The sequence below is a fragment of the Oncorhynchus masou genome, chromosome 13 (genome assembly GCF_036934945.1).
Source record: "Oncorhynchus masou masou isolate Uvic2021 chromosome 13, UVic_Omas_1.1, whole genome shotgun sequence".
NCBI lineage: Eukaryota > Metazoa > Chordata > Actinopteri > Salmoniformes > Salmonidae > Oncorhynchus > Oncorhynchus masou.
The window spans coordinates 68,120,325-68,250,324 of record NC_088224.1 but is presented as its reverse complement, the minus strand read 5'-3'; the positions used below and the strand labels follow the sequence as shown (position 1 = coordinate 68,250,324).

General features: G+C 41.9%; 8 protein-coding genes and 1 long non-coding RNA gene across 14 annotated transcripts in view; 4 read left to right on the top strand and 5 right to left on the bottom strand.

Moving 5' to 3' along the window:
- Positions 1-650: 650 nt before the first annotated feature.
- LOC135552921 (serine/threonine-protein kinase Nek8) lies at positions 651-18,713 on the bottom strand. Of its 2 annotated transcripts, none has more exons than XM_064984864.1 (15): positions 18,601-18,713; positions 17,888-18,093; positions 17,400-17,632; positions 17,135-17,266; positions 16,634-16,842; positions 14,734-14,816; positions 14,471-14,649; positions 14,055-14,202; positions 11,433-11,509; positions 11,218-11,335; positions 10,944-11,094; positions 5,130-5,293; positions 4,724-4,876; positions 4,049-4,207; positions 651-2,537 (listed from the first exon to the last, which is right to left on the bottom strand). In XM_064984864.1, the coding sequence occupies exons 2-15, from the start codon at positions 18,021-18,023 to the stop codon at positions 2,509-2,511; spliced, it is 1,971 nt and encodes a 656-aa protein (XP_064840936.1). In that variant the 5' UTR covers positions 18,024-18,093; positions 18,601-18,713; the 3' UTR covers positions 651-2,508. The 2 variants fall into 2 exon arrangements, with proteins under 2 accessions (XP_064840936.1, XP_064840935.1); XM_064984863.1 differs by having other exon boundaries at positions 18,658-18,713.
- A 15,643-nt stretch (positions 18,714-34,356) lies between these two features.
- Positions 34,357-47,506, top strand: LOC135552920 (TLC domain-containing protein 1-like). Its single transcript, XM_064984862.1, has 4 exons — positions 34,357-34,943; positions 37,361-37,443; positions 39,070-39,152; positions 41,207-47,506. The coding sequence occupies exons 1-4, from the start codon at positions 34,738-34,740 to the stop codon at positions 41,606-41,608; spliced, it is 774 nt and encodes a 257-aa protein (XP_064840934.1). The 5' UTR covers positions 34,357-34,737; the 3' UTR covers positions 41,609-47,506.
- Positions 47,507-48,041: 535 nt separating this feature from the next.
- LOC135552919 (ras-related protein Rab-34-like) lies at positions 48,042-53,976 on the top strand. Of its 4 annotated transcripts, none has more exons than XM_064984861.1 (13): positions 48,042-48,210; positions 48,303-48,350; positions 49,218-49,276; positions 50,481-50,584; positions 50,729-50,820; positions 50,963-51,028; positions 51,220-51,321; positions 51,412-51,476; positions 51,610-51,661; positions 51,771-51,852; positions 52,054-52,144; positions 52,309-52,416; positions 52,586-53,976. In XM_064984861.1, the coding sequence occupies exons 4-13, from the start codon at positions 50,510-50,512 to the stop codon at positions 52,651-52,653; spliced, it is 801 nt and encodes a 266-aa protein (XP_064840933.1). In that variant the 5' UTR covers positions 48,042-48,210; positions 48,303-48,350; positions 49,218-49,276; positions 50,481-50,509; the 3' UTR covers positions 52,654-53,976. The 4 variants fall into 4 exon arrangements, with proteins under 4 accessions (XP_064840933.1, XP_064840929.1, XP_064840931.1 ...); XM_064984857.1 differs by having other exon boundaries at positions 49,205-49,276; XM_064984859.1 differs by having other exon boundaries at positions 48,042-48,350; positions 49,205-49,276.
- A 5,370-nt stretch (positions 53,977-59,346) lies between these two features.
- On the top strand, positions 59,347-72,271 carry LOC135553409 (mucin-2-like). The gene is made up of 5 exons (XM_064985543.1): positions 59,347-59,461; positions 68,744-68,922; positions 69,282-69,517; positions 69,783-69,917; positions 70,137-72,271. The coding sequence occupies exons 1-5, from the start codon at positions 59,347-59,349 to the stop codon at positions 72,013-72,015; spliced, it is 2,544 nt and encodes an 847-aa protein (XP_064841615.1). The 3' UTR covers positions 72,016-72,271.
- Positions 72,272-75,026: 2,755 nt separating this feature from the next.
- LOC135552918 (transcription elongation factor SPT6-like) lies at positions 75,027-105,618 on the bottom strand. The gene is made up of 37 exons (XM_064984856.1): positions 105,450-105,618; positions 104,793-104,901; positions 104,473-104,652; positions 104,158-104,228; positions 103,791-103,980; positions 103,604-103,688; positions 103,092-103,347; positions 101,929-102,030; positions 101,699-101,812; positions 101,514-101,603; positions 101,274-101,416; positions 100,943-101,085; positions 100,745-100,861; positions 100,356-100,485; positions 100,003-100,153; positions 97,250-97,404; positions 94,539-94,734; positions 94,131-94,273; positions 92,716-92,833; positions 92,348-92,424; positions 92,026-92,161; positions 91,102-91,239; positions 82,163-82,330; positions 81,256-81,383; positions 80,876-81,083; positions 80,556-80,703; positions 80,214-80,356; positions 79,882-80,022; positions 79,532-79,727; positions 78,984-79,222; positions 78,686-78,799; positions 78,358-78,482; positions 77,740-77,852; positions 77,555-77,632; positions 76,882-77,060; positions 76,534-76,748; positions 75,027-76,310 (listed from the first exon to the last, which is right to left on the bottom strand). The coding sequence occupies exons 2-37, from the start codon at positions 104,890-104,892 to the stop codon at positions 76,124-76,126; spliced, it is 5,217 nt and encodes a 1,738-aa protein (XP_064840928.1). The 5' UTR covers positions 104,893-104,901; positions 105,450-105,618; the 3' UTR covers positions 75,027-76,123.
- A 234-nt stretch (positions 105,619-105,852) lies between these two features.
- LOC135552916 (dehydrogenase/reductase SDR family member 11-like) lies at positions 105,853-108,555 on the bottom strand. The gene is made up of 7 exons (XM_064984855.1): positions 108,334-108,555; positions 107,517-107,726; positions 107,117-107,211; positions 106,870-106,999; positions 106,465-106,557; positions 106,311-106,376; positions 105,853-106,175 (listed from the first exon to the last, which is right to left on the bottom strand). Exons 1-7 carry the CDS (start codon positions 108,463-108,465, stop codon positions 106,134-106,136), a joined length of 768 nt encoding a protein of 255 aa, XP_064840927.1. The 5' UTR covers positions 108,466-108,555; the 3' UTR covers positions 105,853-106,133.
- Positions 108,556-113,623: 5,068 nt separating this feature from the next.
- On the bottom strand, positions 113,624-115,430 carry LOC135552915 (uncharacterized). The gene is made up of 3 exons (XR_010457526.1): positions 115,311-115,430; positions 115,183-115,212; positions 113,624-113,780 (listed from the first exon to the last, which is right to left on the bottom strand). It is a non-coding gene; the product is annotated as an uncharacterized LOC135552915 (long non-coding RNA).
- LOC135552914 (carbonic anhydrase 4-like) lies at positions 114,768-125,060 on the top strand. Its single transcript, XM_064984854.1, has 8 exons — positions 114,768-114,928; positions 115,558-115,602; positions 117,546-117,710; positions 117,976-118,121; positions 118,290-118,382; positions 118,480-118,546; positions 122,930-123,093; positions 123,360-125,060. Exons 1-8 carry the CDS (start codon positions 114,874-114,876, stop codon positions 123,537-123,539), a joined length of 915 nt encoding a protein of 304 aa, XP_064840926.1. The 5' UTR covers positions 114,768-114,873; the 3' UTR covers positions 123,540-125,060.
- A 2,822-nt stretch (positions 125,061-127,882) lies between these two features.
- The window catches only part of si:ch211-105f12.2 (RIMS-binding protein 2-like), a 6,368-nt gene continuing 4,250 nt past the window's right edge, over positions 127,883-130,000 (bottom strand). Inside the window, exons 4-6 of one of the 2 annotated variants that reach the window (XM_064984852.1) lie at positions 129,805-129,908; positions 129,561-129,632; positions 127,883-129,458 (exon numbers count right to left, since the gene is read on the bottom strand). In XM_064984852.1, coding sequence (XP_064840924.1) covers positions 129,393-129,458; positions 129,561-129,632; positions 129,805-129,908 — 242 coding nt within the window. In that variant the 3' untranslated portion in view covers positions 127,883-129,392. The remainder of the gene's footprint in view (positions 129,459-129,560; positions 129,633-129,804; positions 129,909-130,000) is intronic. The other variant, XM_064984853.1, reaches the window with a different exon arrangement.

Sequence of the window (130,000 nt, the reverse complement as noted above, 5' to 3'; positions counted from 1 at the left end):
CTAGCCACTCTACCATAAAGGCCTTATTGGTGGAGTGGTGCAGAGATTGTTGTCCTTCTTGAAGGTTCTCCCATCTCCAAAGAGGGACTCTAGAGCTCTGTCCGAGTGAGAATCGGGTTCTTGGTCACCTCACTGACCAAGGCCCTTCTCCCCCGTTTGCTCAGTTTGGCCAGCTTCAGGAAGAGTCTTGGTTGTTCCAAATGTGTGCAGGTATGTGTTTTTCCAAATGATGTCCAAACAATTGAATTTACCACAGGTGGACTCTAATCAAGTTGTAGAAACATCTCAATGATGATCAATGGAAACTAGATGCACCTGAATTCAACTTCAAGTCTCATACCAAAGGGTCTGAATACTTATGTAAATAACAACCTGTTTTCGCTTTGTCATTATGGGGTATTGGGTGTAGATTGATGAGGACTTTTTATTTAATCCATTGTAGAATAAGGCTATAACATAAAATGTGGAAAAAGTCAAGGGGTCTGAAAACTTTCTGAAGGCACTGTGTGTGTGTGTTTGTATACACACACACACACACACACACACACACACACACACACACACACACACACACACACACACACACACACACACACACACACAACAGTAGAGCTATAGATATCATGAACAAAACAATACATGTTTTCAACTTTTTCTAACTCCTGATTTATTGCTGCCTCAATTCTTCATAAACTGTTTTCACAATCATTACAAATGATTTAACTCAGTTTTGACTAAAGTAATCTGACATGAAATAGCGACCTAAACAAAGAAAATCCATTTCAAATTTCTTGTCCCTTATTCATTTATAATTTGGTTGATAATTGTATCACATACAATAGGCATACTATACAGTGTTTATCAATTATCTGGTACATTATGTACAATACAAGAATAGACCATTCCTTCTTATTTGACAGAATTTATAAAATGGCATATTCATATACCAACAAAGGCAGTAACTATGTAATAACAGCACAAATATAAATTGTTATTTGTTACATAATGATTGGGAAATAAGATACGTTTTTTTCTCGCAGAAAAATTGTGTCAGTGGTACCACAGAAAGTAAATGAAGAGGATTGTTCTGACAAATTGGCAACACTGCAGGCAAAGCACTAACATTAATCATGTTCACATTTCTTCCAAAAATGGAAAACAAAAACATCTGCTTGGAAATCATCTTGGATACCAGACAGTGATGCACCTTTTTTTGCACTAAAGTTTACCCACATGTTGGTGGAAAATGCATTGAAAGTATATGGAGCGTTACTTTTTTCACTGTGACCAGTGATCAGTTTAACCACCTATTCTTTACCACTACATCACTGATACTAGAGTGGGTGACATAGACCTAGTAAGGAGCAGGCCAATAATATTGATTTCCTCTGTCTGGAGCACTTACCATCCCAGCCTGTTTGGATGCTTTCCAGAGTAGGATCAAGCTAGTGTATGTGTCCCAAATATAACCCTTTTCCCTATATAGTGCACTATTTTTGATCAGGGCCCATAAATAGTGCACTATGTAGAGAATAGGGTGCCATTTGGGATGCATAAGCACATCATATCAAACTGGCTCATGCCTACGAGACACACACAGCTGAAGAGCCAATATTGACTCTTAATGTGTCTCTCACACCTGTGCCATGCTGTTAGTGGCACTTCTACATCCAAAATCTCAAACAATCTTTGAACTCTTGAGGGTTGAAAGGTCTATGTGACTTGAAATGCATTTACAATAGAAGTGGCCTCCTTTCGTCAACCGTCTTAAAGAAAATCTCACTGTTCATGTGTTGTCTAAAAGTAGCTTACTATGATACTAAACACACAATCTGTTATTGTGAATGAAAACAAAACTTTCTAAACCAATTGATGAGGACTAATCCTAAAAGCACACTGATAACGTGCTTAAGATTTGAAGTGCCGTACTTGCTTGCTTCATTTGACTGACAAGTCAGTTAGTAGGCTCACACGGTAGTGGCAGTCCTAAACGAGCAGCCTTCCTTCTTCACACACATTGTTTTGTCTAACCCAATACTGGGTAAATAAAGCTACCAAACCAGTTAGACGTCCTGGAACTGTGTGTTTTATCATGCTAACCTCACTGGTGAGAGAGGACAAACTTTACAGCATGACAGCTCCCCAATTCCTTCTGCAATCTCACTCCAATACTTTTGGTAAAGCATTCTGTTAGCTACAAGCTACATAAGCTCGGGAAGCTAAATAGGATTGTTTTGCATTTGTTCCATAAATTGTGCCATAAATAAAGCCCCACCATTTACATAATACTGTATGAAAAACATAATATTTAAAAAAAAATATTTACTGACTTGAGACAGGGCAACTGAAACTGTAAGATGTGCAGGAATCCTCCAACAGCTTAGTAAACTATCGGCCACTGGAAGAGGTTATTCAGAGGAGGCTAGCAGTCCTTCACCTTGTGCCACTGTTTCTCTCCTGACAGCTACTGAAGGGGTGGACAGTGGTGGGATGGTTTTCAGAGCTGTATCATCTGGGGACTGGCTCCTCAAGCAAAGCTGAGAAAGAGAAAGAATAATCAGAAGCCATCAACGTATCACTTACATTAGTACTAAAGACAGGCAAGAATATACCATCTTACACAATGCATGCTTGTGTACAGTTACATATTATAAGGGGCCTGAGTCTTGTAAAAGGTTTCAGAACAGGTATTGAATTATTTCACTCTTGTATTTTAGATATTGATACACCCACATTTTCATCTTGATTACTTCACTTAGACACAATGCAGTAGGTGTGGTGGCACAATAATGTTTCTAATGCCCACACACTGCCATTGTCTACCATGCATTTAGTCATACTGTATCTGGATTAATGTCCTACTCATACATTGATAAAATAACAAAACCAATGGAAGTCAAATGTGGGTGAAATGACCTGTGTGAGGGCACTCTGGCTGCTGTGTTTGCATTTCAGGTCACTACCACATGGTACGCACTACAACACAGCCAGGTCAGTTACACTGCAACAGGATTGGGTCTCTTCCAAAGATTAGAGACATCTCTCTTACTTACTGACGAGATTTTTAAGTGTAATTTAATCTTTCCTAAATCTGCATCTATTTGTAATGGGAGGGTTGCTTTAGTTTATTCCATGCGTCATTTTAATAGATATTGGTTGTGTCACGATTGGCACCCTATTCCCAATATAGTGCAGTACTTTTGATCAAAGCCCATTGGGTTCTGGTCAATAGTAGTGCACTACAAAGGGAATAGGGTACCATTTGGGAAACCGTCGTTGTTTTAAAGCAGAGGAATTGCTAGCTTGTCCGCTATTCCTGACCATTCATCACAGACTGGATAATACATTATCTTATTGAGGTTGTGGAACTATTCACATTACATGAAGATCCATAAACTGCATGCAACAACCTGAAATCAATCATTATAAATGTACAGTGTAAGGGAATAGTGAAATGTGAGTAAATTATTACTGGTGTAAATAGAGACATACAACCTAATCAACCCTCTGCCTGGTTTTGTGGACATGGCACAGAGGAAGCCTATTATCAGATACACTGGTTTGTTACATTCAGGTTTATAGAAAGAGCTAACCCCAGCTCATCTCCCCAATGACTAACAAGCTAAGCATGACAGGGAGGCAGGCCCCTGTTGTTCATTTTATTGCTTGTGGAGAGCAAGGTACAAGTGATTGCCTTATCCACCGTTAATGAGCCTCTGTTACTACAGACCCTGAGGCGATGGAGACACAAAAAGCCAAACATGGGGCTTGGTGTTCACTTCTGATTTTACTGACTGGCAGAAAGCCACAGGAAAATCTGCATTGTGGGGTTAGCTAATTATCAAGCTATTAACAAATAGGCTCTTTCAGACCTTCTGTTCTACAAGAAAAAACATGGATCTCTGTCAGCCACATCTAAAGAAGCTTGTTTCAAGTTTTACCTTTCTTTCATCCCAGTGATTGCTGTTTGATTTCACCACATACAGTATGTGCTACTGGCAATTTCACATAATTTTCTTTAACAAAAAGGTAATAGGTAAAATATTACGTTTCACTGCCAGCAGAGTGTTGCCATGACAACATGCCACTGACGTCACCGTGAACGGGTGACTCTCGTCGAGCTGCACTGCCTTCGGTATCCCAGAATCCTCCTCTTTTCTTCCGAGGCGGCCACGGGCCCCCTTTCCCCAGGTATACACCTCCCCTTCTACACCAAGATAGAGAGAACAGAATAGTTATATTCTTCAGCGCACCCCAGGATTCATGAATCTGCACAATCCTTAACAGACAGCCCTCTCTTCTCCTCCCCTCTATCCCATCCCTCTCCTCTTCTGACTGCACAATGGCTCTATCTATCCCTGGGAGAGCAGATCTGATCAAAGACAGCCCTGAACAATGAGGTGACTGTGCCTGCCATCTCCCTATGGGACGTCGAGCTGATCATTGACACATTCTGACATGTATTGTGTCATTCTCCACAACTCTACCCTTTGGAAAATGTCTAACACACCTCTGTTACAACATATTAAGGACCTTAAAGCAGTTGCTGGAAGCACAATTACAAAAGACATTACAGAAACAGATTTGTACAGTGTTCAATTAACTCTTCTAATAAAGTGTGTTATCTAAGTTTACTGAGAACATCACGTTTCTCCAATATTTTATATAAACTGAAAATGTCTGCTTAAAGCATCTTCCCTTCTTGCCAATGCCTCTTACTCACCTGATCCAATTGCCAGAGTGAATGCATCCCCACAGGCTGCCATGATGATGCCCTGAAGGCCCGGCACCGGATAAGGCACACGACTGGTCCGGCGGGAGCTACAGCCCAGCTGACCATGCTGGTTACTGCCAAATGTGAAACACTGACCCTTCTCTGGACACACGGAACAGGGGGATTAATTGTGTGAAGATTGTTATGGTGTATTGTCAAAGCACACATAGAAGCACATTCATCCTATAGTAGATAATGGTATTACAATATAGTTACATGTTTTACTGTGTAAGCATGACAAAGGGATGTCACGTCCTTGCAGCCTACAGGAACTTTGGGTTTCTAGTTATGATGGGTTCAGGAACTGCATGGTGACGTGTCAGGCATATGAGGTGAAGACAAAATATAATTTCACCTGTGACAGCAACAGAGTGGGCTGTTCCAATGTCAATGTAAACAACCTTGTCCACATTCAGAGGTGCTGATTGGACAGGACTGAACAAGTAGACTTCTTCAATCTGGTCACAGGGGGCTGGCTCCTCTGCAGCATTGATCTTATCCAACCCGAGCTTGTTGAACCTAACCAAGCACATTTAGAGGAATCACAATTGTTTTCATGGCAGCACATGTATAGGCTTAAATGTAATTGATAAAAGGTGCTGCATTTACACAGGCAGCCTAATTCTGATCTTTTGCCCAATTATTGGCATGCAAAAGATCTGATTGGTCCAAACCCAATTATTGGAAAACTATCAAAAGTGGGATGCCTGTGTAAACACAGCCAGATAAGATAATGCCAATCTACTACTCTAGCCATTTAATTAAAGAATGTTTGAATCGTATCAAAAGGGAAACATTGATAAATTAAAAGTAAAGTAGATCCAGTTGACCTTATCAGCTGATGTGTGTTTTCTACAATATCACACTACAAAATTGTAAGGAGAAAAGTTAAGAAATGCTGTGTCATGTTCTGTAAGAATTCATTGAAGGGGAGTTTCTTGTTCTGTGATCAAGGCAGATAAATATTCCGTATGGTGTGGAGTGAGTAAGAGAGAGAGTTAAGGAGGGCAGGAAGTAGCTAAACCACAGGTGTCTGGGCAATGTGATATCTTATTGTGTATAAGAGATCATACAATAAGTTTTGTAGTGATTCCTATGTTGTTGATGAATATTTGTTGGTCTGTGGTGTGTAATGATGAGCAACCAGACGCTGCCCTTGACACATTCATGAAATTGCTTATCCCAGTTATTAAAAAGGATGCACCAATTAAGAAAATGAATGTAAAAACTATCAAATTGATTGATGAGGAATTGAACAATTGTATGGTTGAGAGGGGTGAGGCAAAAGATATGGCAAATAGGTCTGGCTGTACAACCGATTGGAAAACGTACTGCAAATTGAGGAATTATGTGACTAAACTCAATAAAAAGAAGAAACTACACTATGAAACAAAGATAAATGACAAAGAATAATAGTAAAAAAGTAGTGAAGCACTTTCAGTTAAATGGGCAAAAAAGGCAAACTCCGCATCATTCATTGAATCAGATGGCTCATTCATCACAAAACCCACTGATATTGCCCACTACTTGATTTTTTCATTGGCAAGATTAGCAAACTTAGGCATAACATGCCAGCGAAAAACGCTGACACTACACATCCAAGTATATCTGACCAAATTATGAAAGACAAGCATTGTAATTTTGTAAGTAAGTATGGAACAAACAAAAAATTGTCTATCAACAATGACAAGCCACCAGGGTCTGACAACTTGTATGGAAAATTACAGAGGATAATAGTGGACAATATTGCCACTCCTATTTGGCATATCTTCAATTTAAGCCTACTAGAAAGTGTATGCCCTCAGGTCTGGAGGGAAGCAAAAGCTATTCCCCTACCTAAGAATAGTAAAGCCCCCTTAACTGGCTCAAATAGCCAACCAATCAGCCTGTTACCAGCCTGTTACCAACCAAGAAAATGGTGTTTGACCAGATCCAATGCTATTTTCCAATAAACAAATAGACAGACTTTCACCACACTGATACAAATGACTGGCTGAGGGAAATTGATGACAAAAAGATTGTGTGGGCTGTTTTGTTAGACTTTTTTTTGGACCCCCTTTTCTCCCCAATTTCATGGTATCCAATTGTTAGTAATTAATATCTTGTCTCATGGCTACAACTCCAGTACGGGCTCGGGAGAGACGAAGGCCGAAAGCCATGCGTCCTCCGAAACACAACCCAACCAAGCCGCACTGCTTCTTAACACAGTGTGCCTCCAACCAGGAAGCCAGCCGCACCAATGTGTCGGAGGAAACAGTGCACCTGGCTACCTGGCTTGGTTAGCTCGCACTGCGCCCGGCCCACCACAGGAGTCGCTGGTGCGCGATAAGACAAGGATATCCCTACCGGCCAAATCCTCCCTAACCCAGACAACGCTAGGCCAATTGTGCGTCGCCCCACAGACACCTACACCACCGATATCACAGGAAGGCCAAAAAGATCATCAAGGACAACCACCCGAGCCACTGCGTGTTCACCCCACTATCATCCAGAAGGCGAGGTCAGAACAGGTGCATCAAAGCTGGGACCGAGAGACTGAGAAACAGCGTCTATCTCAAGGCCATCAGACTGCTAAACTGCCATCAGACTGCTAAACTGAGTGGCTGCTGCAAACATACTGACTCATCTCTAGCTGACTGACTCATCACTCGCATTAACATCTGCTAACCATGTGTATGTGACAAATAAAATTGGTTTTGATCTGAACTACTAGCCCCCAGCTCGGACACCCATGCATACCCCACAAACCATGTTAGAGGTCTCTTCACAGCTCCCAAATCCAGAACAGACTATGGGAGGCACACAGTACTACATGGAACTCTATTCCACATCAAGTAACTTGTGCCAGTAGTAAAATTAGATTGAAAAAAAAACCAGATTAAAATACACCTTATGGAACAGTGAGGACTGTGAAGCAACACAAACACATGCATACAAACACACGATAACATACGCTTTAGACACACAGATTTTGTGTTGTAGATATGTGTTAGTAGAGTAGAGGCTTGAGGGAACACACTTAATATGTTGTGAGATATGTTATGAATGTATGTGTAATGAATACTCAGGGAGAAAAAGGTGTAGATTCACGCACAGAGAGCGGCAGATGTTTATTAAGCCTTCACAGAAGGCAGGAATCGTGGTCGCAGGCAATGGTCAAACACAGGTAGGCAATCAAAAAAATCAAATCAATCAAAAAAATCAAACCTCACAACCATACAAACAGAAAGAACTGAAGTAAATAGGGAGCTGATGAGACCAGGTGAGAAACGAACACAGGTGAAAATAATGAACAAAAATGAAAGACAAGGCTACGTTCCAGAACACAAAGAAAGAACACAAGGTTGAAAAAGCAGAACCTTACCTGGTAAGGGCAGTGAGGGGAGAGGCCATAGAACTGAAGTTACGAATGAACCGGCAATAGAAGTTGGAGAACCCAATGAAACGTTGGAGTTCCTTAACGGTGGTGGGTTTGAGCCAGTTACTAACGGCGGTGACTTTGTTCTCATCCATGCTGACCCTTCCAGGTGTCAGTACAAAGCCGAGGAAGTTCAGAGGTTACATGGAAGGCACTCTTTTGTCTTCACATAAAGGTTATGGTCAAGGAGCCTTTTGCATATGCTGTATGTGTTCCTTCAGGTAGTAAATCAGGATGTCATCAATGTAGACGATGAGAAAGAGGTTGATCATATCCTGGAAAACCTTGTTCATAAAGGATTGGAAGATGGCGGGGGCGTTCGTAAGGCACAACCAGGTATTCGTAGTGCCCTCGAGTGGTGATAAAGGTAGTCTTCTAGTCTTCGCCTTCACGTATACGGACAAGGTTATATGCACTTCGCAGGTCTACTTGTTCAAGGGTCGCTGGGATCAGAGGAAGAGGGAAACAGGTATTGACCGTGACGTCATTCAGGGAACAATAATCAATACATGGATGGAGACCACCATCCTTTTTCCAACGAAGAAGGAGCTGGACGTAGCCGGGGAAGAAGGACGAATTAAACCGTTTGAGTGATTCATCAATGTAGTTCTCCATTGCCTCAGTTTCCGGGATAGATAGGGGGTAAACACGGCCCTTCGGTGGGGAAACTCCAGGAAGTAAGTCAATAGCACAGTCTCCTGGGTGATGTGGTGGCAGAGTGGAAGCCTTGATTTTTCTGAAGACATTGCTGGACTGGGCATATTCAGATGGTATGGTGGATGGCACTGCCAAGGCAGAGTCCTCAATGGTGGTGGCTCTGCAGGGTAGGCTGAGACAACTGGAGAAGCAGGTAGAAGACCAGGACAGTAGTTCACCTTGTTGCTAAAAGATGGCAGGGTCGTAACTACAAAGCCAGGGGTGTCCGAGGATGAATGGCTGTTTGGGGGATGAGAGTTCCATGAGTTGAATGGTTTCGGTGTGGAAGACTCCAATCTGGAGGGTGAAGCTCTGTGTCAGGTGTGAGATGAAGCCTGTGCCCAATGGCTCCCGGTCCAGGGTGTTAATCCTTAAGGGAGTGGTGACAGGTGTTAGATCAATGTCAAGCTCTTGTACTAGCTGGTGATCGATAGAATTACCTGCTGCTCCCGAATCTATCAAGCCTTCTACGTACTTGGTAACCCACTTCACGGTTATCAATACCGGGACTGAGAATTGCTTCTGGGAGATATTTAGAAATAAGGACATGCCTACCTGCATGGCAGCGGGGGACCCTTCTCATCTCTCCGTGGGGAGTCGAACAGGGAAATGCCTGAGTAGATGATCTTTCCCTCTACAGTATAGGCAGAGCCCTTCTTGGATCCGCTTTTGACGTTCGATACATGGGAGAGAAGCATAGCCCAACTGCATGGGCTCTGGAAGACTCGGACGGGATGACGGAATCATGGAAAGAGAAGGTTTGGGTTCCTGGGTGGCAGAGTTCTTCGGCGGTCAGCGATGAGGCGGTCGATGGAGATCAACGAATATATTGATTTAAATCCTGAAGGTCACCTCTACAGGCCAGCTCTGCCTGAAATTCCCTGATGAGCCCTCTTCGGTAGACGGTAAGTAAAGCAGCCTCATTACATCCACTCGTTGCAGCCATGGTGTGGAACTCGAGGGCATACTCGGCAGCTGAATTGCGTCCTTGTTGAAGTTCTATGAGGAGGTCTCCTATAGGACGACCGGAGGGAGAGTGATTGAATACCTCTTTGAAGGTGTGGAAATGGGTCTCGGATCAGAGTTCTGTGCTGTTGGCAGTCCATATGGCGGTGGCCCAATCCAGGGCTTTGCCTGTGAGTAGAGACACAACAAAATCCACCCTGCTCTTGTCGGTGGCGAATTTAGTGTGGTTGTGCTCAATGTATTTTCTGCATTGTATCAGAAATCCCTGATATTTCCCAGGTGAACCGTCATATTTTCCAGGCATGGGTATGAACGAAGGAGGGCTATGGGTTACAAAATTTCCTCCATAAGCTCCACTTGCTGGGTTAGGTCGCCGCTGTAGCTCTGCTGAATCTATTCCGTATTTAGGTGAGGTATTCTGTAATGAATACTCAGGGAGAAAAAGGTGTAGATTCACGAGCAGAGCACAGAAGATGTTTATTAAGCCTTCGCAGAAGGCAGGAATCGTGGTCGCAAACAATACCTCACAACCATACAAACAGAAAGAACTGAAGTAAATAGGGAGTTGATGAGACCAGGTGAGAAACGAACACAGGTGAAAACAATGAACAAAAATGAAAGACAGGGCTAAGTTCCAGAACACAAAGAAACAGGGCTACGTTCAGGAATACAAAGAAAAAGGACACAAGGTTACTAAGAAAAGAAAAGCAGAACCTCACAATGTCATGTTTTTTTTCTGCCAAGGCAGCAGCTAATGTGGATCCATAATGAATACAAATACACTAATGATGTCATAATAATGTCATACACCACCTCTATAAATCCATAGTTTAACATGGAGTTTAACACAACAAAGCATGTCCATGAAGAGCTACAGTATGTCAGTGCTTAAGCAAGCAGGTTGTTGGTGCAGTGGGAATCAAGGGCATGTTTCACCTTTAATGTGAGCTCTGCTTTTTAGTGAGTTGTTAATGAAAAGGATCACTCACATTAATAGTAACCTTTGTGGAATGCCTGTGCAATTTCACAGCACTTTCATGCAAATGACTGATTATGTTGTTAGTAGTCTATAAAAGAAGGTAACTTTACCTGTTGCTGCCACAGGCCAGAATGCTGTTCTGGGTGCTGATAACCATGGAGCAATCCACTCCACACAGCACCCTGTGGGCCTCAAACTTCCCTGGCACACACACCTGCTGAGGAGAGTTGTGGGAGTCCTGGGTGCCCAGCCCCAGGCGACCTGCCAGAGGGGGAAGAAAGCAGAACATTCTGTTAGAATGCCTAGCTCTCCCGCAGACACTGCTGACATAAACCAAGAAACAGAGAGAGACTGACGACCCCAAAAATAAACTTGCTCATTTACCATTGTCTCCTCTTCCCCAGGAGAATACTTCTCTGTCATTGGTCACAGCAAGCACATGGGAAGCACCACATGACACCTGGACCAGCTCGTATCCGAGTAAGGCCTCTACAATCTTGGGCTGGGCATTAATACATACAGAGAAATAATATGTTTTTTCACTGGAACGACTGACCACAATAATGTTTATAACAAACGATAAAATCATTAACATTTACCTGTGTTACGTCATTAAAATTTCCATGTCCGAGACAGCCATTGCTTCCACTTCCAAATGTCATAATAATACCTCGGTCTGCAAATTGAAAATAAATAGAGGAGATTATAGGTACGATGAGTTGATGGGTCTGGTTATATCACAGTGCGGGCCAACCGTGTGAGTTTTAATCCCTAACAAGGGAATGCTAACTTGCTCCACCACGGTGATAAATGGTGACGAGGGAGCAGGAAATAGAGCTTGGGCTCAGGGGTTCTTTAATCCTGTGTCATCTGCTTTTGATATTTGACTAATGACAGCTCCCTTAAGACTATGACTGTGACTAATGGTGTATCCCGGGTTGGAGAAAGTGTACCTCCTAAACGCCAAGCCAGCAGTGTGGTGATTGCATTCTGTAGGGGAAGACAAACACTGATGAATGTTCTCTTGTCAGAAATGCAGTGAAAGAGGTGATTACATCCACACGTTCAAATGCATCTTCCATTCCAATGCTGCTCCAGTGCTTTATGATAGTACTATACTGCAGTGTGTATGTGTGTCAGAGTGTGTGCTTAGCAGCAAAAACACAAGAGTGAAAAAATATTGATTTCCTATAGAGAAGCTCCCCTACTGAGGCTGACCTGACACGAATGCTGTTGTCCCCAGCAGGAAACACAATGAGAGATGGTGTGCATCCCAAATGGCACCATATTCCCTATTTATAAACTGGGTGGTTAGAGCTCTGACTGCTGATTGGCTGACAGCCGTGGTATATACCAAGGGTATGACAAAATACATTTATTTTTACTGCTCTAATTACGTTGATTACGTTGAACCAGTTTATAATAGCAATAAGGCACCTCTGGGGTTTGTGGTATATGGCCAATATACCACAGCTAAGGGCTCCGCAATGCTTTGTGCCTAAGAACAGCCCTTAGTCGTGGTATATTGGCCGTATCCCACACCCCCTCGTGCCGTATTGCTTAAATAGTGCATCACTTTTGACCAGAGCCCTCCAAATGTGGGCACTATACAGTGGGGCAAAGAAAGTATTTAGTCAGCCACCAATTGTGCAAGTTCTCCCACTTAAAAAGATGAGAGAGGCCTGTAATTTTCATCATAGGTACACTTCAACTATGACAGACAAAATGAGAAAAAAATCCAGAAAATCACATTGTAGGATTTTGAATTAATTTATTTGCAAATTATGGTGAATAATAAGTATTTGGTCACCTACAAACAAGCAAGATTTCTGTCTCTCACAGACCTGTAACTTCTTCTTTAAAAGGCTCCTCTGTCCTCCACCCGTTACCTGTATTAATGGCACCTGTTTGAACTTGTTATCAGTATAAAAGACACCTGTCCACAACCTCAAACAGTCACACTCCAAACTCCACTATGGCCAAAACCAAAGAGCTGTCAAAGGACACCAGAAACAAAATTTTAGACCTGCACCAGGCTGGGAAGACGGAATCTGCGATAGGTAAGCAGCTTGGTTTGAAGAAAACAACTGTGGGAGCAATTATTAGGAAATGGAAGACATACAAGACCACTGATAATCTCCCTGGGGCTCCACGCAAGATCTCACCCTGTGGGGTCAAAATGATCACAAGAACGGTGAGCAAAAATCCCAGAACCACACGGGGGGACCTAGTGAATGACCTGCAGAGAGCTGGGACCAAAGTAACAAAGCCTACCATCAGTAACACACTACGCCGCCAGGGACTCAAATCCTGTAGTGCCAGACGTGTCCCCCTGCTTAAGCCAGTACATGTCCAGGCCCGTCTGAAGTTTGCTAGAGAGCATTTGGATGATCCAGAAGAAGATTGGGAGAATGTCACATGGTCAGATGAAACCAAAATATAACTTTTTGGTAAAAACACTCGTCGTGTTTGGAGGACAAAGAATGCTGAGTTGCATCCAAAGAACACCATACTGTGAAGCATGGGGGTGAAAACATCATGCTTTGGGGCTGTTTTTCTGCAAAGGAACCAGGACGACTGATCCGTGTAAAGGAAAGAATGAATGGGGCCATGTATCGTGAGATTTTGAGTGAAAACCTCCTTCCATCAGCAAGGGCATTGAAGATGAAACGTGGCTGGGTCTTTCAGCATGACAATGATCCCAAACACACCGCCCGGGCAACGAAGGGGTGGCTTCGTAAGAAGCATTTCAAGGTCGTGGAGTGGCCTAGCCAGTCTCCAGATCTCAATCCCATAGAAAATCTTTGGAGGGAGTTGAAAGTCCGTGTAGACCAGCAACAGCCCCAAAACATCACTGCTCTAGAGGAGATCTGCATGGAGGAATGGGCCAAAATACCAGCAACAGTGTGTGAAAACCCTGTGAAGACTTACAGAAAACGTTTTACCTCTGTCATTGCCAACAAAGGGTATATAACAAAGTATTAAGATAAACTTTTGTTATTGACCAAATACTTATTTTACACCATACCTTGCAAATAAATTCATTACAAATCCTACAATGTGATTTACTGTCATAGTTCAAGTGTACCTATGATGAAAATTACAGGCCTCTCTCATCTTTTTAAGTGGGAGAACTTGCACAATTGGTGGCTGACTAAATACTTTTTTGCCCCACTGTATATGGAATAGGGTGCCATTTGTGACGTTATTATGGCCTGTACCTGTCATACAGGTGGTGAAGAGATCCCCACAGGACACAGACTTGATGGTGACTCCAGACTGGCCCTCCAGGAAGCGAGAGATGAACTGCGGCTGCATCTGTTCTACTGCACCAGGCAGAGTGGGCTCACCAGATCCTACTGACGGAGCCTGGCACAGCACCATTAGGACGTGGTTAGGAAATGTGTGAATACTGGTGATATTAAAGACTATCCAGATAAGACTCTCAGATTGTTTTGAAAAAAAAATCCTTTATCTTATCACCCTTTAACCATTTTAATGCATAATCTGAAGATATTAAAGAAGCAGCTAGTAGCTTGTTGGTTAAGGTAAATATTGATATATGAAGCCATAACTGAGGTTGACAAGCCTCATTCAGACAGAGACGGGATATGGGGATCAAGAAACCCAATCTGACCTCCCAGGTGATGAGTCGGCCTGACTTGGTGACGCCCATCTTCTGTGTGCGTCCCAGGGCCACCTGCAGCACCTCTGTGTTGAGCATGGGTAGACGCAGAGGCGCAGAGATGCCGCTGCCCCATGTGTACACTGATGACAGGGGGAAGGAGTGCAACTTTCCTGTTCCCATTCGTCCATCTAGTACAGGACAGAAAATTATACCAAAGGTGTTAATTATTACAGAACTGGTTCAATCATGGATGTGGGTGGAATGTCACTGACCTCTGAAGGACCTTGTGCCGGTCATTCGCCCTCCTTGTCTACCATGACCTCCTGACTGTACGGTGGACAGTGGTTTCTCAATTCTGGACCAGAAATCAAAATGTCTTTTGAATATTGTATACATACATTTCCATCAATGGTAATGTACATGTACAGTTGAAGTCGGAAGTTTACATACACTTAGTTTGGAGTCAATAAAACTTGTTTTTAAACCACTCCACAAATTTCTTGTTAACAAACTATAGTTTTGGCAAGTCGGAGAGGACATCTACTTTGTGCATGACACAAGTAATTTTTCCAACAATTGTTTACAGACAGATTATTTCACTTATAATTCACTGTATCACAATTCCAGTGGGTCAGAAGTTTAAATACACTAAGTTGACTGTGCCTTTAAACAGCTTGGAAAATTCCAGATAATGATGTCATGGCTTTAGAAGCTTCTGATAGGCTAATTGATACCATTTGAGTCAATTGGAGGAGTAGCTGTGGATGTATTTCAAGGCCAACCTTCAAACTCAGTGCCTTTTTGCTAGAAATCATGGGAAAATCAAAAGAAATCAGCCAAGACCTCAGAAAAAAATTGTAGACCTCCACAAGTCTGGTTAATTTTGGGAGCAATTTCCAAACAATACTGCGCAAGTATAAACACCATGGGACCACGCAGCCGCCATACCGCTTAGGAAGGAGACGCGTTCTTTCTCCTAGAGATGAACGTACTTTGGTGCGAAAAGTGCGAGTCAATCCCAGAACAAAAGCAAAGGACCTTGTGAAGATGCTGGAGGAAACAGGTACAAAAGTATCTATATCCATAGTAAACGAGTCCTATATTGATATAACCTGAAAGGCCGCTCAGCAAGGAAGAAGCCACTGCTCCAAAACCGCCATAAAAAATCCAGACTATGGTTTGCAACTGCACATGGGGAAAAATATCATACATTTTGGAGAAATGTCCTCTGGTCTGATGAAACAAAAATAGAACTGTTTGGCCATAATGACCATCCTTCTGTTTGGAGGAAAAAGGGGGAGGCTTGCAAGCCAAAGAACACCATCCCAACCATGAAGCACAGGGGTGGCAGCATCATGTTGTGGGGGTGCTTTGCTGCAGGAGGGTCTGGTACACTTCACAAAATAGATGGCATCATGAGGCAGGAAAATTATATGGATATATTGAAGCAACATCTCAAGACATCAGTCAAGAAGTTAAAGCTTGATCGCAAATGGGTCTTCCAAATGGACAATGACCCTAAGAATACTTCCAAAGTTGTGGAAAAATGGCTTAAGGACAACAAAGTCAAGGTTTTGGAGTGGCCATAACAAAGCCCTGACCTCAATCCTATAGAAAATGTGTGGGCAGAACTGAAAAAGCGTGTGCGAGTAAGGAGGCCTACAAATCTGACTCATTTACACCAGCTCTGTCAGGAGGAATGGGACAAAATTCACCCAACTTATTGTGGGAAGCTTGTGGAAGGCTACCTGAAACGTTTGACCCAAGTTAAACAATTTAAAGGCAATGCTACCAAATACTAATTGTGTGTATGTAAGCTTCTGACCCACTGGGAATGTGATGAAGTAAATAAAAGCTGAAATAAATCATTCTCTCTAATATTATTCTGACATTTCACATTTTTTAAATAAAGTAACTGACCTAAAACAGGGAATTTTTACTGGGATTGAATGTCAGGAATTGTGGAAAACTGAGTTTAAATGTATTTGGCTAAGGTGTATGTAAACTTCAACTGTATGTTCACATCAGATAAATGTTGTTTTCTTATGATGAGTCTGGTGACTGGAAGCTTCGGTCTTTGGCTGTGTCCAAAATGGCACCCTATTCTCTATATAGTGAAATGTATAGGGAATAGTGTTCATTTGGGATACAGACTTTTGTGGCATTCATTACCTGCGCATTTTGACGTTGCCTATATCAGTGTAGAGGTTTAGCAGGGGTCTGATGCAAACAGGGTGGGCCATGATCTCATTGAGCTGAGGGCGTTTGGACGGGTCCAGATTGAGCATGTTCATGATGAGCTGCCTGAGTTCTGTACTGTACCGGTCTGAGATTGGGGCAAAGGTACCGCTCATGATCTTCAACACTAGGGCAGGTAGGTTCTGTAAAAAAATGAAGAGTGAGTAAGACCAAGGAGAGGAGTTACATTTTCAAACGATGCTAATGTGTTGATTTTTTTCTGGGTTTACTTTTGGACCAGTAAACTTTAGGCATCATCCCACAAATTTGAATACATTTTGCATGGAGATAGAAAGATAAAAGCTTCAAAATAATGTGACATATGATTAACTTCAATGCTATTTCTGGATCTATTGACACATAATTCCAAAGTGCAAGGACAGGTTATGAAATTGGAATGACAATGTATGAAGTGTATTTGAAAAGAATGTGTACAGCAGCCTCGAAAGCTCTCTTGAGGCTGGCTAGCTCATATAGAACACAGCCCAGGGCCCAGATATCACTCTTCTGGTTGTAGGGCTTCCCTTCACACAGCTCCGGGGAGATGTAGCATGGGGTCCCCACCACCTGAATGGAAATAAAACAAAAACAAAAGATAAACTCTACTGCCAGTGCTGCCTATGACTATGCATTTCATCAGAGTACGCATTTGGCCATTACTATGTAGTCAGGTGATCAATGCTACGTCATGTCCACTCACAGTGTAGGCTTTGCTCTTGCTGACTAGGATTTTGGAGATTCCAAAGTCGCCTATTTTGACGATCATTTGATGCTTGTCAAGCAGAATGTTCTGGGTCTTCAGGTCGCGGTGTAGGATGAGCTTGTTGTGCACGTGGTACAGGGCCAGCAGAATCTGGACAAAGAAGTGCAGGATGGTGTCCTCATCCAGTAGGGAGTTACAGCGCTTCTGAATGTAGTCGGCTAGGGTTCCACCTACAGTAAGAAAGCAGGAAAATAATAGAGTTACAGTAGAATAGATCATGCTCTCAGGCCACCCAGAGTTTTGTAACATAATGCAGTGCCCTTTATCATATTTCTCCTGAAGCGCTACAACAGGGACTGACATCTGATGAGACTGAATAAGATCTCATGGGGAACGTCTGACAAGCAAAACATATTTGACAGCCTATGTTACAGTGTCAGACTTTCTATGTACCTTATGTGATATGGGGGGTAATGTGATAGTACCTGGTGCATATTCCATAGCGATCATCAGAGCCTTGTCCTCCAGGAAGTTCTCATAGTACTCTATGATGTTGGGGTGGTTGAGCAGCTTCAGCACCTGGCACTCGTTCTGGGCTGCAAGGCGTTCATCACGTGACATCTGCTCTACTGGGATCTCCTTCAGGATCACAAAAGCCCCATCACTGCGCCGGCGACACAGGTGCACTATCCTGTCACACATGACACAGGAAGGTGGAGAATGAGTAGCGTGGGGAAGAGTTGGAAAAGTGTGTTCTGGTGTAGGCTATCCCCTTACAGTGGGCCTATTTGCGTGTACACTTTTGAACATTATTGACATTGATATTGGTGCTATGTAACGCATGTGGGCATTAGAAAAACATCTTAGAACTAGAGTTTTACTTATATAATGGGCAAATAACATAACACATTACATTATGACTAAAAAGTCAACACAGTAGCTTTGCACTCATCATGTACTAACTAGTATTATACTATATTGATTAGGGCGACCATAGAAATAGAATGAGCGCTTAATTCTAATTGTATGAAGGCGGGCCTTTTAATAAAAGATGCGCGCGCCGTTCCGGTACTCGACTGAACCAATATACATGCGTTCTGTATTTTGGCAAATAGACAAGCTGCGAAGTTTTTAACTTTAACTTAAAGTTTGACAGTAAGATAAATACAACGTCACAAAAAAGTATAAATAAGGCTACCGTGCCTTAGCGATGTAGTTTCATCAAGAAGTTCAAAGTTAATAACTTTTGGTTTACCCAAAAGCTCCTCTTCCGACCACTTTGATTTTCTCATACTTCTCCATCTCCTCCGCTCAAGGCTGTAAAAAAAATCGAAAGTCGTCTCCAGGCAACACTTCCCCTGCTCCTACAGGGAACAACTTGGGACAAAAAGCACGCGGATCTGAAAGCAAACTTCTTGTTTTCCTTGGGCATCCTTGTGTGTGTGTGTGTGTGTGTGTGTGTGTGTGTGTGTGTGTGTGTGTGTGTGTGTGTGTGTGCGTGCGTGCGTGCGTGCGTGCGTGCGTGTGTGCGTGAATGAGAGAGAGAGGGTTAATCTCCACACTATCTCTTTCCTGTCCTAGGTAGACTGCAGGTAACAGTGTCTAGACGGCATGTAATTATGGAGTGCCTTCCCATCGGCTGAGATAAGCAGCCAGCTGCCAAGCTTGGCTCCTGTTCTTTCTTCATCCATCTCTACTCTAATGCGGGCAATAACAAACGCATTGCGTTCTCACTGACAAGGCCTTGTCAGGTCTGCAATACATTGGCAAAACATCACAGCCTTCATCATTTGAAGCAGCACATTATCTGCTTATTCTCAGATACATCTTCCAACACCACATGCTGATCTAGACTATACATTACTGGGGGGGGGGGGGGGCAGACAGGTTAAGATAAGAATAGCTGAAACTGCTTGACTGGTTGTAAACCAATCTGTACAGATTATCACATTTAAGAAATCTCATGAGATGAGACACCTCCAAAAAGTGTCAGGAATCAATGGGTGGAAGTCAGAATCACATCACATCAAAAATATGTTACTAGATGTGGAAACTAGAGAGGGGGTTAAGTTCTAAATGGCACCCTATTCCCTAAAATAAGCCTGTTTCAGTGGAGGATGGGGAAGATATATCCACATGCACAATGTTTTTCTGGCACACGTTTGGTCCTTTGATAGCAATTGAGCAATGTTTCCATGCCCCAAATAATTCAGGCTGTTATGGAGGCAAAGGGGGATCCAACCCAGTACTTGATGGGTGTACCTAATAAATTGGGTGTGCTGAGTGTACATGGAAACATTCCATAAAAAATGGCATCTTTTAACACACTCTTTCTCCCTCATAGGCACGTGCATGTGCACACACAGACCTGACGCACACACAGAGTAAGACTTTGATGTTTGTATTATGTTCCTCCAGGACTGGCCTATCTCAGAGGATGCTAATGTTCTTCCTCCTACCTTGCGCTCCAGTGACATGAGGATGTTGAACATTTGGGAAGAATCAGCATTTTATTAATCTCTCACCAGGCAGCAGGCTTGTACACTGAGCATACAAATCATTAAGAATACCTGCTCTTTCCATGACATAGACAGACCAGGTGAATCCAGGTGAAAGCTATGATCCCTTATCAGTGGTGTAAAGTACTTAAGTACTACTTAAGTCGTTTTTTGGGGTATCTGTACTTTACTATTAACAGTTTTGTCAACTTTTACTTCACTACATTTTTTTAAAGACAATTATGCACTTTTTACTCTATACATTTTCCCTGACACCCAAAAGTACTAGTTAGATTTTGAATGCTTAGCAAGACAGGAAAATGGTCTAATTCCCACACTTATCTAGAGAACATTCCTGTTCATCCCTACTGCCTCTGATCTGGCAGACTCACTAAACACATGCTTTGTTTGTAAATGATGCAGAGTCGGAGTGTGCCCCTTGCTCTCTGTAAATACATTTTAAAAAACTAGAAAATGTTGCCAGCTGCTTTGCTTAATATAAGGAGTTTTTAATGATTTATATTTTTACTTTTGATACTTAAGTACACTTAAGCAATTACATTCACTTTTGATACTGAAGTATATTTAAAACCAAATATTTTTTTTACTTTTACTCAAGTAGTATTTTACTGGATGACTTTCACTTTTACTTGAGTAATTTTCTATTAAGGTATCTTTACTTTTACTCAGTATGACAATTGAGTACTTTTTCCACCACTGTCCCTTATGGATGTCACTTGTTAAATACACTGCAATCAGTGTAGATGAAGGGGGTTTTAAAACCTGTGTCCACCACCCAAAGGACATCTATCAATATTGGGAAGGTGTGTGCTGTGCAGTTAGGATAGTCTACATCAGGTTTTCCCAAACTGGGGAATGCGTACCCCCAGGGGGTACACACAATGCCTTTGGGGATAGACCAAATAAACATGTGATTCACATTTTTTTAAGTATAAATAACTGCTTAAAAAAATATTTTTAAAAATCTAATTTTCAAACAGTCCATTTATATTTTCCAACAGGGCTATACATTTGGGTGAGGTGTTTTTATTTCCCGGAGTAGCCTCGTTTCAATGTCAAAAATGAAATTAAACCATCTAGTGTTCAGTGAGGGGGCAGACAGGTTAAGATAAGAATAGCTGAAACTGCTTGACTGGTTGTAAACCAATCTGTACAGATTATCACATTTAAGAAATCTCATGAGATGAGACACCTCCAAAAAGTGTCAGGAATCAATGGGTGGAAGTCAGAATCACATCACATCAAAAATATGTTACTAGATGTGGAAACTAGAGAGGGGGTTAAGTTCTAAATGGCACCCTATTCCCTAAAATAAGCCTGTTTCAGTGGAGGATGGGGAAGATATATCCACATGCACAATGTTTTTCTGGCACACGTTTGGTCCTTTGATAGCAATTGAGCAATGTTTCCATGCCCCAAATAATTCAGGCTGTTATGGAGGCAAAGGGGGATCCAACCCAGTACTTGATGGGTGTACCTAATAAATTGGGTGTGCTGAGTGTACATGGAAACATTCCATAAAAAATGGCATCTTTTAACACACTCTTTCTCCCTCATAGGCACGTGCATGTGCACACACAGACCTGACGCACACACAGAGTAAGACTTTGATGTTTGTATTATGTTCCTCCAGGACTGGCCTATCTCAGAGGATGCTAATGTTCTTCCTCCTACCTTGCGCTCCAGTGACATGAGGATGTTGAACATTTGGGAAGAATCAGCATTTTATTAATCTCTCACCAGGCAGCAGGCTTGTACACTGAGCATACAAATCATTAAGAATACCTGCTCTTTCCATGACATAGACAGACCAGGTGAATCCAGGTGAAAGCTATGATCCCTTATCAGTGGTGTAAAGTACTTAAGTACTACTTAAGTCGTTTTTTGGGGTATCTGTACTTTACTATTAACAGTTTTGTCAACTTTTACTTCACTACATTTTTTTAAAGACAATTATGCACTTTTTACTCTATACATTTTCCCTGACACCCAAAAGTACTAGTTAGATTTTGAATGCTTAGCAAGACAGGAAAATGGTCTAATTCCCACACTTATCTAGAGAACATTCCTGTTCATCCCTACTGCCTCTGATCTGGCAGACTCACTAAACACATGCTTTGTTTGTAAATGATGCAGAGTCGGAGTGTGCCCCTTGCTCTCTGTAAATACATTTTAAAAAACTAGAAAATGTTGCCAGCTGCTTTGCTTAATATAAGGAGTTTTTAATGATTTATATTTTTACTTTTGATACTTAAGTACACTTAAGCAATTACATTCACTTTTGATACTGAAGTATATTTAAAACCAAATATTTTTTTTACTTTTACTCAAGTAGTATTTTACTGGATGACTTTCACTTTTACTTGAGTAATTTTCTATTAAGGTATCTTTACTTTTACTCAGTATGACAATTGAGTACTTTTTCCACCACTGTCCCTTATGGATGTCACTTGTTAAATACACTGCAATCAGTGTAGATGAAGGGGTTTTAAAACCTGTGTCCACCACCCAAAGGACATCTATCAATATTGGGAAGGTGTGTGCTGTGCAGTTAGGATAGTCTACATCAGGTTTTCCCAAACTGGGGAATGCGTACCCCCAGGGGGTACACACAATGCCTTTGGGGATAGACCAAATAAACATGTGATTCACATTTTTTTAAGTATAAATAACTGCTTAAAAAAATATTTTTAAAAATCTAATTTTCAAACAGTCCATTTATATTTTCCAACAGGGCTATACATTTGGGTGAGGTGTTTTTATTTCCCGGAGTAGCCTCGTTTCAATGTCAAAAATGAAATTAAACCATCTAGTGTTCAGTGAAATAACAACACAATGTCAAATACAGGTAGCCTAGTCAAATAATTAACATCGAATCACATTAACCGTTACTCTCTCGCGAGAATTCCACTAATGGTCCGTATGCAGCTAAACATAGCTGCTGCTCATTCCGTTTGCGTGAAAATTGATAAAATGGTTAAAAAAAGAGTCAGGTCCGTGTCCATAGAGACACATACCAGCTCCACAGGTATTACCAGCAGTACTACACAAGTTGTTCTGCTTCCACGAGCATATCCAATGGTAGCATCAGTAATTCTACATTTGTTGTTAGCCCAGCTAGCATGGCTACTGGCAGTTATGAATCTGATGTGGCCGAAGAGCTACTGCGCCCTTACCTGAGAAAGCACCGAACAACAGACAGGGACGTTGCACCATCGAAGAGGACAACGATATATGATGAGAACTACATTGATTTGGGGTTCACTTATATTGGGAGTAGTGCCTTTCCTCAGCCACGGTGGGTTATATGTGCAAAAGTAATATCTCACAACTCGATGAAACCTTCACGCTTGTGCAGATATTTAGAAACAAAACATACCAATTAGAAAAATAAGCCACAGGAGTTTTTGAGTCAGAATTAATAAGACCTTCGAGTAGTAAGACGTGTTTAAAAGCATCCCCCCCCTTGGTGCTCGAAGGCGCCAGGCTCCACTGCTTTTGAGCCAATCAGTTGTGTTGTGACAAGGTAGGGGTAGTATACAGAAGGTAGCCCTATTTGATAAAAAGACCAAAGTCCATATTATGGCAAGAACACCTCAAATAAGCAAAGAGAAACAACAGTGCATCACTACTTTAAGACATGGAGGTCAGTCATTTCAAGAACTTTGAACATTTCTTCAAGTGCTTTCGCAAAAAACTTCAAGCGCTATGATGAACGGAAGACCCAGAGTTATGACCCAGAGCAGGGGTGTCAAAGTCAAATGGACGGAGGGCCAAATAAAAAATTTAGCTACAAGCCGAGGGCCGGACTGTTCGAATGTTCATTGAAAATTTTTTAAATGACGCATATAGTCTAGTGAACCTAATTGAACCTACTGAAAACCTAACAAATATATTCCAATATGATCAGATAAATAAAGCAATATTTTCTTATGGCTCTGTCAGTAATCTTTAATTTTCAACAGACACAAAAGACAAATTTCCTTTATATAAAAATCCCCATAACATGAACATTAAATGAAAGAAGCCGGTATTCAAGGCACCATCAGTAGCCTATATTTTCTATTTTAGCAAAAGTGGGCTAAATTTACTTCAAAGAAAAAAACAATAATAGCAATTTTCTATCATCCACTCAACTGAAATATTTTTAAAATATAATTGGATTGAAATACAATAAAATAAAGTGCAAAAATCTATTAATCAAAAACAACACTTTGTTTAAGGAGAAGTAACATGCAGTGAAAACAAATATTAAACTTTAACTTTTAAACTTGAACTGAGTAAAAACTCTAAATATGTGATTGCACAGTAATGTTCACTTGTTTGAGGTTGAGGGTGATACTTGGTGGTGTCCCATCTTTTCCACAAGTTCATCAATGTTCGGGGTAAGGCTCTGAGCTGAGGAAATCCTCAGAATTGAGTGGAGGTGTTCAGCAGTAAGTCGACTTCTGTGTGATGTTTTGTTCAGGTTCATCAAAGAAAAAGTTGTTCACACAGGTATGTGCTGCCAAACATAGACAACGTTTGAGCAGCCTGGATGCGCAGCTGGGGCATTGTGTCGGGGAGGAAACGGGCGAACTCCGCAGCACCCACTGCCGCATATTTTGCCCTCAGTGCATCATTGCATTGGAGGTCAATCAACTCCATTTGGAGGTTTGGTGGTGAGCTTTCCACGTCAACAGCAAATGGGTTACCGAGCAGTTCCAACCTGCTTTTTTGTGCTTCAAAGTCAGCAAATCGGCGTCGAAAGTCAGCGGCAAGCATACCTATTTTATCAGCCAACTGTGCGCTCGGGAACGCACTGGTAGAGAGCTTCTCTTTCATGGTCTGGCAGCTGGGAAAGTGGCTCAAATTTTCTTTCCGCATCTGCGTCTCCCACAGAGTCAGTTTGGTTTTAAATGCCTTCACTGTACTGTACATATCAGAGATGACATGATCCCGACCCTGCAGCTGCAAGTTCATTGCATTCAGATGACTCGTAATGTCACACAGAAAAGCCATTTCACACAGAAACATTTCGTCTCGGAGTTGTGTTGTGTCTTTCCCTTTGCTGTCCAAGAACAGACAAATCTCCTCACGAAGCTCGAAACATCTTTGAAGCACCTTTCCCTGGCTTAGCCATCGCACCTCTGTGTGATAAGGCAAATCACCATGCTCCGTTTCTAACTCCGTCAGAAATGCCTTGAACTGGCGGTGATTCAAACCTTTGGCTCTGATAAAGTTAACTGTGCGCGTGATGATGCTCATTACATGCTCCATTTTCAAGGCTTTACCGCACAACGCTTCCTGGTGTATGATACAATGATAAGCTGTCAGCTCACCTGTCGCGTTTTCCTCTTGCATCTTTTCCCGTATCTTCGCCACCAGTCCGCTCCTGTGTCCACACATCGCAGGTGCTCCGTCGGTTGTCAAACCCACGAGTTTTTCCCAAGGCAGCTCCATCTCATTTACACATCTTGACACCTCTTCATACAAATCATGCCCCGTAGTTGTGCCATGCATAGGACGTAAAGCCAAAAACTCCTCTGTCACGCTTAGGCTGGAGTCCACTCCGCGGATGAAAATTGACAACTGGGCAATGTCAGAAATGTCGGTGCTCTCATCCACAGCCAAGGAATATGCAATGAAATCTTTTCCCTTTTTCACAAGCTGCTCTTTTAGATTGATGGACAACTGGTCTACTCTCTCGGCAATGGTGTTTCTGCTCAGACTCACATTTAAAAAGAGTTGCCTTTTTTCTGGGCAAACTTCGTCACAAACTTTAATCATGCAGTTTTTGATGAAATCCCCCTCCGTAAATGGCCGGGCTGATTTAGCGATCTCTTCTGCCAAAATAAAACTGGCCTTGACAGCAGCCTGGCCTTGTGATTTGGCTTTTTTGAACAGAGCCTGTCGAGATTTGAGGCCTCGTTTTAATTCCTCTGCCTTTTGTAGCCTTTGTTCCATGTCCATATTCTTGTTTTTGTCCGCGTGTTTCGTTTCATAATGTCGTCTCAGATTATACTCTTTCAGTACCGCCACACTTTCTCCACACAGAAGACACACAGGTTTTCCAGCTACCTCCGTGAACATATACTCCGACTCCCACCTTGTTTGAAACCCCGGTTCTCAGTGTCCACCTTCCGTTTTGCCATTTTTGATGGGTATCTGAAAGTTAATTTTACTGTGATGCTGACGACTGCTGTGCCAATAAATATTGAAATGAAGCAGCCTACTGCTCGGTGCGTCACCGTTGCATTGTGGGAAATGTAGTATTGGTGCGTGTAAAAGATCTGCGGGCTGCCGGCTTGCTGCGGTCTGCGGGCCGGTTCTAATAATAAATCAAGATCATCCCAGGGGCCGTAAAAAACCTTCTCGCGGGCCGGATGTGGCCCGCGGGCCTTGACTCTGACATATGTGACCCAGAGGATAAATTCATTAGAGTTAACTGCACCTCGGATTGCAGCCCAAATAAATGCTTCACAAAGTTCAAGTAAAGACACATCTCAACATCAACTGTTCAGAGGAGTTTGTGTGAGTCAAGCCTTCATGGTTGAATTGCTGCAAAGAAACCACTACTAAAAGGACAACAATAATGTCATGCCCTGGCCAGAGAGAGGCTTTTTATTCTCTATTTTGGTTAGGCCAGGGTGTGACTAGGGTGGGCATTCTATGTCCTTTTTTCTATGTTTTGTATTTCTATGTCTTGGCCTGGTATGGTTCCCAATCAGGGACAGCTGTCTATCATTGTCTCTGATTGAGAACCATACTTAGGTCCCTTTTCCCCCACCTGTTTTGTGGGAAGTTAACGCTGTAGTTGTTCAGGGCACATAACCCAAAGCTTCACGGTTGTTTTTTCGGCGTCATTTTTAAATAAAGTTAAAATGTATGCTTACCATGCTGCACCTTGGTCCAATACTTCAGTCAGCCGTGACAAATAATAATAAGAGACTTGCTTGGGCCAAGAAACACCACCACTGGACATTAGACCAGTGGAAATCTGTTCTTTGGTCTGATGAGTCCAAATTTTAGATTTTTGGTTCCTACTGCCATGTCTTTGTGAGATGCAGAGTAAGTGAGCGGATGATCTCCGCATGTGTGGTTCCCACCGTGAAGCATGGAGGAGGAGGTGTGGGGGTGCTTTGCTGGTGACACTGTCTGTGATTTATTTAGAATTCAAGGCACACTTAACCAGCATGGCTACCACAGCATTCTGCAGCAATACGCCTTCCCATACGGTTTGCACTTAGTGGGACTATAATTTGTTTTAACAGGACAATGACCCAAAACACACCTCCAAGAGGTGTAAGGGCTATTTGACCAAGAAGCACTACCTAGATTACTTGCTAGCTTGTTAGCACCCACATGAGGACAAGCTGGCATGGCTAGGCAAGAGCCACTTGTATATTAAAAATGCAACCGATCCTGTTAACTCGCACTCCGCCTCGCTAGCTTCAGAAAGAAGCAACATTTGGTAAGACTTAGAACATTTTGGGCTCCCGAGTGGTGCAGCGGTCTAAGGCACTGCATCTCAGTGCTTGAGGCATCACTACAGACACCCTTGTTCGAATCCAGGCTGTATCACAACCGGCTGTGATTGGGAGTCCCATGACTCCTCAACCTCAGGAAGCTGAAGACATTTGGCTTGGCCCCTAAAACCCTCTCAAACCTTTACAGATGCACAATTGAGAGTCTCCTGTCGGGCTGTATCACCGCCTGGTATGGCTACTGCACTGCCTGCAACCGCAGAGCTCTCCAGAGTGTAGTACGGTCTGCTCAACGCATCACTACCTGCCCTCCAGGACATCTACAGCTCCCGATGTCACAGGAAGGCCAAAAAGATCAAGGATATCAACCACCCGAGCCATGGCCTATTCACTATCATCCAGAAGGCGAGGTCAGTACAGGTGCATCAAAGCTGGGACAGAGAGACTGAAAAATGGCTTCTATCTTAAGGCCATCAGACTGTTAAATAGCCATCACTAGCTGACTTCCACCCGGTTACGCAACCCTGCACCTTAGAGGCTGCTGCCCTATGTACATAAACCTGGAATCACTGGCCACTTTAATAATGGAACACTAGTCACTTTAATAATGTTTACATATTTTGCATTACTCATCTCATATGTATGTACTGTATTCTATTCTACTGTATTTTAGTCAATGCCACTCCAACATTGCTCAATCTAATATTTAGCCAATACGTAATTTCGATTAAGATATTAACGAGCGAGCTAGGAGGGATGTAGTCAATATAACTATTTGTTCAGCACATTTGAAATGAAGAGCGACAGAATTCAGAACATGGGCCGTTCTTACAGTATTCTCCACATTTTGTTATATTACAGCCTTGTTCTAAAGTTGATTACATAGATTACATAGTTTTTTTCTACACACGATACCCCATTACAAGAAAGCAAAAAATCGTTTTTTTTAAATATTTGGAAATGTATAATAAAACTGAAATATCACATTTACATAAGTATTCAGACCCTTTACTTTGTTTCAATACTTTGTTGAAGCACTTTTGGCAGCGATTACAGCCTGAAATTTTTTCTTTGGTATGATGCTGCAAGCTTGGCACACCTGTACTTGGGGAGTATCTCCCATTCTTCTCTGCAGATCCTCTCAAGCTCTGTTAGGTTGAATGGGGAGCATCACTGCACAGCTTTTTTCAGGTCTCTCCAGAGATGTTCAATCAGGTTGAAGACGGGCTCTGGCTGGGCCACTGAAGGACATTCAGAGACCTGTCCCGACGCCACTCATGAGTTGTCTTGGGCTGTGTGCTTAGGGTTGTTGTCCTGTTGGAAGGTGAACCTTCGCCCCAGTCTGAGGTCCTGAGCGCTCTGGAGCAGGTTTTCATCAAGGATCTCTCTGTACTTTGCTCCGTTCATCTTTCCCTCGATCCTGACTAGTCTCTCAGTCCCTGCCATTGAAAACATCCCCACAGCATGATACTGCCACCATCATGCATCACCGTAGGGATGGTGCCATGTTTCCTTCAGATGTGACACTTGGCATTCAATCTTGGTTTCATCAGACCAGAGAATCTTGTTTCTCATGATCTGAGAGCCTTTAGGTTCCTTTTGGCAAACTCCATGTGGGCTGGCATGTACCTTTTACTGAGGAGTGGCTTCCGTCTGGCCTGATTGGTCGAGTGCTGCAGAGATGTTTGTCCTTCTGGTAGGTTCTCCCTTCTTCCATTTAAGAATGGTGGAGGCCACTGTGTTCTTGGGGACCTTCAATGCTACAGACATTTTTTTGGTACCCTTCCTCAGACCTGTGCCTCGACACAATCATGTCTCGGCGCTCTACAAAACAATTATTTCGACCTCAAGGCTTGGTTTTTTCTCTGACAAACACTGTTAACTGTGGGACCTTGTATAGACAGGTGTTTAATTTTTTTTTATTTCACCTTTATTTAACCAGGTAGGCTAGTTGAGAACAAGTTCTAATTTGCAACTGCGACCTGGCCAAGATAAAGCATAGCAGTGTGAACAGACAACACAGAGTTACACATGGAGTAAACAATTAACAAGTCAATAACACAAAAAAAGGGGAGTCTATATACATTGTGTGCAAAAGGCATGAGGAGGTAGGCGAATAATTACAATTTTGCAGATTAACACTGGAGTGATAAATGATCAGATGGTCATGTACAGGTAGAGATATTTGGTGTGCAAAAGAGCAGAAAAGTAAATAAATAAAAACAGTATGGGGATGAGGTAGGTGAAACTGGGTGGGCTATTTACCAATAGACTATGTACAGCTGCAGCGATCGGTTAGCTGCTCAGATAGCAGATGTTTGAAGTTGGTGAGGGAGATAAAAGTCTCCAACTTCAGGGATTTTTGCAATTCGTTCCAGTCACAGGCAGCAGAGTACTGGAACGAAAGGCGGCCAAATGAGGTGTTGGCTTTAGGGATGATCAGTGAGATACACCTGCTGGAGCGCGTGCTACGGATGGGTGTTGCCATCGTAACCAGTGAACTGAGATAAGGCGGAACTTTACCTAGCATGGACTTGTAGATGACCTGGAGCCAGAGGGTCTGGCGACGAATATGTAGCGAGGGCCAGCCGACTAGAGCATACAAGTCGCAGTGGTGGGTGGTATAAGGTGCTTTAGTGACAAAACGGATGGCACTGTGGTAAACTGCATCCAGTTTGCTGAGTAGAGTGTTGGAAGCAATTTTGTAGATGACATCGCCGAAGTCGAGGATCGGTAGGATAGTCAGTTTTACTAGGGTAAGTTTGGCGGCGTGAGTGAAGGAGGCTTTGTTGCGGAATAGAAAGCCGACTCTTGATTTGATTTTCGATTGGAGATGTTTGATATTAGTCTGGAAGGAGAGTTTACAGTCTAGCCAGACACCTAGGTACTTATAGATGTCCACATATTCAAGGTCGGAACTATCCAGGGTGGTGATGCTCGTCAGGCATGCGGGTGCAGGCAGCGATCGGTTGAAAAGCATGCATTTGGTTTTACTAGCGTTTAAAAGCAGTTGGAGGCCACGGAAGGAGTGTTGTATGGCATTGAAGCTCGTTTGGAGGTTAGATAGCACAGTGTCCGAGGACGGGCCGGAAGTATATAGAATGGTGTCGTCTGCGTAGAGGTGGATCAGGGAATCGCCCGCAGCAAGAGCAACATCATTGATATATACAGAGAAAAGAGTCGGCCCGAGAATTGAACCCTGTGGCACCCCCATAGAGACTGCCAGAGGACCAGACAGCATGCCCTCCGATTTGACACACTGAACTCTGTCTGCAAAGTAATTGGTGAACCAGGCAAGGCAGTCATCCGAAAAACCGAGGCTACTGAGTCTGCCGATAAGAATATGGTGATTGACAGAGTCGAAAGCCTTGGCAAGGTCGATGAAGACGGCTGCACAGTACTGTCTTTTATCGATGGCGGTTATGATATCGTTTAGTACCTTGAGTGTGGCTGAGGTGCACCCGTGATCGGCTCGGAAACCAGATTGCACAGCCGAGAAGGTACGGTGGGATTCGAGATGGTCAGTGACCTGTTTGTTGACTTGGCTTTCGAAGACCTTAGATAGGCAGGGCAGGATGGATATAGGTCTGTAACAGTTTGGGTCCAGGGTGTCTCCCCCTTTGAAGAGGGGGATGACTGCGGCAGCTTTCCAATCCTTGGGGATCTCAGACGATATGAAAGAGAGGTTGAACAGGCTGGTAATAGGGGTTGCGACAATGGCGGCGGATAGTTTTAGAAATAGAGGGTCCAGATTGTCAAGCCCAGCTGATTTGTACGGGTCCAGGTTTTGCAGCTCTTTCAGAACATCTGCTATCTGGATTTGGGTAAAGGAGAACCTGGAGGGGCTTAGGAGCTGCGGGGGGGGGGGGGCGGAGCTATTGGCCGAGGTTGGAGTAGCCAGGCGGAAGGCATGGCCAGCCGTTGAGAAATGCTTGTTGAAGTTTTCAATAATCATGGATTTATCGGTGGTGACCGTGTTACCTAGCCTCAGTGCAGTGGGCAGCTGAGAGGATTTCAATTGAATTTCAATTGAATTTACCACAGGTGGACTCCAATCAAGTTGTAGAAACATCTCAAGGATGATCAATGGAAACGGGATGCACCTGAGCTCAATTTCGAGTTTCATAGCACAGGGTCTGAATACTTACGTAAATAAGGTATTTCTAAAAACCTGTTTTCACTTTGTCATAATGGGGTATTGTGTGTAGATTGATGAGGATTTGTATGTATTTAATCCATTTTAGAATAATGCTGTAACGTCCCATAATGTGGGAAAAGTAAAGGGGTCTGAATACTTTCCGAATGTACTGTATATAATTTATGCAGCAGCATACAAGACATTTTTGGACTCACTTTGTTGTGCTGTGCTCACTTGAACAGGAAGGTGGCTCCTCAGTCCTTCGTTGGCAAATTTTGTCATCTAACTTTGTCATCAAAGTCTAGCATTCTCTGGATTTATGGTGCTTTCAAGGCAACTGGGAACTTGAGAAAAAAAACAATGTTGAATCATGATGTCAGGGATCTTCAGGTAGGAACTCTAGAAAGAGGCCAGAGTTCCCGACTTGGAATTCTGAGTTTGATGACCGTTCAAAACTTATTTTCCCAGTCGGAGCTCTTTTTTTCCCGAGTTCCCAGTTGTCTTGAACTCACTGAAGTCTGAGATTTCCCAGTTGTTTTGAACATGGCAGGAGTCATGCTGGATTGACAACATGGCCAATGTATTCAACCTTTTCTGGCCCATCGTGTTGAATGTTTATCCTTTTAAGCTTGAAAAAGAGACCCTTAAACCCAGACTTGGACCACACACCAACTCCATTGATTAGCAGGTTAATGATTGCTTTGCAACGCTTGCAGTTAGCCGCTGATTCCTTCCAAACCAATCCTAGTTGAATTTGCGATTTCCAACTTGTTGTGTAATGTTTATGTCCAATGGCCGATGAGCAGCGATACATTTTTACTTAATTTCCCTTCATATTGAAAAAGCTTGAAAAGGATTTGCAAGTAGATTGTCAACTTGATTCATGATAATGACTGCTAGCTTGCTAGCTAAGATTTTGAAAGAATGATGAGCATGATCAGTCCAATCAAAGCTACGGTAGATATAACGGGATTTGACATCATTTTATCTGTGGCCAATGACCTTGAGCCTTCTTGGATGGGCACTTCTAATGTAACTCTATGGCAGCCCCCAAGGGGCTTGAATTTTCAAGCTTTACCTATAGATTTTGCAGTAATGTAGTGTCCTTGTGAATGACAGAACACTGACCCAATCACGGCACAACTAGAGAACATTACCAACCCCTACGCTTCGTATTTTTCGCTGGCTGCCCCACCACCACAAACAAGCACTGAGCTAGGCTGAAACACCTGCATTTTGGAGCTGCCTTACTCAATAAAGCAAAAATAAACCATGATTGCATGCAGCTTTATTAACTCATTTTTTTAAAATTCATTGTTTGCAAACTGATATGTGGCAGATTTATTTCTGTCAATATTCAACCCTAGTTTAAGGGACTCATTGTCCTATTCTCTCCACTTAACCCTAGACTTAGTTTTCATGTGTCCATGTTGAAATTTGAATCTCTGGGAATGAGCAACATACCAAAATAACATGGAGACTAGACACAACCACATTTTGGCTTAATTAGGGTGCCAGTGTACTAAAGTCTTGAATACCAAGATTGTAAGGGCTAATGATAACATAATGGGTCTAAGAGAGAATGGCACTGAGTGAATGGCTGTTTTAACTACAATAGCATTATCAATACAAGTGCAACAGGTTAGTTCTTGAACACACCCCTGTTGCCCTGTCAGCAGCAGGTGTGTGCAATTGTAATTAAGGTTGGGGCTTCCAAGTAGGCCTGCCTTGTGTATACAATCTTGGCATTTTGTACCATTCAGGAATTTCTCCTTGACCTTGTGAAGGTTATTGTATGAAAGGAGGACGAGAGTGGGGGTGTTGTGCTTTAGTTCAAATTCTATGGATCAAGAGCTGTAAGTATGTTTCAGGTTTGAGTGCCCATACCCTTGAACTATTTATCTATCAAATCCCCCACATTACACAGGGTCTGCAACAACATCATGCTTTATATCCTACATATGCATCTTCATAACTTTTATGCATTCCTCCAAATCCCTAATTACATATAGTCTTCATAAAGCGACAGAGAAAGCCACTGTTGTTTTGAAGGCATGTTGAGACATTGAACTAATGAATTTAACCACTTAGTATTTGCTTTGTACTGTATGTGGGGGCTTGTAATTGACACGTGTAACATGTTGTACACACAGGGCTGAATGTAAAAGGCATGTGGACATGGGTTAGGCAAAAAGGAGGGACTAACCTGAACTTGTCCAATAACAAATGTAGATCCCCCCCCCCCCCCCCCCCACATATTTTGCTACGGTTTGCCCTAATGAATACACCACATGTAGTAGTGTTCAGGCCCTGGTATGTTGCCACTGTTCCCCCCTCACTTCCCCAACTGGACCAGAGAGGCCAGCTGTGGGGAGTGTGTGCTCTGTTTATGGGAAAAGTGTAGGGGGGAGAACAAGACAGTGGTTTATGGAGCAGCACAGTTTCTCAGTAAGTGAGGGAGTGTTAGTTGGCTGTTAGGCTAAATTAATTAGTTGATTTGCTTTTCCATTTTAGTGAGAGTTTCAGAGCTGTGGTCTCTGTGGTTACCACCAAACTCAGTCAAAGTTGACTGTATATCACACTTCAAATTCACATTTTATACAGCCTGCTCTGTGACGGTGACTATTTATCCAGAGAAACAACAAAAAACATTGTTTCCTAGTAATGATTTAAGTTACAACGTTACACTCTATACCCTAATAATGTTTTTAGCCCTGTCATATAGTTCAACTTTCTTGTTTGTGTTAAGTAAGATGTGGCCCCTCCTTGATTCTCTGGTTTTCTGGAAGCAGGCCACCCACACCACTCCCTCTCCACCACTCCCCCTTCTCTCTAGTCATAGTCAGACACAAGCAGACTGGTTGAGTGGCAACACACTACGAGAGGGGGGAAAAGATCTGTAGAATTGACTGAGCTGTTTTTAAGGGAGCCCTAGATAGTCTCCCCTCTCTGAGCCCGGGAAGTAGTGGAAAGCGTGAGAAACTCTGCGCCTATTCTCCGAGTAGTTCTGAAACGAGCACGAGGGGTAAAGACCGCATCTCTAAAAACAACTCCCTTCAAACCCCTGGAACTGTGACTGTCCTGAGAACACTCCCCTCACACATTCTCCCACTGACCGTGGAGGCGTGAGAAGAGCCGTGGAGAGGAGCAGCTGACGCGAAACAGACGAAGCACAACAAGGAAGAGAGTAAAAAGGAGAGGGGGAGGAGAAGATGGAGGTCTTGCTTCCTGTGTTGCAGCGACACCCTGGACTGTCTGTGTTGGTGTGGGCTCTGATGTTCCGGGTGGCCCACCGACTACTACAGAATCTGCCTGTGCCCAAAGCGGTAGCGGTGGATGACTTCCGCTCCTGGAAGTGGAGGAACCTCTCGGTCTCTATGGTCCACTCCCTCCTGACAGGGACTTGGGCTGTGACCTGGTGAGTCACTCTCTGCACTGGGACACCATTGTTCATTCACAGTGGATCCACATGATGTGTTATGTAGGGGTGTGTGGAGCTGTAACAGTCACTGACAGGGGAGAGGAGGAGGAGAGTGATGAGCATGTTCAGACAGGAAGATGTGAGGAGACTAAGGAATTCTCAAGTTGGGAGGGAAATGCCACAGTACAGCCTACCCAATGGCCTTCTCAGGAAACAAATACTTATTGAGCTCTGCGACACTAGGCCGTGAGATGTTAATTTTATGCTTGTAGTTTAGAGTAGCTGATTAGGGCAGTAAATGTTCCCCTGTGTAGTTAATAACTATCTGTGTCAGTTTATTGCAAATGAGGCAGATATTGAGTCCGCAAAGACAGAGCCTTAATCAGATTGTGGAAGTTTAGTAGGCACATCTGTTTTGACATAAGAAAAGTTACAAATTCTTGAATCCACTCAAGTCAATTAGCCTAAATAAATTAGTGTCATGCTAAAGATTTTAAAAAAATATCCACTCATGAGAATGGTGATGTAGCCCATTTTCGAAGAGAGCAAGTAGGTAAACTGGAAAGACCTGCTGGCTAGATGACTGTTGTAAAAGCTGTTATGTGAGGTGGGGACTTCTGAAGGATTGCAAATCAATCCTCCATTTAGTGCCAGATCGGAGCCATAACACATGATGTTACACACACTGTTTTTGTAGTACAAATAGATATACAGTACCAGTCAAAGGTTAGGACACACCTACTCAAGGGTTCTTCTTAATGTTGACTATTTTCTACATTGTAGAATAATGGTGAAGACAAACTATGAAATAACATGTCATGTAGTAAAAAAGTGGTGAACAAATCAAAATATATTTTACATTTGGGATTCTTCAAAGTAGCCACCCTTTGCTGATCTAAATAAATCTGACTGTCACCAGCAAAGCACCATCACACCACCACCTCCATGCTTCATGGTGGGAACCACACATTCGGCAATCATCTGTTCACCTAGTCTGTGTTTCACAAAGACACAGCAGTTGCAACCAAAAATCTCAAATTTGGACTAACCAGACCAAAGGACAGATTTCCACTGGTCTAATGTCCATTGCTTGTGTTTCTTGGCCCAAGCAAGTCTTTTATTCTTATTGGTGTCATTTAGTAGTGGTTTCTTTGCAGCAATTTGACCATAAAGGCCTGATTCATGCAGTCTCCTCCGAGCAGTTGATGTTGAGATGTCTGTTACTTGATCTCTGTGAAGCATTAATTTGGATTTATCCTCTGCAGCAGATGTAACTCTGCGTGTTCGTTTCCTGTGGCGGTCCTCATGAGTGCCAGTTTCATCATAGCGACTGAACTCGAACAAACATTCAAAGTTCTTGATTTTCGGTATTGACTGACCTTCATGTCTTAAAGTAACGATGCATTGTTTCACTTTGCTTATTTGAGCTGTTCTTGCCATAATATATTCTGTGTACCACCCCTACCTTGTCACAACACAACTGATTGGCTCAAATGCATTGAGAAGGAAAGAAATTCCACAAATTAACTTTAAGGCACACCTATTAATTGAAATGCATTCCAGGTGACTACCTCATGAAGCTGGTTGAGCAAATGCCAAGAGTGTGCAAAGCTGTCACCAAGGCAAAGGGTGGCCACTTTGAAAAATCTCAAATCTGAAATATTGATTTAACACTTTTTTTGTTTTGTTTTTAGGTTACGATTCCATATGTTATTTCATAGTTTTGATGTCTTCGCTATTATTCTACAATGTAGACAGTTAAAAAAAAGTAAAGGACCCTTGAATGAGTAGGTGTCCAGACTTTTGACTAGTAGTGTATATATATATATATATATATATATATATATATTACACAGTACTTGCATAGCGGACATGGCAGGCTATACAATTTAGGCTAGTAATAGATGTTTTATAAAGTGAAAGCAGTTATATTCGACAAGCTGCTGTTCATGTAGTTCACTTCATTATTGCCATACGTGTTCACCCTGACCTGCTAGAAATCATCAGGTCATGCATTATCAGGGGAATGTACTGTCTCACCGTAGACTTTGCTATTGACCTTGTGAAGGCACAAAGCATCTTGTAAAGAAGCAGAAGAATCGCTGTTACCAGATCATTATATTAAGTGTGTGCTTAGTCAGGCTATTCTCTACAGCAGGGTTTACCAAACTTGCTCCTGGGGCCTCCCCTGGTTGCACGCTTTAGTTTTTTGCCCTAGCACTACACAGCTGATTTTCAAATAATCAAAGCTTAACGATGATTTTGTCATTTGAATCAGCTGTGTAGTGCTAGAGCAAAAACCAAAACGGGCCAACAGGACCAAGTTTGGCAAAGCCTGCTCCACATTGAGCCCTGTGTCTGAATGAGAGGAACTCCGACTTCTGTCCATAACCATGTATCCCTGTCCTCTCCAGTGTGATCATTTCGCCTGAGTTGGTAACCAACATTCACTCTTTCTACACGGCCCCGGCCTACATGCTCATCTGCATCTCATCAGGTCAGTCACTACCCCTTTAAGATGGCTGCTAAAAGACCTGTGTGTGAAAGGGTTAATTAAAGGTAAACTGGGTATTCATTAACATTGACCACAAATGTCACGCCCTGGCCATAGTTTACTTTGTATGTTTCTATGTTTTGGTTGGTCAGGGTGTGATCTGAGTGGGCATTCTATGTTGGATGTCTTGTTTGTCTATTTCTATGTCTGGCCTGATATGGTTCTCAATCAGAGGCAGGTGTTAGTCATTGTCTCTGATTGGGAACCATATTTAGGTAGCCTGGGTTTCACTGTGTGTTTGTGGGTGATTGTTCCTGTCTCTGTGTTTTGCACCAGATAGGGCTGTTTTAGGTTTTCGCATGTTTGTTATTTTGTTAGTTTAATTGTATAGTTCTTTATTAAAATAAAATGATTAACAACCACGCTGCATTTTGGTCCGCTCCTCTCTTCCACAAGGAAAGCCGTGACAACAAATGGAGTGGGGTTCATTGTGGGGGGTCTGTAAACACTTCAACTTTTTGTTGTAATGGCTTCAGTCTGGCTTGATCCATTTTTCTTTTTTTAAGTTAAAAGGCATGGAGTGGATCCTGAGCTTGACAGCTACTTTCGTTCCTAATAATAGCTGGGATATCCTGGGGGTTATCCTGGGGAAATACTCTCCGACCTTTCAGTGGCAGCCAGATTGAGAGAATGAGCAATGAAGATCCGCCCATCTCACCGGGGTCAAATAGGGGATGGGCCACACCTTCGGATTGCTATGGGCACCAAAATGAATCCCCTAAAGACCCAGCAGTCAACAGCCCTGCTGAAAGATGTGATGATGAGATGTGACTAGTGTTGATGTTATTATTTTGTGTGTCGCATGCATGTAACTGAAGCTGCAGGTCTGAGGAGAGCCAGCCTGACAGTCGCAAACCTTCCATTCCATTGAGACAGATTGCCATTTATAGAGGTTCACACCACTCATTTTTGAAATGCAGTCCAAAGCGGTTTTCCTTTAAAGTGTAACACATGTCCATGGTGCTGATAATCAGGATGGACTATGCCAGTACGGTCCAATATATTTTTCTCCGCTGATATATGTAAGGACAGGGAAGTCCTGACTATTTTGTTTATGGTACTACTGTTATCAACCATGTAGATGGCCTCCCTCCTCTGTTGTTTGGACCTTGATAAGTAATCCATAGAAATAGAATCTCTGTTCCAATATCCACACTAGCATAGAATTTGAATGAAGCAATGTATTGGGCATGCATTCAAACGGGTATGCTGGAATGCACGTTGGAACGTGGCCTAAGATTAGATAGCTCTTAGATCAACTCTGTACTGGTATCCCGTGTATATAGCAAAGTTATCATTACTCATTGTGTATTTATTATTACGCGTTTTACTTTTCAAATCACATTTTATTGGTCACATACACACATTTAGCAGATGTTTGTGGGTGTAGCGTGTCTAACAATACACACATCTAAAAGTAAAACAATGGAATTTTTTTCTTGGCATTGTTGGGAAGGGCCCATAAGTAAGCATTTCACTAAGTCTACACCTGTTTGTGATGAATACCATTTCATTTAGAATGCTCAAAAGTCCTCGACTGAGGCATTGCTCTTTACTCTCCTTTGACAGGATACTTTGTACAAGATGCAGGTGACATCATTCTAACTGGACATGCAAGAGGATCCTGGGAGTTCTTAATTCATCATGTTCTGGTAAGATAATTTACCTTTTTGAGTTTGTACCTGGTAAGAATTAAAATATGGCCTTTTTTAAATTATATATTTTTGGTTTTGTTACAGCAGCTACTGCTAGATTGTGTCTGAAGGTTAGATGCAATATTTTAATTCACTGGTTTTATTTTATGACCTTGTGAAAATAGACTGATCGCTGCGCTCACGCTTTGTTTCACTTCAAGCTAAGTGAAGTGAAGTGAATTGAAACAATGTGAGCTGTGAAGGAATTTTGCAGATGACATCTTAATATTGTATGGTGCTAAGAGGAATCACACTCCTCCTAGGGGGATTTTACTGTGTCAGTAGTGACATTTTAAAGGTACCACAATGCGGGCCTATTCTGTAATCTAAATGAACACTCCTGTGTGCCTATCCCTGACTGCAGGCAAACAATCCACCATGCCACTGATCTGAGGCACACATTGAGCTGAGCTTCCCTGTGTCTCCGATTAGTCAGTGTACACTATATATACAAATGTATGTGGACACCCCTTCAAATTAGTGGATTCTGCTATTTAAGCCACACATTGCTGACAGGTGTATAAAATCGAGCACACAGCCATGCACTCTCCATAAACAAACATTGGCAGTAGAATAGTCTTATTGAAGAGCTCAGTGACTTTCAACGTGGCACCGTCATAGGATGCCACCTTTCCATCAAGTCAGTTTGTCAAATGTCTGCCCTGCTAGAGCTGCCCCAGTCAACTGTAAGTACTGTTATTGTGAAGTGGAAACGTCTAGGAGCAACAATGGCTCACAGAACGGGACCGCCAAGTGCTGAAGCTCGTAGCGTGTAAAAATCGTCTGTGCTCGGTTGCAACACTCTCTATTGAGTTCCAAACTACCTCTGTAAGCAACGTCAGCACACAAACTGTTCATCAGGAGCTTCATTAAATGGGATTTCATGGCCTAAGATCACCATGCGCAATGCCAAGTGTTGGCTGGAGTGGTGTAAAGCTCGCCACCATTGGACTCTGGAGCAGTGGAAGCACGTTCTCTGGAGTGATGAATCACGATTCATCGTCTGGCAGTCCGACGGATACATCTGGGTTTGGTGGATGCCAGGAGAAGGCTACCTGCCCAAATGCATAGTGCCAACTGTAAAGTTTGGTGGAGGAGGAATAATTGTCTGGGTGGTTTTTCATGGTTCGGGCTTGCCCCTGATTTCCAGTGAAGGGAAACCTTAATGCTACAGCATACAATGATTTTCAGGGGTGGGCAACTCCAGTCCTCAGGGTCCTGATTGTCACACTTTTTTTCTCCATCCCTAGCAAACACAGCTGATTTAATCAAATTGCATTCTAAACTGAAGTTCGTGTTTAGGTGATTATTGGAGTCTGGTGTATTCGCTGGGGCAAAACTGTGACCCCAAACAGGCCCCCGAGGACTGGAATTGCCCACCCCTGCCAGATTCTGTGCTTCAAACTTTGTGGCAACCGTTTGGGGAAGGCCCTTTCCTGTTTCAGCATGACAATGCTCCCGTGCACATAGCGAGGTCCATACAGAATGGTTTGTCGATCAGTGTGGAAGAACTTGACTGGCCTGCAGAGCCCTGACCTCAACCCCTATCAAACACCTTTGGGATGAATTCGAATGCCGACTGCGAGCCAGGCCTAATCGCCCAACATCAGTACCGGACTTCACTAATGCTCTTGTGACTGAATGGAAGCAAGTCCCTGCAGCAATGTTCCAACATCTAATGGAAAGCCTTCCCAGAAGAGTGTAGGCTGTTATAGCAGCAAATGGATCAACTCCATATTAATGCTCATGATTTTGGAATGAGATGTTCGACAAGCAGTTGTCCACATACTTTTGGTCATGTAGTATTTGTCCCAATATTCTGACCACTAATTGGTTGATTAGTGTTTTTTTGGTAAGCCATTACTCATACAGTATATTCAATATAAATGGTCAATTTTTCCCCAGTTTTACTATTGCAAAGATTACAGTATCCCAATTGCCTTACAGCAGTAAGGCGGCAGAGTGCCATTGGTATATATTAACTACTTTCTCTCTGTCCTTTCCTTCCTCAGGTGCTCTGGTGCTTCCTGTATTCTCTGTACTCGCACCTCTACGTGGCCGGTGCTGTGGTGGCTCTCTTTGTGGAGGTTAACAGTGTCACCCTGCATTTGAGGCTAATGCTGAAGCTAGCATCACAGCAGTCGTCACCTCTGTACCAAATCAATAAGTTCCTCAACCTCTTCACCTACATCGTCTTCCGCCTCAGCGCACAGTTCTACCTCACATATTACATCGTCCAGAACTACTCCTGGATGGACAAAGGAGGCTACTTCCTGGTTACCATGACTCTCATGAACACCATGATCCTGATCTACTTTTATCGTCTTCTCCGCGCCGACTTCTTCCCCCGGAGCAGGGCTCACATGGAGCAAAATGGCACCCACAACAACGTCAAAAAGTTCCTCACTGAATGACACCGATAGTGACATGACCGTATACCAGATGTTGTGTTTGGTGTGTTTGTTCGGTTACACATCTCATCGCATTGTGTCAAGCTGTGACTTCATTTTTGTTTTTTATTATTATTATTATTATTATTATAACAACAACAAAATCTCTCTCTCAAAGGCTCGTGTTGTTGTGAGAGGTGGCCAGGAAAGGATGTGGACAGTGGTACATGCCCTATAGTGATGATTATGCCCACAGTGGCTGAAGATCCCTCACTCACACTAACTGGGCAGCATACAGTGAGAGACTGGTCTCTTCACACTGACTGGGAGAATCCTACTAAATTACTTCCAGGATACTGTGCCACTTTTGCTTCTGATCATAGCTAATACAATTGTTAACAATATAGGAATTTATATGATTCATGTGGAATGCTCTTTTACAGAAAAAATGCTAACAATCATACATGCATACAGTAGAGAAACAAACTGCCAAGGATAACAGGGACCACCTTGGTTGCTGTACAGCCCACCCCACAAATTCTGTCAGGTGTGGCTTAGCAACATAGTTTTATTGAAATTTCCACTAATAGGATTTTGTAAATGTACTATAATACAATCAATATCTGACACTAACAAACTGTCAGACAATACATCTGTTTCACTTTCATTCTTCCCTGTTTGGTCTCAAAAGGTCAACACCAATACATGGGTGACTGGCATTCTTACAACAGCGACCATTCTTTTCAGTCCATAAATCTAACGTAGTGAAATGCATGTATCCCATGGAAAGTAGCTGAATGTACAGCCAGGTCAATTTTAATTTATTTATTGAGGTTACAAGAATTTCTTCTCTTCAAGTTATTTATCAAAGTGAACCGAAACGGACAGGTCCAGAAGATGGGTTAGCCTTGAGTCTTGGTAAGCCATAGTAGTGCCTATACCGCAGTTCCTTCGCAACAATTTCCCCTGGATAGCCCCCATAGTATGTCTATAGATGGTGTTGGGGAAGCTACTAAGCAAAAACAAAAAAAGAAGCTTCTTCTCACTGTCGACTGCGTTTATTTTCAGGAAACTTAACATGTGTAAATATTTATACGGATATAAGATTCAACAACTGAGACACAAACTGAACAAGTTCCACAGACATGTGACTAACAGATGGAATAATGTGTCCCTGAACAAAGGGGGTGTCAAAAGTAACAGTCAGTATCTGGTGTGGCCACCAGCTGCATTAAGTACTGAAGTGCATCTCCTCATGGACTTCACCAGATTTGCCAGATCTTGCTGTTTAAAAAAAATATTTTATTTCACATTTTTATTTAACCAGGAAGGCCAGTTAAGAACAAGTTCTCACTTACAACTTCGACGTGGCCAAGATAAGGCAAAGCAGTGCGAACAAAAACAGCACAGTTACACATGGGATAAAGAAATGTGCAGTCAACACAATAGAAAAATATACAGTGTGTGCAAATGTAGTAAAATTAGGGAGGTAAAGCAATAAATAGGTCATAGTGGTGAAATAATTACAATTTAGGATAGTAGGTAGGATAGTCAGTTTAACAAGGGTATGTTTGTTTGGCAGCATGAGTGAAGGAAGCTTCATTGCGAAATAGGAAGCCAATTCTAGATTTCATTTTGGATTGGAGATGCTTAATGTTAGTCTGGAAGGAGAGTTTTCAGTCTAACCAGACACATAGGTATTTGTAGTTGTCCACATATTCCAAGTCAGAGCTGTCCAGAGTAGTGATGCTGGACGGGTGGGCAGTTGTGGGCAGCGATCGGTTGAAGAGCATGCATTTAGTTTTACTTGCATTTAAGAGCAGTTGGAGGCCATGGAAAGAGAGTTGTATGGCATTGAAGCTCATCTGGAGGTTAGTTAACACAGTGTCCAAAGAAGGGCCAGAAGTATACAGAATGGTGTCGTCTGCGTAGAGGTGCATCAGAGAATCATCAACGGCAAGAGCGACATCATTGATGTATACAGAGAATAGTCGGCCCGAGAATTGAACCCTGTGGCACCCCCATAGAGACTGCCGGAGGTCCGGACGACAGGCTCTCAGAGTTCAGTGTGTCAAATCGATCTGAGAAGTAGTTGTGAACCAGGCGAGGCAGTCATTTGAGAAACCAAGGCTGTTGAGTCTGCTGACAAGAATGTGGTGATTGACAGAGTCGAAAGCATTGGTCAGGTCGATGAATACAGCTGCACAGTATTGTCTCTTATCGATGGCGATTATATCGTTTAGGATCTTGAGCGTGGCTTAGGTGCACCCATGACCAGCTCGGAAACCAGATTGCATAGTGAAGAAGGTACGGTGGGATTCGAAATGGTCGGTGATCTGTTTGTTAACTTGGCTTTCGAAGACCTTAGAAAGGCGGGGTAGGATAGATATAGGTCTGTAGCAGTTTGGGTCTAGAGTGTCTACCCTTTTGAAGAGGGGGATGACCGCGGCAGCTTTCCAATCTTTGGGGATCTCAGACGATGCGACAGGTTAAACAGGCTAGTAATAGGGGTTGCAACCATTTCAGGGGATATTTTTAGAAAGAGAGGGTCCAGATTGTCTTGCCCTGCTGATTTGTAGGGGTCCAGATTTAGCAGCTCATTCAGAACATCAGCAATCTGAATTTGGGTGAAGGAGAAATGGGAGAGGCTTGGGCAAGTTGCTGTGGGGGGTGCAGGGCTGTTAACCGGGGTAGGGGTAGCCGGGTGGAAAGCATGGCCAGCTGTAGAAAAAATGCTTATTGAAATTCTCAATTATTGTGGATTTATTGGTGGTGACAGTGCTTCCTAGCCTCAGTGTAGCGGGCAGCTGGGAGGAGGTGCTCTTTTTCTCCATGGACTTTACAGTGTACCAGAACTTTTTGGAGTTTGTGCTACAGGATTTAAATTTCTGCTTGAAAAAAGCTAGCCTTTGCTTTCCTAACTGCCTGTATATATTGGTTCCTAACTTCCCAGAAAAGTTGCATATCGCGGGAGCTGTTCGATGCTAATGCAGTATGCCACAGTATGTTTTTGTTTTTGTGCTGGTCAAGGGCAGTCAGGTCTGGAGTGAACCAAGGGCTATATCTGTTCCTGGTTCTCATTTTTTTTTGAATGGCGCATGCTTATTTAAGATGGTGAGGAAAGCACTTTTTTAAAGAATAACCAGGCATCCTCTACTGACGGAATGAGGTCAATATCCTTCCAGTATACCCGGGCCAGGTATCCTTCGACGATAAATGTGAATCCGACCATCACCCCTGGTGAGACAAAACCGTGACTCGTCAGTGAAGAGCACTTTTTGCCAGTTTTGTCTGGTCCAGCTACGGTGGGTTTGTGCCCATAGGCAACGTTGTTGCCGGTGATGTCTGGTGAGGATCTGCCTTACAACAGGCATACAAGCTCTCAGTCCAGCCTTTCTCAGCCTATTGCGGACAGTCTGAGCACTGATTGTGCGTTCCTAGTGTAACTCGGGCAGTTGTTGCCATCCTGTACTTGTCCCGCAGGTGTGATGCATTGTCCTGTGCAGGTGTTGTTACACGTGGTCTGCCACTGCGAGGACGATCAGCTGTCCGTCCTGTAACACTGTTTTAGGCGTCTCACAGTAAGGACATTGCAATTTATTGTCCTGGCTACATCTGCAGTCCTCATGCCTCCTTGCAGCATGCCTAAGGCGCGTTCACACAGATGAGCAGGGACCCTGGGCATTTTTCTTTTGCTGTTTTTCAGAGTCAGTAGAACGGTCTCTTTCGTGTCCTAAGTTTTCATAACTGTGACCTTAATTGCCTACTGTCTGCAAGCTGTTAGTGTCTTAATGACCGTTCCACAGGTGCATGTTCATTAATTGTTTATCATTCATTGAACAAGCATGGAAAACCGTGTTTAAACCCTTTACAATGAAGATCTGTGAAGTTATTTGGATTTTTACGAATTATCTTTGAAAGACAGGGTCCCGAAAAAGGGACATTTTCTTTTTTTGCTGAGTTTAGTTTACCAAGCGAACTTCTTCCAGTGTGAAGAAATTGGTAAGGTGCACTAAAGCCACCCTTAAATGATATTTTTATTATGTAACTAAAGTTACTTTTTCAAAGTTAACACAAATTTAATCTAAACTACTTTGTAGAAACGTAAATCTGATATGATTTAGACTACAAATTGCAAGAACCAATCACTTTGGGGTCATATGGTAACGATGTGTAATTTAGCTTATTAAACACGTTTCAAGTGTGAATGGCTGTGCTGCTGCTTCAGTTTCAACTGTTCTGCCTGCAGCTATGGAACCCTGACCTGTTCACCGGACGTGCTACCTGTCCCAGATCTGCTGTGTCAACTCTCTAGAGACAGCAGGAGCAGTAGAGGTGCTGACCTGTTGCACCCTCGACAACTACTGTGATTATTATTATTTGACCATGCTGGTCATTTATGAACATTTGAACATCTTGGTCATGTTCTGTTATAATCTCCACCTGGTAAGCCAGCCAGAGGACTGGCCACCCCTCACAGCCTGGTTCCTCTAGGTTTCTTTCTAGGTTTTGGCCTTTTCTATGGAGTTACTCCTAGCCACCGTGCTTCTACACCTGCATTGCTTGCTGTTTGGGGTTTTAGGCTGGGTTCTGTACAGCACTTTGAGATATCAGCTGATGTAAGAAGGGCTATATAAATTCATTTGATTTGAATGAAGCAGGTCTGATGCCAAAAAAGCCTGGAAATTATTGCCTACTTCACCCATCTTTTATTTATAAAAGTGGTGTGCAGTTCCAGGAGTTAGCTACACCACTACATGGCAAAAAAAGTAACCAACTACTGAAAACACTACAAAGATTTGAATTTAGTTCAACTACCACCAAGCTACTGCAAAATAGAGTAAAATTACTAGTTGAACTACATAGATAGTTCACTACTCCCCAACACTATAAATGTGACGCTGGACTGAATGATGTGGACAGAAATCTCTGTAGAACAACTGTGTACAATAAACGGTTTTGAAGAGCTGTACGGGCTCTTGTCAAATATACTTTACATTTTGCATTTATTTTTTTGTTAAGTTTTGGTTCCATGAGCTGAAGTAAGAGATCCCAGAAATGGTCCATAAGTACAAAAAGCTTACTTCTCTCCAATTTTGTGTGCACATTTGTTTACATTCCTGTTAATTGGCATTTCTCCTTTTGCCAAAATATGCCACACCTATCAGGTGGATGGATTGTCAAGCAGCAGATTAAACCGCATGATCATTACAAAGGTGCACCTTGTGCTGGCAATAAAAGGCCACTAAAATGTGCAGTTTTCTATCACAGTACTGCCACAGATGTCAAAGTTTTGATGGAGTTTTTCCTAGTCACCGTGCTTCTACACCTGCATTGCTTTGGCAGTACGTCCAATTGGCATGCTGACTGCAGGAATGTCCCCCAGAGCTATTGCCAGAGGTTTGAATGTCAATTTCACCTCCAACATCTTTTTAGAGAATTTGGCAGTACGTCCAACTGCCTTCACAACCACAGACCACGTGTAACCACGCCAGCCCAGCTTCTTCACCTGCTGGATCGTCTGAGACCAGCCGGATAGCTGATGAAACAGGAGTATTTTTGTCTGTAATAAAGCCCTTTTGTGGGGAAAAACTAATTCTGATTGGCTGGACCTGGCTCCAGCCAAGGTCAGGCCCACCCATGGTTGTGCCCCTGCCCAGTCATGTGAAATCCATAGATTAGGGCCAAATAAATTTCAATTGACTGATTTCCTTATTAACTGTAACTCAGTAAAACTATTGAAATTGTTGCATGTTGCGTTTTATATTTTTATTCTGTATAGTAAAAAAAAATACATATCACTGTAAAAAGTAAAATATACCTCAACATATAATAAATGATAAAGCAATTGCTTGACTCGAAGATGACATCTCTGATTTTAATAATTGTATTTGATGTGCCTCATTAAAGCTCTTTAAAATACTTTTGTTTGTTGAACGCATCTTCATGATCTGTTGAACAAATAAAGACCCTTAGTTAAGGAAGGAAAACATTGTTAAACTGTTTTGAATTATCGTCCAATTGCGTAAAGATAAAATATTTAATGGATCTATGCCGCCCTCTAGAGCTGTTTTGTGTAAACTAAAGAGATTATTGATGCTGGTGCATATGCAAGATGATTATACCACCTCCAGGAAAGAAGCAACAAAACATTCTGTATTTTGCCAGATGTGGAGTTAAAACCCTGCCTAATTGTAATTTTCCATTGGCTACTACTGGTAAGACACCCGACACCATGTATCCATGAGACAGGAAGTGTCGATGAGCAAAGAAATAGAAAAAGTGGCAAGGCAACATGGGCCTATAGTAAATATCAAAGGACAGAAAACCCAGCGTTCTATCACCGGAATATGACGCCAATGACTATAATGTTGCATTGTAGCCTACACGATTTTGTATAATGAACCATGTTGCAACAAATGAGAAATTAAATGTGTGTTTGGGCTACTTTGAGTCCAATGATATCTGCCGCCAGGGGGAGTCGACTCGCAAAGACTTTATTTCCCAAATTCCAATGAGAACCTGGAGCTGAGTCAGAGGTCCGCCTAAACACCTAAATAATTTGCAGACTACGTTATTTCCCACTCACTTCCGAAGGTCTGGTTTATTTGGTGTGAACGAATACGGTGAGCTTTTTGGAAAGATTCGGATTCATTTATGTAAAACCTCAAATCTTGAAACTAAACTAAAAGTCTAAGCTTTTCTTTATTGACTGAAGGTTTAACGTTACGCGTGACGAAAAAACGCCATCCTGTCCCGTTCCAAGGTATGTAGCTCCAGTGACATCCCAGCACGGACTCCGTTCGTTAGTAGCTTTTATTTTTCCTTTGTAGACAACTTCGGTTTTTATTAAACCATTTTGGGAGATCATGTTTCAGTGTGTCCACATGTTTTGGTTCTTGAAGAGACTAGTTGCTGCTTATCATGTGAATTATGATTAAGCATGATTACAATTATAACGAGTAACAATACTTTTTTACAATCTATTATCGGTTCAGTATGAATTAGCTATATTATTGTAAACAATTTACAGTAATTCATTTTCTTTGTGCACAGAACAATAGGATTAAAATAGAGATTAGTGGATCATCTCCAGAACAGACGAGTTGCTGGCTACTGACTCAGGCTAATCAAATCAAAGTTTATTTGTCACGTGCGCCGAATACAACAGGTGTAGGTAGACTTTACAGTGAAATGCTTACTTACAGGCTCTAACCCATAGTGCAAAAAAGTATTAGGTGAACAATAGGTAAGTAAAAAAAAATAATAATAACAGTAGCGAGGCTATAAAAGTAGCGAGGCTACATACAGACACCGGTTAGTCAGGCTGATTGAGGTAGTATGTACATGTAGATATAGTTAAAGTGACTATGCATATATAATGAAGCAGTAGTAGCGTAAAATTGTAATCAGTCAATTGTAATCGTGTAGTGGTGTGTCATCCCACAGGTTGCATAGGCTACTCTTGCTCATAATTGTCATGTTAACCAAACCCAGTGCTTAATTTGACTCTACAGTGGAAAGTCTGCATATTGTAGTTATCGGATTCACATGGAATTGTTGTTCAGTTTAAATGTTTGAATATAAAATTATTGGTGAAAAGATTAAATGTAATTTTAGACATTCTTCAAAGGACTCTGTTGGGTAACACAGCCTTCCATCTACCACCAACCTACCAAAGCGCAGCTCAGAGTAAGTATTTATTGCATTTTCCTTTCCAAATGGGAGGTCATTTAGAATGCATAAGATACTGTATTTACAATAGAGACATCGCTTCTCCCGTTATTCCTCAGTCTTCCCGCTCTTTCACTCAAATCCTGCCCCCTTTTCTTTGTGTAACCAGCTGTCATATCTGTTCCGCCCGCTAGGGACGTTTTCCTTTATGACGTAATTTGTAATCAAGGTATGATTCATTCTGTGTATATGTAATTCTGTGTGATTAGTTAGATATTTGGTAAATAAATAATTAAACCCAATTTTGTATTGCTGATTCAACTTGTTAGCCAGGGATCGTGAAGATAACAACCAAGAATTTACAACTTTCAGATGAGACTGAAATAAGGTGACGGTTAATATTGACTGCTACTGATGTAAAATATTACTAGGTCTTTAAGAGTTTATTTGGAAGATACCTGCTCTATAAATATTATTTTGTGGTACCCCAACTTTCTAGTTACTTACATTGACATGATTAGCTCAATCAGGTAATATTAATTGCAGAGAAAGGATTTTATAGAATAGCATGTCATATCACTTAATCTGGCATAGCCAAAGACACAACAACAGCTTGGAAAGCAAATAGCTCCTGCTTAAACAAAATTACTTATCTGTAGGCTAAGAAAATATTTGATCAACTTCTAAATAGGCTTAACAGCAAACAGCATTGTTTTTCCAAACTAAAACGAGAGAGATAGGCTTTTGGCATGAGCGCATCGGCCGGTGAGTGAGCTGCGCATTGTTGGGTGTGTCAGTGAAACTGGAAAGCTTTTTTAGGACTATAATTTCCCCCTCATATTGTACAATATGTGTGTCTCCTCCACACACCTAGGCCTAGTCTATTGGTGGATTCAAGACAAGGTCATGTTTAAGGATCTTACATTCTCAGTTTGTCAGTGTCAAAGTAGCCTGAAATTTCAATAATTTGTGTGGTATTAAAAAAGATTCAGCTCCTGTCACGTAAAATGACATAAAATTGCATGAAATGCGTTTATAAAAGGCCACATTTTTCCCGGACACACATCTGCAAACACCTCTACTCTACTGCTCTAGTCTAGACCACTATGCAAATGCGATGATATGCATGCAATGCTTTATTATAAAGATGATTTTCTGGAGCTCCCCGACAAAACCCAAGTCTCTCTCTCCCCCCTCCACTTATTCATTCTGTACCCTGTAGGTCCCTCTGATGATTGTTATCTTGACCTAATGTCTGTCCGAGTGTCATCCATGAGTGTGCTGCCTCCTGTTCGAAGGGACCGAGTCATTGCCCAGCTTCCTCAGGTAAGCATCATACAGTACATGCTAGCAGTCAAACAGTCATTTGAATGTGTTACTCTGTCTGGGCTTGCAAACCTAGTTCCTTTGCCCTCTAGGTTGCTTAGGCCATCAATCTCATAAAGCTGTGTTCATTATGTTCTAAACTAGTGTTACAGTAAGAAGGCTGCTGTGCAAACTAAAGATGAGTTCAACTTCAAAGTGAAGACTGCCTGCCAGGAGCAACGCACTGGCACAGTAGGGTGGGTAGGCCACAAAGCCTTTTTATGTTCAAGATATACAGATAGTTCCCTTATGGTATTATGGGGATGAGGGTGGTATGTTGTCTCATTGTGATCTTTGATTGTCTCTCTGTCTGTGGCACCTCTGATTTTAAACCAGTAGGTTTAAAATAGCTAAGGTCATAGTGGTTGGTGACCTGGCCGTGGGAAAAACCTGTCTCATTAATAGGTAAGCAAAGTTTGGATATTCCTGGTGCGTAGTGTTTGATTGCAGTATCAGTCAACTGGGCCGTTTTGGTGAATTAATAACCAGATGGAATGCAGTGCATACACCAAACTGGAATACCGTCGGTTGTGTTTTTTTATAGGTTGTTTGCAAGTACAGATTATCGGATTTTCCTAATCATTTACGCTTTTTAGATTTTGCAAGGATGCATTTGACAAGAACTACAAGGCGACCATTGGTGTTGACTTTGAGATGGAGCGGTTTGAAGTGTTGGGGGTGCCTTTCAGTTTACAGTTGTGAGTCTCAATCTACTGGTGTGTTCTACAGTAATAATTCCCAGAGCTAATCTGTTTCCCTTCACTCACCAATATCTCTCTCCTCTACAGATGGGACACTGCGGGGCAGGAGAGGTTCAAGTGTATTGCCTCCACATACTACAGGGGAGCGCAGAGTAAGGAAACTTTCTCTTTGAACAGTTTTTATGTTTCCATATAATTCATTACGACCTAAAACGTGTTGCCATGTTCTTAGGGACAGATTTGATGAGGTTTGAGTTTACTAATGAAGTGAATTCTGTTTTCCAGCTATTATTATTGTGTTTGATGTAAATGATGTGGCATCTTTGGGCCATGCAAGGTAAAATACATTAGATTCAACTGACATGAGTATGAATACACATTTCAGCTGCACGTGTGCTCTGTAAATTCCATTTGACATATTTGAATGTCGCTATGTTTATCCACAGGCAGTGGCTTGAAGATGCCTTGAAGGAGAATGATCCTACCAATGTCCAGCTTTTCCTGGTGGGCACAAAGAAAGACCTGAGTGTATGTGTTCACTCTTTTTATATGCAATCTGCAGAGGCACAATTGATCAATTTCTCCATTCATGTCAACTTCCAGAAGTCGAAGTTCAGACTATATACTGGATACTAAAAATTAATGGAATACTGTATATTATTATAATAATAATAATAATATGTTTTGTATGTCCATTGTGTTTCCCTCTTCTCTCTGTTATTTTCTCAGTCTCCTGCTCAGTACTCTCAGATTGAACAGGATGCCATCAAATTGGCTGAGGAAATCAAAGCAGAGTATTGGGCCTTGTCATCATTGACTGGTTGGTGGGCTAATACATCAGATCAATGTTGAGGCTGGTAGCAATAAGACAGGATGCAGCCTACTTGTTTGTAAGACAGTATTATAATTTGTGTTAACTAATTGTCTAAACATCTGAAGAAGAAAGGTGACTTCATGTTTTTTCCCCTCCTGTTCTTGTTGTAGGGGAAAATGTGAAAGAGTTTTTCTTCCGTGTTGCATCATTGGCATTTGAGGTCAACGTTCTGGCAGAGATAGAGAAGAGTGGATCAAGACACATTGGGGACGTTATCAGTGAGTGCACAGCTGTGCACTGTTAAAATATGGCACCATGCATTATGTGATACGAATAACATTAGTTCTCTTGCCACGTTAACCCTAACTAGGTTACAAACAGATCCTTGTATGAGTAACATAAGAAACACACAAGCCTTTTTTCATGCAAGTTTCTTGTTTGTTTCAGAAATTAACAGTAACTCAAACAGCCTGTATGCAACATCAAAGAAGAAACAGTCAAACTGTTGTCAATGAAGACAAACACATGACTACTACAGTAAAAAGGTACCAAAGCATCATTTCCTCAGAAGAGAAACTGAGAACCCATGACCACTCCCAGAGACATGGAATTTGCAGTGAGGCAGGACAGAGACTTTTGCCTTCAGACATTTGATTTTAATTTCTGCTGGCCCGGAAAGAACAGCTTCTTGGTTGGATGTGGATTCCTGTGGTGCTTGGCTCATTTTTGCCTGTCCAGAGTTTCGGATAGAAATTCCTCTGGTTCATTGTACTCCATACTGTACAATTCCAGTTCTTGAGTCCTGACAGAAATTGTGATCGAGGTACTGCTTTAATAGCTATGGAGTATGGACAATCATGGATGTCTTCAAATACCCAATATGGATATTTTTAAGACACTCCGCCATTAGGCCTGTTAGATTTTTTTACAGCGTTGTTTTGTTTAGTGTTGTTTCCCTGCGACATGTTTTTTGCACAATTTGTAACCATTGCATAGATTAAAACTCATGACTCCTTCCTGGGATGTTACATTATGCTAGCTAAGGAGTATGATTACATAATCCTATTTTTAACAGCACAACTGCATTCATACAGTATGAGAGATGTGTATTATTCAGATGTACAGTGCCTTGCGAAAGTATTCGGCCCCCTTGAACTTTGCGACCTTTTGCCACATTTCAGGCTTCAAACATAAAGATATAAAACTGTATTTTTTTTGTGAAGAATCAACAACAAGTGGGACACAATCATGAAGTGGAACGACATTTATTGGATATTTCAAACTTTTTTAACAAATCAAAAACTGAAAAATTGGGTGTGCAAAATTATTCAGCCCCTTTACTTTCAGTGCAGCAAACTCTCTCCAGAAGTTCAGTGAGGATCTCTGAATGATCCAATGTTGACCTAAATGACTAATGATGATAAATACAATCCACCTGTGTGTAATCAAGTCTCCGTATAAATGCACCTGCACTGTGATAGTCTCAGAGGTCCGTTAAAAGCGCAGAGAGCATCATGAAGAACAAGGAACACACCAGGCAGGTCCGAGATACTGTTGTGAAGAAGTTTAAAGCCGGATTTGGATACAAAAAGATTTCCCAAGTTTTAAACTTCCCAAGGAGCACTGTGCAAGCGATAATATTGAAATGGAAGGAGTATCAGACCACTGCAAATCTACCAAGACCTGGCCGTCCCTCTAAACTTTCAGCTCATACAAGGAGAAGACTGATCAGAGATGCAGCCAAGAGGCCCATGATCACTCTGGATGAACTGCAGAGATCTACAGCTGAGGTGGGAGACTCTGTCCATAGGACAACAATCAGTCGTATATTGCGCAAATCTGGCCTTTATGGAAGAGTGGCAAGAAGAAAGCCATTTCTTAAAGATATCCATAAAAAGTGTTGTTTAAAGTTTGCCACAAGCCACCTGGGAGACACACCAAACATGTGGAAGAAGGTGCTCTGGTCAGATGAAAGCAAAATTGAACTTTTTGGCAACAATGCAAACCGTTATGTTTGGCGTAAAAGCAACACAGCTCATCAACCTGAACACACCATCCCCACTGTCAAACATGGTGGTGGCAGCATCATGGTTTGGGCCTGCTTTTCTTCAGCAGGGACAGGGAAGATGGTTAAAATTGATGGGAAGATGGATGGAGCCAAATACAGGACCATTCTGGAAGAAAACCTGATGGAGTCTGCAAAAGACCTGAGACTGGGACGGAGATTTGTCTTCCAACAAGACAATGATCCAAAACATAAAGCAAAATCTACAATAGAATGGTTCAAAAATAAACATATCCAGGTGTTAGAATGGCCAAGTCAAAGTCCAGACCTGAATCCAATCGAGAATCTGTGGAAAGAACTGAAAACTGCTGTTCACAAATGCTCTCCATCCAACCTCACTGAGCTCGAGCTGTTTTGCAAGGAGGAATGGGAAAAAATTTCAGTCTCTCGATGTGCAAAACTGATAGAGACATACCCCAAGCGACTTACAGCTGTAATCGCAGCAAAAGGTGGAGCTACAAAGTATTAACTTAAGGGGGCTGAATAATTTTGCACGCCTAATTTTTCAGTTTTTGATTTGTTAAAAAAGGTTGAAATATCCAATAAATGTCGTTCCACTTCATGATTGTGTCCCACTTGTTGTTGATTCTTCACAAAAAAATACAGTTTTATATCTTTATGTTTGAAGCCTGAAATGTGGCAAAAGGTCGCAAAGTTCAAGGGGGCCGAATACTTTCGCAAGGCACTGTACCTCCTCCAGGGGACATAGGGAACCACAAGTAATAATAGCAACACATAAAAAGGGAAATAAAAGTAGGCTGAAACACTAGTAGGCCTAGGTTAGGCTATAGAGCCTAGCCCTCTCAGCTAAAGGAAAATAAATATAAATTGGACAGCTATAATGACATTTAGCGGAGCGGTGGGTCTTTGGATATCGGCTATATGTTACCTTCTTTAGTAATAGCATTAATCGCATTAAGTCATTGGTCCGTTTCTCATTGACCAGGATTGCCTTTCAAAAAACGTTTTGCCTCTTCTGGAGTTTTGAAGTGTCGCAGGGATCCTTGGTGAAGAATCCTCAGCTCGTTTGGGGATTTGAATCCCCTGAAGATGCCTTGGTCAATCAAGTATTTCTTCACCTCGTCAAACTCTCGGCGCTTTCGGCGTATTCCAGCTGACAGGTCCTGGTGTAAAGTGAGTTTGGCATTTCCCACTGTGATGGTGTTGATTTCCGCCACCTGTAGGACTCATTCCTTATCGGTGAATCTCAGGAAACGTATGGTGATTGGGCGCGGTGGTTGTCTGGCTGCTGGTGGGGAAAAAGCGTTTTCCAGGATTGTCACCTTGCCCCCTATCACACTGATCTGAGAGTTAATGGCATCTAATTTAATGTTGAATTCTGTACGTTGGGATCTCAACTCAGAAAGGATGCCTTCGACAGAGTGTGGGGTTGGGCCTCGGGGGGGAACGGGTCCTCTTGCTCCTGGCTAATGGCGCTAGCTTTTTCTGAAGCTAGCTTCTTCTTGGAGGCTTTTTCCGTCGCTAATGCTCGAGTCCGGGGTCTCGTTCAAGGGTCACGTGATCCCCCTAGAATATTATTTTGACTTGTTGAAACAAAGTTTAGGGGTAGATTTTTGGATTCCTTTCTCTGCATGTTCAACGAGTGGATTACTCAAATTGATTGCCCCCGACTAAACTAACTTTTTGGGATATAAAGAAGGATTTTATCTAACAAAAAGACACTACATGTTATAGCTGGGACCCTTTGGATGACAATCAGAGGAAGATTTTCAAAAAGTAAGTGAATATTTAATTGTTATTTCAATGTATGATACCTCTGCCGGTGGAACAATATTTTGATGTGCTGCACCGTCCTCAAACAATCGCATGTCATTTTTTTGCTGTATTAGCTAAATGTTTGATATCCATAATTTGTATGATTATTTATTTGAATTGTGCACCCTCTAGTTTCACCGGAAGTTGTCCCGCTAGCTGGACGCCTATCCGTAATTATCAAGGAATTTGTGGAGAGGTTGAAAAACAAGTTTTAATGACTCCAACCTAAGTGTATGTAAACTTCCGACTTCAACTTCCGACTTATTCAATCTTTCCATATCCCTGTCTGTTGGCCCCACTTGCTTCAAGATGTCCACCATTGTTCCTGTACCCGATAAAGCTAAGGTAACTGAACTAAATGACAATCTCCCTGTAGCACTCACTTTTGTCATCATGAAGTGCTTTGAGAGGCTAGGTAAGAACCATGTCATCTCCACCTTACCTGGCACCCTAGACCCAATACAATTTGCATATCTGTCATGTTCTGACCTTCTTCTTTTTTTTTTTTTTGTTATGTCTTTGTTTTAGTATGGTCAGGGCGTGAGTTGGGTGGGTTGTCTATGTTTGTTTTTCTTAAGATTTGGTATTTCTGTGTTTGGCCTGGTATGGTTCTCAATCAGAGGCAGCTGTCAATCGTTATCCCTGATTGAGAACCATACTTAGGCAGCCTGTTTTCACCCTTGAGTTGTCGGTGATTAGTTTCTGTTCCGTGTTTTTCCAGCACTGTTCGTTTGTTGTTTTATTTATTGTTTCAGTGTTCAATTACTTTATTAAAGAATATAGACACTTACCACGCTGCTCATTGGTCCTCCTCTTCTTCCACCTATGACGAACGTTACAAAGTTTAGCATGTCTTTGTCGTGACGAATCTGTGATCCTGCTGCCAGGAGAACAGTAATCAATAAGACCATTACATTTTACATTACATTTAAGTCATTTAGCAGACGCTCTTATCCAGAGCGACTTACAAATTGGTGAATTCACCTTCTGACATCCAGTGGAACAGCCACTTTACAATAGTGCATCTAAATCCTTTAAGGGGGGGTGAGAAGGATTACTTATCCTATCCTAGGTATTCCTTGAAGAGGTGGGGTTTCAGGTGTCTCCGGAAGGTGGTGATTGACTCCGCTGTCCTGGCGTCGTGAGGGAGTTTGTTCCACCATTGGGGGGCCAGAGCAGCGAACAGTTTTGACTGGGCTGAGCGGGAACTGTACTTCCTCAGTGGTAGGGAGGCGAGCAGGCCAGAGGTGAACGCAGTGCCCTTGTTTGGGTGTAGGGCCTGATCAGAGCCTGGAGGTACTGCGGTGCCGTTCCCCTCACAGCTCCGTAGGCAAGCACCATGGTCTTGTAGCGGATGCGAGCTTCAACTGGAAGCCAGTGGAGAGAGCGGAGGAGCGGGGTGACGTGAGAGAACTTGGGAAGGTTGAACACCAGACGGGCTGCGGCGTTCTGGATGAGTTGTAGGGGTTTAATGGCACAGGCAGGGAGCCCAGCCAACAGCGAGTTGCAGTAATCCAGACGGGAGATGACAAGTGCCTGGATTAGGACCTGCGCCGCTTCCTGTGTGAGGCAGGGTCGTACTCTGCGGATGTTGTAGAGCATGAACCTACAGGAACGGGCCACCGCCTTGATGTTAGTTGAGAACGACAGGGTGTTGTCCAGGATCACGCCAAGGTTCTTAGCGCTCTGGGAGGAGGACACAATGGAGTTGTCAACCGTGATGGCGAGATCATGGAACGGGCAGTCCTTCCCCGGGAGGAAGAGCAGCTCTGTCTTGCCGAGGTTCAGCTTGAGGTGGTGATCCGTCATCCACACTGATATGTCTGCCAGACATGCAGAGATGCGATTCGCCACCTGGTCATCAGAAGGGGGAAAGGAGAAGATTAATTGTGTGTCGTCTGCATAGCAATGATAGGAGAGACCATGTGAGGTTATGACAGAGCCAAGTGACTTGGTGTATAGCGAGAATAGGAGAGGGCCTAGAACAGAGCCCTGGGGGACACCAGTGGTGAGAGCGCGTGGCGAGGAGACAGATTCTCGCCACGCCACCTGGTAGGAGCGACCTGTCAGGTAGGACGCAATCCAAGCGTGGGCCGCACCGGAGATGCCCAACTCGGAGAGGGTGGAGAGGAGGATCTGATGGTTCACAGTATCGAAGGCAGCCGATAGGTCTAGAAGGATGAGAGGAGAGAGAGTTAGCTTTAGCAGTGCGGAGTGCCTCCGTGATACAGAGAAGAGCAGTCTCAGTTGAATGACTGGTCTTGAAACCTGACTGATTTGGATCAAGAAGGTCATTCTGAGAGAGATAGCGGGAGAGCTGGCCAAGGACGGCACGTTCAAGAGTTTTGGAGAGAAAAGAAAGAAGGGATACTGGTCTGTAGTTGACATCGGAGGGATCGGGAGGGATCGTGTAGGTTTTTTCAGAAGGGGTGCAACTCTCGCTCTCTTGAAGACGGAAGGGACGTAGCCAGCGGTCAGGGATGAGTTGATGAGCGAGGTGAGGTAAGGGAGAAGGTCTCCGGAAATGGTCTGGAGAAGAGAGGAGGGGATAGGGTCAAGCGGGCAGGTTGTTGGGCGGCCGGCCGTCACAAGAAGCGAGATTTCATCTGGAGAGAGAGGGGAGAAAGAGGTCAGAGCACAGGGTAGGGCAGTGTGAGCAGAACCAGCGGTGTCGTTTGACTTAGCAAACGAGGATCGGATGTCGTCGACCTTCTTTTCAAAATGGTTGACGAAGTCATCTACAGAGAGGGAGGAGGGGGGGGAGGGGGAGGAGGATTCAGGAGGGAGGAGAAGGTGGCAAAGAGCTTCCTAGGGTTAGAGGCAGATGCTTGGAATTTAGAGTGGTAGAAAGTGGCTTTAGCAGCAGAGACAGAGGAGGAAAATGTAGAGAGGAGGGAGTGAAAGGATGCCAGTGAAAGGATGCCAGGTCCGCAGGGAGGCGAGTTTTCCTCCATTTCCGCTCGGCTGCCCGGAGCTCTGTTCTGTGAGCTCGCAATGAGTCGTCGAGCCACGGAGCGGGAGGGGAGGACCGAGCTGGCCTGGAGGATAGGGGACATAGAGAGTCAAAGGATGCAGAAAGGGAAGAGAGGAGGGTTGAGGAGGCAGAATCAGGAGATAGGTTGGAGAAGGTATGAGCAGAGGGAAGAGATGATAGGATGGAAGAGGAGAGAGTAGCGGGGGAGAGAGAGCGAAGGTTGGGACGGCGCGATATCATCCGAGTAGGGGCAGTGTGGGAAGTGTTGGATGAGAGCGAGAGGGAAAAGGATACAAGGTAGTGGTCGGAGACTTGGAGGGGAGTTGCAATGAGGTTAGTGGAAGAACAGCATCTAGTAAAGATGAGGTCGAGCGTATTGCCTGCCGTGTGAGTATGGGGGAAGGTGAGAGGGTGAGGTCAAAAGAGGAGAGGAGTGGAAAGAAGGAGGCAGAGAGGAATAAGTCAAAGGTAAACGTGGGGAGGTTAAAGTCTCCCAGGACTGTGAGAGGTGAGCCGTCCTCAGGAAAGGAGCTTATCAAGGCATCAAGCTCATTGATGAACTCTCCGAGGGAACCTGGAGGGCGATAAATGATAAGGATGTTAAGCTTGAAAGGGCTGATAACTGTGACAGCATGGAATTCAAAGGAGGCGATAGACAGATGGGTAAGAGGAGAAAGAGAGAATGACCACTTGGGAGAGATGAGGATCCCGGTGCCACCACCCCGCTGACCAGAAGCTCTCGGGGTGTGCGAGAACACGTGGGCGGACGAAGAGAGAGCAGTAGGAGTAGCAGTGTTATCTGTGGTGATCCATGTTTCCATCAGTGCCAAGAAGTCGAGGGACTGGAGGGAGGCATAGGCTGAGATGAACTCTGCCTTGTTGGCCGCAGATCGGCAGTTCCAGAGGCTACCGGAGACCTGGAACTCCACGTGGGTCGTGCGCGCTGGGACCACCAGATTAGGGTGGCCACGCGGTGTGGAGCGTTTGTATGGTCTGTGCAGAGAGGAGAGAACAGGGATAGATAGACACATAGTTGACAGGCTACAGAAGAGGCTACGCTAATGCAAAGGAGATTGGAATGACAAGTGGACTACACGTCTCGAATGTTCAGAAAGTTAAGCTTACGTAGCAAGAATCTTATTGACTAAAATGATTGAAATGATACAGTACTGCTGGAGTAGGCTAGCTGGCAGTGGCTGCGTTGTTGACTTTGTAGGCTAGCTGGCAGTGGCTGCGATGTTGACACTACACTAATCAAGTCGTTCCGTCGAGTGTAATAGTTTCTACAGTGCTGCTATTCGGGGGCTAGCTGGCTAGCTAGCAGTGTTGATTGCGTAACGTTACGTTAAAAGAACGACAATAGCTGGCTAGCTAACCTAGAAAATCGCTCTAGACTACACAATTGTCTTAGATACAAAGACGGCTATGTAGCTAGCTAGCTACGATCAAACAAATCAAACCGTTGTACTGTAATAGTTTCTACAGTGCTGCTTTTCGGGGGCTAGCTGGCTAGCTAGCAGTGTTGATTGTGTTACGTTACGTTAAAAGAACGACAATAGCTGGCTAGCTAACCTAGAAAATCGCTCTAGACTACACAATTGTCTTAGATACAAAGACGGCAATGTAGCTAGCTAGCTACGATCAAACAAATCAAACCGTTGTACTGTAATGAAGTGAAATGAAAATGTGATACTACCTGTGGAGCGAAGCGGAAGTTAGTTGAAGTTCTATTCGGTAGAGGTTGGCTAGCTGTTGGCTAGCTAGCTAGCAGCATCTCCTACGTTAAGGACGACAAATAGCTGGCTAGCTAACCTCGGTAAATTAAGATAATCACTCTAAGTCTACACACTCTAAACTACACAATTATCTTGGATACGAAGACAGCAAAGACAACTATGTAGCTAGCTAACACTTCACTAATCGAGTCGTTCAGTTGAGTGTAATAGTTTCTACAGTGCTGGTGGACAGTGGACGTTAGCTAGCTGCTTAGCTAGCTGCTGGGCAGATAGCAGTGTAGACTACGTTAGGACGACGAAATACGATAATTACGCAATTATCTTTGATACAAAGACGGCTATGTAGCTAGCTAAGAAGAAATTGCTAAGATTAGACAAATCAAACCGTTGTACTATAATGAAATGTAATGAAAAATGTAATGAAAAGTTATACTACCTGCGGACCGAAGTGTAGATGCGACCGCTCGCTCCAACCCGGAACCGGAAGACCATCAATTTCAGGACACACTAGTGACTTTAATGATGTAATTCATTTAAATAATAAAACAAAATTCAAATGAACAAATCCCCCTTGTCATTTTACATTTATTTTGGGACATGGCCTATTTTGTTAAAATTTGTTAAGCCGTGTAATATATCAGAAATTGTGTAATAGCATTATTTTCCCCCTAAAATATTTGAAATAAATACAGTTTATATGGGTAGAAGACTTGAAAAATTAAAGGACAGTGCACACTCTCGGAGCTCAGCTGCAATAATTTAATAACCTAATAACCAACGTTTCGACAGACAAGCTGTCTTCATCAGGATATAATGACAAACACTGCGGGGTGACTAGTTTATATAGTATCAAAGGACACACACAGGTGTCTGTAATCATGGCCGGGTGTGGCCTAATATCATTGGTTAATTCTCAGATATAAAAAATAACATACCAAAAACATGAAGGGATAGCATACGATCATAGATACAATTTGCCTACATAGGCCTACAAACATTTACAACAGAAAAATCACAAGAATGACTTCAGATCAAAGTCTACGTTGAGACCGAAGGGAGTAAGAGTCTTTAAATTAATTAATTAAAGATCCAGGCAGCCTCTAGTTTTAACAATAAATTGTCGAGGTCACCCCCAGCCTCTCGTTCTCTTAGGGAGGATGACATGTTCGATGTCGATATAATTTAGGGACGAAATCGAGTGGTTTGCTTCCAAAAAGTTAGCCGCTACTGGTAAATCGATGCACCTAATGGTGCTACGATGCACGAGATTCGTACTTTTAATTTGCGCTTTGTTTGACCCACATCATTTTTACCACAAGCACAATTTATAAGATAAATAACTGCCTTAGTGGAGCACGTGATAACACCTTTGATAGGGATATGTTTCCCTGTTCGGGGGTGTTTAAAGGATCTACATTTATAAGTGCCATTGCATTGAGCACAGCCATTACACTTGTGGTTTCCATCCAGTAGGGGCGCAAATAGACGTTGTACAGGGTTGTTTTGAATTTTCTCAATGTCAGTATTAATCTGGCCATCTTTGTACCCTCGCTCCTTTAATTTTCTTTGCGTCTCAGCCATGTTTCTTTCTAAATTTGCTTTTTTTATTATTCGACAGAATTGGCTGTATGGCAAACTGTTTTTCAAGTGAAGTGGGTGACAACTATCAGCCCTCAACAAACTGTAACGATCAGTAGGTTTCCTGTAAAAATCAGTGTATAGAACATTATCCTCACAGAAGATCAAGGAAACTGATTTGACGTGTCAGATTGCAAAGTAAATCTCAGATGCTCAGAACAAGAGTTAAGAAAAGTATGGAACGCCTGGATCTGTTTTGCATCACCCCTCCATAAAACAAAAATGTCATCAATATACCTTTACCAAATAATGATGTTAGGCAAGAAAACATTTGAGAGGATTCAACATGGATTGTTTCTCCATGTAACCCACATACACATTAGTATAGTTAGGAGCCATGGGGGATCCCATAGCATTACCCTTCGTCTGAATAAAGAAATCATTTAGAAACATTAAGTAGTTGTGTGTGTGAGTACTATTTCAGACAATGTTATAATGCATGCACTGGAAAGTAGTTCATTAGGGTCACGTGCAGAAGAAAATGTTCTATAGCTTCAATACCGCCCTCGTGTGGAATATTCTGTATAACGACTCAACATCAAAAGTAACTAACAAGGTATTCTCAGGGAGAGGATCGAGAGATTCAATTATAGAGATCATACTGCTGGTGTCCTTTACAACAATGGGGCGCCCTGGAGATTTTGTAACGTTTTTGTGTAATTACGGCAAAGTATAAAAGTAGGCATTTTAAGGTATTGAATAGCCAAAAGGTCGTGTTATTTTTTGGTTATCTGACCAGAACTTAAATAACCATCTAGGACAGTAAAGATAGTGTTCTGAAATTGGTCCCTTAATTTGTTCAATGCACTTTGCTTAGCGCGTAGTTAGAACGCAAGAATGCTTCTTTTTGCGAGACTGTCCTTTTACAAGAAATTGGTTTCTTGTGAAAAGTGTTGTCAAACAGTTGTCTATGACACTCATTTACTTAAACAGTCCTATCCATGAGCACAACCGACCCACCCTTATCAGTAGGGCGGGTAAGGACTGACGTATCGGATTGTACAACCGACCCACCCTTATCAGCAGGGCGGGTAAGGACTGACGTATCGGATTGTACAACCGACCCACCCTTATCAGCAGGGCGGGTAAGGACTGACGTATCGGATTGTACAACCAACCCACCCTTATCAGTAGGGCGGGTAAGGACTGACGTATCGGATTGTAAATCAAGCAAAGCTTGTTTTTCATCCTTAGGTCAATTATGGAAAGATATGTACTCCTGTTTGTTCTTAAGGAGATGAACGATCTCTTTTTCAACAAGTCTGCAATATGTCTCAATAGAGTGATTGCGATTTAATGGAGGTACAAAATAACTCTTTACGTCTAAAAGGAGTCGGAATATGTGCAGGTCAGCAACCTACGTGTTCAGTAGAAATATCACGATTCTGGGAGCTAAAGTATTCCCTTGAACGGATGTTTCTAAAATAAAACTTAAACATGTCTACCTTAACATCGAAATCGTTTTACTGAGTTCTAGGCACAAAAGATGACCCTCTATTAAGCAAGGAGATATGGGCAGGGCTCAATACCTTGCTTGATCAATTGAAGACACTCAGTCCCGTGGGGTCTGGGACCGTGTGAACGGTTCCCTCTGCCTCTGGTAGTCGTTTCTTCTTACCCCGTCGGGTGCGGCATCTCGTCGGTGCGCATGTCCGAGGCTCCCTCCCCGCTTCCGTCGGCCAAGTCTCTCGTTGGATAAAAAAAAACTGGCACTGGAAGCAGATGAGGCGCTGGTTGTAGGTCAGTCGGGGGTGGATAGAATGTAAGCGGCCTCCCTCCTGCGTCTGTCATGGAGAAGAGGACCTCTTTTATCAGGGTTTCTCCAGGAGTAGACTTTGTCCTCGGCCTTGTCTTTTTTGCTTTGGTTGAATTTCTTTATTTTAAGTTCCTTTATTACATTAGACAACTTGTCCTGGAGCGCTTGGTTAGTTTATAAATTAATTGAATATGCCAGTCCATTTCAATAAAATCTTTTTTCAACTGGTCAACAAATAATGTCATTAAATCAATCGAGCATTTGTTCAGGATGGCACACCAGCGCTCACAGAAATAATCTGCGCTGTCCCAGTGATGGTTCTTTTTGCCACCTGAGTCCGGGTGGAATAATACCTTGACGCACATAATCACTAAGATTGACTATATGTAGATGCATTCTCCCCTGGCTCATAGCTAAATTTAACAGTTCTTTCGAGAGATCATAATTACCCCCGGAATCCGATACAATTATTTTATCACGTTCGCTTTGGCTATATTCAAAGTAATCTTGTTTGGGTCTTTGACCAGTGTCAGGAAAAAATATATAATTCGGCATCGTTTAATTAAGAGCTTTTTTGTCGGTAGGGTGCTGTCTACTGGGTAACAGATTAATCTAGAGGCGAAAGAAACACACACCAATTTACCGAGGTGGTGGCTAGCAGGGTAGAACACTTGAAACATTAAAGGAGAGCCACACACTTTAGGAGTTTAGATGCAATAATTTAATAACCTAATAACCAACGTTTCGACAGACAAGCTGTCTTCATCAGGGTATAATGACAAACACTGCTGTGGTAACTAGTTTATATAGTGTCAAAGGACACACACAGGTGTCTGTGTAACAGTATAACTTTAGACCATCCCCTCGCCCATACCCGGGCGCAAACCAGGGACCCTCTGCACACATCAACAACAGTCACCCACGAAGCATCGTTACCCATCGCTCCACAAAAGCTGCAGTCCTTGCAGAGCAAGGAGAACTACTACTTCAAGGTCTCAGAGCAAGTGGAGTCACCGATTGAAACGCTATTTAGCACGCACCACCGCTAACTAAACTAGCCGTTTCACATCCGTTACATCTGTAATCACAACCGGGGATTGGCCTGATAGCGTTGGTTAATTCTCAGATATAAAATAACATACCAAAAACATGAATGGATAGCATACGATCATTGAGTCACTGACGTGAGGGTTGGCACCCCCCTTGGGTTGTGCGTGGGGGAGATCTTTGTGGGCAATACTCAGCCTTGTCTCAGGATGGTAAGTTGGTGGTTGAAGATATCCCTCTAGTGGTGTGGGGGCTGTGCTTTGGCAAAGTGGGTGGGGTTATATCCTGCCTGTTTGGCCCTGTCGGGGTATCCTCGGATGGGGCCACAGTGTCTCCCGACCCCTCCTGTCTCAGCCTCCAGTATTTATGCTGCAGTAGTTTGTGTCGGGGGCTAGGGTCAGTCTGTTCTATCTGGAGTATTTCTCCTGTCTTTTCCAGTGTCCTGTGTGAATTTAAGTATGCTCTCTCTAATTCTCTCTTTTTCTATCTTTCTCTCTTTCTTTTGTTATTTCTCTCTCTCTGAGGACCTGAACCCTAGGACCATGCCTCAGGACTACCTGGCCTGAGGACTCCTTGCTGTCCCCAGTCCACCTGGTCGTGCTGCTGCTCCAGTTTCAACTGTTCTGCCTGCGGCTATGGAACCCTGACCTGTTCACCGGACGTGCTACCTGTCTCAGACCTGCTGTTTTCAACTCTCTAGAGACACTCTGAATCCACTATGAAAAGCCAACTGACATTTACTCCTGAGGTGCTGACCTGTTACACCCTCGACAACCACTGTGATTATTATTATTTGACCCTACTGGCCATCTATGGGGCGACAGGGTAGCCTAGTGGTTAGAGTGTTGGACTAGTAACCGGAAGGTTGCAAGTTCAAATCCCTGAGCTGACAAGGTTGTTCTGCCTCTGAACAGGCAGTTAATCCACTGTTCCTAGGCAGTCATTGAAAATAAGAATTTGTTCTTAACTGACTTGCCTAGTTAATATAAAAAATAAATACAATATTAACATTTGAACATCTTGGCCATGTTCTGTAACCCCTCATAGCCTGGTTTCTTCCTAGGTTCTGGCCTTTCTAGGGAGTTTTTCCTAGCCACCGTGCTTCTACAACTGTATTGCCTGTGACATCAGCTGATGTAAATAAATACATTTGATTGATAGATACAATTTGGCTACATGGGCCTACAAACATTTACAATAGCCTCTCGTTCTCTTAGGGAGGGTGACATGTTCGATGCCAATATAACGTAGGGACAAAATCGAGTGGTTTGCTTCCAAAAAGTGGGCCGCTACTGGGTAAATTTGTTTTATACAAATTGTCTGCATAAATAGCCTTTATAACATATGTAAACAGGCCAGAATGGTCTAAACAATATATTGGAATGCTTTGAGTGCTATTATAATCAAATCAAATTAATGTATACCGTATGATAAAATATCACCTACTTGTTGCACTTACAACTCGTCTAAATCCTATCAACTGATTTGAGCCAGTATATGGCTGTGGATTGACTGCATTCTTTTTAATGGAATGTTGGCATATTGGCTGTTAATTTGAAAAAATGTATGGAATCATTCCTCTAAAACTGGCTAGCTAGCTAACAAACATACAGTGCAGATCAATTCTTCAAATTCAGGATTTTACACAATATTTTACCACAGTACTGGCAAACCATGGTTGACAAACTCCCTGACCAAATTGGCGGACCTTTATACCATCATAAGAAGGTTCATGTCCATTTTAGTCATTCCTACGCCTGCTCAGTTGTTTGCCTACACTGTGACGCCATAGTAAGAACAGAGAAATCGACAGAACCTTCCATTTAATAAAATTATATTTAATAGAAGGATCTGGAGATCTGGAGAAATCAATTATTGTTGTCAGCTAATTGTTCAATCGTGTCTAATTTGTTTGTGCATAACAGTGTGAGCGTTTTGTAATTCAATGTGTGCATATTAGTGTGAATAATTTAATTTTATACATATATTTTTGTCACTTTCTATTAAAACTATTATTCTGATAATACCAACTGTAACTATTTGCCTATTAAAGGGGTTTATAAAGGCTGTGTTATATAGGCTATGGAAGGGTCCCAAGGCTATCCAAACGGATTACCAGCATATAGGCAGATTTTTATCAATGTCAAAATCTAGAGCACAGAATTATTATTGTTTTCCACCCACTTAATCCTTGTAGTAATGAGCATTCAATTAACCCAGGGGCTTTTCCAAGGTTTGTCGAATGTTGCCTCGGGTGATTTTGCATAATTTCTCTCCGCCTTTTAACAATCCGTTTCAAGTGTATTTGCGGAGAATACAAAATACCTACGCCTCTCCTGAAAGCTCATTGTAAATCCTGCCTTGTGACAAAACAGTGGCCTGATTAGAACTCACCGCCGATTTTTGTCTGGACTAGTGACTAGCCAATTGGGTGAAATATTTAATAGTCCATAAAACCTCAAAATGTTGCCAAAGCAGTATATGGATGGCAATATTTAAAATGCATAGTCCGTTTTTGTCAAATGAGTTCCATGATATTGCTAGCTACTTCAACAGATGAATTACCTGCCCGTGCCCCCATGCAGTGCCAGTCCAAGTAAATTAGCCCATTCGACACCAGGGCAGCATTTAAACTTGGCTTGGGTACAGTAGTGCACCCTCTGACATGACCTCAACCTCAACTCTCCATCCTCCATCGGTAGTAGGTTTCAACCTCTGAAAGAACATTAATTAAACCCAGTTTGCTCAGACATGCTGCTGAGAGAACGCGGATTGCGTGCGTGTTTTGCAAACCTTTCCATTCTAGACAAAGAAAGACGTTTGTTCCAACATTCTAATTTAGGTCACCACCAATGCCTTTTGTGGAATCTAAAAGATGTCCAATCTATTGGGTTGGAAGAATCACGCCATCCTTGTTACCATGGGAAGCGCGAGAAGAACCTCCTCCTTGCTTGCAGCGTCACCAAAGCTAAATCTCGATTTTTGGTGAAAAGGGGGACGGGGAGGTAACTTGCGGTCAACCCACGACAGAGTAGCCTAGGCTGTCAGCAGTAGTACACGCCATCCTATTAACCATATCGGGTCTGCTGTCTTTGATTATTCGCCTATAAATAAATAGAATGCGTGTAAAAGACAAAAACGCACACAAACGTTCCTTGTTGTCAATATACTTTCTTGCAGTTAATGTCTCATTTGGATTTAACAAAATTCAGGCACAGGTAGGCTGATTATTTTCATGTTGAACTGCTAGTAATTGTAGAATAGTCATGTTTTTATGATTAAGCAACAGTTTGCGCACATTCTGAAATTACCCTGTACTTACAATATCAATGGAATCTGTTGAAATAATGGAAAGTGTGTAATCGGCCACTGAAGGGGTTAATTTTATGTGTCAGACCCCTCCCATTATTGTCAGTCATCGTATTAATAATCGCACCACGAGAAGTGTCGCTATAAAGCCGGTTTTGGCGAGAACACGGGAAAGGTAGTGGTGCTGTCTCAGTGCGCGTGGTGCTGAAAGTGCCATCTGAAGTAATGTGGTCGGTATTTTTTTTCTTTCTGTCTTATCTGGACAGAAACTTTGTCAAGGGAGAATCCCCCAATTATTCCCCAGTTGCAGAGAAACAGAGTAAAGATGTGTTTTTCATGCACAACAGCACATTCTGTGCCAAAATGTCAGGCATTGGGGGAAATTATCTTTACCAAGTGTCAGACGGAATTGAGGAAGTGCGCTCTGTGCATGACACGTCGGGTAAACTGGTGGACTGCTCAGTAACCATCAACCATACGCAGGTTAAGTCATTCATGCATGTGTGCAGATTGGGAATGAAGCACCAGATAACCAACCCAGAATATATGGAGTTGAGTTTTGCAGACATGACAGAAGCCAAATACAACTGTCAAGCGTTCCAGAGGACATCAAAGTGCACGACGGTCACCGCGGAGAGGATAGCCGCACCAACAGCACAGACACCGAAGGAGACGAGAGAGAATTTTGTCCACGAGGATAACAAGCAGGACAGACGGAGATCCAAGCGAGGATTCACTTATCCTGGAACCCTGTGGTGTGGAGCTGGCAACATGGCTGATAATTACGACCATTTGGGTAGGTTGTGAACTTGCGTAAAGTTTGATGTTATTCTGTATTTTAGATGCATGATGAACTATTGACCACATTTAGTCATTCAACTGTTTCCCTGATTTCGGTGCATGTTGGTTTGTTGTTATTTTTTAATATACATTCGCCGTTTGCAGGAGAGTTCGCGGCGACTGACAGTTGTTGCCGCGTTCATGACCACTGCCCCTACGTCATCCATGCGTTTTCCTCAAAATACGGCTATACCAATTTCAAGTGGCATCCCCTTAGTCACTGTGACTGCGATAATGCGTGAGTTGCCTACATTATAGTTGAAACGCCTTTTTTTGTTTAAAAAATAGAATGTTAGGAGCAAAATGCAATGCATTTGATCCATCCGTTTAAATAATCTATAAAGAATAAATAAATAAACTACTTCATACACTTGAGTAATTATGTTAGATAGTCAGAGGCTCAAACCAATTATATGATGTACTACTACTGTCTGTCAAACCATCCAGACAGGCTACAGTAACCAGGAGGGGCTAATTTTCTCTTTGTCACACTATCTGTGCAGGTTGAAGGAGTGTCTGAGGAAAGTCAATGACACCTCCTCCAGGGTGGTTGGCCAAGCTTTCTTCAATGTCATTGAAGTGCCCTGTTTCCAGTTCATATATGAAGAGCAATGTGTGGAGCGCCACTGGTATGGCGTGTAAGTACAGTATTTACTGTAATAATGCACATGTTGTGGCAGGTGCAGCGAAATGCTTATGTTACTAGCATCGACAGTGAACTAGAATGTCTTGCAAATACAATACAAATAATTTTAAAAAATCGAACAAGAATTAACAATCCAAGCATTTTTAGTGGCTTTATAATACACTACAGGGAGCACATTTTAAACCTCTCTCCATCTCTCTTATCCACACAGGTGTAAAAAATATGACAAGCTCCCGGTTGCAGTGCCTAGAGAGTCCATCCCGTATGATTTCGGAGGTATTGACGTTATTGACGTGCTGACCGTGGCTCCTCAGAAAGAGACAAAGGAAACAGGCACAGAGCAGGACAATCCTGAAGGCACAACACAGTCCACTGTTTCTGGCTCCCAGACCACTGGCCCTGAGGAACCCTCCCTCAAGAACATGGTCACAGTCGCTGAGGACTTCATCAAATTTCTGGCCACCGTCTCCACCTCTCAGGGTTCGGCTACAGACAACACCAAAGGAGAGACACAAACCTCAGAGAAGAAGAAGAGGAAGAACACTGCAGGGAAAAATAAGAAAAATAACAAGAAAAGGAAAGGGAAAGGAAAAGGGAGAAAGAGGAAGCAGAAAATCGACTCAGTCTCAAAAGGAGCAGAGGAGTCCTACCAAGTTAGTCCTACCAAAGCAGAGGAAGTTGTCAATAAGAGTAGCTTTGTAAATGAGCCTGAGAATGATGACCAGTTGAACAGAAATGTCAACTGTTTCAGTGATGGTGAAAAAGATTGTGGAGGGAAAGAGGAGCTTTCTAATGATGTCATGAGAGATGAACCACATGTAGATGAAGAAAGTGCTGCAGATGCCTCTGACACCTCAGCCACTGCTGTCAAGATGGAGCAGACAATGCTGGAAACTCCGGCTCTGAAGGATCACACAGAAACAGCGTCTCTTTCTGCAACCACCAGCACACCCATTGTGACCACACAGAAAACCAAAAGGCAGAGGTCAAGAAAGGGGGAAGGGAGGAAAAAACAGAGCAACATAACGCCAACTGTCACCCCTAAAGGAGTTGCACGCCATACCACCATTAAACAGGACCTCCCAACAACCACAACAAAGAGCTCTGGCACCCCAACCATCCCTACCAGCACTGCCATAATCTCTGCAGATCAGCCTGCGCAACTAAAGTTAGAGAGCCACAGTGAAAAGGGACATGTTACGGTTACTGCCGGCAACCCCATTGTGACTTTTATCAAAAGCAAAAGGCACAGGTCAAAGGAGAGAGAGAAAACAAATAAATGGAGGAAAATCCCTCCCACTCTTCCCATGGTGGGGGATACTTTCCGAAACCCCACTGAAAAGGATCTTGAAGTGATCACTACTGAGAGCACAAGTGCTCCAGCCATCACCACCATCACTACTGTTCGCGTTGCAGGGCAGCCAGTGTCACACAGACCTGAAAGTCACAATGAGAAGGGATCCAATACCACTACGACTGTAGGCTCAACTTTGAGTGAGACCAAAAGGCACAGGCTGAAAGAGAGAGAGGGTAGAAAGACGAGGAGAAAAGGCATATCAACTCTTTTGGCTGAGGGCACATCTCTTCAGAATCCCACTGAAGATGCCCTTCATACAGTCACTACTGACAGCACTGTTGTACTGAACATCCCCACAACCACCCCTGTAGTCGTTGCAGAGATGCTAACGACACAGAGCATAGAGAGTCATAGTGAAAAGGGACTTCTCACCAGAACAGCCAGCGATCCCGTTATGACTGGGAGAAGACAAGGATCAAAAGAGAGGGAGGGTAGAAAGAAAAGTAAAAAAGTGACCATACCCACTGTTGTCAAGGATGAGGTTCCTATCCATAATGACAATGAAACTAAACTTGAAGAAATAATAACAGGTACAAGTCTGACACCCTCAGCGTCAGAAATCTCATTCAAAGTTGACGAAGTAGGAGAGTTCAATCTACAGGGTTCTGAGAACTACAGAGAACAGGCCCTCAGAGAACAGACCAGCACACACACTATAAGTCCAATAAAATACACTGTCCAGAAAACGGAAGAGAGAATAGGTAGAAAGAAAAGGAGAAAACCACCACAATGAGACTCATACTAACAATGTTGCTAGTATAGAATGAAAGAGTGAAATGATGTCCTAGATGACTAGTCTGGCTCTTGACTATCAGGAAAACCTGCTATGCAGACTCAGACGTATGTGTAGTATGTGTTAGTCGTCATCTTGTGTATGTTTTGTCAAATCAACATTTTATGCCACTATTCAACAGGAATTGAAACAAGTGAATGAAGAATCAGGATAATGTTTTGTATTATAGTATGTGCATTTAAACACCAATGATTAATAAAATATTGGAAAGAAGCATATATTGAGTGCAATGAATTCTAAAAGTGATGATTTCATTAATAACACATTCATTTTTTTGTGCATGTAGGCATGTACTGTACTCCCAAGACACAGCAGGGAATATTTAATATGGAAGAAATGAGGGAATTCCAAGTTCAGGGAGTTCTCAATTTCACCTGCTTACTCGTAAATGGCTTACTTTTACTTTTCTGCAAACAATTCTTGCAATATTGTATACACAGACAGGCTCCAAGCCAAGAAAGCTGAGCCTTCTTCCAGGTTTAAATACTATTTCCTTTGTTCTGTGTGGGACTTTGGACCTCTAGTCTTTTCCAATGCGATATAAGGCATTGCGATGAAAAGGGTCACATTCCTAAAAAAGGATTACGTGCTCACTATGAACTCTATTCTCCAATGAACTCTATTCTCTCCCCTAAATGAGGGCTGTAAGACCCTGTAACACTGAGGCTCAAATCCCTATGCTGATTCTTACACACTACAATTTTTACAATTTCAGTTTTTAATTTAACCTTTATTTAACTAGGCAAGTCAGTTAAGAACAGATTCTTATTTACAATGACGGTCTACCCTGGTCAAACCCAGACAATGCTGGGCCAATTGTGCGCCGCCCTATGGGACTCCCAATCACGGCCGGATGTGATACAGCCTGGAATCTAACCAGGGACTGTAGTGACACCTCTAGCACTGAGATCAGTGCCTTAGACCGCTGCGCCACGCGGGAGCCCAAATGAAGAGTTTCACAGAATGAGATTGACATGCAATACTGTTGCTTACTGTACAGACACAGATGTATAGAATAAGTTATGTAATTATGTCCAGCAGTTCATGGAAGGTGCACATGATTTTTTGGTATTTCTCACTTAAAGGATATTAACATAAACAGCTCTAGGCCCCCGAACATGCAATTCTGTTTTTTGTTTCTTGTCCGCTGTTTCTTGATATTTATTTAACTAATTTACAATAAATTGACAGGATATGTTACAGACTGAAAACATCAGCTAGGATAATAAAATCAGCAAAAAAAGAAACGTCCCCTTTTCAGGAACCTCTCAAAGAAAATTGGTAAAATTCCAAACAACTTTACAGATCTTCATTGTAAAGGGTTTAAACATGGTTTCCCATGCTTGTTCAATGAACCATAAACAATTAATGAACATGCACCTGTGGAACAGTCGTTAAGACACTAACAGCTTACAGACGGTAGGCAATTAAGGTCACAGTTATGAAAATGTAGGACACTAAAGAGGCCTTTCTACTGACTCTGAAAAACACCAAAAGAAAGATGCCCATGGTCCCTGCTCATCTGTGCCGAAAGTGCCTTAGGCATGCTGCAAGGAGGCATGAGGACTGCAGATGTGGCCAGGGCAATAAATTGCAATATCCGTACTGTGAGATGACTAAGACAGCGCTTCAGGGAGACAGGATGGACAGCTAATCGTCCTTGTAGTGGGAGACCATGTGTAACAACACCTGCACAGGATCAGTGTATCTGAACATCATACCTGCGGGACAGGTACAGGATGGCAACAACAACTGCCCGAGTTACACCAGGAACGCACAATCCCTCCATCAGTGTTCAGACTGTCCGCAATAGGGTGAGAGAGGCTGGACTGAGGGCTTGTAGGCCTGTTGTAAGGCGGGTCCTCACCAGACATCACCGGCAGCAACATCGCCTATGGGCACAAACCCACCGTCGCTGGACTAGACAGGACTGGCAAAAAAGTGTTCTTCACTGATGAGTCGCGGTTTTGTCTCACCAGGGTGATGGTTGGATTCTCATTTATTGTCGAAGGACTGAGCTTGTCGTCATTGCAGGCAATCGCAACGCTGTGCATTACAGGGAAGACATCCTCCTCCCTCATGTGGTACCCTTCCTGCAGGCTCATCCTGACATGACCCTTCAGCATGGCAATGCCACCAGCCATACTGCTCGTTCTGTGCGCGATTTCCTGCAAGACAGGAATGTCAGTGTTCTGCCATGGCCAGCTAAGAGCCCGGATCTCAATCCCATTGAGTACGTCCGCGACCTGTTGGATCAGAGGGTGAGGACTAGGGCCATTCCCCCAGAAATGTCCGGGGATTTGCAGGTGCCTTGGTGGAAGAGTGGGGTAACATCTCACAGCAAGAACTGGCAAATCTTGTGCAGTCCATGAGGAGGAGATGCACTGCAGTACTTAATGCAGTTGGTGGCCACACCAGATACTGACTTACTTTTGATTTTGACCCCCCCTTTGTTCAGGGACACATTATTCCACTTCTGTTAGTCACATGTCTGTGGAACCTGTTCAGTTTATGTCTCAGTTGTTGAATCTTATGTTCATACAAATATTTACACATGTTAAGTTTGCTGAAGATAAACGCAGTTGAGAGTAAGAGGACGTTTCTTTTTTTGCTGAGTTTAGTAAAACAGTTGGACACTTCAGTAAGCAGTGACTGGTATTCAAAGCTTAAGCTACTGATGGTGTTCCAGACTGGGACTAGACCCAAGCATTCAGACCAGCTCAGTTTGGGTGAGAACAGAGTGTTTAAGCAGTACTGGCAACGTAGTAGGCTAGTTTGATCTGAGACAAAGTATAGTAATTTCTCACCTCATACCACAGTATATTACATCAGCTGCATTGTCAGTGTTTTTCAATGGTCTTTTGAATGGAATCATATTGTATTTTGTATGGTCTGACTACTTGAGAGGAACAATTGTTCGCAGTTGGCAAAGAAACAAGAGAGTCTTCAGTATTTGACATTTTTATGAAGGAAAGGCATTCAACAATGCTAACATGCAGCTTTAATTAGTACTGCAGGCTGGCACTGATAGATCTCTTTGTTACGGACTCATTTTGTTTGTGGATTACATGAGAACATCATGAATACTAAAAATAACTGACACTGTTCTTACATGAGTTGAATTCAATTACAGGAAGTGAATTTTATAGTTTTAAAATACATTCATATGGGTTAAATACATTGAGAGAGGATAACATTTAAGTGTACTGTATATTACGGGACAGCAGCTGTAATGTGAATATGCTGATGTAGCACAGTATGCACAGACCACAACATGTTTCAGTTGGCAATGCATTTAAAAATACAAAGTAAAAAAAATAATACAGTTAGTAAAAGTGCTTGAGGTCCTATACCTATTCTGTTCAACACTTCCAAGTAATACTGTCAATGTTCTTCATTGTGTTACACTCAGAGTGGACATGAAGCCTGTATAGCTAATGTAGGCTAAAACCTATACCTAGTCAGCTCTCAGGCAATACACCAAGCAGCAACTGGATATGAATCCAGAAACTTACAAGTCATTAAAATGGCCTAAGACTCATGTGACAAAGATAAAATGGTATAGATATAATATACATGGTACTACAAATGGCCTTTTCAAACCCCTATTGAGAGATAGTTAATATTTATATAGCATATTTTATAGTAACCTCGGGTGTGATTCAGAAAGAAATAGTTTTCATTGGTTTTTGTTGCATCACATGCATTTGAAGTTAATACGCTTAAAACCTGGTTTAAACAAGGCATGCAGTTTTCATTGTTTCCAATACATTCCACTAAAATTGCAAGCGAGAAACAGTGCTACCAAAGAAGTGATAGTCAACGTTTCCAACCATCTTCTTTAGATGAATTTGAAACAAACCACTGTTATCAAATACATTATCCACGTGCAATTCAGTCATCCATGTTGGTCACCATCATCTTATCCTTCAATGTGAACAACTGAAGCAGTGAAGTGTATGCAGTAATATATAATGAGTCCAGTTCATATACAGTACAGTAGGGGTGAGTAACAGTGGGATCGGGAGAAGGAAAGTCTACTCTGGACCTAGCGATCCATCTCATCCAGCAGCGGTGTGGCGTCTCCAGCGAGGGACATGGGCGTGCTCTCGATCATGGGGCTGGGAGAAGGTCGTGGGGTCATTCTGGGCCTCGTCTTCTTGCGCTCTGCCTCTTTCTCCTGGAGCCACTGCTCGGCCATCTTGCCCCAGTCCACTGCTGTGTGGGAAGTTGCCCTGAGGGTTGGGAGCAGGGAGAAAAGGTAACTCACTATTTACTTACTCACTCACAATGTAGCAGTTGTATGCTTCCTGAACAATTAGTTATCTGCTGTTGGAAATTTCTGTAAGTACGCAGCTACATACATGGACCATAATCTCTCCATCTGAATGACCCAAATTGAAATAGTTTCTCTATTGGATAATTCTGTCTAAGAGCTAGTTTTGAGAGGTGACTTACTTTGGTGTTGGTGTCCTGTGGTGGCGGGAGGAGGATGTTGATGATGGTGTGGACGAGGAAGGGCGGTGTCCATGTCCGTGTGAGGACTGGGGAGTGTTGCTGGGGTACTGGGGAGTGGTGATAGTCTGCTGCTGGCTGGGGGTGGGGGTGGTGTATGAATAGCTGGGCGTCAGAAGGGGAGTAGCAATTGGCTGCTGAGCTGGTGTGGCAAACACCTGGGACAGAAAAAATAAAGTTGAAGGGCTCATGTTGAACAGAAATATGAAAAACGGATAGAGATGAAAGTGCAAAGTTTTTGTGATTGTGACATTCAGATATACAGAAAGTGTCTGTGTATTCCAAACGTACATGATAGGCGCTGCTGCTCCCCCCTCCGCCGCTGCTGCCACCAGTATAGCCGTACTGGCTGGATGCCCATCCGGCTGGTGTGGTGTTGGGGTTCTGGCCCTGGCCCGTTACTGCGGCAATGGCACTGAACATCTGAGAGGTCATGTTCTGAGGGAGGGCGTTCACTGCACGAGTCAGATCTGAGTGACAGACGCACAGGGCATACATAATACATCCAACTTTATACATTAGGAGAAGATTAAACAGAGAAACTGTTTCTTAAGTCCTTAAAATGCTGACGATTTCAACCTTAGGATGCATGAAATGTTAAAAACCAATTGAGGTAACATACAGTATATCATAGCCATAGAAATCCTGGGGAGTGAGTATATGTACACAATAACTGACATAGGGCCGGAACAATACCAGTATCACGATACTCGTTAGTATCGTGGCAAGGAAACAAAGCACAAAGCAGATTTAACTTCTTTAGGAAAACACCCCTAATGCTGTAAACAAACATAATTATGTTGTCATCCAGAGTCACATGTATTTATTTTTACCAAGCTATAGCACACAATACTCTACATACAGCAGGTTTTTAAATAACCAAAGAGTTTTGTTTGCTTCGTGTTTTCTTTTTTGTCATGGAAAAAATATGGCGATACTGGTATTGTCCAGGCCCTAAACTGACCTGCAATGTTAATATTGGCTGGCGTGGCATTGACGGAGGCTGGGGTTCGTGTTCTACTGCTGCTGCTGGGAGTAATCCCTGTAGGAGAAATACCAAATATCAGATAACAGAAGTGAATCTGTCATTAGAGCATGATTACCCTGGACTGTAGATTTCATTGTGTGACATTCTGTGTATGCTCTGACCTGCCACTGGCTCCTGGAAATGGTCTTTGAACCAGCGGAAGAGTCCATTGACTGTGGGAAAAATCTGGCCTCTGTATCTGAACCCCTCAGGCGTGACAGTCACAAACTCAACCCTGCATGCCAGAGAAAAGTCATGCCATTCTGATTATGACAATATAACAATGACAGTACATTGTGACATTACAACATCGCAGTATAGTACTTTATGAACACCACAGTATAGTACTTCACTGAACAGTGATAATTACTGTGGATACATGTGACAAACCCTCCTGAGCGAGAAGTAAATAAGGCTTAATGTTTATGTCCTTTCATGTCTCTAAACAAGCACCAATAATCACTCTTTCTCTTGGCAGGCAACAGTGGCAGAGACAAACAGGCGCTTTATGCTTCCCCTACTGTACTGACACACATTCTGTGTTTGGGTTTTGGGGGTGAGGCAGTTCCATTTCCAACACGAGAGCTTTTTTCTTTAGGGTGTCAATTGCACATGAAAGAAAATGAAGCCAAGTGCATCTCCAGCATTTCTATATCTATGCAACTTCATGCATTGTATGAATGTGTGTTTATTTGAATGACAAAGGCAGCGGCTAGTGTGGTTGGCAGTCCTGAGGTAACCTTGGTTTTCCGCGGGGCTGGTAACCGAGCAGAAACTTCCCTGGCAGCTCTCTACAGGCAGACACATAGTAGGGGATGAATGTAGGCTTTTCCTTCTTGCTTTTCACCAAGACCTCCTCCATTTTCTGCAATTCAAAAAACAGGGATGGCAGCTGATGATCAATCGAAGAGAATTGAAAAGGTTTCTATCCCATCTGTCTTTTGAAACTCTTATTCTCTCTCTCTCAAACACACACACACACACTGGCAGATAGGCTGATACACACATAAATACACATTCATACACAATGATACTGTGAATTGAAAGAAAGTATATCCTTGTTCCTACCTTTCGGTCTCCACCATTGCATTCTTGAAAATACTTGTGACCAAGTAGATCGCGAGCAAACGCAGCCATTGGTTGAACGTATCTGGCTGTGATTTCATCCAGATCTTCAAATTCCTGAGAAAAAGGTCAAACAACCTAGTGAAACACATTGGTTTCATGCCAAATGGCGCCCTATTCCCTAAATAGTGCACTACTTCTGTGGATTATATAGGGAAATGGTGCCATTTTAGACGCACATAATTATATTCATACAGGTATATACTGCTTCATAATGAAGAAGCCTGTGAATGGAGCTGACCTCAGTGTTGATCCACAGGGTATGTCCCAGGCTGAAGGCATTCTCCTTGCCCTCCTCTCGTACGTCAATGTGCTGGTAGATGCCATCAGCAACCTTCCAAGTAACAGTCAGGTGGTTCTCTCCCTTACTGCTGGGCCTGATGATCACATCTCCCTGGTCCATGGACTCCATCATCTTCTCTGCCTGCTTGAAGTTGATGTTATGGAACGATGGGTGGGCTATCACCCTCTTGATGTAGGCTACAGGGAGTGGAAAGATGTATTTTAGCGTTTGGTATTATATTATTAGGCCTGGTTTCCCAGACACAGATGTAGCCTAGTCCTCGACTAAAAAACACTTTAATTTGAACATTTTCAATGACCATGCATCTTATTCCAGGACGAGGCTTAATCTGTGTCTCGGAAACTAGCCCAAAATCTACTCTTACTACCATTACCAAAATCAACCAATAATAAAAGATGAATCAAGAATGTAATTTTATCCATTTATCAATTCCAGCTATGTTCTCCATCTAGAGTTGTACAGTAAGATCTCAGACAGGTTCACACTTGTTCTCTGCTGTTTCTTCTTGGCCTCCTCCTCCTGCTTCACATCCTCTGTCTCAGTGTCAAAGTCGTAGTAGGTGTCCTTGGGAAGCTTCCACTCATTGTTCTTATCCGACAGGTCTGACGTCCGACAGGTCAGATCCACACTGAGCTTCTCAATGTCAATCTTCATGATCCTGCAGTGCACTGTCATGCCCACCTACAGCAGGTTCAAGTTAAAGTGTTATGACTTTTATAAAGTGCTATATGACTTATAAAGTTTTGTTACTTTTATAAAGTGTTATATGACTTTGGTAATTGACTGGTAGTTATACTGAAATCGAGAGATATTTTGGGGGAAACTACAGTGATACCTTAACCCTTTCTTCAGGGTGCTTGACCACTTTGTCACTGAGGAATTTGGTAGGGATAAAGCCGGTGACTCCGTTGTCCATGCGACAGCGGACCCCAATAGCTTGGCCAGGGCAGGAGCCACTGTCAAAATGATTCCACACCTGCCAAAGAAAACAGAGGCTGTGTCAGACTTTGTTGATCAAAAAGACAGCTGTGGTCAATAAAACTATAGCAACAAATAACAATAATCTAGGAACTTAAAACCCGATAGCCCACCACTCTTCAGATGGGCTGTCACTCACAGTGTGCAAGAATAGATTGCAGCAGAATATGGAGCATATCAGATTCTCACCTCACTGAGCTCAGGGAAGTTATCCTGCTGACAGAAAGGACACTGCCACAGACCTGTCTCATCATTCCTTATGGCCTGGTCATAACTCTCCCCCTGGGGGCGCCGGTGAGCAATGCCTGTCACCACACTGGTGATCAGTTTACCTAGAGAGCCACGAAGACAGACAGACCAAGACCATGAAAACAGTGTTGAGATACCAATAAGGGAGTTATACATATATTCTACTATGTCCACATTGGGGCTGTGACTCCCTGCACCAAAAAAGGTTGGTAGTGTGCGTGTTAACACATAATTTTGAAAGAGATATCAAAAAGGCCCTGGTTGAGAAGAAACATTACGTACCGATGTAAAAGGTCTCTGGTGTCTCCTTGGTGAGCAGGTTGAAGATCTCCTCTGTGTTAGGTCCTCTGTAGGTGGACCTCAGGTCTTTGTACCTGCAGCTCAGCTCAGCACGGATGTCATACAGGGTGATGCCCTTGTTACCATAGCCCTGTGGACACAGAGAGTCTCAAACAGTGAGCACTACAATGTCCTCAGATCAGGAAGAGGATGCAAGCTCTTCATAACCACCCAGAGTAGGACAACGGATGTGTTCCAAATGGCACCCTATTCCCTATATAATGCACTACTTCTGGGATGCAGCCTACATCTCCCACACTGACCTGTCTTTCCAGCTCCTCAGCAAAGGCGTCCAAGTCTAGGTCTTTGAGCCGCTCCGGGTTTTCCAGGATCTCCTCCAGTGCTCCGGCTGGGTTGGCGTCCTCCGCTGACTCATCGTACTCCAGGGCATCCACGGCCATCTTCCTTGCCCACTCGTAGGTCTCTGGGTGCACCCGCGACCCGTCCAGAACCTCAATATAGGAGTCAGTACTGCAGGTAGGGAAAGACACTATGTAGTGAATTGGCTGTGTGATGATGTCAATAAAAGTAGTAGTGAATGTTACTATTATGAGTTAAATTTCAAATCAAAATATGGTTTTTAGTTCTCAGGAATTTTCTGCAGTATTGCATGAATGACCATGCCCAATGTTCTGAGACCGACCTGTCTCCAAGTGAAGCTGTGTCAATCTTGATGAAACCAGCACAGTTGATGAAGACCTTGGGGCCCATGTGACACATGGTGACCAGCTGAGTGCGGTTTTCCAGACGAGTGTTATTTTGTTTCAGGATCTGGAAACAGAGATGGATAAGTGTACATGTAAAAGTATCTATTCAGATGTCAGTACAGTAGAGCAGTGGTTCCCAAACTGTGGGTTGCACAGGGTCCGGCTTTAAACTTACTCTTGAAAGTTGTAATAGTAGAATGCCAAAGGTGCAATTTCGAGTAGTGCATCTTCAGAATTCTCTTGTCATGTCAGTCATTGCATACCTTCGAGAGCTATTTATAACTTGTCAGAAATGTCCAGATCAACTTGCCCATGTCAGATAAAGTTTTCTAACTAGGTTTTTTTGCCTATAGATTTTGTGGTAATATTAGAGTCATTCAAATATCACATGAATACTCATTAGACATGTATAGAATTGCGAGAAAATTTGCTTTAAAACCGCAAAATCTTCTCTGGACCCCATGACAAAATGTGTAGAATTGCAGTAAATTAACTTTAAACCTGCAAAATGTTCTCGCAACCAACAAGAGGGGTGTGAACAGTTTGTGTCATGAACAGTGCTTGCGCCCATAGAAATAGATGTGACGCGAGTGCAAGTGGGGAAGTGGGATTTTCCACAATGCTGGAAGGGGGGCCTGAGTGAAAAAGTTGAGGAACCCATGCAGTAGAGTACTGAGAAACTATAATGCTAAAAACAAATAGGTACATACTGCTACTGTATATTAATCAATTCTCTCTGGTAACACTTGGCATATTGTTGCTTTTATATCTGTGTAGTAACACTGTAATTACATTGTATTAACATGTTGGCAATCTAGATGCCTTATGTGATCTATGTCTTACCCTGAGCAGGTGGGATCCCTTCCTAGGCCCCAGGCCACAGACGTACTGCACCAGGCTCTGGGTGTAGGGGTGGGCCATGGCCCGGTTCACATCCACACCCACTTCATTCACCCGGTTGATGAACTCACAGTACAGAGCATTCAGCAGGTCCTCCTTCACTACATGCTCCTGTGTGGGAAGAAAACAGAGAACAGTTAGACTCACTCTTTACAGACACATTGATTCACAGACTTCAAACCAGACTATGATTATCATGTACAGTCAACTAGACTTGCTACTGCATTAGGGTGATTCACTCCAGCATGGCCCAAAAATATTTATGTTATCACAGATTGTTCTGGGAATTCTCACAAAAACGTAATTGGAAGGAAGGATGTTTAACATGCTTTTTACATTTGTATCACAACATTGTTTTAGGCCTTTTGAACCATTTTAGTCCTTTTTAAAACCTTTACCTGCCTCCTGTAAGACACTATGATCCGTGAACCGTACATGTTACAGACAACATCTTGGTGTTTGGAACAATATACTCTTTAAACACATTACATTTTGAGAATGTGCTCTCCATTTTATACATTGATATTATAGGTTATTAACCAATCACAGCTAGGGCTGTTAAGGTGACCTGAGTCATGACCGCAGTCAAATTCCACGTGACCATTTAGTAATTGTAACTAGGCCTCTCCAAGCTCTAATGCTGCTGATGGTCATTTGTAGCCTACCAAACCCAGCACTCTGTTCTCCATCTAATGACTCTGGCATCAATGCAAATGTAATCGAAAATGTAATCTATAGGCTATTCAATTGCGTGAGGAAACAGAGTTTTGATGGCTTCTATTAAAAAGAGGTTCCCATCAGCTTTCTATAGGCTAGGCTTACTATACTACTAACCTAATATTAAGAAAATTGCTTTGTTTTACAACAGGTGTATAGCCTACCTGGCTGGAATGAAAATGAACCATGGCAAAAGCATCCTCCATTTGCTATTTAAGTGCATAGATTACAATAACCCCCCCGTCTCTGTTCTGATACAGGTGCATGACAATGGTCCATTCTAAATCAAAACTAATTTCACACATTCCGTATATTAATTAGCATACGTAAAGACAAGATTAAATTATGGATAGTCTGATGGGTGATATTATCACTTGTGATTTATATATAATTTTTACATTTTATTTCATCTTTATTTAACCAGGTAGGCTAGTTGAGAACAAGATCACCTGGCCAAGATAAAGCAAAGCAGTGCGACACAAACAACAACAGAGTTACACATGTAATAAACAAACATACAGTCAATAACACAATAGGAAAGAAAGTCTATATACAGTGTGTGCAAATGAGGTAAGATAAGGGAGGTAAGGCAATAAATAGGCCATAGTGGCGAAATAATTACAATTTAGCAATTAAACACTGGAGTGAGAGATGTGCAGATGATGATGTGCAAATAGAGATACTGGGGTGCAAAAGAGCAAAAAAAAAGTTAGTAGTTGGATGGCTATTTACAGATGGGCTATGCACAGGTGCAGTGATTTGTGAGCTGCTCTGACAGCTGGTGCTTAAAGTTAGGGAGGGAGATATGAGTCTCCAGCTTCAGTGATTTTTGCAATTAGGTCCAGTCATTGGCAGCAAAGAACTGTAAGGAAAGGCAGCCAAAGGAGGAATTGGCATAGGGGGTGACCAGTGAAATATACCTGCTGGAGCGCGTGCTACGGGTGGGTGCTGCTATGGTGACCAGTGATCTGAGATAAGGTAGGGCTTTACCTAGCAAAAATGACCTGGAGCCAGTGGGTTTGGCGACAAATATGAAGCGAGGGCCAGCCAACGAGAGAATTCAGGTTGAAGTGGTGAGTAGTATATGGGGCTTTGGTGACAAAATGGATGGCACTGTGATAGACTGCATCCAATTTGCTGAGTAGAGTGTTGAAGGCTATTTTGTAAATGACAACGCCGAAGTCAAGGATCGGTAGGATAGTCAGTTTTCCGAGGGTATGTTTGTTTAGCAGCATGAATGAAGGATGCTTTGGTGCGAAATAGGAAGCCGATTCTAGATTTAATTTTGGATTGGAGATGCTTCATGTGAGTCTGGAAGGAGAGTTTACAGTCTAACCATCCACCTATTTGTAGATGTCCCCATATTCTAAGTCAGAACCGTCCAGAGTAGTGATGCTGGACGGGCGGGCAGGTGCTGGTAGTGATCGGTTAAAGAGCATGCATTTAGTTTTACTTGCATTTAAGAGCAGTTGGAGCCCACGGAAGGAGAGTACGGCATTGAAGCTTGTCTGGAGGTTAGTTAACACAGTGTCCAAAGAGGGGCCAGAAGTATACAGAATGGTGTCGTCTGCGTAGAGGTGGACCAGAGAATCACCAGCAGCAAGAGCGACATTATTGATGTATACAGAAAAAAGAGTCGGCACGAGAATTGAACCCTATGGCACTCCCATAGATACTGCCAGAGTTCCGGACAACAGGCCCTCCGATTTGACACACTGAACTCTGTCTGAGAAGTAGTTGGTGAACCAGGCGAGGCAGTCATTTGAGAAACTAAGGTTGTTGAGTTTGCCTTTAAGAATGTGGTGATTGACAGAGTTGAAAGCCTTGGCCAGGTCTATGAATACAGCTGCACAGTATTGTCTCTTATCGATGGAGGTTATGATATCATTTAGGACATTGAGCGTGACTGAGGTGCACCCATGACCAGCTCTGAAACCAGATTGCATAGCGGAGAAGGTATGGTGGGACTCGAAATGGTCTGTGATCTGTTTGTTATCTTGGCTTTCGAAGACCTTAGAAAGGCAGGATAGGTCTGTAGCAGTTTGGTTCTAGAGTGTCTCCCCCTTTGAAGAGGGGGATGAACGGGGCAGCATTCCAATCTTTGGGGATCTCAGACGATAGGAAAGAGGTTGAACAGGCTAGTAATAGGGATTGCAACAATTTCATCTGATAATTTTAGAGAGGGTCCAGATTGTCTTGCCTGGCTGATTTGTAGGGGTCCAGATTTTGCAGCTCTTTCAGAACATCAGCTATCTTGATTTGGGTGAAGGAGAAAAGGGGGAGGTTTGGGCAAGTTGCTGTGGGGGTGCAGGACTGTTGACCAGGGTAGGTAGAAAGGCCTGCTTGCTGAAGTGTTTTAGGCAGCGTTTGACAGTGATGAAGGGTGACCCCTTAGAGGGTTGTTTGACTGCAGACCCATTACGGATGCAAGCAACGAGGCAGTGATCTCTGAGATCCTGGTTGAAGACAGCAGAGGTGTATTTGGAGGGCAGATTGGTTAGGATGATATCTATGAGGGTTCCTGTGTTTACAGATTTGGGGTTGTACCTGGTAGGTTCATTGATAATTTGTGTGAGATTGAGGGCATCAAGCTTAGATTGTAGGATGGCCGGGGTGTTAAGCATGCCCCAGTTTAGGTCACCTAACAGCACAAACTCAATTAATTCACATATGGTGTCCAGGGCACAGCTGGGGGCAGAAGGTGGTCTATAGCAAGCAGCAACGGTGAGAGACTTGTTTCTGGAAAGGTGGATTTTTAAAACTAGAAGCTCAAATTGTTTGGGCACATACCTAGATAGTAAGACAGAACTCTGCAGGCTATCTCTGCAGTAGATTGCAACTCCGCCCCCTTTGGCAGTTCTATCTTGTCGGAAAATGTTATAGTTAGGGATGGAAATTTCAGGGTTTTTAGTGGCCTTCCTAAGCCAGGATTCAGACACGGCTAGGTTGGCAGAGTGTGCTAAAGCAGTGAATAAAACAAACTTAGGGAGGAGGCTTCTAATGTTACCATGCATGAAACCAAGGCTTTTACGGTTACAGAAGTCAACAAATGAGAGCGCCTGGGGAATGGGAGTGGAGCTCGGCACTGCAGGGCCTGGATTAACCTCTACATCACCAGAGGATCAGAGGAAAAGTATGATAAGGGTACGACTGAAGGCTATAAGAACTGGTCGTCTAGTACGTTTTGTAACAGCGAGTAAAAGGAGCATGTTTCTGGGCGCGGAAGAATAGATTCAAGGCATAATGTACAGACAACGTGGAGGTAAACCTAGGCATTGAGTGATGATGAGAGAGGTATTGTCTCTAGAGACATCAATTAAACCAGGTGAGGTCACCGCATGTGTGGGAGGTGGGACAAGAGGGTTAGCTGAGGCATATTGAGCAGGGCTGGAGGCTCTATGGTGAAATAAGACAATAATCACTGACCAAAACAGCAACGGACAAGGCATATTGACATTAGGGAGAGGCATGCGTAGACCAGTGATCACAGGGTCCAGTGAGGAGCTGGGCGGGCTGGAGACACGGCGATTCAGACAGCTAGCGGGCCGGGGCTAGCAGGCTAGCAGAAGGGCCTTAGAGGGACGTTGCGACCGAAGAAGTCTGTTGTAGCCCCCTCATGCAGTTACATCGGCAGACCAGTTGTGATGGATCAGCAGGGGTTGCTTCAGGATAGAGATGTTAGCCAGGAGAAGCCAATCGGAGAGCAGCCTAGCTAGCTGCGATAATCCAGGTGAAGAGGTTCAGAGCTTGCTGTATGAATCCGGAGATATGGAGAAAAAGAAGTCAGATAAGCTCTGGGTTGAAACGCGCTGTGCAGACTGGCAGGAGTTGTCCAGGCTAAAGGTTAGCTGATGACCGCTAGCAGTGGCTAGCTGACTACTAGCTAGTAGCTAGCTTCTGTTGGGGGTTCCGGTTCCAAAGTAAAGAAAATAGCAGATCTATAGCACATTGGGTGAGGCGGGTTGAAAAATATAAAAAATATATGCGAAGAAAAAATATATTAAAAAATACATAAAAAGATATATACACGGGACACGACAAGATGAAGACAAAGACGCCTGACTGCTACGTCACTTGTGAATGATATATTATCACTTGTGAATGATGTATTATCACTTGTGAATGATGGATTATCACTTGTGAATGATGCCCAGCGTGTGTAGTAAACGCAAGAAACAGCACATGCCTTTTTTCTGTGTAACCTTTTCAAATCATAGTCGCACACCTCATGTAGTCTAGCCCATAAGCCTATATGTTTTGATAAGGTTTGTATCACAATTTAAGTGACCAAATTACTTCTTAAAACTAAGCACATTAATCTGCTTTACAACTGGTGTAGAGCCTTACTGGTATACAAAGTGGGTGCGTGAGTTTCAAGTTTAGGGAAGATAAGTTTCACCATAAATATGCACCTTTATAATAAAGCATTACATCCATAATCTCATTTGCGGTCACTTTTGAGAACAGTGTTTTCCCGCTAATTGATTTTGGAATATTTGTGCTTTTAGCCTACTGCCGCATTGCTGCACTTATAATGTGAAGAAATAGCCTAATAGTTTAAAAAAGTTAAGATAAACATTCTGATCTGTTGCATCAGCCTCATTGCTTTTTTTGTTGCAACAATTTCAATGATTTTACTGAGTTAATGTTCATTTGTGGAAATCAATCAATTGAAATAAATTCCTTAGGCCTTAATCTAGGGATTTCACATGACTGGGAACAGATACCTTGAAAAAAATGGGCCTCAGGATCTTGTTGCGGTGTTTTTGTGTATTGAAATTGCCAATTGATAAAATGGTATTGTGTTTGTTGTCCGTAGCTTATGCCTGCCCATACCATAACCTCACCGCCACCATGGGGCACTCTGTTCACAATGTTAACATCAGAATACCGCTCACCCACACAACGCCGTACACACAGTCTGCGGTTGTGAGGCCGGTTGGACGTACTGCCACATTCTCTAAAACGACGTTGGAGGTGGATCATAGTAGAGACATTAACATAAAATTCTCTGCCAACAGCTCTGGTGGACATTCCTGCAGTCAGCAGGACAACTGCACGCTCCCTCAAAACTGTGGCATTTTAGAGTTACCTTTTATTGTCCCCAGCACAAGGTACACATGTGTAATGATCATGCTGTTTAATCAGCTTCTTGATATGCCACATTTTCCAGGTTGATGGATTATCTTGGCAAAGGAGAAATGCTCACTAATAGGGATGTAAACAAATTTGGGCATTAAATTTGAGAGAAATAAGCTTTTTGTGCATATGGAACATTTCCAGGATATTTTACTTCAGTTTATGAAACATGGGACCAACACTTCACATGTGGCATTGATATTTTTGTTCAGTGTAATTTGGGTTCTATCGCATCCCACAACTCTCCCAGAGTATGTTTGGAATATTTATTTCTCACACAGACGGACAAGTTGACCAATAGAACAGGTCAACTTTTGTACTATGGGTGATAGTAGATTGACATAGGCTAGTGCTTTCGCTGTTCGTTAGGCCAATCATTTTTGTGGTTGACATAAACTAAATGTGGACAGTTCTTCTAACATCTTCAATATGCACCTTGGAATTCGATAAGAGGGACACGCGTGCAGTTACGTCCCCGATGTGTCGGTCTTCACTTGTAGCCTACTTCGGAGCTGAGATGCCCGTGAGAAGGACCCGATCATGTGACGGGCAATGGCTAATAACAATTGAGATATCTGAGAGAGTCATGTAAGTGAGAGGTGCTTTGGACCACGGCTGCCAAGAGAAGGGAATTATAATTATTATATTCAGCCCAAGGGCAGAACGGCCACTTTGGCCGCAAAAGGCATGGATTTTTTAGGGGGCATTACGGCCACACAAGGGAGATGCTGCCAATAAATTCAAGGCACGGTGAGAATATTAGCAAGTACTTGTCAAATTATGAATGAGAGACTGATGAATTGTGTGCAGCCTGCACAAGAAACAAAGCAGAGCTCATGCCTTCCATGCACCTTTTTTCATCATTAGTCACATCATGCAGCCTTAGAATGTATAAAAAAATCTAAACATACAATGTTTGTATAACAACTATAATTGTTAAATTAAGCATTTAGGAATACCTATTTCCTTGTTAAGTGCTCAACACAGAGTAGCCGCACGTGCGTACTCCCTCGGAAGTCATTTGGAGAAAATATCCTTTCTATTTTATTCGGTTCAATTGTATTCTTCATACTATAAAATACTATAAAATAATGCCATGGAATTCTAAGCCAATATTGTATGCTTAATGAACTAGTGTGGCCCACAGCCATATGGCATAGCTCGATCAGGGCATAACATACGGACATTTCAGAGTATGCAATTCTGTTCTTCTGAAATAGACAACATTTTCTTTATAACATGTTTCTTAAGACCTGTTTAAAATAAATAATGGATTTATTGTGATTGTGAGGGCTATATTAAATGGATTTATTAGACTTAGACTAAATTAGACTAAATGTAGACGTTTCAAAAGGTCTGCATCAGTGGCTTGTAGGCTATGCGTGGAAGCCAGGAGATGCTAAACGTGCTTATGTTAATTACCGTGAGACTGGCAGTTAGGAGTATGATGGCACCAAGGTGTTGTCTGTATCATGTATGGTTCACGGATCATTGGGTCTTACAGGGGACATGTATGGGTCAAAAAGGTCCCAAAATGGCCACTTTCATCATGATTTTACAAGAAAATGTAAAAAGCACATCAAACATTCTTCCTCCCAATGAAGTTTCTATGTCAGAATTTTAAGAACAATCTAACCCCCCACACACACACACAAAAAAAAAATTGGGCCATGCAGGTATGGAATCGTCCATTTAGTAGGGGTTTGTAAAGGATCTCTGTAAGCTCTGTGTGATTTCATCAAAGCCACCAGTAGGTGATGATTATCTCCCAAGCATGCCTGGCCTAATGGAAACAGGAGTTGCGTCCTGAATGGCACTCTATTGTGCACTACTTTTAACCTGTCTAGGACTGGGACCCCGTTCCGCTAGCAGAACCCCTCGCCAACAGGGCAGGGCACCAAATACAAATCAACAGAAATTTCATAAATCAAATTTCTCAAACATACAAGTAGTAAGCACCATTTTTAAGATAGCATTCACATTAATCCAGCCACTGATTTAAAAAATGCTTTACAGTGAAAGCTCCACAAACGATTATGTTAGGTCACCACCAACTCACAGAAAAACCCAGCCATTTTTCCAGCCAAAGAGAGGAGTCACAAAAAGCACAAATAGAGATAAAATGAATCACTAACCTTTGATGATCTTCATCAGATGACACTCATAGGACTTCATGTTACACAATACATATATGTTTTGTTCGATAAAGTGCATATTTATACAAAAACATCTCAGTATACATTGAAGCGTTACGTTCACTAGTTCCAAAAACATCCGGTGATATTGCAGAGAGCCACATAATTTTACAGAAATACTCATTAGAAATGTCGATGAAAATACAATTGTTAGACATGGAAATATAGATACACTTCTCCTTAATAAAACCGCTGTGTCAGATTTCCAAAACACTTTACGGAAAAAGCATAATCTGAGAACGGCACTCAGAGCCCAAACCAGCCAGAGAAATATCCGCCATGTTGGGTAGTCAACATTATTCATAAATAGCATTATAAATATTCACTTACCTTTGATGATCTTCATCACAATGCACTCCCAGGAATCGCAGTTCCACAATAAATGCTTGTTTTGTTCGATAATGTCCATTTATGTCCAACAGCTTCTTTTGTTAGGGCGTTTGGTAAACAAATCCAAAAGCGCGTCCTCGTCCAGTCGGCCGAAAAGTTAAAAAAGTTATATTACAGGTCGAAGAAAATTGTCAAACTAAGTATAGAATCAATCTTTAGGATGTTTTTATCATAAAAGTTCAATAATGTTCCAACCGGAGAACTTCATTGTGCATAGAAAAGCCTGCCATATGAGTTCTGTTATACTCACAGACATCATTCAAACAGTTTTAGAAACTTCAGAGTGTTTTCTATCCAATACTAATAATAATATGCATATATTAGTACATGGGACTAAGTAGGTGGCAGTTCACTCTGGGCACGCTATTCATCCAAAAGTGAAAATGCTGCCCCCTATCCCAAACAAGTTAATCAAAGTCCTATTTGGAACTCAGTCTGTACCTGCAAAGGGTGTAACTTGAGGCAGAGGATGTCTTCGTCACTGCTGCACACCTGAGCATACTCCACCAGGGGGTCCTGGATCTTCCTGGCCACAGACACAGCCTGTCTCAGGAGAGGGGGGTAGTCCCGGAAATCTGCCTGTGGATTGGAGAAATAGAAAAATAAAGTACCAGTCAAGTTAGGACACATCTACTCATTCAAGGGATTTTCTTTATTTTACTATTTTCTACATTGTAGAATAATAGTGAAGACATCAAAACTATGAAATAACACATACGGAATCATGTAGTAACTAAACAAATCAAAATATATGTTATATTTGAGATTCTTCAAAGTAGCCACCCTTCGCCTTGATAACAGCTTCGCACACTATTGGTATTCTTTCAATCAGCTTCACCTGGAATGCTTTTCCAACAGTCTTGAAGGAGTTTCCACATATGCTGAGCACTTGTTGGCTGCTTTTCTCATCCAAAACCATCTCAATTGGGTTGAGGTCGGGTGATTGTGGAGGCCAGGTCATCTGATGCAGCACTCCATCACACTCCTTCTTGGTCAAATAGCCCTTACACAGCCTGGAGGTGAATAATCTTTTTTGGTTACAACATGATTCCATATGTGTTATGTCATTGTTGTGATGTCTTCACTATTATTCTATAATATAGAAAATAGTAAAAAGAAAGAAGAACCCTTGAATGAGTAGGTGTGTAGAGTTAAGAGAAAAATCAATTTAACTGTCACTCACTCCACAATATTACAGTCATTAGCAATATATATTACATATTTAAAAACCACATTGTGGACCACTCAGAGAGATTTTCTGGAGGTACAGTATGTAGAAACACTCCAATGTAGACAAAATTGAGATGAGGAAATGTCTTGAGAGAATAAAGAAAACATGTTTGGGAAATGAGGGCAGGACTTGACCTCTGACTTCTTGCTGTTCATGTAGAGCATGGCCAGTTCATTATCAACCAGCTCCACCCCGATGGTGGGGAAGGAGGACTCCTGCTCCAGCTCACTGGCAGTGCGTTTAATGTCCTCAATCACCATCTGGGCGTCCCTGCACAGGGAGTGGAGGGGGAACATTACAAACGTTCAGGATGTGCGTCCCAAACGGCACCCAAGTAGTGCACTATATAGGGAATAGGGTGCTGTTTGGGATGCAACCTCAGTCATGTTAGTAAGCTTCTTCAAACAGCAGTCTAAGAAGGCCACAGGTGAAAGAAACCAGGAGAGGGTTGCAAACCTGTTCTCCCCAGCTATAGCGATGATGTGAGGCTTCTTGCTGTTCAGAAACTTCTTCAGGGTTTCAATATCGTGGATCTAAAGGTATGGTAGGACAAATATTACAATATTTACTACAAATATGGTCAACAATGGATGGTAAGGTTATCTGAGCTTCTTCAAAACTCTTGCTCTGTGTCCCAAATGGACCCTATTCCCTACAGAGTGCACTACTTCTTTCCGGAGCCCTATGGTATGAAAAAAAAAGTATGAAAATGTATGCACTCACTACACTAATTGTAAGTCGCTCTGGATAAGAGCGTCTGCTAAATGAGTAACATGTAAATGGGTGCCATTTAGGACTCACACTTGGTTTGGTTTTATATATACCTTTTTCTCCCTTTCATCCTCCCTCCATGCGTTCCTCCTCTTCAGGAAGTAAGGAAGCCTGAGGAAATCCCCCACCTCTCCGTCACCATTCACCAGGGCACAGAACACTGGGGTGTCTCTGTAGACAGACAGAGGTTTGCAGTGAATAATAACTATGTCATAAACATAGAGTTCCTATTAAATTTCTCGAGGGGTTATGTCATAAACCCTCAATGTTCCAGAATGGGGTGAAAATGGTAGCCATATTGGCCATGGAGAAATCCAAACCAGTCTAATACGAATGAATGGCAGTAGAGGCATACTTTGGAAAACAAAAGTAAGGAAAACAAAAGTAAGGCATGTGATATTTAAAAACTTGTGTAATAGAATTATTGTTAACCCAAAATATTTTCATATATTCATACAGTTTTATACACATTTTCTGTATAAATAGCCTCTAAAATATATGCAAACAGACTGTAATTGTCAAACATTTTGTTTTCTTGGAAAGCTTTGAGTGCTATTATACTGATACAATATCAGTACTTGTTGCATTTAATACTTGACGAAGTTCTATCATCAACTGATTTAGCTAGTGTATGGCTGTGGATTGACTGCATAGATGCAGTAAAGAGGTCAATGGAACTCAACCAAAAGATGCCATCGGGAAAAGATCCTGAATCTCCTCATTGCCCTCCAGCAAAATTAGACTACATTTAGGCTATTGTTTATACGTGTCATGGTCACCAATCAACTGCATTACAGTTAAAAAGACTGACTAACACCACTTCTCTGTGCAAGCTATGCGGCAGGTAGCCTAGTGGTTAGAGAGCTGGACTAGTAACCGAAAGGTTGCAAGATCGAATCCCAAGGTTGACAAGGTGAAAATCTGTCATTTGGCCCCTGAACAAGGCAGTTAACCCACTGTTCCTAGGCCGTCATTGAAAATAAGAATTTGTTCTAAACTGACTTGCCTAGTTAAATAAAGAATTTAAAAAATGCTACCAGCTTATACAAAGGGAGTTAGCATAGCAGTCACTTAATACTTCTAAACCTGAGAAGGAACTACATCTAAATGTTATGCAGTGAAAACAGCCAAATATATCCAAATTGGACTTTAGTAACCATATTGTGGGCCAGACTTGACAAATATCCATTTTGATTGATCAGATTTGTGGAATGTGCGCCAATCCTGTGTCCTTCTATCCCCCACGGTCTGCGTTCCATCGACCTCTTACCACATCTATTGATTGAATGGAATGTTGGCATATTGGCAGTTCATTTGAGACAGTTAGAGAGACCCTATTCCCTATATGGTGCACTACTTTTGCCCAGAGGCACATAGGGTCTAGTCAAAAGTTGTGCACGACATAGGGACTAGGGTGAAATTTGGGACACAAACAAAGTGAAGTCAGAGACAGTGTGCAGTACTCTACCTGCTGGATGAGAAGGCCACTCCCAGCACGCGAATCCCTTTGCCGTGGGCCTCAGACATGAGCTCCTCATCCTCCTCCTCCACTTGTTGGTCAGGCCGATAGGGCGCCACCTTCAGCCAGTTATACAGCTTCCTGCTGCAGGCCTGAGGGGCGGGCAACCACTATCACAACACTGTAGCAGGCTCAACATACATCAATGCTCTGAGCCGCCTGCTTTGGAAAGTCAATACCAGAATAAGAAAATAAGTCATCAATACCACAGTATCAATGACGTCACATCAAAGTAAAGATAAGAAGAAGTTTAAATGTTGAGGTAATGTCTTCACAATATATCACAATAGATGTTGCTGCAGAAGATGTATCCTTGGGTGTGTGTGCGTGTGAGGGGGAAGCGGGGGGGAGGAGTACCTTGATGATGTTCTCCTTTGCTTCTGCAATAAGTTTGTTCTTCAGCTCTTTCGCCATCTGCGGGTAAAGGAACTGTTTGAGGGATCGTTCAATGGCCAGAGTGCGCTGTCTGTTCCACTCCTGAACCTGGTGGCTGAACTCATCTCTGTAGTAAAACTGCTTTATCTCTTCATAGTACGCCTGGTCACCTCCGTACCTGCTCAACAAACATAGTGATATCATCGATACTTGACTGATTCAGGACAGTATACATGTAAAAAGAACACATTTTGGAATATGTTATTACATGGTATTAATATGTTATTACATGTTATTAATGGTTATTTCATGATATTAATATGTTATTACACAAGCTCAGAACCTGCGGTGCAAATGGTACCCTACTCCCTACATCAGTGGTTCCCAAACTTTTTATAGTCCCGTACCCCTTCAAACATTCAACCTCCAGCTGTGTACCCCATCTATCACTAGGGTCAGCACACTCTGAAATGTTGTTTTTTGCCATCATTGTAAGCCTGCCACACACACACTATACAATACATTTATTAAACATAAGTTTTTGTCACAATCCGGTTCGTGGGGAGTGACAAAGAGCTCTTATAGGACCAGGGCACAAATAAAAATAATCAATAATTTTGCTCTTTATTTAGCCATCTTACATATAAAACCTTATTTGTTCATCAAAAATGGTGAATAACTCACCACAGGTTAATGAGAAGGGTGTGATTTAAAGGATGCACATAACTGCAATGTTGGGTTGTATTGGAGAGTCTCAGTCTTAAAGCATTTTTCACACATGGTCTGTGACTGTATTTAGTTTTCATGCTACTGAGGGCCGAGAATCCACTCTCACATAGGTATGTGGTTGCAAAGGGCATCAGTGTCTTAACAGCGCTATTTGCCAAGGCAGGATACTCTGAACGCAGCCCTATCCATACATCTGGCAGTGGCTTCAAATTAAATTAAATTTCCACAGAACCGCTTGTTGCAATTTCGATGAGGCTCTCTTGTTCAGATATCGGTAAGTGGACTGGAGGCAGGGAATGAACGGGATAATGAATCCAGTTGTGTGGTCCATTTCGGGAAAGTACCTTCGTAATTGTGCACCCAACTCACTCATGTGCTTTGCTATATCACATTTGACATTGTCCGTAAGCTTGAGTTAATGAGTTAATTTGCACACAAAGAAAACATGATGATGGAAAGACCTGTGTGTTGTCCTTGTTAATGCAGACAGAGAAGAGCTCCAACTTCTTAATCATAGCCTCAATTCTGTCCCGCACATTGAATATAGTTGCGGAGAGTCCCTGTAATCCTAGATTCAGATCATTCAGGCGAGAAAAACATAACCCAGATAGGCCAGTCGTGTGAGAAACTCGTCATCATGCAAGAGGTCAGAAGTGAAAATTAGTAAAGAAAACTTTAAGCTTCTCTCTTGTCAATATTTTGCCCCTTGATAACCAGCGCACTTCTGTATGTTGTAAAAGCGTTATTTGGTCACTGCCATTTTTATTGCATAATGCAGAAAATACGAGCGTTCAGGGGCCTTGCTTTAACAAAGTTAAGCATTTTCACTGTCGTGTTCAAAACGTCTTTCAAGATGTCAGGCATTCCCTTGGCATCATCTCGGTGGATGATGCAGTGTACCCAAGTGGTGTCGGGAGCAACTGCTTGCACATGTGTTACCACTCCACTATGTCTCCCTGTCATGGCTTTTGCGCAATCAGTACAGATACCAACACATCTTGACCACCAATGTCTATTTGATGTCACAAAGCTATCTAGTAATTTTAAAATATCCTCTCCTGTTGTCCTGGTTTCCAGTGGTTTGCAGAAGAGGATGTCTTCCTCAATTGACGCCTCATAAATGTAACAGACATATACCAGGAGCTGTGCCAGGCCCGCCACGTCTGTTGACTCATCCAGCTGTAACGCATAGAATTCACTGGCTTGTATGCGAATCAGTAATTGTTTCAAAACAGTCTCCTGCCATGTCACTGCTGTGTCGTGAAACAGTGTTGTTTGATGTATAGTCTGTATTGTCTGTATAGTTTTTTTTGGCCTTTTCCCCCAGCATTCTACCAGCCATATCTGCGGCAGCAAGAATAATTAAGTCCTCCACAATAGTAGGGGCTTGTCTGTCCTAGCCACTCGGTAGCTCACCATATAAGAAGATTCTAGCCCCTTCTTATTAATGGTATCTGTTGCTTTTATACATGTTTTACTAATCGAAAGTCGTCTTAATTCCCGCTCAAAAAACTCCTGTGGTTTATTTTTCAAATTGGCATGTTTAGTTTCTACATTTCTGTGCAAGAGCAAAGGTTTCCCGTGACAGAGTAATGGTTAATGTGATTGGATGTTAATTATTTGACTAGGCTACCTGTATTTGACATTGTGTTGTTATTTCGAAGAAACACTAGATGGTTTATTTTTATTTTTGGCAGTGAAACGAGGCTACTCAGGCGAGAAAAAAACATCACCCAAACGTATAGCCCTGTTGAAAATCTAAATGGACTGTTTGAAAATGTGAATCACATTTTTATTTGGCTTACCCCCGACGGCATTGCACGTATCCCTGGGAATACCGCCCAACATAAATGCACTAAATTTGACCAGAGCGTAGTGTACTATTTAGTGAATATGGTGCCATTTGGGATGCTGACAATGTAATTAATATGTTATTACACATCGTTATACTAAAAAGCCCTCACCCCTTCACTCCAATCAGGTCAATACAGATGTTTATGGTGAGCAGGCCCTCTTCCTCTGCCTGGAACATCTTGAGGAACTGGTCTCCATTCAGCTCCTTTACAGGCTTGTTTTTCAGATACTTAAAGGAGTAACCATAATGGGCCTCATCCACATCCTACAGGAGAGATTAGACCACATACATGTCTGGTAGAGTACTTCAAACTAGATCACAACATATTAATATATGCACTAACTGTAAGTCACTAAATGACTAAATGTAAAAATACGAGTCAATGAAAAGAACATGTTAGATGTATTTTTTCTATACAGTATGTACTGTGCCATCAGAAAGTATTCATACCCCTTGACTTATTACACATTTTGATGTCTTACAGCCTGAATTCAAAATGTATTAAATTGATTTTGTTTTCCCCTCACCCATCTACACACAATACCCCATAATGACAAAGTGAAAAAAAAAAATGTTTGTTGCAGATATATAAAAAATGAAATACAGAAATATCGCATTCACTTAAGTATTCACACCGATGAGTCAATACTTTGCAGAGGCACTTTGATGGTGATTACAGATTTGAGCCTTCTTGGGTATGTCTGTATCAGCCTTGCACATGTGTATTTGGGGATTTTATCCCATTCTTCCTTGGAGATTTACTCAAGCTCTGTTAAGTTAGATGGGGAATGGCAGTGAACAGCAGTCTTCAACTTTTTCCACAGATTTTCAATGTGAGCTGGGTTTCACATTCTTGTTCTGAAGCCATCAGAGCGTTGCTTTGGCTGTATGCTTGGGGTCATTGTCCTGTTGGAATGTATACTACGTTTCAAAAGTTTGGGGTCAACAATCTGTCATTTGGAGGAATTCATGGCAGAGGTGAGAAGTTTTTGAGTCTCCGGTATCTGGGAGAAAGGTGGCCAGCAAACTGCTTGACTTACGTCAACTCCCGTAGTGAGTTCGCACATTGGCCGCCGAGAATGCCTGAATTCCGGAGTCTCTTTTCAATACTTTTCTGCACGGATTATCTGAGGAGATAAAGGATGAGCTAGCTGCTCGGGAACTGCCGGTGGACCATGACTTCCTTATCACTTTAACCATTAAAATTGATGGACGCTTAAGGGAAAGCAAGAGTGAGTCTGGTCTCGGGCACACTCGTGCACACCGATATGGTGCGTTCCTCTCCTATGGAATCCAGGAGTTTCTGAAGGCAGCTCTTCCGAGAGGAGTCGAAGCCACCCGAGCTCTCTCGTGAATCTTTGACGGGTGACGTCTGGATACGTGAGGGGGATGAGTGGAAGACAGCCTTCAACACAGCCAGTGGACATTATGAGTACCAGGTCATGCCATTTGATCTCACCAACGCCCTCGCTGTTTTCCAGGCTTTGGTCAATGATGTGCTTCGGAACATGCTAAACCGGTTTGTGTTCGTGTACCTTGACAACATCCTGTTTTTTTTCATGTTCTTCATGTCAGACAGGTCCTTCAGCACCTCTTATGCAAATGTATAAAAAAAAATGTTAAACTGAAATACCTTATTTACATAAGTATTCAGACCCTTTGCTATGAGACTCGAAATTGAGCTCAGATGCTTCCTGTTTCTATTGATCATTCTTAAGATGTTTCAACAACTTGATTGGAGTCCACTTATGGTAAATTAAATTGATTGGACATGATTTGGAAAGGAACACACCTGTCTAAATAAGGTCCCACAGTTGACAGTGCATGTAAGAGCAAAAACCAAGCCATTTGGTCAAAGGAATTGTCCATAGAGATGCGAGATAGGATTGTGTCAAGGCACAGATCTGGGGAAGGGTACTAAAACATGTCTGCAACATTGAAGGTCCCCAAGAACACAAGGGCCTCCATCATTCTTAAATGAAAGAAGTTTGGAACCACCAACACTCTTCCTAGAGCTGGCCGCCGAGCCAAACTGAGCAATTGGGGGAGAAGGACCTTGGTCAGGGAGGTGACCAAGAACCCGATGGTCACTCTGACAGAGATCCTGAGTTCCTCTGTGGAGATGGTGATTCTGCTGGAAGGTTCTCCCATCTCTGCAGCACTCTACCAATCAGGCCTTTATGATAGTGGCCAGACGGAAGCCACTCCTCAGTAAAAGGCACGACAGCCCGCTTGGAGTTTGCCAAAATTCACCTAAAGGACTCTCAGACCATGAGAAGCAAGATTATCTGGTCTGATGAAACCAAGTTTGAACTCTTTGGCCTAAATACCAAGCGTCACATCTGGAAGAAACATGGCACCATGACTACGGTGAAGCATGGTGGTGGCAGCATCATGCTGTGGGTATGTTTTTCAGCGGCTCAGGATCGAGGAAAAGATTAACAAAGAGATCCTTGATGAAAACCTGCTCCAGAGCGCTCAGGACCTCAGACTGGGGTGAAGGTTCACCTTCCGACAGGACAACAACCTTAAGCACACAGCCAAGACAATGCAGGAGTGGCTTCAGGACAAGTCTCTGAATGTCCTTTAGCGCCCCAGCCAGAGCCCAGACTTGAACCTGATCAAACATCTTTGGAGAGTGCACTGTAGACAGGTGAGTTTCTTTCTAAATAATAATACAACCAACAAATAAGTGGAGGTAATTGCAGAATAGGGTTGGAAAATTCAAGTAACTTTCACAAATTCCCAGGAATTCCTGGTAGAAGGATAAAGGATTTTTTCCAACTAGGATTTCTGGAAAACCTGGGAATTTTCCGAATGTTTCCGTGATTTTTCAACCCTATTGCAATAGATGGTGTATACCTTCTTTCCCTTCTTGGTGGGTTTGATGTTGATCTTGGCTCTTTCCTGGAACGTCTGTCGGAGCACATGTCTGACTAGAGGTTCCCGGGCGATCTGCATGGCGACCATGTAGCGAGTCCCCTCCAGTACTGCCTCCGCTGTGCTGAACTGGCTGCACAGGCAGAGAGAACATACTATTAGTAGTATTATGGAAGATATAGGTTTGCATCTCAAATGGTGCGACTTGAAATGCAGCCATGTACAAGTTTGCATATTCACCTCTCAACACCAACTCTGTTACTGCTAAAATGGTTGGGTTATCTTAATATTAAAGTGTATTCTGTATACAATGCAATAATGAGTCGCCGGTTAACCTGCAGATGTAGTCCTTAGCCAACTCCATGGGCTCAGCAGGAAACTGCTCCGTCTCGTGACGCTGGTAACTGTCACGTAGGTTTTCTCCAAACTGCTCTGGAGTCAGACCAAACTTCTTGGCCAGGCCATCTGACGAGAGAACCCTTTAAATGGTGGACTCAAAAACCGTTGCAAATACAATTGGCTCGTGATACAGGAAGTGTACTTCGATTAGCAAACTCTGTTAAAGTACACTAGTCACAGTTTTCCAGTCACACATTATTTCGCAAGTTTTTGTATTATCACAAGCTAACTGTATAGACCTGAAGATGTACTGTATAGCACACAAATCTGTCTGTAATAGGTGCTGATAGTGACGCCTACTGGACACACATGATAAAGCACTCACCCAGTCCTGCACACTGGCAGATGCTGTACATATCCCTGCGAGATGCAAGCTTCAGGTCCGGCCCCTTTGACTGCTCCTCTTCTTCCTCTTCCTCCTCCTCTACTTCCTGCTCATTACCTGCGAACAGAATACATGATAATTACTCTGGTGAGGGTAAAGGTGATTTCCCCATCTTACAATATATAATCTAAATCGTACCATCTTCATCTACTTTGATCTTCTTCATCTTTTTCTTGCTGGACCTGGCTGCATTCTGCATCTTTGGAATATCTCGGCCATAGTACAGCAGGAAATGGTTGTAGACGTCGCCCAGTTCATCACTAGACTGGACATCCTTCAACCTTGTCAAAAAACATAATCAGGTATGCATTCAGATACAACAAAGATAATAAAGGTGTCATAACATGACTAGCGTACTGTCCAAGGGGTGTACTTGTACATCAAGTTGCCTCACTACAGAAACAGGAGATGGGCTGTTCTGGCTCAGACAAGGCTTATTTACAAACATGTTTGACATGATAAGCCTTACCTCTCCAAATCTGAAGTGTCTAGTGGTCGAATGCCATCAGCCAGTGGCTTATCTGGGTCAGCTGAGATCTGTTCAAACTGGTATCCCTGCATCTTCTGGAACAGGCGTCTCAGGTTCTGTTTGCGGGTTTTCAGCTGGGTCCACTGAGGAGGAAAGAAAGTCCCACATTAAACAGTAATTAAACAGAGAGAATAAATGAAGGGTTAAAGTTAACCAAAATCCAATGCTACATTATATTACCTTCTCATCCCACTGCCAAACCTTCCACAGATCATTGATATTGAGTTCAGGCTCCACATACTCTTTCCTGTAGAACGCTATAAACGGAACCTAGAGGTGAAACAATGAAGACAGTTGTATTAACTGTGAAAAATGATATGGAAGAACTCAACTTTACCAACAGTGCTAGAAGGACTGTGTAGTACCTCAAAGTGTTGGTTTCTCATGAAATTCAAAGCCTCTTTAATCTTCTGGATGGTGCTGGGGCCTTTTCTGCTGAAAGTAGTGGTTGGACCTCTGTCCAAATAGTCTGCGTTCTCCTGAAAACACAGAATATTAGATATTTTTTTAAAACTAGACTGTAGCATCAGCTTTAACTAATTGTCTTATGATACCTGGTTTCTCATGAAACCATAAAATATCCCCACTCCAGTACCTGCATGGAGATGGTGAGAGTAGAGAAGGCATTCCTATAGATCCACTCAGCCTCCTGTTCCAGCTCATCATCCTCTGCTGGCTTCACACGAGTGGAGCGTAACTAAAAACAACAAGACCACACACATAGAAAGGGGTATGGGCTACAGTAGTGGTATTCAAAGTCAGTGGTATTCAACGTCAGTGGTATTCAACGTCAGTGGTATTCAGTCGGGGTCGCGGGGGAACTACAGTGAAAGAATTAAGAGTATAGATTATTATTTGCCAGCAGCATACCACCCTGCATACCACTGCTGGCTTGCTTCTGAAGCTAAGCAGGGTTGGTCCCGTCAGTTCTGGAATGGGAGACCCGATGCTGCTGGAAGTGGTGTTGGAGGGCCAGTAGGAGGCACTCTTTCCTCTGGTCTAAAAAATATCCTAATGCACCAGCGCAGTGATTGGGGACAATGCCCTGTGTAGGGTGCCGTCTTTCTGATGGGACGTTAAACGGGTGTCCTGACTCTCTGAGGTCATTAAAGATCCCATGGCACTTATCGTAGGGGTGTTAACCCTGGTGTCCTGGCTAAATTCCCAATCTGGCACTCAAAACCATCACGGTCTCCTAATAATCCCCAGTTTACAATTGGGTCATTAATCCCCCTCCTCTCCCCTGTAACTATTCCGCAGGTTGATGCCGCAAAGGAGAATGTGTTCTCAGTCAACTTACCTGATAAAATAACGAATAAATAAAATTGTATGGGACAATATGCAACATTTTTTGAGAAAGATAATTATTATTTATTTATTTTATTTAGTAAATGTATTTATTAGTTGCTTTTCATTTTGATAAGAGATGCAAATGTAATGAATTGAAGGTGATTTGTTTATGTAAAAATCGAAATGTACCGATTTTAAGGTTGCGTCATATTTGGGGTGGGTTCATGCAAAATTATTGTGAAAAAAATGTGGTCCCCAGAAATTCTGGCTGAAGAAATGAAAATGTTTGAATACCACAGGGCTACAGCGTCAAGCCCATAACTGTCATAGGTGAGTTTCAGGTGCTCACGTGTCCCAATGACTATGACTGTGACTGTGCACCCTATTCCCTATATAGTGCACTACTTTTGACCAGAGCCCACAGGGTTCGAGTGCCATTTGGGGCGCACAATATAGAAGTATACACACCTGGAACCTCTCTGGCATGTCAGTGGAGCGGATCTCGTTGTCCTGGTCCGTCATGTGACTGCTCTCCAGCTCGCTAGGCTCATAGATCTCAAAGATACTGCGTCGACCCACCCTCTTCTTGGCCTGCTTCTTGGGCCGGTCCCATGACTCTTCATCTGCATCCTCCTCCTCCTCCTCTGCATCTTCATAGGCTTCAGTGTCAAACTCGGCAAAGTCAAAGTCCCCTCCAAATATCTCTTGGGCCTCCTGAAGGGCTCTGTAAAAAGGCAGTAGTGCTCAGTACTAAATACTGCATGTGAGTACAGATAAACATGCCAGCGCCCCAATGGCACTCTATTATAGTGCCCTACTTTTGACCAGGGCCCATAGGGGAATAGGGTGCCATTTGGGAAACATCTACCATATCAAATTCTATTGCACAAATAGTACTTCTTACTTTCGGGTAAGCTTTCAGGTGGAGGCTACTGCAAATTGAGATCTAAGTGATTAAATTAAATGTCAGAATCACTTACGCATCTGTATATCCTGGCAGCTTCTTCCTCCACTTGGGTTTTTTCAAGGGCTGTCCGTCATCATCCACAATAAAGTCATCGATATCTGAGAAAATGAAAAAAAAAAACCACTATGACAAATATTTTCAAATGGCTAACTCAAAATAACTCGACTGTTTATAGATGAAGAAACTAAAATGTTTCATACCAGACTCTTCATCGTCCTCCTCCTCATCCTCCCCGGGATGCAAAGGCACATCCAATGCCTCACCCTCATCCGCTCCCGTCCCCATGAAGATCTCATCCGCTATCATGTCCTTCTCATGGGCCTCCCTGACATCTTCATCTCCCTCCTCATCCTCATCATCCGACATGTCTCGCAAGCGACGGAACTTTTGCTGTTTATGATAATAAGGAAGGAGTAGAGATATCAGGAAAACATTTTAGTCAATCTACTTTTACGTAGTATTTTTAGAGTGGAACTATGGGACAAGACACGAGACCTCCGCTGTGTGTTATACAACGTCCATGATGACAATTCATTTTGATTGTCATAATGGCATCGGAATATTTACCCTTTTCACTTTTACTCCCAAATTCTCCTCAATGAGATCAATATCATCATCATCCAAGCGGTCGTCAAAGCCTGTAGACAGAAATCCCAAGATACTCAAACACCAAAGGTGATTATTATTGGTATGCATGATTCTGCTGCACACTGTTTGGTGTCACAAATCATGACTGCTTGAATCTGAATGGGCAAAATAGAATCAAAGGGTTTACGACATAGTTTATTCAATGAAGACATAGCCTACAATGTGGCTCGGAAGCAATCACAGTGCAGCCCAGACATGAATAAATACAGAACCAATTTATGAATGAACACTTACTTCTCTTCCTCTTACGGTGTCCAATTTCCTCCCCAGAGTCACTATCACCTTCTTTATCTTTATTCCCTTCTTCCTCATCCTCTTCCTCTCCTTCCCCTTCCTCCACACCATCATCAATCAGACCACAGAGGTTTCCATCTGCATCTTGATCCTCTGTATTCTCCTCTTCCTCCTCCTCATCTAAGTAAGTCACAAATCAAGAAATTGTACATTGTTAACATCGATCTTATTTAGGGTAGTTGTGATGATGATAACTCTGTCAAGGGACATCTTTGAAATAAAATCTAAATGATTCACATGCTGTACAATGAAAAGATTACCATCATTTGCTGCAGCATGCTTCAGTGCCTTTTTCTCTGTGTCCTCTGGACACCCAAATTCCTCCTCAGACTCCTCTGCTTCCCTCTCGATGAAATCCATGTTGAGTGGCTGTTGAAGAGATAATAAACGACATGATTTTCATTAGCTGGTTATGTGTCAAAGAACAGTTTTTGGAAATAATGTTATGGGACAGAATTATTCCATCATTTAAAAACGTTAACCAATTTATTACACCATATTTGACACTTGTTTAAGTATGGCTATGTCATAAGAAAACATTATTGTAAACAATGAAATATTAGGCTACAATAAGCTATGATGATAAGACGCTGCTGTCTGCCATGGCTGACTGGTAGAGATGCAGTAGAACATTATTATACCCAGGGGGCGAAGACATTGCTAGATTTCACAAGGTTTAGCTGGTTAGCTACGATAAAAATGTATATGACTTTGCAAATAAGCAAAGGTAACCGTAGCTATCCAACGGATATCAGGCTGGAGCTGCAGGTAGCATTCTTCTTAGCTACAACATAGCCAACGTTAGCTAGCTTGCATAACAACAATGGAATGATATGGCTACCAAGCTACTGTAGCTAGCATACAGCTGTATTGCCACAAACAGCTGGCTGACTCCCATCGCCCATAACGGTACATACCTATGTGACAGGAGGCAGGACCGGCTCCTTTTTAAGTTGACTGATTAGCAAAGCGTGATATGGAAAATAGATTCATTTCTTAACGACAAAAATGTATTAGCTATCTAGGCGCAAGCAAATTTCCAAGACTGGAATGCAGAAAAATCCCTCAAACTCTAAATGAAGGCGAGGCACGTCACAGATGAACACAGCTCTCCTTGGATTGCAGAGTGCAATTCTTGCATTATACTTTTCAATGTTTTCATGTATTATTTTTCTAGTGTTATGCTATGTAACATAATACATGTTTTTGCATTACTTTTCAATGTCGTCTTTTTGTAATATTTGTGTGTAACATAGAAAATGTTATTCAGTTTAATTGGACCTTGTGTTTACTATATTGTATCAACACCAGCACACAAAATTCACTTGAAATAACTTTATTTTAGAAAACACATTAATTTAAAAAATTATCAAAATACTGATGGAAAATTGCAATAGTGTTGTTACACAATGTCAGTATTATCAGGTTGTATCAGATTGTAAAGGGGCTGCAGTGTAGCCTACATTCATTTTCATGGCAAATCATTTTCGGATCAGACCCAAAATCACAATTCAAAAACTCCACAATCCTACAGCTTTAAGCCAACGTTAAATCTTCTTTGAGATGAACAAGGTGCATCAGATTTCTCCTGCAGGACTGCTCTATGACACTTGCTCCACAGGTCGCATTTGAACATCTCCAATCTAGATATGTAAAGACAGGAGTATGGTAGTTAATATTTGTCAGATTATGGAAAACTTTTCCCCCATTCATTCAAACATTGATGGAAGTGAACAGAGTGTGCAAAGAATACTGAGACAGACAAGTCTCCTACTTACGTGAACATGTGGTGGTGTGCCTAAGACATACGTTACAGCACTGGCAACGTCGACTGCTTCCAAACACTGTAGGAAGGCAGTAGAATTATAACGTACACATTCAAAAACAATCATACAGCCTGTATGCACAGATATCATTATTATTATTATTCACCTTCATACTGTTGTAGGTAGCAGCAGCCTTCTCTGGATGGAGGCTGTGAAGTCGGAAAGCAAATTCTGTTTCCACTATACCAGGAGATATACACTGTTCAGAGGAAAACAGAAACACAGGGTTAGTGACAGTTTTACATTAGATGGCTCTAACGATTACATTGTGCATTAGCTAGATAGATTTGTAAACATCAATGTGGTCTATCATGAGGACACACTGGCCTGATATTGTGGAGTGTTACCAATAATAGAACACCATCGTTTTCAGCAGTGTACTGTTGGTGTACAGTACTCACAATATGACAAATTAGCACAATTCAGTGCTGGGTGGCTATGGACGACTGATCAGCTCATTGACAATAGAATGAAATATTTCTAATAAGAAGACTAAGAATTAATAACTTACCGTGGCTCGAATGTGGGTTTTAGCCTCTCGCAGCTCTTGCCGCAACCCTTCGGTCAGGGCAGTCACAGCATACTTGGTAGCACTATAGAAGTGTGTATCAGCACTGAAAACTACACGATGTCCACTCATACTAGAATAGAAGAAGATACACTATGGTTTGTTCTACCAGTGGATTGTCCAAAGAAAAGCATTCACTGCAACCTGAGTCCAATTACATATCTGAGGTAGAGATAGAGTTGTACTGTACCTGTTTATGTTGATGATGTGTCCATCATCCACCTTCCTCTCCTTCATAGACTGGTATGCCTCTCGTGTGCAGATAGACAATGCAATGACGTTCAGCTGTAAAATACATCCGTTGAATATCAATGTGATATTAAATAATGGACTGAAGAAAGTGTGACGGCCATCACTTGTGTTTTGTTGATAAATAAGGTCAATAACAACACAGAGATTGAAACATACATCAATAACAACAGTTATTAAATGATGGAGAGCATGACACGGGATAGCGAAAATCATGCCTTGCTTTTTGACTGTAAGTCGCTTTGGAATAGAGTGCCTGCTAAATGACAAAAAATCAAAATAGAAGATAAATATGGACAGCATTTGACATAAACACAGAGATCATTGACAGTGACACCTACATCAATCATTGTCCTCCAGCCACCGGTTTTGCCATTCAACAGTGACTCTGAATGGGCCAGGCCAGCATTGTTGATGCAAACATCCACTCCCTGATGGAGAGTCTTGATGGCAGAGAACATGGAAAGGATCTCCTCTTCATTTGAAAGGTCACATTTGTAGGGAACAAGGGTGCCACTGTGCCCAGCGCTCTGACACTCTGCTGCCAGTTTCTAAAATCAAAAGGTAAGATTCCTTCATGCACTATGTTCCATAGGTTAAAACACCATGGTGAAGCCATATGGAAGTCATTCACAAATGTGCTTCATTTGACACATAATATTTTCTATAATATCATATACTACTGTGAGTACTGTGGCACACATCATAAAAGTAATGAAACAGTTTGCAAAGAATACTTCACAATTGGTATAGATCAGGTGCCATGAGACTATGTAGTAATCTATAATAAACCTAAAACGTGTAAAACGTGTGATGCAAACCTTGTGACAGAATGCAGGTGACATGTAAATTATTTATTTGTTGGCCCATATAGGCTACATATGAAATAGTGCAGTAAGTGTTTATTTTGAATTTGTGAAATTGTTTGATGTTATATGAAAGTATAGGGGTTTATGTTTCTAGAACCGTACCGCAATTGATAATCTATTCAGTATTTGACTGTTTAGTTTTCCAGAGCCAATTCGCCCACAACATGTAAGGTCATTGGAGTAAGGCTAGCTCCTTTAGTCCAATATTGGGCTAAGATAGTAGTGCCTAGTGAGCACAGTTCAAAAAGTAGCCACAACAAAAAGGCTACAACACATACATGGCCCCCACCTCTATTTTCTCGACGTTCCTGGCACAGCCGACAACCTTCATGCCGTGCTGGACTAGAGCCTTGCAAATCGCCGCTCCGATTCCAACAGAAGCCCCGGTAACGAGCGCCACTCTACCTTTCCAGCGATCCATAGTCTATCAACACAACTGGATACTGTATTTCCTAAAGTTGTTCAATTGTATACTGTTCTCAAATCTTTCAGGATTTCGCAGAGTATCAGCTACGTTGTATCCACTGATAGGTGCACAAACTCCCTAACTCGTGCCCAATGAAACTCAGGCCAAACCCCTTGTCCCTCCGCACATGATTGAATATTCATAGGATGACTGATTGCTGTTCGAGCCCTTTCCATTTTTATTTTATTTAACCAGGAAAGTCATTTAAGAACAAATTCTTATTTACAATGACAATTAGTCCTTGGATTCGACCCAGGGACTTCAGTGACGCCTATTACACAGAGATGCAGCGCCCTAGACCGCTGCGCAACTCGGGAGTCCTAAAGCCCTTCTCTAGTGAAATGTAGTGTAGTTAGCCGGATACTCTCTCTGTCTGCCAATAAAAAGATGCGTGTTAACTTCAAATACATTTCAGCAGGGGCACAACTTTGGCTTTAGAAGTGGGGAACATAATATTATAATTATTATTTTATCTGGTCAGATAAACACTCCAAACAGCCTACACAGCTGCTCGGTCTCTGCAGGGTCCAAAAGTACACCCCAGCCTTGTTTTGTATCACATTCCAATTATACAACTGAGGGGGACAAAAATGCAATTTTAGAATGTGGGGGATATCTCCCAGTCCCTAGTGAAAGTTAGGTCCCTGCTTCTGTGAACACAGAACCTGGCGGTTTCACAATTTGTGATAGGCCTATATGTATATCCCTTTGCAACAAATTGCTGGTAACTACAGTGCATTCGGCAAGTATTCAAAACCCTTGACTTTTTACACATTTTGTTACGTTACAGCCTTATTCTAAAATGGATAAAATAGCTTTTTCTCTCATCAAACAATACCACAAAAAAAGGTTCTTAGAATTTTTTTCAAGTGTATTGAAAAACAAAACTGAAATATCGCAATTACATAAGGATTCAGACCCTTTGCATAGTACTTTGTTGAAGCACCTTTGGCAACGATTACAGCCTCAAGACTTCTTGGGTATGACGCTCCAATCTTGACACCCCCGTATTTGAGGAGTTTCTCCCATTCTTCTCTGCCAATTCTCTCAAGCTCTGTCAGGTTGGATGGAGAGTGTCGCTGCAGAGCTATTTTCAGGTCTCTCCAGTGATGTTAGATTGGGTTCAAGTCCGGGCTCTGGCTGGGACACTGAGGACATTCAGAGACTTGTCCCTAAGCCACTCCTGCGTTGTCTTGGCTGTGTGCTTAGAGTCATCGTCCTGTTGGAAGGTGAACCTTAGACCCAGTCTGATGTCCTGAGCACTCTGAAGCAGGTTTTCATCAAGGATCCTCTGTACTTTGCTCCATTCATCTTTCCCTCAATCCTGACTAGTCTCCCAGTCCCTGCTGCTTAAAAATCCCCACAGCATAATGCTACCACCACCATACTTCACCATAAGGATGGTGCCTGGTTCCGCCAGACGTGACACTTGGCATTCAGGCCAAAGAGTTCAATCTTGTTTTCATCAGACCAGAGTCCTTTAGGTGCATCTGGGATAGTCCAAGTGGGCTGTCATGTGTCTTTTACTGAGGAGTGGCTTCCATCTGGCCACTATCATAAAGGCCTGATTGGTGGAGTGCTGCAAAGATGGTTGTCCTTCTGGAAGGTTCTCCCATCTTCTCAGAGGAACTCAGGAGCTCTGTCAGAGTGACCATCAGGTTCATGGTCACCTCCCTGACCAAGGCCCTTCTCCCCCAATTGCTCAGTTTGGCTCTGCGGCCAGCTCAAGGAAGAGTCTTGGTGGTTCCAAACTTCTTCCGTTTAAGAATGATGGATGCCACTGTGTTCTTGGGGACCTTCAATGCTGCAGACATGTTCTGGTACCCTTCACCAGATCTGTGCCTTGACACAATCCTGTCTCGGAGCTCTACGGATTCCCTTGACCTCATGGCTTGGTTTTTGCTCTGACATGCACTGTCAACTGTGGGACCTTATATAGACAGGTGTGTTCCTTTCCAAATCATGTCCAATCAATTGAATTTAGCACAGGTGGACTCCAAATCAAGTTGTATAAACATCTCAAGGATGACCAATAGAAACAGGATGCACCCAAGCTCATTTTCGAGTCTCATAGCAAAGGGTCTGAATACTTATGTAACTGTTATATTTTCTTTATATATATATTATATATTTTAAATCTACAAACCTGTTTTCACGTTGCATTATGTGTATTGTGTGTAGATTGATGAGCGTCTGAATACTTTCTGAATGCACTGTAGTTTACATGTTGTCAACAATCGAAGCCAAGTCCATCTGTTTTGGCTCGTAGTTGCGTATGCTTCAGTTTTGTTGCTAAATAACCAACCCCTCTCTAGGAGAACCCTGGTTGATTCACAGGTAGAACGCTTTTGGTTCCTAATATAACTGTTTTGGGTTCCATGTAGAACCCTTTCCACAGAGTGTTCTATATGGAACCCAAAATGGTTCTGCCTGGAACCAAAAGGGGATTTTACCTTTAACCAAAAAAAGGTTATCCTACGGGACCGCTGAAGAACCCTTTTTTCTAAGAGTGTATAACAATAAGCTCCAACATGGATTTGTAAATGATGTCATGTGAGGAGTATTCGAGAAGCGTTGAAATTACACATTGACTCCTGGGGGTTCTGGAGTGGTGTGACATCCAGGGCTGGTTCCAGACATATACCACTTAGAAAAATGTTGTTGAAAAGACGACTATGCCTGACGTCTAATCTACGTTCGGTTTTGGTTGAAAGTGTTGTTGAAAATATTTTTTTTTAAATTTCATTTAAAAGACGACAATACAAAGATGCCAGTCTAAGTTTGGTTTTGGTTGAAAGTGAAAGTTGAAGAGAGGTCTTATCAGGTTGTTGCTTCGACGATTTAAACATAATTCAAATTACTTGCATTCACACAGACAGTATAAAAAATGTGTCTATGAACAATTTGATTAACAATCATACATCCCTGCAGTATTTACATGCAGTATTCATTTACAATATTCAAGTGCTAATTGTCTTTATTCCATTCCTGAAGAAGCATGACTGAAATCTACTCATATTTCAAACATCTAGCTTGACAAAAGCACAAAAAAAATATTGTTCCATGCCTCACCATTAAGTAAATTATTGCCAATACATATTAACAAGGGGGTTTCCATTTGGTTTTGATATTTCATATTTACATTTCATGTAACATTTAGTAATCATCATTATTTATGTAACCAACTTAGAATGTATTTGTACATTTACATTGTCTACAGACAGTTTAAATAAAGATTTTAAGCCTTGAGACTATTTAGACATGGATTGTGTGTGCACGACATACTGTAAGTGGTCACTTAGGGCCCCCTGGCTGTCTATTCCCCCAATTGCAAAGTTTTCTCTCCACTCCATGGCAAAATGTGTAGAATTGCAGAAAACTTGCTTTTAATCTGCAACATTTTCTCTATGTCCCTTTGCAAAATGTGTAGAATTACAGGAAAAACATTTAAATAAATCTCTCCACAGGTCAAGAGGGGGGCCACTAAAATGTTTTGCCGCGAGGTGAGTGCCCGAACCAAATCTTGCTTTAGGGCCCACAAAAGGCTATAGCTGGCTGGCTCTGTTGACATCTATCGGGTGACTCTATGTCTGCCTCAAATGCCAATACCCATCTAGCACATAACATTCTGAGAACCATATGTTTCTTAGAGCTTGGTGAGTGCGTGGTTGTCCTATGGCTATTTTGCATACAACCTTACCACCACATTCTGGGTATCGTGCAGGATAGTTGCTTGGCTTTGAAACATTCTCAGTATGTTTAGCCTTTTACTGCAGTGTGCTAAATCAGAGTCACACAGAGTGTTTCTTGGTAGTCTTAAACAAATATTTTTTGGAAAAAAAGTATACCCCTCACACACCTGGTTATGGGCTTACAAACAAGAAGTACCATGTCAGATATAGAGTTGAAATGTATTCAATTTTGAGTTTGCATCCCAATATTACACTTTATATACATCACAGAAGACTGAAATATAACAAAACCATTTCGGATAGAAACACCAGATTTTCTGTGGGGAAAAAATAAATACTGTTAATTAATTATGAAATCATGAAAAATCATGACAAATTCCACCCATGAGGCTACTAGAGGGTGCTTTGGTAATTGGAGAGTAAGAGTAAGGAACTTGACAAAAAAAGTAACTTTCTTAGTATTTCATTACTTAAGAATGTTTCCTAAAAGCTCAAACATGGTTACATTTCAGCTGAATTTTAGTAATGTTCTAGGAACTTTCTCCAAATGGTTTGACACTGGGAATATTCTCAAATAGTTCAGAGAATATTAAGAGTGTCAAGGTTGTGCGCTACCGGTGTAGAAGTCAGGTGCAGGAGAGCAGAGAGGTGTGATCAGGAGCACACTTTATTTGGCAGAAGCAACAAAAGACGGACGCAACTGCGTCAAACAAACCTCCAGCCAAAGGCAAAAGTAAAAAGCTCAACAAAGTCACAAGGATGCAAAATTATTAACAATTGAACACACTACTGGTTGAACATGGAACCCGGAGAAAAAAAGAGCCTGGCGTGTCACACAAAACACGTAACAAAAACAATTCCACACAAAGACATGGGGGAACAGAGGGAATATATATGTAGTGTGATTAGGGAATGTAAACCAGGTGTGCGAGGAAACAAGACAAAACACATGGAACAATGAAAAGTGGAGCGGCGATGGCTAGAAGGCCGGTGACATCAACCTCCAAACGCCACCCGAACAAGGAGAGTGTCACGTTCTGACCTCAGTTCTTTTATTATGTCTTTGTTTCAGTATGGTCAGGAAGTGAGTTGGGTGGGTTGTCTATGTTCGTTTTTCTATAATTTGTGATTTCTGTGTTCGGCCTAGTATGCTTCTCAATCAGAGGCAGCTGTCAATCGCTGTCCCTGATTGAGAATCATACTTAGGTAGCCTGGTTTCACTTTTGAGTGAAACCAGGCTACCTAAGTAGCCTGGTTTCCTACCTAAGTAGCCTGTGTGGCACAGACACTAACATAGTGTTTATTTTCCATGTTAGTGTCTGTGCCACACGGGACTGTTTTGGTTTGATTTACTTCACGTTTATTGTTTTGTTCAGTGTCCATTATTCATTAAAAAAACATGAACACTTACCACACTGCGTTTTGGTCCTCCGATCCTTCATACTACTCCTCTTCGTCAGAGAGGAGCCGACTAAGTTGTGACAAAGAGCATTGTTTGTCTTTGGGAATTTTGCTACTTCAGCATAACATTTCCAGGTTTCTTCATAGTTCTATTTAAAGTCATGTTCTCAAATTGTTCTGAGGACGTTAAGAAAACCACAAGAAATTACATTAGTAATGTTCAGAGAACAGTCTAAGAATATTATTTAAAAACATATACATTCCGTTCTCAGCATCAACAAAACTCTCTATCCTCTATCGTGTTCAGGTTTGTTGGCCATGCCCACTAATTGGCTACACCTGATCTTAATGAGTGCTTGTTTCCTTTGAAACTGGGTCTGTTTGAATAGACTAAAATAAACAGATTTTTATGCGTAAAAAAACATGGTATGCCAGCTCCATCCTGATGGTGAAGTGGACTAATTACATGGATAGAGAACAGAAGACGATAGGTTTGAATCTCACTGATGCCGTGTCACAAAAAAATAAATGTGTTTGCATTATTAATGCCGAAGGAAATACATTTCCATGTGTCTTATCTGTGCTTGGAGTTTTTTTTTTAAGTTAAAAAATAAGCTAGCAATGTTTAAAGTCTTACTGAAACATTCAGTGAAAGTTTTAAGGAAGTCCTTGAAAACCCCCTAAATAACCTACAATACCCATTTTCAGAGCCTTAATAAAACCACCCAGAGTAAAACATTCTCAGAACCTCCCTGCAACCAAAAATAATAGTCCCCAGAACAGGCAGTGTTCACTTCTATTCTATCAGTCAGGTAACTTATGGCTTCGTTCCCAGAACCAACAGGAAACCAAAAACGTATGTTCCCACAACTTCCAAGGAAACAAACATAGTACTGTTTATTTTTCGTGTGAGAGTAAACCACATCTGAAATCATAAAATGATATGCCAACTATCTAATCAGAGTAGTTCTGAGGAAATAGCCTACAAGGAGTATCTCACTAATGTATTCAATAGTTTTGACTCATATCTGTCTATAAATCACTCTTGACTGGAGTATATGACATTTATTAACGAATTCCTGACAATGTCTAGATGACAAATGATAAGGGAAAAGCCCTATGTAAATACATTTTATCAACAGGTATGGATACAACCTAGTGGGAGGAGTTGCCTTTTCTATTGGAACTTTTATGAACTAGGTGCTCTGCTTATTGACATTATTTGGAACCTAACTTAATCCGTTTGACCCAACCAAAAACACGAATCACAATGAATTTACTTATTTCATTTTTCTTTGCCACCATTGTGAATATTCAAGGGGCAGGTGAGTGTGTTCATTTATTTATTCAACCCTAGTAACTAAAATGGGTTGAAACTTGATCTGTGTTCTTGCATTGGGTATACAATGTTTAGGAAGCTACTCTGAAAATGTAGTTAGCTAAGTTATAAAGCTAAATATATTACAAACTACAGTAAACGCTTGGTACTTTGGAATTCCACAACAAATATAATAGAAATGCATTAATAAATAGTAGTTTTGGCTGAAATGTAATAAAACAAAGAACTGATGTAACTCACAGTAGCAGATCAATCAGAAGGCAAAATGTTCTGTGTGTATGAAATATAAATGGTCAATTATAGAGACTTGATCAGCCCAACTGCCTGCTTATTGTAAGGAAATATCCAATATTTTTGTCAAAGCTTACCCCACTATGTGGTGATGAAACTACTGAATTAGATACATGATTTTGAAATTCAACTATCACTGTCTCAGAGAATGAAATGTTCTGAATATACATTTATATCATATGTGGCAAGTTAACCTTTCTAATGCTATCTGTCAAAAGCCAATGACATTGGGTGTTCCTTTATGACTGTCTGTATCTGATTGACAAAGGTTAACCTTAACAGTGAACTTTGCAACACATCTTTGTCCTTAAATCCCTTCTCTAGATTGGTGCTACCAGTCCCAGGTTACATGCAGTGGCAACTGCACAGGTAAAACATATACAGTACATATGTGACAGTATAGAATGCCTCTGTGTTGTATTTTAATTAGCGAACAGGTGTCCAGAGGATCAGGGTTGGTCTAATGATACTTTATTTTCTGATAAAGAAACAAACATCCATCAATTAAATGTTGTGCTGCCCTTATGCACCAACTCTTCTGTAAAGTATAAATTAACAACAAGGGACATGAATAGCCATGCTTGCCCAATGACGACATGTGCAGAGAAAACTACAATAACGCAAATCAAATCAATTCAAATCAAATGTTATTGGTCACATACACATGGTTATCAGATGTTAATGCGAGTGTAGCGAAATGCTTGTGTTTCTAGTTCCAACATTGCAGTAATATCTAACAACTAATAAAAAATAAATAATAATAATACACACATATCTAAAGGGATGGAATAAGAATATGCACATATAAATATACGGATGAGCGATGACCAAGCGGCATAGGCAAGATGCAATAGATGGTATAAAATACAGTGTATACATATGAGATGAGTATGTAAGATATGTAAACATTATTAAAGTGTCATTATTAAAATCACCAGTGATCCATTTATTAAAGTGGCCAATGATTTTGAGTCTGTATGTAGGCAGCAGCCTCTCTGTGTTAGTGATGGTTAAACAGTCTGATGGCCTTGAGATAAAAGGTGTTTATCAGTCTCTCGGTCCCAGCTTTGATGCACCTGTACTGACCTCACCTTGTGCATGGTAGCGGGGTGAACAGGCAGTGGCTCGGGTGGTTGTTGTCCTTGATAATTTTTTTGACCTTCCTGCAACATTGGGTGCTATAGGTTTCCTGGAGGGCAGGTAGTTTGCGCCCAGTGACGCGTTGTGCAGACCGCACCACCCTCTGGAGAGCCTTACCGTTGTGGGCAGTGCATTTGCCATACCAGGCGGTGATACAGCCAGACAGGATCCTCTCAATTGTGCATCCGTAAAAGTTTGAGGGTTTTAGGTGACATGGAAGTTAGAGTAGCAGTGATCCAGTGAAATGCCCGCACGAGTGCTACAATCAATACGCTGGTAGAATTTAGGTAGACTTGTTCTCAAATTTGCTTTGTTAAAATCCCCAGATACAATAAATGCAGCCTCAGGATATATGGTTTCCAGTTTGCATAGAGTCCAGTGAAGTTCCTTGAGGCTGTCGTGGTATCGGCTTGAGGGGGATATACACGGCGGTGACAATCATCAACGAGAATTCTATTGGGAGATAATATTGTCGCCACTTGATTGTAAGGAATTCTAGGTCAGGTGAACAAATGGACTTGAGTTCCTGTATGTTGTTACGATTACACATGAGTCGTTAATCATGAAGCATACACCCCCGCTAACTAGCTAGCATGTACAGCATTCACAAATCAACAGATACAAATCACAATATACTGGTAGAAGACCATAATATTACAATGTCAGTGACTATATACACTCAATATCTGTGTTTTAACATAATGGATTGACAAGGATTTTCATGGGACAATTTTACTTGAACCTCTTCCACATACAGTAGAAATGGAAGAGGTAAGGGAGGGCAGGGAATGTTTATGAGGGAGAATACAGAAGGAGAAGGAAGTGTGAGACATTAAAAAGGGAACTTACAACAACAAAAGGAATGTACACTAATATCAGGCATGGGAACTACTACAATTTTGTGTAATTATAAAACATGAAATTCAACACTTGTTGCACATATATTTGCTAACTAGGCAAGTCAGTTAAGAACAAATTCTTATTTTCAATGACAGCCTATGAACAGTGGGTTAACTGCCTTGTTCAGGGGCAAAACAACAGATTTTTACCTTGTCAGCGTGGGGATTTGATTTTGCAACCTTCCAGTTACTAGTCCAACACTCTAACCACTAGGCTATCTGCCACCCCAAATCAAACATAACTAATGTTCTGTCTCAATATTCGCTGAGAAGGACCTGATGGTTGGGCAACGGTTGCTGGGACATGTGACGGAAGAGCCCAGTCTCCAATTAACATTGTGACGAGAAAAACCCTACCAGACGGACGCCTTACACAATTCACATTCACTGGGTACCAAGAGGCCTTCCACGGTTTCATCACAAACAATGGTCACACTGGTAAGTTGCTATATAGATGCTGCATTACATTTACAGTACAATGTCCCCTACTAATGATACAGTATATCAGCATGGTGTATTGTAGTTGTATTGAACATGAATAGCAAGGCCTATTCACCCTTTAAATGCCTTGATATTTCACAGATTTGATATAAACTCAAAGCTCCATAACGTAGACTGAACAATACAATAGTACAGTACATGCAAGGTCCATGGACTCCACATATCTGCTCTTACATGGACTAAAGCTTTCATATCTCTGCAGTTCAAGTGGACCTGCCTGCCACAGCGAAGGTTCAGGGTGGAGATCTGGCGGTGCCATACAAGGCAGTACAGCTCCACCTGCACTGGGGCAAAGATGGAGGCCCTGGATCAGAGCACACTATTGATGGAGAACGATATCCCATGGAGGTTTGATGACCAAAAGAAAGGAAACATTCACAATACATTTTCATGCTCTTGATTTGTGTTTATTGCATTGTTTTTACTGTCATTTGGGTACAGCATGTGTACAGTAATTACACAGCAATCACATTTACATACACTATGAGTGTTCACATTTTATTTATTTGTCCTCAGCTGCATATTGTTAATATAAAAGAGGAATACAACTCTTTGGCTGAAGCTCTGAAAGACACTGCAGGGGTTGGAGTTCTTGGATTCTTTTATGAGGTATTAACTATGAGATTATCCATGAGATGTACAACTGTACTATTTTTATTTGGGTTGTTAGGACATTTGATTGATGATACTTATCTTATATTTTCAGGAATCAAGAAGCTCCAACAAAAAATATGACACCATTGTAAATGCTCTGAACACTATCAAACATCCCAGTAAGTCATATAATTCCATAAACAACAGCCATTGTTATGTATTCTTTTATGGGATGGAACCAGGTAGATAATACTCCAGGATCAGGATCATACAGGGATAGGCCTATGGGAAAGTGCCCATAGTTTCCAGTCACATTGGCATAAGTGCCAAGAGTCTAAAGTACAACTTGCATTTTTCAAAGATTTCAAAAGTTTAATTGCCTCATGTACAAGATACAGCAGGTGTAAAATAGTACAGGTAAATATGTAACTTCTTTAGGATTGGTCGGTCCCCTGCGGGACGGTTGAGCTAACATAGGCTAATGCGATTAGCATGAGGTTGTAAGTAACAAGAAAATGTCCTAGGACATAGCCATATCTGATATTGACAGGAAGCTTAAATTCTTGTTAATCTAACTGCACTGTCCAATTTACAGTAGCTATTACAGTGAAATAATTCCATGCTATTGTTTGAGGAGAGTGCACAGTTTTGAACATGAAAACTTATTAATAAACAAATTAGGCACATTTGGGCATTCTTGATACAAAAGTGTGAACAGAAATACAATGGTTCATTGGATCAGTCTGAAACGTTGCACATACATTGATGCCGTCTAGTGGCTAAAATCTAAATTGCACCTGGACTGGAATAATACATTATGGCCTTTCTCATTTAAAAAATGATTGTACCAAAAAAATACAAAATAACAGTTGTTTTTTTCTTTGTATTATCTTTTACCAGATCTATTGTGTTATATTCTCCTACATTCCTTTCACATTTCCACAAACTTCAAAGTGTTTACTTTCAAATGGTACCAATAATATGCATATCCTTGCTTCAGGGCCTGAGCTACAGACAGTTAGTTTTGGGTATGTCATTTTAGGCAAAAATTGAAAAGGGGCCAATCCTTAAGAGTTAACTTGCAAGCTCTTTCCCAACAATGCAATAACGGTAATATACAGTTCCTTCAGAAAGTGACTCAGGCCAGTCGGGTGTGGCTGGGCTGGGCTGTGGAGGACGCACTGCTCTCAACCTTCACCTCTCCCGAGTCCGTACAGGAGTTTCAGCGATGAGACAAGACTAACAATCAATTGGATACCACGAAAATGGTGAAAAATGTTGTTGTCAAAGTGAAATTATGTTTTTAGAAATGTGTACAAATTAATTAAAAATGAAAAGATTAAATATATTGAGTCAACAACTATTCAACCCCTTTGTTAAGGCAAGCCTAAATAAATTCAGGAGTAAAAATTATCTTAACAAGTCACATAATAAGTTGCATGGACTCACTCTGTGTGCAATAATAATGTTGACATTTTTTTATGACTATCTAATCTTTTTATGACTACAGCATCTCTGTAGTAATTTCTTTATGACTACATCAAATCAAATTTGATTTGTCACATACACATGGTTAGCAGATTGTAATGCAAGTGTAGCGAAATGCTTGTGCTTCTAGTTCCGAACATGCAGTAATATCTAACAAGTATTCTAACCTAACAATTTCACAACAACTACCTTATACACACAAGTGTAAAGAAATGAATAAGAATATGTCCATAAAGATATATGAATGAGTGATGGCCAAACGGTACAGGGAAGATGCAGTAGATGGTACAGAGTACAGGCTATACAGTGCCTTGCGAAAGTATTCAGCCCCCTTGAACTTTGCGACCTTTTGCCACATTTCAGGCTTCAAACATAAAGATATAAAACTGTATTTTTTTGTAAAGAATCAACAACAAGTGGGACACAATCATGAAGTGGAACGACATTTATTGGATATTTCAAACTTTTTTAACAAATCAAAAACTGAAAAATTAGGCGTGCAAAATTATTCAGCCCCCTTAAGTTAATACTTTGTAGCTCCACCTTTTGCTGCGATTACAGCTGTAAGTCGCTTGGGGTATGTCTCTATCAGTTTTGCACATCGAGAGACTGAATTTTTTTTCCCATTCCTCCTTGCAAAACAGCTCAAGCTCAGTGAGGTTGGATGGAGAGCATTTGTGAACAGCAGTTTTCAGTTCTTTCCACAGATTCTTGATTGGATTCAGGTCTTTTGCAGACTCCATCAGGTTTTCTTCCAGAATGGTCCTGTATTTGGCTCCATTCATCTTCCCATCAATTTTAACCATCTTCCCTGTCCCTCCTGAAGAAAAGCAGGCTCAAACCATGATGCTGCCACCACCATGTTTGACAGTGGGGATGGTGAGTTCAGGGTGATGAGCTGTGTTGCTTTTACGCCAATCATAACATTTTGCATTGTTGCCAAAAAGTTCAATTTTGGTTTCATCTGACCAGAGCACCTTCTTGTTTGGTGTGTCTCCCAGGTGGCTTGTGGCAAACATTAAACGACACTTGTTATGGATATCTTTAAGAAATGGCTTTCTTCTTGCCACTCTTCCATAAAGGCCAGATTTGTGCAATATACGACTGATTGTTGTCCTATGGACAGAGTCTCCCACCTCAGCTGTAGATCTCTGCAGTTCATCCAGAGTGATCATGGGCTGCATCTCTGATCAGTCTTCTCCTTGTATGAGCTGAAAGTTTAGAGGGACGGCCAGGTCTTGGTAGATTTGCAGTGGTCTGATACTCCTTCCATTTCAATATTATCGCTTGCACAGTGCTCCTTGGGATGTTTAAAGCTTGGGAAATCTTTTTGTATCCAAATCCGGCTTTAAACTTCTTCACAACAGTATCTCGGACTTTGCGAGTGTGGAGACCAATTTCTAACATGTATGGACCACTGATGTATAAAATAACCAAGACCTTAATCACGCAGCTGACCAATTTCCGCAATATTTTAGTTCTGGGATTAACAAGATTAACCAAGAAGAAGTGACTGGCTGCAATCACACTTTGGTTTTGGTATAAAAGTCACTACCTAGAAACTCATATGTTAGCATTTTTATACTAAAAACAATATTTTACCTAGCATAACACTATTACAACAGGGTGACTGTTTTGGAATAAAAATGTAAGTATATTCTCTTAAACATCCACTGTATTGTGTGCTTATTGTTAAATCATTGATATGTGCTAGTGGTCATTTTGAGACCTTAAGGAGCATGTTCATCTCTTTGTGAGAAATGATACCGGTCACTCAAAACCAGGGGTTGCAACCGGTTCAGAAAACAGAAATGAAAATCGGAAAATAACAAAATGTTATGAGAAACGGAAACAGAACCAGGAACGAAAGGGATCTCTAGTGTTACAGAACAGAACTGTTATTTTCAAATCTTGAGAACGAGTTAGTAACATTCTTTTTAGTTCCAAAAATATTCCTAATGTCTAGTATGTAATTCTGTATAGTTAGAATGTTAGTATAGACTAAACATGTTCAAATTCACGTCATGATGCTCAGCGTTTCAAGCCAAGCAGCATGTCGTTCTCTCCCGACCCGTGAGATTTCAGTCGGATCTTGCGCCTGCACTTATCTGTCCAATCCAACATGTAAACAACTCTTATCTCTTGGGCTCCCGAGTGGCGCAGTGGTCTAAGACACTGCATCTTCGTGTAAGAGGTGTCACTACAGTCCCTGGTTTGAATCCAGGCTGAATCACATCTGGCCGTGATTGAGAGACCCATAGGTTGTCTGGGTTTGGCTGGGATAGGCCATCATTGTAAATAAGAATTAGTTCTTAACTGATTTGCCTAGTTAAATAAAAATACCTGTTCCACAGCAAGCTGCTCAGGTGGCACTAATTGGAGGAGTAATTTAACGAGCTAAATGTAATTTCACAAATTATTTCACAGTTTAAGAAATGAACAAAAAGGAACTATATCAACTGTTACTTTTTTGGGGTTCAAACCGCTTTAGGACAGAACACTGGAACAAAACACATAGGGGTTCTGCTCAGAACAGAATCATTGAAAAAGTATTTCGGTTCCAGCCCCTGATCAAAACATTTATAAAGTATTATTAAGTATAACTATCCCAGACTTTAGATGAGTGCAAGCAAAAATACTTAACTAGTGACTAGTAAATGGTTTATAAGGACCTACTTACAAATGATCTAATGAATCATTATTAAATAGGTTACTAACTTTTACAAATGTGGGTGTAAATGATGAATAAAATATTTAATAATCCATTATAAATGCTTTAATACGTGGAGTTATTATAAAGTGCTCCCCAAGTGCAAGTGGTCAAATTAAGATCCTACATCTGTATGTGTGTGGCGTCAGTAGTGAGTGTGTGAGCGTGGGTGCATGAGTGTGTGTACATGTGGGTATGTGTGAATGAGAAGAGTGTCAGTGTAGGTGTATGTGTATGTGCCTGAGTGGCAGACCTGTGGTTGAGCATGGAGACAGAGCAGGTAGTCAGTGGGGAATGTCGGGTGGCTGGAATCCTTGGCAACTGTATATTTATTTTCCATTGTATTTATTGTGTCCAACTTTAGGCTCAAACACTACCCTTAGTGAAGTGTCCCTGGACATGCTCATCCCCTCTCAGAGTAATATGACCAGCTACTTCCGCTACAATGGCTCTCTCACCACACCCGCCTGTGTAGAATCTGTCGTCTGGACAATGTTCGAAAATACCATTCCTCTCAGCAGGCAACAGGTGCTTTATGGATTCACCTTTGACATTATACTGTACTTCACCTATGTCACCTTTATACTTGACATTATACCTGTACAATCATACAATTACCTGCTGTCAGGAAATTAACTGTAAAACTGCAAATGGTTAACTCTGCCCCATAACAATTTGTGTAGAATTGCAAGAAATTTGCCGTTTCCCCCCAAAACAATCTCAGACCTTTTGGGGGCCATTCGAAACTGTGGTACGCCACTGGTCTAACATGTTTTCATCTTTGTGTCTTACAGCTTGCTGCATTTTCTCAGCTTCAGTTTGCTGATGGAAAGCCTATGGTGGGAACCTATCGCCCAGTCCAGCTATTGAATGGTCGCCAGGTGTATCGCTCTGGAAGTCAAGTTGTCTTAGTCAGTACTCTGCTACTCATCACCTCTGTGATATCAGCCATTGGACTCCCACTGCCCAACTAAATACCAGGATCTTTGGATTTGGGTATCAGTGAATTAGAGAGTGCCTGATATTGCCAAAATCTCAAATGCTTATATTTCGCATTGCTATGCAGATGTTCTCTTTCAAGTTTACTTTACTTGCCAAATTATAGTTGATACAATTTATTCAAGGGGGTAATGTGTTTAAGGACACAGTGTAACGGCGTTCATCGTTTGTTGAAAGAGAGTCGGACCCGAAATGCAGCGTGGTGGTTACTCATGTCTTTAATGTAAAAGATAGCGATACATGAAATAACTTAAATAAATACAAAACAACAAACGGAACGTGAAAACTAATTACAGCCTATCTGGTGAACACTACACAGAGACAGGAACAATCACCCACGAAATACAAAGTGAAACCCAGGCTACCTAAATACGGTTCCCAATCAGAGACAACGAGAATCACCTGACTCTGATTGAGAACCACCTCAGGCAGCCAAGCCTATGCAACACCCCTACTCAGCCGCAACCCCAATAACTACAAAACCCCAATACGAAATACAACAACATAAACCCATGTCACACCCTGGCCTGACCAACTAATTAACGAAAACACAAAATACTAAGACCAAGGTGTGACACACAGCATAAATAATGCACCAAGACATTTAATATTTTTATTGTTATGTATAAAATAATACTTGAGAGGGCATTGATCCAAGCATTGTTTTGACCCACTTATTAACTTCTTCATATCATTATTGTTAATATGTAGTTAACTTCATAAACTTCCTATTGTTATTGAACGGCGTGACACACAGCATAAATAATGCACCAAGACATTTAATATTTTTATTGTTATGTATAAAATAATACTTGAGAGGGCATTGATCCAAGCATTGTTTTGACCCACTTATTACCTTCTTCATATCATTATTGTTAATATGTAGTTAACTTCATAAACTTACTATTGTTATTGAACGGTCAATGTCATTATGTGACCTGTGCTTTCCACAGAACCAGCAGCACAACTGGTGAGAATCAGTATCAAAGCCCTGGAACTCTGATCTATATTGTCCGGTAACAAACCACATCCATGTATTTTTTATATAAATAAAATCAAATTGTATTGGTCACATACATATGATTAGCAGATGTTATTGTGGGTGTAGCGAAATGCTTGTGCTGCTAGCTCTGACAGTGCAGTAATATCTAACAAATTACACAACATATACCCAATACACACAAATCTAAGTAGGAATTAAGACTATATACTTATAGACGAGGGATGTCAGAGCGGAATAGACTGTAGAATAGTATAGAGATGAGTAATGCAAAATACAGTATGTAAACATTATCAAGTGAATGAGATACTGTAGAATAGTATAGAAAAAGTATATACATATGAGATGAGTAATGCCAGATATGTAAACATTAAGTGGCTAAGATACCGTAGAATAGTATAGAATACAGCATATCCATAAGAGAAGAATAATGCCAGATATGTAAATATTATTAAAGTGACTAGTGCTCCATTATTAAAGTGGCCAGTGATTTCTAGTCTATGCCTATAGGCAGCAGCCTCTAATGTGCTAGTGATGGCTGTTTAACAGTCAGATGGCCTTGGGTCGGCAGGTAGCCTAGTGGTTAGAGCATTGGACTAGTAACCGGAAGGTTGCAAGATTGAATCCCCGAGCTGACAAGCTAAAAATTTGCCCTTCTGCTCCTGAACAAGGCAATTAACCCACTGTTCCTAGGCCATCATTGAAAATAAGAATTTTTTCATAACTGACTTGCCTAGTTAAATGAAGGTAAAATAAAAATAGAAGCTGTTTTTCAGTCTCTCGGTCCCAGCTATAAGGTGTACCAATTCAGTTAAAGCTATAAAGCTAACAACATATTGTTTTTTCTTCACTTTATTCACACTAACTAAGAACAGTGGCGCAGTGGTCTAAGTCACTGCATCTCAGTGCAAGAGGCGTCACTCTAGTCCCTAGTTTGAATCCAGGCTGTATCACATCCGGCTGTGATTGGGAGTCCCATAGGGCGGCGCCCAATTGTCCGAGTTTGGCCGTCATTGTAAATAAGAGTTTGTTTTTAACTGGCTTGCCTATTTAAAGAAAGGTAAATAAAAATAATAAGAAAAAAAGGCTATTTTGATTTATTCTTATGTAATTTCTTCAACAGTCCACCAAGTGGCAGTAATGGGTATCAGAGCACAACTACCATTCCTCTCTGCATCCTTTTTGACCACCACACTGCACAAAGCAATGCAAGATGTACAACTCCTACTTTCTTATTTCCACCCAAAAGCAGTTGTCGTCACACCCCCACACACTTCACGGATTATTGATACAATAGAAATGGTTTCAATGGCAGATTCAGCGGTTTCCATAAGGGGTCTGTTGTCGGTCGTTTCTCTTGTGGTCATATAACCATGTGTTTTAACTGAATATATAACTTCCACTCTGTAGACTTTTAGACTTCCCATAGCCAGGTCAGGTTAGTCAGGACACCCCACACCTAACAATGTCAGACTAGTCTAATCAGGGATAATTCAATCAATCCCTCGTCAACAAACCTGTGGATAATAGCCACTGATTCCATTTAGGGCACTTCTTGTTTAGATACAGGTAGGCTACACTATCCATTTCACCTTAAGTAATCCCATGTTAAAAGGAAATAGCACTGCAGTGAGTTGAACCAGGGGAATAATCTACCACCTACTCAATCATGTTTGGCTATTGCTGTAGGCAGTGGCAATTTTAGCATGTAAATATTGGTGGGGCAAAAAAAAATGATATGTGACATGTATTAATGCCAAAATAATATGCAAAACACATATTTATTTATTTTTGCTAATAATGTGGAGCTCAAAACAGGTGGGGCTCTGCCCTACCTGCCCTGAATGACGGGTCACCAGTAGCTATAGGACTTCTTCAAGGAGGCTCAAGCTGCACGTAACACCCTGGACCAGAGCTACTCAAGGACCATATTCTTACCATCTGTCTATAATACCTATATTATTCCATGGTAGTTACATAGGCAGGTACAGTGTAATTATGGTGTAGGGAGGTTGAAATATTAGTAGTGATATCATTAAATGTGAGAGAAATGATAGGTCTTCAAGTATCTTCAACTAAATAAAGAGAAGGTAGAGTGTAGGCGTGGAACGCATCGCTGTTTGTTGTAAACATTTCACAAAAATATCTTGCACAGTTTGCACACCCAGTTTCCACCCATCACCACTTCCTCCTCTCTCGCCTGACTTGACTCTGAGGTTTAGGTTGTCTTGACAACAGAGGACATATCTCTTTTAGAAGTCATTTCACAAGTTTCAGTTGTGCCTATTACATATAGCCCATTATCTGCTGCTGTAAACTGGGGTGGAGGTATGTGTTAGTGTTCTTCTCTGTTGGCAGAATGCATTAGAAGACTCCCTACTGTAAGTCATTCTGGATAAGAGAATCTGCTACAGTAAATGACTCAAATGTAAAATGGAAGACAAAAGAATAAGCAGTAGCGTAACCTATCCCATCAAATATTTTAAAGCAATGAAAAGCTGATATCTGCACCTCCTCTTTTTTTTAAAACAGGTTATGGATCAATTAATTAAACCATGTCTGAGATACACCCTCATAAGACATATGTGTTCTTTTTACTCCTACACTCATTTAATAGTGGATCTATTCTATACATTTTTTGGGGGTGTGAATCCCATCAAAGGTTCAGCACATCCTGAGCTTTTGATCTCTTCTCTGGGTTATAGTCAACGTGGACAGCACGTCAATATGTCAAATCAATTTGAATGCGATCAATAGAATATGCATAAATTTCACAATATCTAAGTAGCACATTTTTTTATTAGGCGGTAGGTAGCCTAATGGTTAGACTGTTGGGCCAGTAACAGAAAGGTTGCTGGATTGAATCCCTGAGCAGACAAGGTAAAACATCTGTTGTTCTGCCCCTGAACAAGGCACTGTTCCCCATAATTGTAAATAAGAATTTGTTCTTAACTGACTTGCCTGTTTAAAAAAAATTGTTATGTTCTGCTTTCCCTTAAAAGAGGGGACCTCTGATTATGTCCCAAATGGCACCCTATTCCTCATATAGTGCACTACTTTTTTCCAGAGCTCAATGGGCCTTGGTCAAAAGTAGTGTACTGTAAAGGAAAAAGAGTGCCATTTGGGGTACACATTCTGTCATCAGTGAAGATGTCTGTCTATGTGGGCTGTATGGGCGTAGGTTGGTTGGTGTATCTCAGAGACAGAAGGAGAGATTGCTGTAGAGGGACTGTTAGACCTCTTCCTGTGGTTTACACCACGTGACTACGAAGCTTAATAAGAACACCACTGTAAGTTCACACTTCTGTTTCTGCTGGGATAGAGGAGAGAAAGATGGTAAGACCGTGTGATATACTGACTGAGATATATTCATTGAATTTTATTTTGTATAAAACATATGAGAGGTTTACTGTATGGTGGCAGTAATATATTGTAACATTTTATTGGTTCTACTGTTTGAGACGATTTTAGTACACTTTTATAAATTATGAGATCATTTTGTTACACATCAGCAATGTATTACACAAAAAAACATCACGTTTTTGTGACGATTTAGTTAGTTCCTGTTTTGAATTTGCTCTACGGATTGGACTGAGGAGGGGTTCTGAGCAGAACCAAACACGAAGCTGCCACAGCAACGAGAAGATACTGATGTACAGTGCAGTCATCCATAAAGTAGAGAGTACTACTAAACTCCTCTGCACAGTGTAGTGTTTCCTACTTTATGGATGACTGTACTGTTGGCTACGGAGGAAAATACTACAAGGACTCCATTGACATCAATGAACGATTCTGAAAAGCTTGGAGACCATGGTCTATTTTTAAGTTGTATTACATTTTTGTTCTAGAAATGCAGTCCTATGAATAAATGTTAAGTTCCCATTAACTATTCAGTCATGTTTCTCAAATAAAAGTAGATTTGATTGCAATATTGTACTAATGAAAATCAATGAATTGTTTTTCTTGCTTTCTGTGGTTTATGGTCATTCTACTATTGTAGATATTGGTATAACAATCACAGTGCAGTTTATAGTAAAAGTGGTTGTACAGTTAAAATTGTTTCAGTGTTCAGCATCTGGTTTTGATGAAGATCCTGCGCTGTATAATTCTAAACCCACTAACATGAGGAACAAGTGTACGAAACAGATTTTCAGAAAATGAACAGTTTAATAGTACTGCTAAATTCTGCATAGATATCTTCATTCAACGTGATCAATGTTCCAATCAGAATCTCAGTTGGTATTTACCAAAATAAAAAATAAAAAAATTGTGCATACTACTAAGGAAGAAAATAATATCTCTAACAGGAAAGATTTCTCACAGCCTTCACTATAAAATGTGCATGGATATTTCCTAAACCGAAAGATGTAGTAAGGCAAATATAGGCATAACTACAACATACATCCCCATCAGCAAAGTGAGAATAAAAATCATATTTTTAAGGCTACAATACCCTAGCTGTTGACAAAGCATTATGTAATACTATAACCATGATGTCATTATTTTGGCCAATCTTACTGCACCTTAAAATGTCCAACAAAAGGTTTGTAGTTCATAGGATTTATTTGGACAGAGCAGAATCTGTCTACTGCGTTACTGTGCATGATAGCCTGCACACGGTTCATAAAACCCCTATTCCATGATCATTACAAATCCTCGAGGAGATTTCTGTGGTCACATGTACTTATGCAGAAGAAAAAAACATGACAAAATCTTGATCTTTGACACAGTAATATCCCTTCAGATATCCTTGAAATAGTTTTTTTGTTCATTGTATCTGATTCTGATTCTTGGCATAATCTCATGTATCGGATGCTCCTTGTTAATCCTATTCCCATGGTAGTGGTTCCAGGTAGTTGGATGGCACCAGACCTCTCAGCCCATGAAGGTCCCCCTGGATGGAGATTAGACATTAGCAAAGCTAATTTAGATATAGAACCAATGGAAAACAAGGTTTCATTTCCCCAAAGACTACTTAATGCAGTCCAGCACTCACATAATAGAATCCATCTTCATCCATATCACCAAACACATATATTATGTCCCCTGCACGGAAGGCGAGCTCAGCCTACAATAAAATATTTTTTGGGAAAAGTTACTGTTCATTTGGTGTTGCTGTTATATGCACAGTAAGGCCCTATAACTGGGATTACCTCAGAATTGGCGTTCACTAAATTCAAAAGACCAAATTAAGAAAGGTAAAGTGGATTTGGACACCCATGTGGAGGTTCCACACTCACGTCGCTGTCCATGTTGGGGGAACTTTCCCAAGGGTCATACTCAAAGATGGCCACCATCCGGCGGACCACCAAGTCATCTAGCACGCTGGACTCCTCACTGGGATCTGATGGGAAACAGAGAAGTCAAGATTTGAAGGATTAGATCATAGGACTGCATCCCAAATGGCACCAGGGCCCTGGTCAAAAGTAGTACACT

Excerpts from the sequence above, each read along its gene's own strand:
- LOC135552921 (XM_064984863.1), bottom strand. The coding sequence starts at position 18,704 with ATGGAGAAGTATGAGAAAATCAAAGTGGTCGGAAGAGGAGCTTTTGG. Across the intron at positions 18,094-18,657 it reads GTCGGAAGAGGAGCTTTTGG|GATAGTGCACCTGTGTCGCC; the intron begins GTAAACCAAAAG and ends CATGTGTGACAG. Across the intron at positions 11,336-11,432 it reads ATTTTAATGACGTAACACAG|CCCAAGATTGTAGAGGCCTT; the intron begins GTAAATGTTAAT and ends ATTAATGCCCAG.
- LOC135552920 (XM_064984862.1), top strand. The coding sequence starts at position 34,738 with ATGGAGGTCTTGCTTCCTGTGTTGCAGCGACACCCTGGACTGTCTGTG. Across the intron at positions 37,444-39,069 it reads GCTCATCTGCATCTCATCAG|GATACTTTGTACAAGATGCA; the intron begins GTCAGTCACTAC and ends CTCCTTTGACAG. Across the intron at positions 39,153-41,206 it reads TCTTAATTCATCATGTTCTG|GTGCTCTGGTGCTTCCTGTA; the intron begins GTAAGATAATTT and ends TTCCTTCCTCAG.
- LOC135552919 (XM_064984861.1), top strand. The coding sequence starts at position 50,510 with ATGTCTGTCCGAGTGTCATCCATGAGTGTGCTGCCTCCTGTTCGAAGG. Across the intron at positions 50,585-50,728 it reads TCATTGCCCAGCTTCCTCAG|TGTTACAGTAAGAAGGCTGC; the intron begins GTAAGCATCATA and ends GTTCTAAACTAG. Across the intron at positions 50,821-50,962 it reads CAACGCACTGGCACAGTAGG|GTTTAAAATAGCTAAGGTCA; the intron begins GTGGGTAGGCCA and ends TTAAACCAGTAG.
- LOC135553409 (XM_064985543.1), top strand. The coding sequence starts at position 59,347 with ATGGGGGAAGGTGAGAGGGTGAGGTCAAAAGAGGAGAGGAGTGGAAAG. Across the intron at positions 68,923-69,281 it reads TAACCATCAACCATACGCAG|ATGCATGATGAACTATTGAC; the intron begins GTTAAGTCATTC and ends TCTGTATTTTAG. Across the intron at positions 69,518-69,782 it reads CACTGTGACTGCGATAATGC|GTTGAAGGAGTGTCTGAGGA; the intron begins GTGAGTTGCCTA and ends CTATCTGTGCAG.
- LOC135552918 (XM_064984856.1), bottom strand. The coding sequence starts at position 104,892 with ATGGATTTCATCGAGAGGGAAGCAGAGGAGTCTGAGGAGGAATTTGGG. Across the intron at positions 78,800-78,983 it reads CCCTGTGGATCAACACTGAG|GAATTTGAAGATCTGGATGA; the intron begins GTCAGCTCCATT and ends CCTTTTTCTCAG. Across the intron at positions 78,483-78,685 it reads GCAATGGTGGAGACCGAAAG|AAAATGGAGGAGGTCTTGGT; the intron begins GTAGGAACAAGG and ends TTTGAATTGCAG.
- LOC135552916 (XM_064984855.1), bottom strand. The coding sequence starts at position 108,465 with ATGGATCGCTGGAAAGGTAGAGTGGCGCTCGTTACCGGGGCTTCTGTT. Across the intron at positions 107,212-107,516 it reads GCTGGAGGACAATGATTGAT|CTGAACGTCATTGCATTGTC; the intron begins GTAGGTGTCACT and ends TGTATTTTACAG. Across the intron at positions 107,000-107,116 it reads CACATCATCAACATAAACAG|TATGAGTGGACATCGTGTAG; the intron begins GTACAGTACAAC and ends CTTCTATTCTAG.
- LOC135552914 (XM_064984854.1), top strand. The coding sequence starts at position 114,874 with ATGAATTTACTTATTTCATTTTTCTTTGCCACCATTGTGAATATTCAA. Across the intron at positions 117,711-117,975 it reads CACAAACAATGGTCACACTG|TTCAAGTGGACCTGCCTGCC; the intron begins GTAAGTTGCTAT and ends ATATCTCTGCAG. Across the intron at positions 123,094-123,359 it reads TTCCTCTCAGCAGGCAACAG|CTTGCTGCATTTTCTCAGCT; the intron begins GTGCTTTATGGA and ends TGTGTCTTACAG.